Genomic DNA, 121,896 nt, shown 5'->3' with positions numbered 1-121,896 from the left:
TTGATTTGAGGGTGAGAGCTGAGTTCTTACGGGGCAGAGACAGGGAGGCAAGGTGATCTAGAGCCTCATCTCTGCTGGGCACTGCACATACACAAGTAGAAGAACTGGATTTTTTTTTTTTTTATTGATGAAGGCATTACAGAATGGAGGCAACCAGATGTTGGGATATGCTGCAGGCAGCCTTTGAAGCACGTGGAAAAAATCCAGCCTGCTTTGCTGGATTTGGTCACAGTGGTGTCTGTCTGATAGTGCTGGGGCAGATGGGCTCCTCGGGTGTCTGTGGGAAGCTCTGGGGCAGCCAGAGCCACAGGAGGGATTTGGGCTTGCTGGCAGTGGGGGAGGCATTTCAGGAAGTGTTTAATCTAAATACTCTTGAGTTAATTCTTACTTATTTTCCACATTAAAAATGATGCAAAAAAAACAAACAAACGAAAGAACACCCACTCTACTCTTGGTGCCTCTGACCCACCATCTGCGTCAGACTGAAACTGGAGGGACTGGGCTGCCAGAGGGAGCGAGGGCCTGGAGGAGATAGGTACTGTGTGAGGGTGGCGGTGCCCATGTTCCTGGCCCTGGGTTGGTGCTGGGAGAGCGGGCAAAGCTGCTGCTGTGCTGGAGACCGTGGGAAAGCAGTTCCTGCCTCGGCTGCCTGGCTCGAGCGAGTCCCCACATGCCTGCTGTGACTGTATGGGTTTGGGAAAACCTCTTGTGGGCCTGCCGGGGCTTGGCTGGGGAGGTGGAGGGCCGGGCCCATGGTGTTCCTCGTCAGCGGGGAGCTGTTTGAGGGGCTGCAGTATCTGAGGGAGCTGTCGCAGAGATGGTGCGAGCCTGCAGCTGACCCAGCTCCATCCTTCAGAAGGAGAGGAGACCCTCAGCCTGTGTTCCCTTCCCTGCCTTCTGATTTAAGTTTGCTCGTGGTTTGACCCCGTTCTCCTGCTGTCCCTGCAGCTCTCTTCCTCCTGCTTCCTCCCTGTGGTGGCTGGGCTATTTCTCCCATGACTCTCTACGTCTAGACCTGGCTGTCCCGTGCCTTTGCCAATCACACCCGAGCTTCCTCCTCTAACAGGTCTGTATGGAAGAAAATGATTTCTCTGTCAAAATGTGTTCATTGTGATGTGCTAATTCACTGTTTTCCTTTGGGAGGGGATGTTGATGGTTCTCAGCCGATGCCCGTCCCATATCAGTGGGCTGAGGACCTCCTAGGATGGCCGCAGGTCTGGGAACCCTGACGAGGACCTGAGGGTGGTGGTGGAGTGGCAGCTCTCAGAGGGGTTTGTGCAGCCCCCTCCTGGGGGTCCTGTCCCACTGTGCTCCTTTTTGTGGATTGGAAGGAGCTGTGAATGTCTTGTTATTGTTTTTCCCCTGTTCTGAAAATCTGTCATAATGAAATCAGTCTCTTCTGACCTTTTTTTTTCTCTCCTCCTTTCCTCCCTCAAATCATGCGCAGTGAAGAGCGGGGCTCCTCCCCTTCTGGGTCACTTTTCCTCCTCTCACCTTGACACCAAGCCAACTCTGCTTGTGCCTCCCTGTGCCCTTCGCCCCTTCCCCGCCCGTCCTGGGTAACCGTCACCCATGGACGACTCGGAAGTGGAGTCAACCGCCAGCATCCTTGCCTCTGTCAAGGAGCAGGAGGCGCAGTTTGAGAAGCTGACACGGGCGCTGGAGGAGGAGCGGCGCCATGTCTCAGCCCAGCTGGAAAGAGTGCGGGTCTCCCCACAGGACGCCGGCCCGGGCTTGGCCAACGGCACACTCTCCCGGCGGCACCAGGTAAAAAAGGCAGAGGTGGGCACGGAGGCTCCCGGAGCCCCTGTCCCTGTCAGCTCCGTCTCAGTGGGGATGGCCCTGGGCCTGGCTCCCTCTGGCCTTCCTTAGAGATGAGGTAGAAGAGGGCTATGCTGGTCTCATAATGCTGGCAGTGTTGTATGTGGCCGGGGCTGATGTTTGCACATCCTCTGCTCACCTATCTGGGTCTTTCTGGACAGAAGGTATTGGCCTGGAAGGTCTTGCTGCCACGTCAGCTCTGGTTTTGTTCTTCCGTGAGCAGTTAAGGTTGGCTGTGTTCAGTACCTGGATATCCCTGCATGTTCCACCTGGCTTGTCAGAATATGGAACGTGAGTTGGTGTATTAGCTGTGAGGGTGTGTCTTTGTCTCCTCTCATGTGGCAATGGGCACGTTGCTGGCATCTTGGTTTATCCCTGGAGTAGCCGAGCCAGGACTGTGAGAGATCTCTACAGGGCTTGAAGTGTGGTTTAAAACGCCCTGGCTCAAGGTCTCTGTCCTGCTCTCGCTTTCCTGGGCTGTTCTGGGGAGGGTGTCCTCAGGGCTGGTGGCACAGTGTCATGTAAAAGGCACCCACCTTTCTGACTGTGTGAAAGTTGGTGCTGCCAAGAGAAATGTGGGATAGGAAAGGGCAACTGGAGGGACAGTGTGAGCAGATAAAGCTGCAACACCCAGCAGTCAGCTCCCTTGCAATCCTTGTTAGCCTCAGGGCTTGTAGCTCCTGCTTCAGGAGATAGGAAAGGTCTCCAGGGCAACTGGGGGGAGTTGGGAGGCTTTTGGCTTCTCCATAAGGGTATTTGAGTGAGATGCAAGTAGTGTGGGGGAGGTAGGCTTAGTGCCATGTCCTGTAACTTCTCTCAGCTCGACTGGGCTGGGTGCTGGCTTTCTGTGTGCTGCACAGAGCTGAGGAGTGATGTATGGCATGTGCTATGGCTGTCGGAGCCAGCTTGGGACCTGGGGCTGGCAGGAAAGTGGGGATAGCTGCAATCCAGGCAGGGACAGGGGAGTGGTTGGGTAACAGGCTTGCAATGGTGATATGCATTTCAGAACGGCCGTTTCTTGGGTGATGCTGACCTGGAAAGACAGAAGTTCCCAGATCTGAAGCTCAACGGACCACAGGTGAGAGGAATGAAGCTGTGGGCAGCCTCCTTGCTGGATGGGGTTGTGGGGAGACCTAGCTGGCTGAGGGGAACTTGTGTTTCTAATGTGACCACCTTGGCTGAGAGGACTCGGGGCATGTTTGGTGAGTACACCCTCTTGTGCAAGGGGATGTTGGGGCTCCTTGGGGTGTAAGATCTCCTCTTCTGGCTCTGTGTCAGTTGTGCTGATGACTTTGTGTTCCTGCTCCTCCCAGGACCACAGCCACCTCTTGTACAGCACAATTCCCAGAATGCAGGACCCGGGCCAAATCGTAGAGGAGACGTACACCATGGAGGAGGACCCAGAAGGGGCCATGTCTGTTGTGTCTGTGGAGACATCAGATGATGGGACAACCCGACGCACAGAGACCACGGTATGTGCCTGGGGAGGGAGGGAGTAGATGGATTGGATGCCAGCTAGGGACTCAGTGGTCGGTGTCACAGCTGTGATCGTTGCCAGCTCATTGTTTATGTGAAACCTGCCTAGAGGGAGGTGCTGGACTGAAAGGGGCCTCAGAGGTCACAGGGCTGTGGGGTGAGACAGTTTCCTGATGAGAATATACCCTATGTCCATCTCTCTAGGTGAAGAAAGTGGTGAAGACTGTGACCACCCGAACGGTGCAGCAGGTCCCCATGGGGCCTGACGGGTTACCCTTGGAAACTTCACCTGTCACAAGCAACTACGTCCAGACGATGGACAGGAACTTCCGCAAGAACGGCAACGGTGGCCCTGGCGGCTACCTGAACCACCCAGGCACGGCCACACTTCCTCGCAACTACCATTACCCCGATGGCTACGGTCGCCCCTATGACGACAGCTACCCGGGCAGCGATCACAGCTATGGCAGCCTGTCCCGTGTCACCCGCATTGATGAGCGCTATCGCCCATCTATGGACGCTTACCGGGCCCCCAGCCGCCAGGACATCTATGGCCCTCAACCTCAAGTACGTGTTGGGGGCAGTAACATGGACCTCAACCACTTCCACCCTGAGCCATATGGCCTGGAAGATGACCAGCGCAGTGTGGGCTTTGATGATGTGGACTACGGGCTTATGTCTGACTATGGCACAGCCAGGAGAGCAGGGACGCCATCTGATGCTCGACGTCGGCTCAGGTATTGGGGTATTGAGTGCGTGGCAGCACGCGCTGGGGGCAGAGGGTTGCATTAGGGTTCCTTCAACTCATTCTTTTCAAAGGAACCATAGAATCACTTATGTTAGAAAAGACCCACGAGATTAAGTCCAGCCTTGCTGTAACAAGATGTAACATAATAGGTAACTGAACATAATTTGAGTTGTACTGCTTTAAAATTCTTCATGTTCTCTGCAGCAGCTTATACCCTCCAGTCCTTCAGGTGTTCACTGCAGTGCGAATAGAAGGAGGGACAGCACCACAAGCTGAGTCAGGCGTGGCTCGTGCGGGAGAAATCTTGTATCTGTTTCAAATTAATTGTGTGCTTAATTGGTGGTTAATACTCAGTGCTAATTGACAGTTGTCCTGCAGCGAGGAGTTCCGTGAGGTGGCTGGACATGGCTCTGGGCTTTTTCCTCTGCACTACCTGTTCTATTAGCATGGTGAGAAAGATCCAGCTGCTCTGTCACTGGCTGAGGTTGGGTGCTGCAGTATTCATCCTATGCCCCAGTCTGGTTTATCTGCTGGGAAATGTGCCTGATGTCTGCTGGAAGCGGCAGCAACCTCACCATTGCATTCTTGCCAAGCTGAGAGTGGCATGCAGCCCTGAAGGAATTGTGCTGAGCCTGGGGCTGAAGCAAACAAGGCTTAGCGCTGCACTGCCCTAGGGAATGCTCTTGCAGGGTGGGACAGGCTGCTCGACCTGTTTGACAGTTGCAGCTTCTCCCCTTCATTCTGCTATGGGTGATCAGCAGCTCTTCCAGCCTGACTCCTGTGCAGCTGCCTTGGACAAGTAGAAGAGGGGTTGGGTGGTCCTAAACTACCTTCCAAGATGCTTGCAGGCATCTTGGAACGTTACCTGCCAACGACAGCTGTTTTGCACAGTTCACTCATACTAGTGAACGTGGCTGCTGGCTGGCTAAACCTCTCAGCTTGCTCTACTTGCTGTTTGTGCTGCCAAGTGGAGATTGAGGAGGTGCTGGAGTGAATTTGAACAGTACTGAGATAGGACTGGAGTGAGAAGCTGAGCCTGAACCCCAGCAATGGGGAGGAGTTGCTGGTGGGCTGGAATGTACATCCATTCCTGCTATGGGGATAGTCAGAGGGCTGACAACAGGCTCCTTAGGTTCCTAGGACAAGTAGCAGAGGCTTGAGAGGAAGAGAAGAGGAGGTATTTGCCAGCCCCTGTCAGAGATCCACCCATTTCTCAGGGTGCATCCTGTAAATCCCCAGTAGCTCTTGGCTGCTGCAGAGACTGAAGGAGGAGCTTTGTCCTTCTGGCTTGTGCCAGCACGAGCGTTTCTGTTGCTGTGTTGAACCAGTTGGGGCAGTTGTTCTCCCAGGTTGATTTCCCCAGCCTTGTTGTGAAGTGTGTGCTGGTTAAAGGAGAGCCGGTGAGGCTGACTTGAGAAGGCTGTGAGAAGCCAGCTTTGGCAGTCCTGAGCCCCCGTCTGGCCTCTCAGCATGCCCCTTGGACAAAAGGGGTGAGGCAGAGTCCAGAAGACAGGGCATGTGTGCAGCCCTTTCCTACGGCCCCATGAGCAGGCTCTCCCTCCCCATGCAGGCCGATAAAGATCACAGCAATCTGTGGAATCCAGGCACTGTTGAGCTTGGCTTGTCCCCTGCCTTCTCAGTTACCATCTTGCTCAGCTGACTGGCTCACCGAGATGGCAACAAGCAAGAGCAGCATCCCACCCCCTGCCTCCAAGATGTTTGTCTTGAGCAGGGGCCTGGTGTTTAATGACTTCTTTCAGAGAGGCAGCTTGCCAGGCACGTGGGGGACAAGGGAGCGTGTTAGGCAGAGAGTGTGGTGTGTGTGCTAGCGGTATGTGGCCTTGTACCCTCTGCGTGACTCTGCTCGGAGCTCCCTGCCTGCAGGAAGGCTCAGCAGCGGCACAGGAGTGCTTTCCTTGCCTTCCCCTGCCTTTGCTACTCCATCCCATACCCCTTCTGGGATGCTAAAGGCATCTTACAGGGGTGAGGCCAGCTGCAGGCTGTGCTGGAAAGAGTTGAGATGTCTCTTGCAGTGTTGGCATTGGGCAGCTGTCTTGCTCCTGTTTTGTTCTGCTGCAAAGGCATTGTTGGTGGCCAAGGTGATGTTCTCAGTTGCCAGACTGAGCAGCATTCTTTGGTTGCCAGCCCTTGTGACTTTGTGCCCCTGGAGCTTCTGGTTTTGGCAAGTTCTATTTAGGGGAGATTGTGTAGGGAGCAGAACTGCTCACCGTCCTTTCTTGCATCTTTATGTACCCACTCAGTCAGTGACGGGGATCCTTCCTACATCAGATTTAGGAGCTTTAGAAGTAGGATCTGAAAGTGGCTGAGCAGATGTGAGCCGGGGGACACAGCCTCATCTTGGACCTGGGTTGTGCAACCACAGTGTGTAACACGATAGTCCCAATGGATGTAGCAGTCAGTAATACAACCCCCTGCTCCTCCTGTCCCTTTCTGCTGGAGACTGCCAAATTCCTTTGCCCAGGTGGAGGGAAGATTCTGTTTGCCACGGAGGCTTAACAGTGACCTAAAAATAGGGTTGGAATCAGGGATTCTGTATGCTTTGGGTGTGTGTGCACTACTGTCAGATAGAGGACTTGCTTGTACCAAGACTGGGCGTGGAGGGCTGGAGAACTTCTGTGTGGTTTGCACTCACCAGCAGTATGTTGTGGGATGAACTTGCCCTCTAGTGGCCGTGGGCCTGAGTAGTTGTTGGTGCTGTTACGTGGGCTGGCTCAGCCTAAGGGCTGGGCCTTGCCACTATAAAAGTTATGCAGAGAGCGACACTCTATGTCTGACCCAGAAGAAATCTGTTGGGTGGGAAGTGGCCCTACTTGCTACTGGGGCTGCCCAGTCCATTTCGGAGATGCCTGGGGCTGGCCTCCAGGCTCCTGCTGGGCCTTGTGTAGCTCTATGGGGAGAAGGAAGATACCACAGTGCTGCTCTGCAGCCTGGTTCCTTCCCTTTGCGGGTATGCTGCAGCAAGTAGTGGTGACTGCGTACTGTACGTGTTTTTCCCCATCCTCTACTGAATTGGACAGGGTGTAGGGCTCACACTGATGCTTGCTGTCTCCTAGGAGTTACGAAGACATGCTGGTGGATGAAGTGGCTCCCGACCGGTACTACTGGGCCCCCCTGGCTCAGCATGAGCGCGGCAGCTTGGCCAGTCTGGACAGCCTGCGGAAAGGAGCACCGGCCCCGGGCAACTGGCGTCAGCCAGAGCTGCCAGAGGTGATAGCGATGCTGAGCTTCCGCTTGGATGCTGTCAAGTCCAATGCAGCTGCTTACCTGCAGCACCTGTGTTACCGTAATGACAAGGTGAAGACAGAGGTGCGCAAGCTGAAAGGCATTCCAGTGCTGGTGGGATTGTTGGACCACCCCAAGAAAGAGGTGCATTATGGTGCCTGCGGGGCTCTCAAGAACATCTCCTTCGGCAAGGACCAAGACAACAAGATTGCCATCAAGAACTGTGACGGGGTGCCTGCTTTGGTGCGCCTGTTACGGAAGACCCATGATATGGACCTTACAGAGGTCATCACAGGTAACGGCTCCGGGGAGGTGAGGAGGTGCTAACCTGTTGGATGAGATGTAGGGTGCAGGCATTTAAAGCCCGCGTGCCCTGACCAAGCGTGTGTGGCTTTGCAGGAACACTGTGGAACCTGTCTTCACATGACTCCATCAAGATGGCCATTGTGGATCATGCACTGCATGCCCTGACTGATGAGGTCATCATCCCCCGCTCAGGCTGGGAGCGAGAACCCAACGAGGACTCAAAACCCCGCCACATTGAGTGGGAATCAGTGCTCACCAACACTGCCGGCTGCCTTAGGTAAGGGAGAAGGGTTACAAACAGCTGGCAGAGAGCTGTAGTGTGCTGGGGCTGCTGTAACACTCCATGCTGGAGTGGGAAGGGACTGCTTTGCTGTTGACCACTATTGACAATGTGGTGATGCTTCTTGGCACTGGAGGAGTTTCTCTGTCAAGAGAAGCCAGAGAGGAGTCTCCCTTTGATTTGAGCTCTTTTGGGTGTGGACTGCTCCTTGCTTGCCCTCAGCTGTCTCCCCCATGCTGTATTTCTCTTGATTGACAGGAATGTGAGCTCAGAGCGGAGTGAAGCCCGTCGGAAGCTGCGAGAATGTGATGGGTTGGTGGATGCCCTGATATACATCATCCAGTCTGAGATTGGCCAAAAGGACTCAGATAGCAAGGTACTACAGAGGGGATGCTACCTGGGCCAGCAGAGCTGGGAAGGATACACAGTGCTCTGCTATTTATGGATTGTTCCTGGGTTCATTCTGATAAGGGCAAAAGATGGAGGGGAATCAAGGAATTTGAGCTGACAGGGCTATTTGAGGAACACCTAAACCAGGCACCTGCCTTTCCATACTTGGGAGGAGAGCCTCCGTGGGGTATGATTCATGTACTGTGTGACCAGATGTTGGGCTCTCAGCCAGCAGTTGGCAGTAGGAGTACTTGACCCTACAGTTGGGCTGTGACTAAGTTAGTGACTGCAGCTTTTGCCCAGAGATGTGGACTGGGCACGTGCTGCTCTGAGTAGAACTGTCTGGCTTTCTGTAGCTGGTGGAGAATTGCGTGTGCCTGCTGAGAAACTTGTCTTACCAAGTCCATCGTGAGATCCCCCATGCTGAGCGCTACCAGGAGACTCCTCTGGTCACCACCAACAATGCTGGGCCCCATGCTGCAAGCTGCTTCGGTGCCAAGAAGGGCAAAGGTTCGTTGGCTTGTGACATAAAGACATACTTGCTTCAGTGGGGCTTGAGGGTGGTCTGGGATCTTTGTGATTCATTCTCTCATCTCTCGTGTGAAGGCTAAATTGTGGCTTTCTCTGGAAACACGGTGGCTTGTGCCTTCCCTTGCTTTGGGAAGTTACTGCTTGACTCATTCAAAGCGTTTGACACGAGCTAACGGTGCCCTGGTGGGTTTCTGTGGTGATGGGATGGTGGTGGATGGACAACCACTAACTTCACATCTTCCCTTTTCTTATGTGTTGTCCTTTCCCCCTCCCTTTGCTTTCTTGCCAAACGATCTGCCCCATGATGCTGTCGGCACTTCTCTCCTCCTGCCTCCCCTCTCTCCTGTCCTCCTCTCCGCTTCGCCAATAGACGAATGGTTCTCCAGAGGTGAGTGTGCTCTTGATTTTAATTTTTCCCTGGTGAAAATGATTGGGTGCCTTCCTGAGCTCTTTGTTCCCCTGCAGCTGGCCTTGTGCTGCCTGCGATGTGACTAATGTCCTTGGTGGCATGTAGCTTCTGCTCACCTCTCGGCTTGTTCTTGTAGCAAGTGGCAAAAAGCTGCTGGGCTGATGTGGAAAATGAGGCGTCTTATGCCTCTGTGCTTGCTTTTTAAAGGTAAAAAGCTTCCTGAAGACCCTGGTGCAGATACAGTGGATTTTCCCAAAAGAACAACTCCAGCCAAAGGTATGTTATCTAGTGTATTCAGGACTCGAATGCATGGGGCTGCCTTCCCACGAGCAGTTTGGGAAGGGGTGGCATTGATGGATTTTCTTTCTCCCCACTGAAAAGAGCCTCCTAAATGGGCAGAGGTTTGTCTTGAAAGTAGTTTGTGGTTGCGCAGGCTCACAAGCTGTGCTGCAGGCAGCCCTGTGGAGGCCTGCTGGTCTGGTGGTACTCACAGAAATTATGAGTAAGTTCTTCCTCTCTGTGCCTCTCTGGCAGGCTATGAGCTCCTCTTCCAGCCAGAAGTGGTCCGGATATACATCTCCCTGTTAAAGGAAAGCAAGACTCCACCCATCCTAGAGGCTTCAGCAGGAGCAATTCAGAATCTGTGTGCTGGCAGTTGGACGGTGAGTGCCTTGTAGAGCTGGACCTGTTGGTGCTCATCAGTGTTTAAGGGAAGGGGGATTTGGGGCACGTCACTTTTTGGTGTCAACAGAGCTGCGAAGTGTCAAAGCTCTGGCATTCCAGGCTGTTGCACTTCAAGTGACTTGCTCTGAAGAAGGCATAATTCAGCAGCACAGCTCAAATGTGGACCAAATCTCTCCTGTGCTGTTAAGGGTTCTCTGCTCTTTGCCATCTGTTTCTTTCCAAGGGCTACCTGTTGTCTCTTCCTGCAGCCTGTTCCCTGCCACTTCTTCCCTTCTGCACTCTGGAAGAAAGGAGTGTAGATTTGGGCCCACTCTGTGGTCCTACCGTGCCTTTGCTCTGTGTTCTTTGTGTATATAGAAAGATCAAACAAAAGCATGCTTAACTGGCAGGGAGGGCTTTGACACCTGTAAATCAGCCCTCTCCCATTCACAGGCGTTGCCTGGGGTTACTTGGAGATGGGTCTGGGACCTTCACAGCACCTCTCCCTACGGGTGAACCCGGGGCCCTTGGTTTCTGAGGTGGGTGGGTGTTAAAGCTCCCAGTAGTGCCCCCGTGCTCAGGAGCAGTGCGAAGCTTTGCCTCCCTGGGTTCCACCGTGGCGTTCTGCTCTCCCTGCAGTACGGCCGCTACATCCGCTCAGCACTCCGCCAAGAGAAGGGACTCTCAGCCATTGCTGACCTCCTGACCCATGACAGTGAGCGTGTGGTGAAAGCAGCATCTGGAGCCCTCCGCAACCTGGCTGTTGACTTACGTAACAAAGAGCTGATAGGTGAGAGCTGTGGGCATGCTTCACGTCCGTTTGCCTTAAAACTTCCTCTAGACTAGGTGGCTGAGGACATGCGTGGGCACAGTGGCTGCCCAGGGGCTTTCTGCTGTCCATTTCCCAGATAAACATATACTGGGCTCCTTGGGAGATGCATTAGAGTTGGTGACCTATCTCTGATCTTTCAGTAGTGACTTTTTTCTTTTAGTCACTGTCCTCCTTGCTCGCTCACGCCCAACTGTTTGCCCTTATTAGGTAAACACGCCATCCCCAACCTAGTGAAGAACCTGCCTGGAGGCCAGCAGACTCCAGCCAAAAACCTCTCTGAGGATACAGTGGTGTCCATCCTCAATACCATCAACGAAGTCATTGTAGACAACCTGGAGGCTGCCAAGAAGTTGCGGGAAACGCAGGGGATTGAGAAGTTGGTGCTCATCAACAAAACTGGGTAGGCTCTGCTTGAAGGGCAGTGCAGGGGTGGAGAGCAGCTTTTTCCCAAGGGGGCTTTGAGGCTGTGGATATTGCCAAACATCTTTTCCTTCACTGCTTTCTAGGAACCGCTCAGAGAGAGAAGTGCGAGCAGCTGCCCTCGTCTTGCAGACAATCTGGGGATATAAAGAGCTGCGGAAGCCCCTGGAGAAGGAAGGCTGGAAGAAGTCAGATTTCCAGGTACGGGGAGTGGTGGAACAGTACCCTGTTCTAGCTTGGGTCCTGCTGCAGGGAAGAAGTGCTCCAGGAACTCAGCAGTGTTTGATTTCAGCTCTTCTCTTGCTCCTGTCACTAGAGACCCTTGAAGGTGTCCCCTCTTCCACTTCTTAGTGGGTAGATGGCAGTGGAGCAGAAACACTCTGCAAAGTATTAAGCCTTGAACATCAAATCTACCAGCAGGGAGAGTCTGCAGCACTAAAGCCATTGTGTGTGTGTGTGGGGGGGGGGGGGGGGGGGGGGAGGGGAAATGGAAATGGTCTTCTGGTATTTGCTTTCCCTCCTAAAAGCTGCAGCTGCCTCTTCAAGACTGGGTGCTGCCCTGACCCAGCCTAGGTAGACTGCCTCCATCCTTGTTTGTGGGTACACCACCAGGGGCTTTGGAGCACCTTCAGGTCCTTTGCTCAAGGACTGTGGGAGAGAAGCGCTGCTGGGGCTGCCAGGGCCGGAGGGTTGCTATGTGCTTGGTGTATGGAGTATGAGTGGTTGTTTTCTGGTGCTCCAGGTGAACCTTAGCAATGCCTCTCGGACACAAGGAGGAAACTCATTTGATGACAGCACCTTGCCTCTCATTGACAGGAACCAAAAAACAGGTATGTGCCCTCCCTCCTGCTGGCACTTGTCTCCATGTTGACTGCCTTGTGGGTACCCGTGCTCCCTCTGTACTTTTCACCCCCAGCTTCCTTGGGTTCTCCAGGGGTTCCTGCAAAACCATGAGCTGGGGGGGTTATTTTTCTTTTTCTCAGAGCTTACGTAGAGTTTACAGTACTATAGTATCCTTGGGCCAACAGTGCTGAGGCTGGAGCTCCATCTGGCCTTATCCAGCAGTGATTACATTGCTGCTTGTGGCTGCAGAGGCTATGCCTGATCTGTTTTCTCATCCTTCTAGACAAGAAATCCTCCCGGGAGGAGATCCAGATGAGCAACATGGGACCAGGTAGGAAAGGGACTGGAGGAAGGGCGTCTTCTCTGATGTGCTGGGAATGCCTTGCCTCCTATGGAGAGGATGCTGCCTCACAAAAAGGTGGTGCAACTGATGGTCTCCTGTCTTCCTCCAGACAACTATTCCACACTTAACGAGATGGACCACAGCAGGACACTGGACCGATCTGGTGATCTTGGAGACACGGAGCCAGTGAAGGCAGCACCGTTGATGGTGAGCAGCCTTTCTCAATGAAGCTGGAGTGGGCAGAGGTGCAGGGAATGGCACTGGGAGAACTGGGCTCCTGTGACTAACCCCCGCCTGCTCCTTCGCCCCTACTAACCCCGTGTGTCTGCAGCAGGAGGAGGGGCAGGAATCCCAGCCTGAGGCAGAGGAAGATCCTGCTGAGTTTTCCTCTGTGTCGGTATGTCCTGCAGCGCCCTGTCCAATCTGAGTAACGGTGGCAAATCCTGCTGTGCTGTTAGGGGTGCTTTGGGCAGCCAAATCGCGCTCTGATCGCTGCAGTCTACAATCACTGTCTGATCCTGATCCACAGGGGCTGTAAACACACCTTCACTGATTGTTCCTGCTCCGGATGTGCTAACGTTTCTCCCCTCTCTCTCCACAGCAGAAGATCTAGCTGCTACCCCTGCCTCCGCTCAGTTTGGTTGATAATATATTTTATATATATAAATATATATAACTCTTCGTGGTGGAATGGACCGAATTTTTTTCAACTTTTTTTTTTTTTTTTTTTTTTGCTGGACTGTTTGTGCCAACTAGCCAGCCAAATGACTGGGCCTGGTCCCACAGGAGGCAGCCCAGGCTGCTCTGCCTCCTCTCGGTGGCTGCATCTCCCTGTTCTGGGACAACTATCAATAACTCTTCCTCCCTGTCCTCCACCACTTCCCTTCCTTCAGAGAGGAGGCCCTTCTGCCTGACTGCCTGCGCCAACCGGCAAGGATGCTGCAAAACAATTCCAGACCTCTGCCTTGACCAGGAACTGCCTTCTCTGCCTCACCTTCCTTCTGCTTGGAGTCTACTGTGGGGACAGCAACCAAGACCTTACTTGCCACCTTCCTTTGTTGCCTATAGGATATTTTTCTGTGTGTGGGATCACTCTTGTGCTGAGGCTGCAGGGATAAGAGCATCCCTCCCTGGCAGCAGCAGGACTGGGATGCGAAGGAGGCTAGAATCACGGGGGTGTTGGTGGAAAGGAGAAGCAGCAATAACTCTTCTTGCTTTGCTCTAGATGAGGCTTTGGGGGTGTGGGAAGAGGGATCTATCCTAGCTTTGACTGTTTGGCCTGGCTCTGGATCCTGCTGCGGGGAACAGGGGTCTGGATGGGGCAATTGAAAAGAGGAGGGATCCTTATGTAGGGGAAGGGTCTGTGTGGTGCATGTGGGGCAGGCCTCTGTCCTGGGGGTGATCTTTCCCTGGGGAAGGAGTAGGGTAGGAGGAGTAGCAGCAGGGCTTTCGGGGCCGGATTTCTTTGGGAACTGGCTGAAGTAGCGGTGGGTCTGCGAGGGCATGCACAGCAGGTAGGGCCTGGATCCCAGCCACCCCCATACATCAGCTGCCTGTGGCAGTGCTCCCTCAGACTTCTCTTGACATGTGCCTTTCTTTTGCCACTGTGAAATAGCTCTTTGAATTGTACTGTTTGGCTTCGCTAGGGGAAGCGGTGTTCCAGGCTGCTGGTGGGGCTGAGCTGGAAGCCCAGCAGGGAGGATCGCAGCCCTGCTGCCTTTGGCTGCCACTGCTGAATAGGGAGCAGGGCTCTCCCCTCTCTCCTGTCCTGGGGAGCCCAGGCTGTCCTGGGAGCATCTCTGTGGTGGTGGGGGTGTGTTTGGTGCTGTGATATTCTGGGTGAATAGGGGGAGGCTTAGGCTCACTGTGCAACTGGAAGCCTCTTTGCAAGGCTGCAAACTGGAGATGGAGCCCTCCCCAGTACGCACACTTGTGCCTCGCTCTTCCAGCTCCAGCCACACCTCAGCTCCGTTTGGTTTTGTTCTGGGGGTCTAACTTCTCTTTTTCCTTTAAATATGTAAAACACTAATTCCTTTTAATTTTTTAATTCCAGATGAACCAAAAAAAAAAAAGAAACAAAAAAAAAACCCACAAAACCAAGCTTCCCCCTTCCCTCCTCTCCTGTGCAGGGCAGGGGAGCTGGCTGCAGGGTGAGGGTGGAGGGGGCAGGAGCACCCCACTGTTCCTTGTCTGATTCCTGTGCACACTCTTGTAACGCTTTTCAAACAAAATGATTTTTTTATATAAATAAAGTTTTTAAAGTGTGTCCTTCTGTTGGTATGTGTTGGATGTGAGGCTGCCACCTTTCTTTACAGCCTTTCTTTACAGCTCGGGCTGTCCTACTCAGCTGGACATCAGCCACTGCGGTTGGTGTCTGCTGAAAGACAGTAATGGGAGGAGCTGAAGCACTGCGTAGCCCCAGAGTACAGCTTTCTCCTGCTGTGCCTCTTCCTGGATTTCAGCTCTACACAGTCTAGCACGTAGTTGGCTTATATTTATTTGCACAACTTGAGAAATAGAAATTTCTTCTTAAACAATTTTTTTTAAACTGGCACCAACACGGTAAGAGAAGTGGCTGAGGGAAGCCTGCTCAAGTGAAAGCTGGGGTTTTGTGGGTGTAAGGCCAGGACTGTCGCGTACGAAAGGAACAATGCTGTGGTTGTGGAGGGGTGGGACAAGAGGCAGTGCTTGCTTCAGCTGGGGCAGCGCTGGGGATGCTGAGAGGGGTACAATCCTAGGGATCTTTGGCTCCCCAGGGGCAATGCTCTTGGTGCTGATGACAGGGAAGCCAAGCAAAGCAGCAGCTCCTAGAAGCACAGAACTCGGAGCTCAAAGGAAGAGCTTGTCGTGGCAGGCCTGGCAGTACATCTTGTCCCCGTGCTCACGGAAGGTGCCTTTGTGCAGCTGGCTCAGGCAGTAGGCGCAGATGAAGTGCTCGGGGTGGTACTTGCGCCCGGCGGCTGTGATGCAGCGGCCGGTGATGGGGTGCCCGCAGCCATGGCACACGCTGCCCTGCCGCTGGTGGAAGTGCAGCTCGCAGTAGGGCCGGCCCTCCAGTTCGAAGAAGGAGCCGTTGGTGAAGCTGCTCAAGCAGTCCTGTGGGGGAGAGAGCCTTTAAGGTTGGTAAAGACCTCTAAAATCGCCTAGTCCTACTGCCGCCTCATTGCCACTATGCATACTCAGGCATGTCCCTCAGTGCCATATCTACATGCTTCCTGAACATTTCTAGCGATGGCGACTCCATCACCTCTCTGGGCTGCCTGTGCCACTGCATCACCACTTTCTGAGAATAAATTTTTCCTAATAGCCAGCTTGAGCCTTCCCTGGTGCAACTTCAGGCTATTCCCCCTCATCCTTTCAATGTTACCTGAGAAAAGAGGCCAACCCCTCTCTCCTCACTACCTCTCTTCAGGTCGATGTAGAGAGCAATAAAGTCTCCCCTGAGCCTCTTCCAGACTGAACCACCACAGCTCCCTCAGCCATGCCCCATCAGAGCTGTGCTCCAGACCCCTCACAGCTTCACTGTCCTTCTCTGAACATGCTCTGTGTCCTCAATGTCCTTCTGGTAAGGGGCCCCAAACTGACCATAGCACTGGAGGTGCAGCCCCACCAGAGCCGAGTAAACAGGGTGAGGATCAGCTCCCTGCTCCTGCTGGCTGCGCTGTCGCTGATACAAGCCAGAATCCTGACGGCCACCTGGGCACGCTGCTGACTTGCGTTCAGCCATCTCTCAGCCAAGTAGTTAAAGGGAGAAGGCTGGCATGGCTTTGAGGATGTGCCTGCCCTGCATCCCTCTGTCCTGCTGCCCACTCACCGCACATACGAAGCACTCAGGATGCCAGACGCCCTGCAGGGCCGACAGGTAGTTGTCCGTCAGCGGCCGCTCACAGCCCTGGCACTTGGGGGCAAAGAGGACCACAAAGTCCTGGAAGCAGTAGGGTTTCCCACCACGCTCATGGAACCCTGCGAAGAAGGCAGTGGGATGGACTAAAGAAGGACTGAGATGGAGAGATGCAGGTGCCAGGCGGGGTGATGGGGTGGGGAGCAGGGGGATGTCCCCTGGATACAAACCGTCATCTCCAAACACCTTCCCGCAGTGGGCACAGAAGAAGTGCTCAGGGTGCCAGGTCTGGTCCATGGCGGTGAGGACTTTCTGTGGGCACAGGAGAGGTGAGGCGCTGGGTACCGGGGCGCAGAGGTGGGCAGGGTGGTGCTTACCTCGCGGATGGGTCCAGCGCAGTAGGCGCAGCGTGGGGAGAAGGCCTGGTGGTAGTCCTCCTCGCAGTACGCCTGCCCCCCACGCTCAAAGAAGGGCCGCCCGCCCAGCTCCTGCCCACAACAGGCACAGGTGAAGTGCTCGGGGTGCCAGGTTTCACCTAGGGCCGTGAACATCTGCACGATAGAGATGAGTGAGGGACCTGGGGCTGCTGTGAGCCCCACGCTCCACCCCATGGCTCACCTTGCCGGCGATGGGCTTGTGGCAGGCGGCACAGGCAGCGGCAGGAGCAGCGGTGATGCCCAGCTCCTGCAGGTCCCGCGTCAGGCCACCCAGCATGTGGTCCAGCGAGTGTTCAGGGGCTGCCGGCGCTCCGGCTCCTTGCCCCACCGCTGCCAGCTGCTGAGATGGGGTAGGTGAGGGATGGGCTTCAGTCTACCCCGTGCTGCCTGCCCCAGGATGCCGCTCACCTTGCTTTGCATCTGGCCCAGGTCAGCCAGGAGCTCATCCAGCTGCCGGGCGGCCGCTGTGGGTTCTGGCGAAGCAGGCAGTGCTTGTGGGGTCGGCATGGGGCTGCTGGGCACAGCAGAGAACAATAGGTACTGCAGTTTCACCCCTAAGACTGAGGAGCATGTGGGACAGAGCATCTTCCCTTCACCCCAAAAAAGGTGCTCTGTCCCCATGAGCCATGGTAGGGGACATACTGGAAGCCCACCCCTTACCCTGGCAGCAGGCACAGCAGGATGTGACCCCCTCACCCCGGCTCACAGAAGGACTTGGTTTTTGTGGAGACATTGAGGAAGCCAGGTGAGTGTGTCTGAACTAAGGAAGGGGTAACCCCAATGGCTCTGCCATCTCATGGCTGTATTTTACCTGTACACAGATTCCAAACTTTTGCCTGAAGGCTGAGACCGAGGTGGCAGTGGCACCTGAAAGGACAAATCCCTGTGGCTGAGCCTCCAGCACCTTTCAGCACTCACCCAGCACTCCCACCCTTTTCGTGGGCTGAGCAGGGCCTTCCCAGGCTCCAGGCATTACCTTTGGGACTGCTGATGTAAGTGGCTTCTGGTTGCTAGGAGCTGGGGGCTTGCCTGGAGGTGCGTCCTGCTGCCTGCTGCTGGGGGTCAGCAACATGTAGCTCGTTGCGGCCGGCTTGGAGCTCTGCTCCAGCTCTGCGAGCAACGCATCTGCATGGAGAGATGCAAATAGGAATCCGTTGCCCCTCTCTGTGCCCCAGGCGTAAGCTGCTTCTAGCTTACAAAGGGACATCTATCACCCTGTAGTTTTTTCAAGCACAACCCTGGCACAGGAAAGTTCACCCTTGGTGCTTCCTGTGCCCCAGAGTGGTGGGATATCCATATGGATAAAGCCCTTTCTCTTTCTACTTTCAGCTTGCCACTGTCACGACAGGACATGGTGACAGGCACCCTTGGCAGCTGCACCCTGGGCCCCGTCTCCCTGCCTGGGGCCAGGGCACCCCTGTTCATGGTGCTGCCTTTCTCAGCAGGCTGTTGGGCCCCACTGTGCACAGACAGGATTGCACCGTCACTGAAGCCTGCTTCCTGCCTTTGAGCAGTCTCCATTTTTGGCAAAGTTCAACCGCCCATCTGTCCCCCGAGATGGAGGAGCAGCCCTGCTGCCGTCCCCTTTGTGCCATCCCCACCTGCCCCAGCAATGCAAGAAAGATGAAGCTCTCCAGCCCACCAGGACAGGACCCAGCAGCGAGCTTGGCCACGGGGCCAGCTCAGCCTTCCCCAGCACCAGAGCGACCCAACTTACCCAAATCTTCCATCCTGCCTCTGCAGGGCAGTGCGAGCAGCAGGCTGGGCTGCACCAGTGCTCAGTTCCGCTCCCAGCCTTGCCTCCACCCCTGACGCTAGGGTTCATCGCTGGGCTTCTTCCTTTGTGGGTTGCGCATCACATGCAACAAGTAACAAGTGATGAAGGCTGGGGCCAGAAAGGAAACAAAGTGAGCAGTGGCTGACAAAGGGGCTCCTGACTTGACAAGGAACCTGGCTTCCTTTTGGTCGTCTGCTGGGATCCACCAGCACTACACGGCAGAGATGGCATCCGCATGTGCAGCAGGCACCCCTGCATCCCCCCAGCACATCTGTGCCTTCATGGAGAGGGCACCCACACTGCATCCTTGCTAGCCCCCTTTGGATGGTTCCAAGGCTGCTGCAAAGCTATGGGAGCAAATGATACTCGCCATTCTGGCAGAGCCCATGGCTCCCTGCTACTTCTCCTGCAGTAACACATCTCGTCCTGCTACAGCCTCATTCTGCCATCCCTCCCATGCCATGGGGATCTCTTTGATCTCCCTCCCACATTCGCTGGCATCACATCTCTGCTGCCACCTCCTCCATTTCAGCCCCAGCATTTGGAACCAGCAACCATTTGTAACCAGCTCAGCCACCGGTGCTGAATTAAGCCCTTTTGTACCAAGCTAGCACACCAAGGTTCATTTAGTTACTGACATTCTCCACGCTGGTGACAGCTCTTTTGTTACCGTCCCACAGCAAGGACATTCAGCAGGGTGCTGTCTCAGGAAAAGCTGCACGGGAGCCAAACCCCAGGCTCCGCAGCTTGTTTCAGGACAAGCATTACAAGAGCCACCCAAAGGCAAGAGGAGTGTGGGTGGTTACACTCTTACTGTGGTTCAGAAGCAGCGTGGCTGTCAGACACTTCCCTTTTTGAAAGAAAAGAACCTTCCTGTCTGCAGAAGGTCTTGGGTTATTTGTAGGCATCTCAGTGATTTGACTGTCCCCACAGTGCAGATACGGCCTCTATTGCAATGAAGCACCTGAAGCTGTAATGTTATAAAACTCAGGCTCGGTGGATGCAGATGGCTGAGCCGTCCTGAGCTGAACTGTATGTTCACAGTGCTTTAACCAAGCCATTTTGATGAGTATTAAGCAATCTCATGCCCTGCCTACAAAGGAGCAATTAACCCAGAGAAGCTCTGGCATCAGGACAGGCACCTCCTCCCCACAGCTTGGGGTCTTGCCAGAAGGAATCAGGCTGTGGTTCTCCACAGAACAACAGGTTACTGAGCACTCTCACAGCCCCTCTGTCGACTGACAGACCGGAATTAAACGCCAAAGGCCAACCCAGGCCTGCTTTAGGCAGGACGGTTCGACACACCCCCGCAGGCAGGCGCGGCGGACAGCCCGCAGCCCCCAGCGTGCCCCGCGCCCACTTCCGGCCTGGCCGCGCCAGCGCCCAGCTGGACTACAATTCCCGGCAGGCCGAGCGCATGCGCGGAGACCCGACGGAAGTGGGCGGAGCTCATCGCGCTGGCCCCGCCCCCCTTGCGCCGGCCGCCATTTTGTCACCGACTTTCACCCGCCGCCCGACGGGGCGTTTTTTTTTTTCTTAAAGGAGAAGCGACAGCCCCCGACCAGGGCTCGCCACCGGGCCCCACCGCGCCCGCGAGCGGCGCCGCATCCCGTCTGCAGGGAGCGGCCGCGCGGGGCGAGGGGCGAGAGAACGGTTCCCCCTGCCCGGTCCCGCCCGCCGGGCGAGGGGACTCGGGGGCAGCCGGAGGGGAGCGGGCAGCGGCGGCGGTAGGAAGCCCGGCGAGGGCCGAGGACCGGGCGACGGCAGCCGGGCCGGGCGGGCGGCCGGGCGGGCCGGGCGACGGGACGGCAGAGCGGGAGCCGGAGGGGCCGCGCTCGGGCGGGCGGCACGGCGGGGCAGGCCGGAGGGGGGGGAGGGAAGGTGGAGGCGGGAGAGAGAGTGCGGCCGCGCCTGCGCGGGGAGCCGCACGCCGATTGGCCGCGCGGCAGAGTGGGGGCGGGCCCTGCCGCAAACAGAGCGTCTATTGGCTGGGCAGCGCGCGAGCGGCGGAGAAAGGCGGGAGGGCCGCGGGAGGCGGAGCCGCGGGGCGGGGAGTTCTCGCTTGGGCCTTGCGGATTGGTGGGTGCCGGGAGGGGGCGGGGCGCTGGGCGGCCCCGCGTGAACGCGGAGGCCGGGCTGTGATTGGGTGAGAGCCCGGAGTGGGGCGGCGTGAGGTTTGCGGGGCGGGCGGGAGCGGCGCGGAGACGCTGCCCGTCCGCTCGCCGTCCCGATGCCGGCGGGCGCCGAGCAGCCGGCGGGCGCCGAGCAGCAGCAGGAGCAGCCGCAGCAACAGCCGCAGCAACAGCCCGCCCAGGGTCCGCCGCCCGCGGCTGAGAAACCCGCGCCGCCGTCGGGACGCCGTCGCCCGTCTGCAGCTGCCGCCGAGCAGGGGGAGGAGAGTGGCGGCGGCGGCGGCCGGGTGCTGAGGGGCGGCCGGGAGCGGAGCCGGGCCGCGGGGGGAGCCGCCGCCTCCCGCCGCCGTAAGGCCGAGTATCCCCGGCGCCGGCGGAGCAGCCCCGGGGCCCGACCCGCCGCCGCGGAGCAGCCCGCCGCCGAGGCGCCGCCCGCCGCCAGGAAGGGAGCGCCCCGTGCCGGGTGAGTGCGGCCTTCCCCGTCCTATGCCCCGGGCGGCCCCGCTCCGGTTCGGGGGCGCGGTGGGGCGGCTGCGTTCCGGGGCTGTGCCTGGGGTGGTCCCGCAGGTGCAGCACGGAGCGTTGGGAGCTGGCTCTTACGCCCTACTTTTGTTTTCCCCAGGTGCACGGATAAAGCTGCTGGCAAAGGTAAGAGCCCGGTGTGTCCTGTGTGCTGTGCTAAAAGCAGGGCTCTCCCATGCAGGCAGCCACATGTCTGCTGGAGCTTCCTTTAGGAGAAAGCCCCGGTGTGTGGGGACATGCAGTTCCTTTCCAAGGTTTCTCTCAGAGCTGTGGAACTGCCGTAAGCTTCCTGTGCTGCTCACGTGCGTCCAACTTGCAAAAACTTTGTTCTCCCAAATAACCACTAGGGTATCCCTCTGCTAGCAGAAGTGCAGCCTGCTGCGCTGCGGTCTGCCAGCCCCTGAGCAGCTGCTGGGTCGCCTGGGCTCACATCTGCACTGGGCTGTTCAGAGTAGAGGTGTAGGTGTGCAGGGACACGTGCTAGATGTGTGCAGGTGGTATGCAGATACTTACCTTCTCTGGCCTTGCGGTGTGTAGCAGTGGTGAATCTTGTGCCTTGCTGCTTCCCCAGGGATCATAGAATTGTTGAATATTCTGAGCTGGAGGCGACCCGTAAGGATCATCAAGTGCAACTTGTTGAGATTTTGGAGGGAGAGATAACAGTGTCTTAATGACTGCTGTGAAGCAGGTCTTGGCAGCAGCATGATCAGTGGCAGAATATCTGTCCCTCCACATGATCTGGCACAGGAGAATTATAACAGGAAGAAAAAACAAGGAATGTTGTGTTGCTGTGAGAATGGGTTCACTTTTCCTACTGGAGCTTTTCAGTTCTTGTTTGCAGTTTGTACTTAGAATTTGAAGTCTGCCCTTATAGTTCTATAAATCTTACAGCATTACAACTTTATTCCTCTTGGGTGGAATCTGTCACAATTCTAGCTGACAAGGCATGGTTTTGCAGAACTAACTAAAGTGTGCTGAGCACAGAGCCCATGTGTGTTTACTGCTCATGATGCTCTGCTCATCCTTTCATGCAGTAAAAACTTCATCCTCTTCATCCTTCTGGGTGAAAAAAAGTTGCTGTGACATATAACAGTGTCATGGCACTGCCACTTGGTGTGTGCAGGGAAGTGCTAACAACATATTTTGATGGTTCTTCCCAGTGTTTTGAATACACCAAAGCATACAAAATGGGGTAGTCCCGTTCTTACCCCAGTTCTTGGGATGTTCTTGGAAGGGACACATTTCACAGGTTTGCTGTCTCTCTGATGGAGTACCTTCTTAAAGCTGAGGCTCCAGGAGTCCTAACTGACCTTGGATGTGAGAGCGGAAGAAGGATTTATTACATTTCTTTTGTGTCCTTCTCTGGAAAGGCATGAAAACGGAGTGGTGAAGGTGCATTCCTTGCAGACAGGTCATGTGTGTGCAGGAGGGGAGCTCTACCCTGGTCCCCTCTTTTCGCCTTCAGCATAAAATGTGTGAAGGAGCCCAATGAGGTACGAGCAGACAGCAGTTCTCCCTGCATGGCAAGGCTTCTGGCAGTGAGGAGCCTCTGGATTCTGGCAGGTGAAGTGCTGTGTGTTGTTTCCAAAGGTCCATCTCTGTGGGTCTGATGGGGAGATTGCAGGAGGGTAAAGTCAATGCTGTGGTGTGCCACAGTGCGTGGTTGTTGCCATGCCCGTATGCATGAGAGCAGCTGTGCTGCCAGCCACAGCAGTTGTGTTTCCTGGCTGCTTAGTCACGCAATTGCAATATTTCCCTAATGTGTTTCTATAGAGATATTACTTTTAGAAGGAGTACATTTAATCTCAGCTTAAAAATGGACTTGTATAGTTGTGCAGTGTATGCCACATTGGGTGCTCTGTGACACGTGTGCTCTTGTGGAAATAATTCTCAATTCTGTTTGGCCTGAACAACTTGAATTATCGGAATATGTATTTTATGAATGAACTCCATGCCCTTCTATTACCAAACTGTGAGCTGAGCACTTCCTGTGGTTCTTTGAGCCATGGCAGCAGGTGATGGAACCCACTTCTGAGATGCTGTGGTGGAGTATCAGAGAAAGATGAGCCTTCCATGGCTGTGGCCACCCGCTTGTCTCTCCCCATGCAGGGAGCAGCGTGGCCACCGTGTCATCGAGTCCTCAGGAGGCGGCTGGAAGCTCTCCGAGGAAAGAGCTGTTGGTGGGTGTTAAGGGAGTGCAGTTTGTTTGGACTTTCTGCTCTTGACAGCGAGTGTTTGGTACGTGCCCGGGACTTTGTTTTTCTTCAGTTGTTGGCTGTGGGATGTGTGTTTACTGCTCCAGCCCTTGTCACCTCTGTGTCAGTCACAGACATGCTTATGGTGCTTACTGCTTCATTTCTTATATTGCTGGATGCAGCAGGTGCTCTGTTCTCGCAGAAGCCTCCTATAAAGAAAACGCTGTGGGTTCTCAGGGAGTGACACAGAAGCAAGGCACCTGAAGGTGTGAGCATTCTGATTTATGATTTAGGGTAAGGACAAGTTTGTCTGCGGGACTTTGGGATTTATACCTTTTGTTTGTGACAGTGCTGTTACACATCAAACAAACTGATACAGGTTCTGAGATAGAGATGCTTTCTTTGATTGGATATCCCTGTGTGTTGTGCCCTAGGGATGTAATTACTGAGTGTGCAAGAGGCTGTGCTTATTCCCAAGAGTGCCATGGGCTGTGATGGCCAGCGTGTTGAGTGAGGATAGATGTTCTTGGCGTAAGCTCCTCCCCACAGTGTTTTCATTTGCTTCTCCAAACCACTACAGCAGAGCTCCATCTCTGCATCTCATTGCCTCTCAGCTTTCCCTTCTGTCACTGTCTAATGTTTTCTTAAGAGATCATATCATGGAAGGATGGTTGATGCCTGCTAAATTAAGGTCCGTTGCTAATCTGTGTGTTTTGCACCCTAGATGCTGTTAGTTGAAAGGCAGTTGGGGAGGATCAGCAGAATGGTGAAAGCACCTCAGAATACAGCTGCTTGTCACAGAGTTACTGTTTAAGGGGAGTTCAAGGTAGGAAAAAACTCCCAAGATTAGATGAGAAGGACTGGTAGGACTTTAAGAAGAGGATTTTCCCCATATCTCTCGAATGATTTTCTGTAAGATGCTGGCGCCCACCCAGTTCCTGCAGCTGATTTTTGCAGAGACTACTGAAGGAGGTAGATAGATAGCATCGGTACTGGGGAGTTGCAGGGAGTGAGCGCAGGAGCATTCCTTGGCACAGCAGCTTGGCCAGGTCACAGCTTCTGATGCCCACTGTCCTGTGAAATGGAATTTGGGAAAGTGACAGCAGTGCTGGGTCTTAATCTGGAGTTGCTGCCAGAAGGGAGGCCCATCATTTGCTTTGTGACAGCTGATCTGAGAAGCAGTGCTCCCTGCGTTTTTTGTTTCTCACCAGAGGTGCTTTGATATCCATCACCTCATGCTCTTATTTGTCCTCTGGATTTGCAGTTCTTGTGACCTGGTGTCCGTCACTGCTGTTGCCACTTGCAAGGAAATAACAGGATGCTGGTGTACAATCCATTTTCCAGGTGCCTTATTGGGAGGGCAGGGACCTACTGCAGAAGCTGCTGTTAGCCAGAGCTGATGGTGTTAACAAGTTTATGCACATCAAACGCAGAGTCAACAGCAGCCTTTTCATTTAAACTTCTCCCTCTGTTTCAGTCTGGAGAGATTAGAGCAGCAACCTTTTTGGTTGAAAGAACAGAGCCTGATTATCTGTAATAGCAACATGTGTTCCATTTATCTTGCTTCTTGCTCTAATTAGCCAAAACCTGTTAACTGAGGAGCATGTGGCTTTCTGCAAAGGTGCATTGGTAGGAGGAGAGGGATTTCACCAGGTTAAGTGTGGTGTCCGAGGAGGAATGTTAATTACTGTAAGGTGTAATCAGTGAAGGGAGCACCTCTTACTGCGTTTTCTCAGAGGCACAGAAGTATTCACAGTGTGTATAAAAAAGCAGCAAATCTGCTAGACGGTGCTGAAGTGGGGGTGAAAGTGTCACAGGAAAAGGCTCGTTCACACCTTCAGAGAAGTGGAGCAAAACTGCTGGGTGAGCTGTGTCTGTGGTGTACTTTGTAGCATCGTGTTCTGATAGAGGTCTGCTTCAACTCTATATATAATGTAGAAAATATGAGCTCTTACCAAGAAATCAGCCAAATTCCTGATCTGCCTAGGGAGTAAATGTCTTTCGAGGGCAGCAGTGTGTGTGTAGAATAGTGGTGCTCTATGGCAAGAATGCTAGAGAATGGTTTCCACGTGTCTCTGAATTTGATCTGGTGTTCAGAAAACTAAGGATGTTCAGAATTAGGATTAAAAGCATAAAGTAAGTGTAGTTGGTGCTGAGGTCCACGCAACCAGGAAGGCAGAGAGAAGGCATAGTTCATGTTTTGTGATGAAGGTGGCTTTGTGTATATAAAGCATCAGACTTAGTTGCTGTTTTGAGGCTTTATATTCTGTATTCCAATCATATTTTTTCAGTCAAAGGTTGGTCGCTCCACCTCTGTTAATGAGGGCCTGGAGAGGGGCCCCAAACAAGCAGCTTACCAGAAGTGCTATCACAAAGATTTGGTAGTAAATGAGAGAAGAGCTGATTGGGCAGGGGACATCAGGGGGCCTCTGTTCCCTGCTGAGTGTGGGTTCAGCGTGGAGCTCACGTCCAGAAGCCCTCTGGGGAAGCACAGCAACACGGCTTGGCATCCAGCCCCTCTCCCCGTGCCTGGCTGCCCTCTGGGGAAGGCCACACAGCCATGCAAATGGATGTCAGTGAGAGGAGTGTCTCAGAGCTGAGCCTGGCTCAGGCCCTGTGCCAGTGTGCTAACGCAGTGGCAGAGCTGGAGAGAGCTGGAGCACAGAGCCTGGCTGGCTCCTCAGGATGGATTCCTTTAGCACGTTGTTGGTGAAATGTCAAAAAGCATTTGAGTGTGTTAAGGCCCGGTGTTCCAGCAACCACCAGGAAGTGAGATCAGGTGAACTGTACTTGGAATTTTAATTTTTAAAGAGATGAACTTGCTCGCATGCACATTTTAGTTGGTTCTGTTGTCCTGCCAAAATGTATTTGGAGGTGAGCCATCAGCCAAAGAGAAACCACCTGTAGAAGCAATAAATGAGCAGGCAGACCTGACGGCGCTTGTGATGCTTTTCGCTCCAGCGTGAGACCAGAAGCATCCAGCTGAGGTTCCTCAGGATTGTTACCAAACGTACACTTCAGATTAAGCGTGTGCGTAGGGGTTTCTCCAAACGAGACCTTAACTATGGGGAGATTCTGAAACTGCTCGTTGATTAACAGTGAGATTTCAATGGTGTTTCAGATCCCAAAGAAGAGAAGGAGGAGGAGGAGGTTTCCCCTGCCCTCAGCCAGGGCTCTCCAGTCAGCACAGCCCGGCCCAGCAGGAGCTGGCGCAGCAGCAGGTCGGCCACTGCCGCCCGCCAGCGTGAAGCCGAGAACTCGCGTGCCTCCAGGTCCAAGACTGGCTCCCTGCAGCTCGTCTGCAAGTCGGAACCGAACGCCGACCAGCTGGAATACGGTATGTGGGAAGCGGTGGTGTGAGGCGCCTGAAGATGGGCAGCTGGTGGGAACCTGTGAAGGGAGCTGCGTGTGGGTGCAGCTCGGTGAGCTGTGCGCTGACTGTGGCTGCTCCAGGCGTGGTGCTGCTTTGTCACGAGTGCCTTCTGCCACCAGCACTCCTGGCGCTGAATGTCGGCGGAGGTATCTTGAGACAGATGAGCTCACTGCAGCGAACGCAGGTTGAAACCTAATGGTGACTTTTCCTTTCAGAGGTCACAGAAGAGCATCAGTCTCCAGCTGGAATCAGGTAGGAAACTTTATTTTTGCGACAGTTCTTTGCGTTTAGTGTCAAGAAAGCAACATATGAACAGTTATTCAAATGCTTGTGGCACGGTCTGTGGAGGGGTGGCAGCTGTGTTCTCGTGCAGTCCTGGCCCTTCACATTTTCAGCTTGGATTGCTGATGGGCTGCAGGTGTCAGGAGATACTGGAGAATTGGGTTTGGTCAGTGTGGAGCTTTGGAAGCTTTGTTCCCTGTGCAGCGGGTGCTGTAGCTGTTCTCAACAGGATGCTGCTCTGCCTACCTGTGCTCCTTAGTGCAAACAAGGGATGAAAATTGCTGCGTGTCTTTCCCATTCTATGGGAAATTGCATATATATTCTTGCAGTAGTGCTTCAGTTGTCTCTGCTTAACTCCTCTGTTCTCCTTTTCTCCTGGCAGTGATGATGAGGAGGAGATCCTTGCCAGTGAGGAAGAAGTTCCTTTCAAAGATGATCCAAGAGATGAAACCTACAAGCCCCATCTCGAAAAGTATAATAGATTACCTACTTATTGTGTCTTTAGATTAAAAACATAACTGTGATCTCTTAGTTGAACTAGCTTAATGTGACCCGGAGAAACCATGCTAGTTGCTGACATGGAGTAGCTCCCACTGAGTTCAGTGTGTTCCCTATCTCCCTCACCTCTTGGGAACGTTTTTTCTCAGGTGGTCTGAAGCTTTTAGAGCCCTGTTGACAGTCAGGTGCATCCTTAGACCTCCATCCCACTTCTGCTTAGAAGCGGGATTTGATTAAAACATGAACTCCTATCCAGGTTTTGCCTGTTTGTAAGGAGTGGACAGTGCTTTTTAAAGAGTGTGGAAGGAGAGACAGCCCTTGGTGCTAATATGGTGGAGAACCAGTTACAGCAAGCCAGAGGTGTAGAGGCTCAGAGGAAGACAGAGGCATGAAGGTATCTTTAAATAGATACCAATTAATATTGGAGTAATACATTGTGTTTGTGTCTTTGTAGGGAAGCTCCAAAGCAAAGGAGAAAAGCTGGCAAGGGAAAAGAAGAAAAAGAGAAACAGAAGGAGATTAAAGTAGAGGTAAAAGAAGAGAGTGAGTTTCGGGAAGATGAAGAACCACCAAGGAAGTGAGTAAAAATTCTGCAGTTATATGTACCAGCATGTACAGTGTATGTTGCATTCTTGCTAGCATACAACAGTGTTGTTGTTGTTGTTTTTCCCCTCTGGGCCTGAAAGATAATAGGGCAGAGCCTCTTGCTCTGACTGAAGCACTGTTTCCTAGTGGCCTGCTCATGATTGGCAAGGGAAAGTAAGAAGTGATGTTTTCATTTAGTTGAGGCAGTGTTTTTCCATGCTGGGGCTTTGTCAGCCTGCCTGGATACGGCCACACTGTGTGAAATACTGTAGAGATTTTAAAACTCAGCAGTCTGAAGTGTGTTAGAAAGCTAGTCTGGGAAGGCCAGAGCTCTTCCAGTGTGTGCCCAGAGGTAGAGTACTTCATACATGTCATGTGGGAAACCTCCTCTTGGTACACTGGGGATTAATGCACCAGAGCTCAGGAAAACCAGCTGTGTTATCCCTCCTTTTGGAGAAACAGAGAGAACCGACTGAAGCTGCCTGGTCATCACTGGTGCTTGGAGTGGAGCCTCAGAATACCTACCTGGGCGTGCTTCAGTGCTGCATTTATGCGTTTGGGTCAAAGCCATTGTTTGGGATAGAGGAAAAAAAACAGCTTTTGCACTTGATCTCCTCTATGAGAATTGGGAACAAAAGGAGCTCCCTCTGCTGGCAGCGGCGTGGGGCTTTGCACACTTTTGTTTCAATTTCTCATGCTGCTTCTAAGCTGCAGCAAGGCTGATTGACATTGGAGAGAAGTATTTTTGCGAAGATTTTGTTGTTTTTGTTTTTTTTTTTAATGCCACGTGAGGCTTTCTGAGGCTTGTGGTTGTGTTGTTTGGATCAGACACTTTTTTTTACATGTAAGAAAACCTGTGCTGCTCCTGAAGGCTTGGCTTGAATGCCGAGTGCCTGCTCAGCTTGTTTACTAGCATGGTCTCACCATCAGTAAAATGTCTCAGTATGGGCTAGAAAAGAATTAATCAATCTGCACTAAGTGTCTTGGAGCAGCAGTGTGATCAAGCAGGCGCAACCTTCTGGGCAGAGGTGTTGCTTGGGAAGATATATTGTACATGTAAACACAGGTCTGATCAGGGCATAGATTTGTCTTGACAGGTGTGCAAGCTGCTCTAGTTAGTTCAGAGGGCTGAAAAATAGCTGCTAGGTCATCAGTGCCCTCCTTCCTAGCCACGCAGGCTGATGTTTTTCACATGGCATGAAATGTTACCCAACAGAGCAGAGGAAATAGAGGGCACCATCAGTTCTGGACTGTGTTGGCAAAATTATATGTTTATTAAAAATGCATTAGGAAATGGGAGGTCTTGTGAGAGCAAACCACACAAAGCACTTATTTCTTGAGAACATTGCCTTCCTTTGAATCTGCATCAAACTTATTCTTGATTGATTTTTCTTGGGCTTGCAGTTAATGAGGCAATAACTCGCTAACTGTCTACAGCAGGAACTTAGGAGAGCAGAATCTTGTGTGCTCATGTGCGGCTTGGAAAGGCCTGAATGTAATCAAGGGCTGCAAATAACGTGGACATTGACAGATGTAAAAGAAAAATGTGAAGCGTGTGATGTCTGCTTGAGGGAAACCTGCCCATCTATTGCGCAGGCTTTCCTTTGAAACTCTTCAGGCATTTTGATCCACAGTGGGTGGTGGTTGATTTTGAGTTGCTGGGTGCAATGTTACTTTTCAGCCCAAAACTGTAGAGGAGTTCTGTAGTATTATGGCACTCAGCTGAAAACCTCTGCCTAGTGCCAGTGTGAAGAAGCCTCCTACAATTTTGTCTGTAACTCTGTTATATGCTATAGGAGAGGACGGAGAAGAAAAGATGACAAGAGCCCAAGATTGCCCAAGAGAAGGTAAGTGGTCCCCTCTACTCAGTTCAGTTCCTTTGTGTCATGCACAGAGCTGTCAATTGTTTCAAAAGGCACCTCTCTCACACAATACAAAAATCAGCCTTAAAGAAAAGAAGGAAATAGTGACATATGTTGGCTCCCCTGCTTTCATTCCTCTTTTTCCCTATGGATGTTGGGTTTGCTTTCTTCCCAGCTGTTTTTCCCCATCTGGCTTGATTCCTGCCATGGCGGTGTGCAGGGGTTTTGGGGAGCCTGGCATCCTCTGGGGTTTTCTTAGTCCTTGTGTGAGCCCCCATGTCTTGCTAGAAGCAGAGGGGGCTCTTGGCCAAAGTCTGTCAGCACAGCTCATTGGGAATACTGGAGCAATAATCCCTTGCTCTCACATTACTGAGCTGCGCTCACATTCACTCATCTGGCTGCTGTCCTCCCCTCAGATGTGTCAGCTGATCACTGCTCATTTTCTTACTGACCTCCTAGGAAGAAGCCTCCAATACAGTACGTCCGCTGTGAGATGGAAGGCTGTGGCACAGTCCTGGCCCACCCGCGTTACCTGCAGGTATTTGGGATTTTCTACTTCTTGAATGCTATCTGTGTGAGGGCAGGGAATGGCAGTTTGCATCAGGCCACATGTCTCTGTGTCTGTCCTGTTACTGGATGTCTACATTCATTGGGCTTTCTCCTCCGCATGTAAGGGTGTCTTGTTAGCGACTGGAGTTTGATGCCCTGCCAAGGGGCCACCTGGGATCAGTGTGCCTCAGCCTCCTCCTTAGCCGATCAAAAAGAGAGCTTACAACCTTTCGCTTTTCTTTCTCAGCATCACATCAAGTACCAACACTTGCTGAAGAAAAAGTATGTGTGTCCCCATCCCTCCTGTGGTCGGCTCTTCCGACTGCAGAAGCAGCTCCTGCGGCATGCCAAGCACCACACAGGTATGGGGAGGAGGAGGAGAAGGATCTTGGCTTCTTGCTGGGTTGGTGAACAGTGCAGGGGGGCAAAAAGAAAAATGCCCACGGCTTGAGGTGGGAGTGAAGGTGAGGCAGACGGTAGGGATGTGCAGCAATGGCAGGGTAATATTCCCTTCTGTGTTACCATCTTCTAAGGGAATGACAGAAATGGGCTATAGAGTTCCTAATTCACCCACTGGCAAGTATCGTTGCAAGTATTGCCAACAATCAAACAAGCCAAGCTTTATCCTAATTTACCACTCCTTCAGTATTGGTCAGAATGGATTAAGACTCTTCTGTCACGCCTTAGCTCTCCAGATCAAGCTACTGTGGTGTCCTGTGGGATGCCACTTCCTTTGCTGTGTCTGCAGGCCTCCCAGCATTTCTGCTTCTGCTGCTTTGTGGGCGGCTTTACCTGCAGCACATGAGAGCAGGGAGAGGGAGCAGGTCTGCAGGAGAGTAATGCTCTGGCTGGTGTTGCTTTTCAGATCAAAGGGACTACATCTGTGAGTACTGTGCCCGGGCGTTTAAGAGCTCTCATAACTTGGCGGTGCACCGAATGATCCATACAGGCGAGAAGCCCTTGCAGTGAGTACCTTTTTGCTCTCCTCCTTTGAGCGACCCCTAGATACATGCACACCGAGCTCAGGGGCAGCTCTGAAGTCAGGGCTGGAACCTACTCGTGCAGTCCTGGCCCTCTTGAAACGCACCTCTGTGGGAGCGTTTGAAGTGCTGCTTGGTCCTCGAGGCAGTGCCTCGGCAGAGATCTGAGGAGCATGAGTGATATAACAGGAAGAGCTGGCACTACGGTGACAGCCCGCGTTGATCAGAGCCCATTCTTTTCCTGGGCTGCCTCGTTACTCCAGCAGTTTCCACAGACGTGTGCCGATGTTGCTGTGTTGTGACCTCCCCTTCTCCCTTCCCCAGGTGTGAGATCTGTGGATTCACATGCCGGCAGAAAGCTTCCCTCAACTGGCACATGAAGAAACACGATGCGGACTCCTTCTACCAGTTCTCCTGCAACATTTGCGGCAAGAAATTTGAGAAGAAGGACAGTGTCGTGGCCCACAAAGCCAAAAGCCACCCAGAAGTGCTTATTGCTGAAGCACTGGCGGCCAACGCGGGTGCCCTGATCACCAGCACTGACATTCTGGGCACTAACCCCGAGGCCATCGCGCCGCCCACCGATGGCCAAGGCCTCCCTCTTCTTCCTGACCCCCTGGGCAGCACTGCCCCAACCGATTGCCTGCTGCTGAACCCCGATGGGATGCCGAAGACGTACTGCGGCGGGGCGGAGCGTGTGAGCCTGGTGGCTGACGGCAAGCTCTTTGTAGGCAGCGGCAGCAGCGCCAACCCTGAAGGGCTGGTGATGAACACAGAGATCCTGGGAGCCACCACGGAGGTGCTCATCGAAGATTCAGACTCCACTGGACCCTAGTGGGTGGGGAGCACGTGGGTGCTGGGACTGTTTGGACTCTATTTAAAAGGAAAAAAAAAAAAAAATGGAGACGCATTGAAAGAGAGAAAAGTTAAACAAAACTTAAAATACTAGTAAGTAACCGAAGGGTCTGCTCCCCTCAGCGTGGATCACAGCACATCCTCTTTCTCCCAACCACTTCTGTCTCCCACAGCTCCTTTGCAGAAAAGGGGCGCGCGCTGCCATTACCAGAGCGAGTCGGACTGAGTGACAGATTTCTCCGAGGGAGGGGGAAGGCTGAAACCCTTGGCTCTACCCCGAAGTAGATGCCTTTCTGGCTCTTTGACCTGGCCCTGTTTGCAAGCTAGGAAGCATTTGGTGTGCTCTGGACAAGTTTCTTAGGACTCCCTTTTTGCCCCGTGGTCCCACTTCTATGCATTTCTGCAACTCTAGTCCTCGCAGCCTCACTCTTCATCCCGGGGCTGGGAGTTTGGCTCGGCACTTTAGGCCCCCTCGGCGGGGCAGGCTGCGAAGGAGTCCCTGTCCCCCACCACACTTGGCCCCATCCCTGGCAGGAAGCAGAGGGAACGCCCTGGCTCATAGATCATGTTTGCTTGGAGAGGCCCGGGGGCTACGGGAGCCCTGCGTGGGAGAGGCAAGGAGGAGCATCCCGGTTTGACGACAGTAATTTGCACTTTGAACATGTTTCGTTTTTGTGTTGTGGTAACGAGATTCCTTATTTATTGATAAAAGGGTCGGTATTTTTTAGTTATGTTCTTGGCGGGTGGGGTGGCAGGGGTTCAGGTTGCTTCCCAGCAGGCTCCTTCCCACCAGAGAGCCGTAGGGAGTGTGCATGCCATGTAACAGCAGCTCGGAGAGCTGGGGTGAAAGCAGCGTGCTGCAGTCAGACCTCATGGCTTTCCAGAGCAGAGGGAGAGCCCCAGAGAAGAGCAGTGGAGTCCTTGCAGCAGCGTTTTAGCAGGAGGATGAGGTGAGTGATGGCACAACCGCCTCTCATCTCCCTCCTTCCCTCCTAGCTCAGCTCTTTTTGCTCCCCTTATTCCCTCACCTTGCCAGGAAGGACAGCATTAGTCAGGATACTTGTTCTCATGGCCCAGGACAGTGGTGCTCCTCTGCAGAGATCGGGTATGGTTGTCTTTAGCTCATCTATCCAAGGCTGACGCGGGAGTAGAGGCTGTCCGGTTTGTCCGTGCCTCTGCAATGGGGTGTGCTGTGCTGAGCCCCTCGCTTGTGCTCAGCCATCTCTGCTCCCTGGGGTGGTCATTGCCTGCTGATGTGTTAGGACAGCTCAGAGCCTGTGGAAGAATTTGCATAGGAAATGACGTCTGGTCTTTAGGCTCGAATCTTTTTGCTCTGTTATCTGAAGCTGTGTGTGGAGACTAGGTGGCCTTGAATTCTTTGTGTGTTTGGAAGAGGTGACCAATAACCTGGGCTTTCTGTCAGTTTACTTGTTTTTTCAGTTGTGTTTATGTGCTGGGAACAGAGCTGAAGTGCTTTGTCCAAGCCTGAGTTCAGCAGAACCGGTCTGTAACAGCAGCCAGGCAAAGTCAAGTATCTGGGGTCTGGAGATCAGCAATAAAACATGGAATTGAATTGGAAAGTTTTGACAGGAAACTGACTCCAAACGCCCACTCTGTCGCCTGTGCTGCCTGGAAATCCAGCTGTAGCCCAAAGTCTGACAGCACTTACTGGGCCACTTGTCCTGATTTCCCCTTTCCCTTCCCACTGACATTGAAGTCTGTGTTGGAGCAAGGCAGAGCGCTGCTGTTGCAGGGATGCTCTATGTTGGTCTGTGCCCTGGGTGTGGGCGTTCGCTGGTCCTGTACTGTGGCTCCTGTGTGTGTGAGCTGGAGGGTGAGTGGAAGGCTGAGCACAGCACTCCTGGCACGGTGGTGTGGGAGTACACTAAACAAAGCAGTTGCTTTAGCTGGCATGGCCTGCTTCTTGCTTGGATCAAGTTGGAATTCCCTTTGTGAAGCACTGCTAACTGAAGAGGCACCATGCAGTGCACAGAGGTGGGTTCATCCCCAGCAGTGTGGCTCTTCTATCCAGGGGAATTAAGGAGGGGAGCACGCAGCTTGCACTGTGCCATGCCCGCTGGCAGCTGCAGATCAATCCCCCAAGTTAGGAGCTGCTTCACGTGCCCTGCCACCACTCCAGGGAGCATTGCGTGGCAGGCAGAGCCTTGCACAGAACACTAAATGAAATGGGAGAGATTGGGGTTTGCTCTCTGACACTAAAATGAATGCTTTTGGGTCAGGAGCTTGCTTGCAGCTGGTGATGCAATGCCGGGCTTGGCCAGGAGGCGAGGCCTCGTCCTTCCCCTGCCCCAAGCACTGCTACGTGCTGTGGGGTGCAGGACTGAGCGGCTCGTTTGCCTCCTGTGTTGCTCCTGGCCTGAACCCCTCTGGTCCCTGCCTTACCCTCCCATGCCCTCATTGCTTCCCTTTTTTTTTTTTCTGTCTCAGCAAGTTGCCTGTCTGTCTTCTAACCACAGCCTGCTCGCCCTCAGTGCGGCAGAGTCTGATGTAACTCCTTTCTCTCTCTCTCAAACCCTACAACTGACACAGCCCTCCTGCAGCTCCTCCTCTGCGTGTCTCTCCTTCACTCGCATGCAGTTTGCTTCAATAAATTATTGTAGTAGTTTGCAATAAACTTTTTTTGTATTTTTTTTCCCCTGTATTTATTTTATTGTTCTCCTTCCTGGAAAGGAAGCCGGGGCCCTGACCCCAATAAAAACCCTGAGATGTAGGAGGAGATGGGTGCAGATTATGGGGGCCCTGTGGGGGCTGTGGGGCCTGGTGCTGGGTGCTGCTGTGGTGGCCAAGGGAAGCTGCTTTTCTACTCTGTTTTTCTTTTCATCTGGGTAACACGTAACCAAAATAAATGTATTGAGGAAAACAAACCAACCCCAAGGGCTGTTTGTGTGTGGTACTCGTGCTGAGGGGCTGCTGCTGTGGGACATACCTCTGGGGTAGGGGTGTCCGGGGGCTCCCACCGCCTTGAGGAAAAGGGAGGGAGGCGGCTGCTGGGGTCAGGCTGTAGAGTGAGGGGTATCCTAGCCCCCGGCTGGGCCTCGCTCTGTCCCCAGCGCTGCGCCTTGCTCCGGCCCCAGCCTGCTGCCTGGGCTGAGCTGTTGAGCAATGTCCCGGCTCTGCTCACCTCTTCCCGGCAGCGGTTTCCCGTGCTCCGGCCTGAGCCAGGGATTAGAGCAGGGCTCGTTGTGCCGTGGGGAAGGAGCCTGTCGCTGCCGGGTGAGAGCGTTTTGGGCAACGAGCTTAGAGTGGCAAAGCGTGGGGAATTAGGGAAATAATCTGTTGCTGTTGATCCCAGAGGCGGGAATCTGCAGCGTCGTGCCAGGCCCCAGGCGCGGAAGAGGGGGAGAGCCGGGCCAGCGGACGCGTGAGCAGAGCTCCCAGCTGGAATGCACCAGCTCAGCAAGGGATTGTCCTCCCGGGGCTGTGTGGGCACTGCGCCGTGAGTCCGGGACGGCCGCCTGGGTCATGGCGGCAGCAGACACCCCTTCAGCCACTCTTCGGCACCACGACCTGTGCAGCCGCGGCATCCGCCTGGCCAGGAAGATGCGCTCAGATGTCACCGACCTCCTGGACATCTACGTGAGTTCGTCCTGCTCTCGGGGCTGGGAGTGCAGGCGGGAGGCTGCTGCCGTGAGAGTCCTCGGGGCGGGATGCTGGAGGCCCCCCTTGTGCCGGCATCCATCCCAGCTGTCTGTCCCGCAGGTGGAGCGGCAGGGCCTGGACGCCTCCATCAGCGTGGCGGCGGTGGATGGGGTGCCGGCGGCGGCGGCGGAGCGCTGGGCAGAGCAGACCGGCACCCAGCGCCTCCTGGACAACCTGGCAGCCTACCGGGCCTTCCGCACGCTGCTGGCACAGATGCTGGAGGAGCAGCGGGAGCAGCTGGGAGACGCCGATGCTGAGCTGGGCCCGGCGCTGGCGGCCGTGCTGCTGCAGGTCTCGGCCTTTGCCTACCACCTGGAGGAGCTGCTGGAGCTGGAGAGCCGCGGGGCCCCTGCTGAGGAGGGCTCCGAGCCCCCTGCACCCCCACGCCTCAGTCTCTTTGAGCAGAAGCTGCGGGGCCTGGGGGTGCTGCGGGAGCTGGCCCAGTGGGCCGTCAGGTCGGTGCGGGACCTGCGGCAGCTCGCCAAGCACGGCCCAGGCGGTGGCACAGCGCTGGGTCTGCCTGAGAGCCAGTGATGAAGGTGTGGGGAGCCCCGGCCCAGACAGGGCTTAGCTGGGGGCCCGTCTCTGTGCGGGGCTGCTGACAGGCGTGGGAGCTTCCGGGAGCGAAGGGGCCAAGCTACTAACCAGGGCCCTTCCGCTTCCTAATGGGCCCCTTTCCCCGTGGTGGAAACTTAGGCACAGGGAGGGAACTCCTGGCGAGGTGGGCCTTGTGGACGACCCGCAACCCCACCATGGCCTGGAAGCCATGACTCCTGGTGTGCTGTGCAGGGCCATCCTGTTCTGTGGGACCGGGTTGCTGCTGTCTCCTGATGGCCGGGTGATGCTTCTGGAGGAGGGGAGCTGCCTCGGGGTTATTGCAAGGGTGAGAGGGATGTGGAGGCACCACCTGGTGAAAGGCGGCTCAGGAATTGTCCCCCTCTTTGCAAGGTCGGAGGCTTTGCCTCGTTCAGGTGCTCCCTTTTCTCTCCGCTCCTGCACAGCTCCCACCCTGCCTGCGTGTTCTGCGTGCTGAATTTCTGCTCTGACTGCTTGGGGCCGTTCTCAGGAGGGGAGTGGGATTTGAGCTGGATGGCATTTCTTAGCTGGTCGGACAGGGTATAGAGAAGGTATTTATATAGAAGGCTGACTGGAAAGACCCTCTGCCAGAGGCTTCTTGCCTCTGGGAGCTGTTATAAGACTGGAGAGGGAGAAGCGAACAGCCACTGTTGGCCACTGTTTTCTTCCAGGGTGGCTGTGGTGGATGCTGAGCAAATAAAGCATGTGGAGAGCCACTGGGGTGCTGTGACTTCTTGGGGGCCGGACTGGCTGGGCTGCCTTATTCCTAATGAAGTACATTTCTTTGTGGCAGGAGAGTGAGAGGTCTGGGAGGAGTGTGAAGGAATGGTGCGGGTGAGAAGGACGCGAGAGAGAGCTGCAGAGGGCTCACAGGGGAGGTACAGCTGCAATGTTATCCCCTGTCCCTGTGTGGCTCTGCCTTCTCCTCGACCCCAAGAGCAACACGCTGTAGGGGGTTCCTGTTCCCTGGGGCACAGCGTGAGGCACAGCCATGCCACTGGCCCTGCACAAAGTGCCTTTGTCCCAGCGGGTGCTGGAAGCTCCTGGCACAGTGCCGCCCCAGCACCAGCAGTGTCTGTACAGCCGGAGGGGGCTGGAGGGTGAGGCTGTTGTGGTGTTTGTTGGGCATGTAGGACAGGGGCTGCCCTATGGGGTTGGGATGGGGGTGCCTGGCACATAAGGTGGAACTTGTGATGGAAGGACGTGCACCTACCTCCCCGCTGCTGGTTGTCCAGCCTCAGATTTGCAACTCCCATTGGATTACTTGCATGGTTCTGCTTCCATGCACTTGTGAATAACTATTTCTGGCATTTATTTTTTGGGGGATTACTCAAAGCATTGCTCTCTCCCACGTCTCGCTATGTGCAATAGCACACAACTTTCTTTCCTCCCCACACGCCCTCATTCTCAGCAGCACCTGGGGGGCTCACAGCCACCCCCACAGTCCCTCACTTCCCCAAGCCTAATGCGCACCCCAGTCCCACTGTTGGCTTTGGGACAGTGGGGTGGGGGCAGAAGCCCAAGCAGGAGGTGACCTGAATGTCAGCGGGGCCCCAGCAGCCCTGGCAAAGCGCCCTGCAACCCGATAGGGCCGGGGCAGCTGCTGGCAGCTATGCCAGAGCTCAGCGTGGGTGAGGACATCAGACGCTGCCCGAGCAGTTTGCCACGGTCCTGAAGGTCCCTTCCAACCCAAGGCACTCGACACCTCTGCGATCTGTCCTTGCTCGGAGGTGGCGTTTCCAGCTACACAATGGGCAACTGCCAGAAACCGGGGCACGGTTTTCTTGCAGCCACCCGCGTGGTTCTCCCCAGAACGGGCCCCGATGGGCGCTACGCTTAATAGCGAAAAAAATCAGCGCTGGAAGCACTCAACGAGAGGAGCGCAGGTGGCGGAGGATGGCCGCCCCGAGACGCGCTCGGGCAGGACGCGCCTGGGGGCGTGGCCTCGGGGGGGGGGGCGTGGCTTCACGGGCTCCGCCTCGAAGGGGGCGTGGCGCCCCGCCTCCCCGAGCGCGCTCTCGGCCGGGGCCGCGCGGGGCGGGCGCTGCGTGGTGCGCGGGCGCTGCGATGCGGAGCCTCCCCCCGCCGCCGCCCGCCGCCGCCGCCGTCGCGGGCCCCTCGCCCGGGAAGAGGCGCTGCAGCCCGGCGCGGCGCTGAGCGGCCCCTGGCGGCCCCGGGGCGGGCAGGGCAGGGCTCCGCGGAGCATGCGAGAGCCGACGGGGCGGGCTGCAGCGGCCGCGGGCAGCGGGAGGAGGCGGCGGCGGCGGCGGGCCGGGCCGGAGGAGCGATGCTGCTCGCCTCCGCCGTGGTGGTGTGGGAATGGCTGAACGAACACGGGCGGTGGCGGCCCTACAGCCCGGCCGTCAGCCATCACATCGAGGCGGTGGCCCGCGCCGGGCCGAGGGCGGGCGGCAGCGTGGTGCTGGGCCAGGCTGACAGCCGCCTGGCGCCCTACATCATCGACCTGCAGTCCATGCACCAGTTCCGCCAGGACACCGGTGAGTGAGCCCGGCCGACCCGGGGCCGCCCGTGTTCCCACCTTGCGTCGCGCGGAGCCGCCTGACCTGGAATCGCATCGCACGGTGCTGCGCGGTGCTGCGCTGCCGGGCCCGTGCTGCATCGCGCTGCCGGAGCCGGGTTGCGCTGCGCTGCCTTTCCCGGTCCCGCGTTGCGTTGTGCCGCCCTGCTCTGTTCCACGTCCCGCTGCCCGCCCCGCGGTTGCGCTGCCGTGCCGTGCCGCCTGCTCCTGCCCGCCTCGCTGAGCCCCGGGTTGCATCACGCTGAGCCTTGTGTTTGCCTCGCACTGCCTGACCTGGAATTGCATAGCTCTGCTCCTTGCTGCCTGCGTGCTCCCTGCCCCTAGCTGGCCGTGCTGCTGCCCGAGCCCTGTTGCAACAAGCAGCCTTTTGCCCTAGTGGCCGGGGCCTGCGGACCTCCTCTGTTCCCTACAGACCTTTCCTCTGCGTACGAGGCTCTCCCTGTGCTCCCCTTGCCCTATGGGGTGCTGTGGGGACAAGTCGTGCCCTGGAGCATAGCAGGGTACAGGTGGGGCTGCAGGGGGACGCCAGGTGGGGAGCACGGGCAGGTGTTGGGAAATCCCCGAGGGCTGAGTGCAGGTGTAAGAAATGCAGGGCACTGCTGTGTGGGGTGTGCTTGGCACAGGTGTTTGTGCTCCTTCCTTCCACTGGCAGTCCCTGCTTGGCCGTAGGAAAGGGATGGCAGCATCCCTTGTCCCCAGGCGGTGTCCCCTGGTGGTGGTGCTGCCTTCCCCAGCAGCCCGGGGCTGGTGGGAACCATGGCCCGCCCGGGTGCTCGGGGACAAGGGACCTTTGGTGCCGGGGGACAGCATTCAGCGCCATGTGTCTGAGGGCTATTGTTGCCCAGGGGAGGAGGCCTGAAAGGGGAATTGTTCTGCCTCTCCCTGGGTTGCCGGGGATGTCGGTATTTTGGGTCATTAAACAGCTCTGATTTGGGGGGGTCGCGACCCTGGCAGGCCCTGAATAGCTATTGTCCCCTTTCTTCCCCTGCTGAATGGGAGGCCAGCCGGCCGCCGGGCCGGGGGGGACACGCCACTTTCCCACAGCGCCGGAGCTGCCAGATGCCGCATGCCGTCGCTGCCGCCCTCCTCGCCTCGCGCCGGATTAGGATAAATCACTGCGTGCAGCGAGGCCCCGCTCCCCTCTGGCCCCGGCGCTGCTTTGTGCCGCCAGCTTTTCCCCCACCAGGTGCCCCTGTGCGTGATGGGGCGGTGACCCACTTCTCTGCTCTCCAGCCTGCTCAGGGGGAACCCGTTCTGGCATGGGAGCTGATGGTAGTGGTAGGGGTCGGGATTAAGGGGGACTGACATTCCTGCGGGCTTTAAGGGGACACGTGGCCGGTCAGAGCAGGACAATCGTGTTCTGCTGCGGTGCCAGGCGGGACCTGGCTGAGGTGTGCTGTGACGGGCTGACGGGCGTCACGTTGGTGCCGGGGTGGCCTGGGGAAACTGAGGCACGCTGTTCCCGTGGCAGGGTGGGGACAGCGGCTGAGTCAGGAAGCTGTCATTCCAACACCAGTGAGGCCGGTCGGGGCAGTTCCATGGTGTTCACTGGCTGGTGCCGGGTTCTGATGAAATCTCCGTCCCCTCCGCAGGCACCATCCGCCCCGTGCGGCGCAGCTACTATGACCCGTCCTCGGCACCGGGCAAAGGCGTCGTATGGGAGTGGGAGAACGACAGCGGCTCCTGGACTCCCTACGACATGGACGTGGGCATCACCATCCAGCGTGCGTACGAGAAGCAGCACCCCTGGGTGGACCTCAGCACCATCGGCTTCTGCTACGTGATCGACTTCGCCACTATGGGCCAGATCAACCGGCAGACCCAGCGCAAGCGCCGCGTCCGCCGCCGCCTCGACATGGTGTACCCCCTGGTGTCGGGCACCCTGCCCAAGTCACAGTCCTGGCCGGCCAGCCCTGGGGCGGCAGCGGCCCCCCCGGCCCCCGCCTGCGCCTGCCCCCAGTGCCTCCTGGTGATGAGCGTCAAAGCTGCCGTGTCAGCCGGCGGCCTGGGGGCTGCTACCCTGCAGCCACGCAAAACTCCCCCTGCTCCTCCCGTCACCCCCAAGGCCCCGGCACCCACCTCAGGTGCCAAGGCGCCTGACGGCACGGCCACGGCGCGCGGATCGCTGAAGCCTCTGGGCTCACAGGGTGTCCGGCGGCAGGCAGCCAGCGCACCTGCCCTGAGCCCAGCCGGCCCTGCTGCAAGCCCCCCCGGCGCAGGCAGCAGCAAGGCAGCCCGGCCCGGCCTCGGCACCCTGAACCGCAGCCACCTGCAGCGCCTGGCCATCGCCCAGTCTCGCGTGCTTATTGCCTCGGGGTGAGTCCTGCTGCGTGTGCGCGAGCGAGAGTGGGGAAAAGGGGGCCGCATCCCTGAGCCATTTAGCGTGGGGGAGGGAAGCCCCAACTCTTCCTCATGGGCAGAGGGCTCTGCCGGCCCTTCACTCCCCCCTGGTCCCTGTGTGGGGAGGGAGCGGGCATTGCAGAATGTCCTCCTGCATCTCAATGAGGAGGCTGGGCTGCTCTTTCTTCAGTCCTTTCTCTGTCCCCTACCCTTCCCCTTCCATCTCTGTCCCCCACCCTTCCCCTGCCACAGAAAAGACATTCAGGGCCCCTGTAAGAAGGGCTCCTTCCCCACCCTCTGTGGACCATTTTTTGTGCTGGGGTGGGGGCCACTCAATGCGCCATTTCTCCCTTTTGTCTGCTCTGCTGTCGGCCTCCTGTCACAGCCTGGCCCCTTTCCTTCCCTCTGTCCTCCCCCTTCCCTCTGCGCTCCTGACCCACCGGGAAACTTTCCCATGGAAGAGAGCCCTGACGCGGGGCGGGGGGAGCGGCTGTGCAGTGACTGTAGGGAGAATGGAGGGGGAAAAAAACAGCAACACAGCGACAAAAAGAGGCTGTGAATGGTTTGGAGACGCAGGCGGAGTTTCTAAAGAGCGACAGAAAAGGCGGCAGCAGGGCGGGGGGCACAGAGCTTGGTGGAGAATTCTCTCCTTCCAGCCAGGGCCTGCTTGGTTGCTTGGGAAACTGCTGTCTGTTGTGGGCCGTGAGCCCTGATGCGGTCCTGTGCTTTCTCTGCAGGGTCCCTACTGTCCCCGTGAAGAACCTCAATGGCTCCAGCCCTGTGAACCCAGCTCTGGCAGGTGAGGATGGCCCCACCAGGGAGGTCTGTGGGGGTCGTCTTCATTCCTTAACGCTGTCTTGCCCCCCCCCTCAGGCATCACAGGGATCCTGATGAGTGCAGCCGGGCTGCCTGTCTGCCTGACACGGCCCCCCAAGCTGGTGCTGCACCCTCCGCCTGTCAGCAAGAGCGAGATCCAGTCCATCCCCGGCATCTCCCACACCTGCCGCAAGACCACCAAGAAACAGGCCAAGAAGGGTGAGCCCTCTCTGGTCCTTCCCACCCTCCTGGCTGTAGGCCCACCGACCCCAGCCCTGCTGACTCTCTCTCTCCTTCAGGTAAAGCTCCAGAAGAGGTGCTGAAGAAATACCTTCAGAAGGTGCGGCATCCGCCAGATGAGGTGTGAGCAACGGCTTGGGCTGTCCGCAGGGTGGGAGGTGGCAGTGCCCCTGGGCTGTGCTGTGTATCTGCAGCCTCTCCTCCTGGCCCCTCTGAAGAGGGGCTGCGAGCCCTGGGCACATGTCAGAGGGCCCTATCCATCCATTCTCCATGCAGGACTGCACCATCTGCATGGAGCGGCTCTCGGCGCCGTCCGGCTACAAGGGCCCCCAGCCAGCCATCAAGCCTGACCTGGTGGGGAAACTGGCCAAGTGTGGCCACATCTTCCACCTCCACTGCCTGGTGGCCATGTACAACAACGGCAACAAGGTGCGAGGCTGCAGCCCTGGGGGCCTGAACCCCCAGATTGGTGACATGGGGGGGGCCTGGTGCATGCCATAACCACGTGTCTCCATAAAACAGTCTGTGAAGGGCAGATTTTTGCTGGAAATGCTGAATCACAAACTGGGCTTGTATGGCTGTTTTGTTTCCCCGCTGTGGTTCCTGTCCTTACTTCCCTCCCAGGGCTGGAGAGGTGACCTTTGGTCCGTGCACACACCACTGCTGCTTTTCCAGCTGCAGGTGGACTTCTGAGCCCTCTGCATAGGGCTGTTTTGTTTGGCATGCCTGGGAAAAAGCATTCCATGTTGCTTAGAGATTGTTATTCTGCCATCTGTTTCTCTCTCTGCCAAACCAAAACAAAAAAACAGAGGTAGGGCTCGTGAAGCTGATGAGGAAGAATAGTTCAGACCTCGGGTGTTTGGTTCCAGTTGGTTTGCAGGCCCTCCCAGTCCCCTCCTGCTTCCTGAGTGCCTGTGTGTGTGTTCATGCTGGGTGGTGCTGGGGAGCACTGCTTTCATTATTTCCCTCTCTCAGGATGGTAGCCTGCAATGCCCAACCTGCAAAACCATTTATGGGGTGAAGACAGGGACGCAGCCCCCAGGGAAGATGGAGTACCACATCATCCCTCACGCATTGCCCGGCCACTCTGACTGCAAAACCATCCGTATCATCTACAACATCCCCCCAGGGGTGCAGGTGCGTCCTGGGGAGTGCGTTGGTGGTGAGCCATCCTTGTGGGGACCCGCAGCCCTGCTGCTGTTGCATCTGTGACCTAAGGTTGGGGGTGGTAATTTTAGGGCTGCTGTTAGAGTGCAGCTGCTCTGTGATTAAGCCCTCTCCATGTGGCAGAGGCAGCTGCCTCTGATGGAGTTTCGGTGTTGTGTTGCATCCAGAGTGTGCTTTTGAGTTCTAAATTGTATTTTATTTTTCTCTGCCATTGCATGTTGTAGGGACCAGAGCATCCAAACCCAGGGAAGAGCTTCACTGCCCGTGGCTTCCCACGGCACTGCTACCTGCCTGACAGTGAGAAGGGCAGGAAGGTGAGAGGGGCTCAGGCTGGCAAAGCACGCTTGTGAGGGGGAGAGGGACGGGGACAGGGATTTGGAGCATGGAGAAAAACAGGCTTGGCTTTGGCACACAAGTCCGGGTGAAGATCTTCCTTCGATGTAGCCTGTCCTGGGTGTGCTAGAGAGCTCTGCTATTTTGGTTGGTGTGAAACAGCATGGGATGGGACTCTGCTCCTGGGATCCCTGGTCAGCTTTGGTGAGGGCTTGCCTGGGTGGTCAAGTGCTGAGCAAAGGTGGGTGCTGCCTGCAGCTCCTGCGCCCACCTTGCTGCCTGCCCCATCTCCCCCTCCCCAGGTACTGAAGTTGTTGCTTGTAGCCTGGGACCGGCGCTTGATTTTTGCCATTGGGACCTCCAGCACCACGGGTGAGTCAGACACAGTGATATGGAATGAGATCCACCACAAGACAGAGTTTGGCTCCAACCTCACCGGTCACGGTTACCCTGACGTCAACTACCTGGACAACGTCCTGGCTGAGCTCGCAGCCCAGGGCATCACAGAAGAGAGTCTGGCACAGGAGAAGGACTGAGATTGATGGTAGGGAGGCCATGGCAAGGGTTCCCACTGCTGTATCCAAGGATAGAAGCCACCAGTGAAACCTAGCTGGGTCGTAGGGAGGGCAGCGGGAGCAGCTCCAGGTCAGTGGGGATGTGGGAGGGTGTCTTAGGGCTGTCCCCTCCCTGCTGGCAGAGCCAGCTGGTGCTGTGAGCCACAAAGGTGACCCTGGTCTGGCCGTCCCCGAAGCCAGTCGCTGCTGTGCATTGTTCCACGCAAATGTTGCGTGCTGCTGGCAGGGCTCTGTGGGAACTGGGGAGGGCAAGCCAAGACCCTCCCTTTCCTAATCACCCATGTCCCAGCCTGACTTGATGCCCCCTGATACCCACCTGGGCCTGGGACCCCATCCTGGTGCTGGGCAATGGGTGGGAGCCGGGCTGTGGGGTCTCTGGCTGTGGCCCTACCTCGTCCCTCACCCGTCTCTTTGTCTGTCTGTCCTGTCTGGTACATCCTGACTGATCTTCTCTGTCCACAGAGATGGGGGCTCTGGTCCATCTTGACCAGACCCCCTTGTCCTTCCTCCTCCTCTTGGTTATGTCTGAGCTGTGCCCTGTGGGGTCCCTTTGGCTGGGCTGCCCCTGTACTGGGAAGGGCTTGGAGGGTGGTTGGAAGCCGAGTGTGGGGGGGGAAGCATGTCTCCTGCCCCTGCTCTCCCCAGTAGTGGGTTCTTTGAACTGTTTGTATGGGGGCGTCCCCGTGTTGAATTTTATATACCTCGTGTTTTGGGGGTTTGTCGTATATATGTACATATAGGTGGTGGTGGCTGGGAGGCGGCCAGGGGAACATGGTGCTGTGGCCAGGCCTGGTGGTGCTCTGGATCTGGGGGTGGGGAGAGGGAGACACTGACCTGGAAGGACTCAGTGCCTCACAGTGGAGCTGTCACCCGTGGGTCTCTGTGAAGTAGGGATAGATGGGAAGCCATCACCTTCCTGCTAGATTCCATCCATGTCCCATGGCTCGGGGGTCCCTGGGGAAGTCTCAGTGGGGTAGAGGGTGACTGGCAGTGTATTGGCACAGTGATTTTGGGCTGGGCTGGGGGGCGGGGGGGGGTTGACGTGCTGGGGGGATAAGTGTGGCTGGGGGAAGGGGAGGGGAGGGGGTTTGCATGGAATCTGGTGGCCCCCACCAGACCCAGGGACTTTGCAGGGCCTCTTGGAGCCACATGGGGTGGGAAAAGTGGGCCCTGTGGCTCCAGGGGGATGCTGGGGGGGCACCTTCCCCACAGGCTGTTCTATGCCCTTCTCCTGATCCCATCCTATGAGACACCCCAACTTGGTGAGTAGGGCGGGGGCCCTGCCAAAACTGCCCCCTGTTCCCCCCTCATTGCTCCTTGTGGGGTTGGGTCCTCGTAGCCCCTTTTGTTTAGTCCCTTTCCGGTTTTCCTTTGGGGTTGGTTCACCCTCCGTCCTGGGGGACGGTGGTGTGGGAGGGATCCGTCCTGATGTGCATCATTCTGTTGTCGTTGCTGTTTCTCCTCTCCCCTGTCCGTGGGGTCCATCGCTGCCAGCTGGTTGCACCCCAGGGCATCAATAAAGCGGATGGTGGAGGAGTGCTCACTGTCCCTATGTGGCCTGGCCTCTCTGTTGTCTTCTGTCCGTCGTCTGTGTGATCAGGCGAGGGAGTGGGCACCCACAGGGAGGGCCAGGCACCTCATCCCTCCCCCCATCCTTCCCTTCCTTAGCATGGGCTGTCATCTTCTACCTCAAGGGAAAAACCCTCTGTCCCTAGGAAATCCCCATCTGGGCAGCTCTGCAGCAGGGAACAGCATCGTGGTTTCTGCATGGCTGCACCTGAGGCTGCCTTGCTGCAGAAAAACCTGAACTGGAGCTATGCAAAACCCTCACGTGATCTGGGGGAGGGAGAGGGTCCCCACCTCCAGGGTGCCAGGTTGATGACTAATGTGACACAGCTTTTTAACAACATTCCTTTTTTTTTTATTATTATTTTTTAATGCTGTGTTGCCTATGCAATTATTTGCTGGCTGAAATAAAAGTGATCCGTGCCTCTCTGCATGTGTGTGTATATCTATCACGATAGATATACATGAAGGCGTGGGTCGCCCTCCTGTTCCTGCGGGTGGAAATGGGTGCTGGGTGTGTGCAGTAGTTGGGGGACTTGGGGGGGAGCAGGGTGTTCTCCAAGGAGTTGGTCCTTGAGCCAATGCTTTTACAGGCTGTGTATCTCTGCGATGGAATTGAGTCTATCTGGTGAGTCAGGAAGGAGGGGTTTGTTTGGCTTCCCCTTGCTCTTTGAGGTTCTCTTGGGTACCCCAACAACCTCAGTAGCTTTTTGAAGAGCACTGGATCCCCTTCTCTGGGAATGGGGAGGAGGAGAGAGTAGGCACGGCCTGTAATGGGGTATGACTCTCAAGCAGCAAAGCTGGTTGGGGAAGAGCTGGGGCTGGCAGAGAGATGTGGTGGGTCCTGCTGGTGGGATGGCCTCAGATGGTGGCCTTGGAGCTCAACCAGGGGGCCTAGAGAAGGATGAAGGGTGGTGGAGCCCTGCAGGGTAGCTGGAGCTGCAGAGAGGTGAACCTGTCGTGGGAATGGGGTGAGGTGCAGGGGCTGCTGGCACTGCACAGCTGTGCCTCAGGGAAAGGAGTGGGCCAGGGGCTTCACCTAGGTTAGGAGCACAAGCAGCTGAGCAATACTTATTCCACAAGGCCCGCTGACTCTTGCTGGTGCCCCTCACCCATGTTCACTGCGGTGCTGTCCCCTGGCCTTTGCACAGGCGTGTCCCTGTCACTCATAGCCAGGTACCCCCTTCTCCTGTACCTCCAGCGACCATAGCAGACCATTGCCAGGATGGTGACAAGCCCCACCACCACGGCTGCAGCCACGCCAGCCACCTCACCCCCCGTCAGCGCCCGGCCCCTCACCATCTCTGCTGCCTGCTGGATCTCAATGGGCTGTGCCAGCCGCCACGCACGGCCTGTCCCATCCCGCACCCAGGCGCTCTCCCCATCCCCGTTGCTCACCAGCACGGTGTCGATGGCAGGCAGGTTGGCAGGGGGTCGGGTGAAGGGTGGTAGGCGCGCCGGCGGCAGCGAGCCCGCCGTGAAGACGCCAGCCTGGACGCAGTACTCCACCTGGCAGCTGTCGCTGATCAGTGCCAAGTGCTGGCTGAAGCCTGTGGGGCAGCGCTTGGCGTAAGGGTCCTCGGCGGTACCCTGGTGCTGACCCCCTAAGGGGTTCCCTGCCTGGCAGCTGAAGAAGCCCCCGAAGGGCACCGCGTACTGGCTGCCTCCCTCGTAATCCTGGCTCACGCACAACCTGAGGTCATCAAAGAGCTTCAGCAAGAAGTACCGCGAAGGGCAGGACTGGGCACCCGTGAGGGGGTTGACGCTGCGGCTACTGAACAGCCCCCCAAAGAGGTAACCCGAGTCTGGGGGCACTGGGCCACTTGCGACACACCAATAAGCTCTGAATTGCACCCGAGAGAGCCAGAAGACGTCCCTGCAGACACGGTGACAGAAGATGCCCAAGGTGCACTTGTTGTGGCACTCCAGGTGGCTGTGGCCTTCCTCCCGCTCCTGCATGCTCAGCAGCACGGGGCTGTACGAGGTGGGACAGGAGAAAGCCCCGGTGAGGGGGTTTTTCTGCTCCAGCGCCCGGCACAGTTCATTGGTGTCAGGGCCAGCCAGCCCGGCGCACTCCTGGAAGACTCCCCCAAAGGTGAAATTGGTCATGGTCCCCACGCAGGAGCCATCGTCAGCGTTGGCGTGGAAGTTGAAGTTGGGTGAGGTGGCATCGGTGCAGCCAGGGTAGGTGTTGAAGGTGTAGTAGCGGCGGATGGCCATCTCCACCCGCTTGGCCAGCTTCTTCACCGTGGGGCTGGGCAGCTCTGGCAGGGTGCTGGTGCTGATGAAGAAGTACAGAGGCAGCCCTGAGCGGTCGATGGCCACCAGCTGGTTGCTTATCCCCTCCTGCCAGGTCTTAAGGGTGATGCCTGGGTAAAAGGGGGTCCCGCCGATGCTCTCTACTCTGGAGTTGGTGCGGTTCTCTAGGTACTGCTTGGTGAAGGCAGAACTGGTGCCTTGAGATTCCTCAGTTTTCACATTGATTATGCTGTGGAAGGCCACAGCGGCTGAGGCAGTGATGGAGCTCCGCGTGGCCCAGCTGTCCTTCAGGAAGGTGGCCTTGATCTGATCCTCCTGGACCAAGCTGGCTCCAGCATCCACAGATGTGATGGTGTGGGTGCCGTAGTTGAGCACCAGCACCTCAGACAGAAAATCAGCCATCCGAGTCTGGTTGTTCTCCAGGTGGCTGGCAATGGTCAACAGCTGCTTCTTGAAGCCCTTGTCCAGGCTTGCTCCTGGGTCAATCTTGGCAGTGTAAACCAGGTTCCTGACCTGTACGCGAGTGGTGACCGCCTTGTCCTGCACTTGGTGGGTCTTGGCCTGGTAGAAGTCATAAGAGAACTTGCCATTGATTGCAGAGAAGAGGGACAGCTCCAGGTTGATGGAGGCAGAGGTGGCGCTTTTGTAATCCTTCCAGGACTCGATGATCTCAGAGTTGATGTCCAGATTGCTCTGCTTGCGAGGAATGGTGAAGATGTCATCTGGGATGATGTAGGACCCATCTTCAGTGGTCTTACACAGCGAGTAGCTCAGATCTATGACTCTGCCCATATCTAAATTCCTGAGGTTGTCCCAGCCCCCCCCGGGGAGGACTTCCAGGCTTGGGAGCTTCAGGGCCTTCTTGCAGTCCTGAAACCCCACAGAGGACAGTGCCTCCTGGGGCTGCTCAACCTCTGCCACTGCCATAGCCAGCGCCTGGGCGAGGAGGACCACCCTCAGCACCCAGACCATGGCTGAAGAACTCTGGACGTGCCAGTGGTGAAGAGGTGGCTGGGGAAATGAAGAGGAGGGGGTGCGGCTGGTGGGTGGTTCCTCCTCTCATGATTGAATTAAGAGAAGGGAAAGGAGAAGTGAAAGCTAGTTAACATGAGAAATGGCTGAGTGGGGCAGAGGTGACTGGGTGAGGGGCAGGAAAGCCTGGAGCTCACTGCCTCCCTGCAGCAAAAGCTCCCTCTTGATGTGAAAGTTACTCTGCTGGGAATGGGACAGGGTGAACTCTTTTATTCAGCACTCTGCTGGCATCCACCTGATGCCACCATGTGTATCTCCCTTCAGTCACTCCCTCCCTTCACGCTGGCTCTACCATGCCCCGCAAGGCTCTGGTAGCTTTAGGGGAGACTTCAGCACTTCCCACTGCTCCTTATTGCCTCCTGAAACCCATCCCTGTCCTCCCCTCAGTGTTCTGGGTAGGGAAGGGCACCTTCTGTGTGGAACTGTGTCATTGCTGTATGCTTTGGGTAATAAGCAGTTAAAGTTGTTTCTGCTGCAAAACTGCTGAAGTAACCATGGCTCTTTCCTTATGGACAGGTTCATTTCCCCTATTTCTGCTGGTTAGTTCCTCTTCCCAGGATAGTTCTGGTAGAGAATGGGGCTGCAGTGAGTGGTGTGGTGAAGAGCCAAAGGGGCCCATGAGAGCACCTTGTCCCTCACCAGCAAGAAGAGCCTGTCTCTGCCACTTTAATGCCCTCCCATCAGCTGCCTTATTCTGTAGAACAAAGAAGATCTCCTCAGCATGAACAGTCTCAGATTCCTCAGCCTTTCCTCATAGGAGACAGGCTCTAGTCCATCATATTCGTGGTACTTGGTTGGAGTCTCTCCAGGATGTCCACCTCTCTCTTGTACCAGAGAGCCCAGAGCTGACTCAGCACTCCAGGTGTGGGCTCATCAGTATGGAGCAGAGGAAAAAGATCATCACTCCTGGCCTGCTGACCTGGGGCTGCCATCCTTGGAGGGCTTCAGGACAACAGAGGAGTACCACCGGTATGACATGGAGCCAGGAAATCGGACATCGTGCAGACCGGGAGGCGCTGGGACATCCCCACCGCCAGGCGCGGTGCTTTGCTGTGCTGCCACTGCTCTCTGCTGGCACTGGGACAGCACAGCACTTCTGGGGACAGGCAACTTCCTGGGCTGGAGTGTCTTTAACGTGGAAGAAAACTAATGCAATCCCAGCAAAAACCAGCAGAGTATCCACCCGTAGTTCTACACCATCTGCGTCATGATCGAGTTTTACACTTGAGAAAATATCCTCATGAATCACCACCACCCTTCCTGTCCTTTGATACACTGAGATATTACTATTTGTAGGCTGTGGGCCATTACTTCAAAATGTCCATTGAAGTGTCCCAGGTAAAGGTCTGTTGAGTTCATTTTAGTCATTTTATTAATGATTTTGGGTATCCCTTCATGCTAGCTGCATGCTTCCCTCTAACATTGCCCACTCTTGCTCCATCTCTGTAGGTTTCCAATTTGTGTTAGAATTAGGCCAGGATCTCCTTGTTAACCCATGCAGGCCTCCCAGTGTTTTTGCCAAACTTTCTCTGCATCAGGGTGTGTTGCTTCTGAGCTGGGAGAAGGTGATCCTTGGATATTAACCAGGGCCTTTCCAGGGCTTTGTCACAAGTAAGAATTTCCCTGTGATGGCCAACCTCTACTGTCCTGAAGCCCAGGGATGTGAGATTGCTGCGTGTACGCATCATTGCCCTAAGGATGCTGAACTCCACAGTTCACTGACACTGTGGCCAACTTTGCCCTTGAGCTTCTCATTCCCCACCTGAACCTTCATGTGAGTGAGAGCAAGCTTCAGTACAGCATCCCTCCCCACTGTCTCCTCAATCACATGGAGGAGAAAAGCTTCACCAGCGTGCCTACATCTGTGTGCCTGGGGGGACATGCAGTTGTTATTCTCTACACATTGCAGCACAGCAGCTATGGGAGCCATCTCAACTCATATCTGTGAGATTTCCAACCCTTCCTGTTGTTTCACCCGTGTCCAGAACCAATGGGGATATATCCGTAATTCAGCTTTACCCCATCTCCCCATGGAATGGCTGACAGACTCAGGTACAGGACCCAAGGCTGGAAGTCTTGGTCCACATAGTCTTGAGGTTTTAATAAAGAAGAGATACTCATTAGGAAAGAGCTACAGAAAAATAATTTTAAAAAACTGATTCGCTGTTGTGTATCCCAGCTACAGGAAGGAGAATGGAGCAGTTTGTTGCTGTTCTGCAGCACTGAACAGGGAAAGGTGATGCTGCTGCCAAGGCCAGGGCTGCCCCTTCTTGGGAGCAGAGGTCCCTGTTCCAGCCATGTCCCCACAGGCTGCTCACAGCGATGTCCCCAGGGTGCTGACAGCAACGTCGTCATATCCTGCGTCCTCGCGTGGTTGTGCTGGAGTGTCCCCGAGGTGGGGAGAGACGGACACCTCCAGCACAGCCATAGCATCATCGTAGCCATGTGAGGGGCTGTGATGGGGCTCAGCAAGGGGGTCTGCAACAGACATGGATGGGACATTGGTGAGGATACAGATGGGAGGGGCTTTGTGCCCTCACCTCCCCATCAATGCTGTTTTCCCGTGTCCCCTCTGAAGGGTGCCCTGTGCCCTTCTGTCCTCCCAGCGCACCTCTGTGCCCGTGCCCCTACCTGGGGACACCTGGAGGTTGCTCTCCTCTGCACCATCCCCACTGGGTTCCGACACCTTTTTCCCTGAGCCCTGGGACAGGGAGCCTGGAGGTGAGGAAGAGCGTTAGGGACACAGCAGGGCATGAGGACAGCCTGAAGCCCCAGGGACTCTCCCGCTCCCACCTGTGTGGCTGGGCACCTCCTGGTAATCAGGCATCAGGCTGTAGTCCAGCTCCTCATACACAACCTCAGAGGCAGCATCCTTGCTGGGGCCTGCAAGGCAGCGTGCATGGCTACAGTGCCCCCAGTGTCCCCAAGGTTCAGCCCCGTGTTGGAGAACCTGCAGAGCGGTGCCCACCTTGGCTCTGGGCCCATGTGCGGTGTGCCAGAACTGCCAGGGCGGCCAGGGCCAGGCACAGCAGCGTCCCCAGGACCACGCACAGCACCGTGAGTGCTGACACCCTGCTTGGCGCTGCAGTCAGCGGGACGGCGCTGTGGGTGAGAGCTGTGGGGCAGTGATAGGAAGCGTGAGGCCCCGTGGGGATCTCATGGCAGCAGTCAGAGGACAGTGAGCGAGGACAAAGCCATTTTTGTTGGGGTGTCTCTGTCCCAGGGGCTGCTACCTGGGGCTGGGCTGGTAGCCTCTCTGCTGTCCCTGGTGTCCTCGTCACAGGAGATGTAGGTGATCCCAGTGGTGTCGCATTCCTGCAGCTGCCATGGCGCTGAGGGGCAGCGCCAGAGCGAGCGGGCTCCCTCCTCACAACTCACCCAGCCCAGCCAGGCGCGCTCCGAGCCCTCTGCAGAGACTGGTTCTTCCAGCTTCCCCTTAGTGCCACATCCCAGCTGGCGGCAGACGGCAGTGGCCGTGGCGGGGCTGGTGCCGTTGGCACAAACAGGACCCCACGTCCCCTCATGCAGCACCTCCAGGTGTCCACTGCATCTGCTGCTCCTCCCCGTCAGCCGCAGGTCCAGCAGCCCTGCAACGAGGTCAGGGGATCACTGCACCCTGAGGACGGTGGGGCTGCTCCCATGCAGAGGGATGGTGGCACTCACCTGAGCACACAGCGCCCGCTCCACCTCCAATCTGGCAGCCACGCTGCACTGGGGCTGCGCAGTGCCACAGAGCATCCTCTGTGCCAGAGCAGCCCCCGGCACCTGGCCACAGCGTCCCAGTGCCAGGCCCAAAGCGCTCGGAGCCAGGTGCCTCCAGGGCCCATCCGCAGCCCAGCTGGCGACAGACGACGGTGGCATCCTGCAGGGTCCAGGTGTCCTGGCAGACGGTGCCCCACGTGCCCTCGCTGTACACCTCCACCCTGCCGGCACAGCGCCCCGGGCCGCCTACCAGCCTCAGCTGCTTGCTTCCTGCATGGGTGGGTTGGGCTAGGGATGGGGATGGCAGCATTGTGCTCGTGGCCCTTCCCTGTGCACTCACCTGAGCAGGCAATGGCCAAATCCTCAGGGCTCCTGCTGAGCTCTGTGGCCATCCCTGAAATGTTACACTGTGCCAGGAGCTCCTCGGTGCCCACACAGCGCAGCTCCTGCAGCTCCATGGGGCCCGAGCCATTGGCTGGTGCAGCATAGATTTTCTCAGGCACACCGCAGCCCAGCTGCCGGCACGCCACGGTGGCAGTGCCATTGTCCCACAGCCCCACAGACACACGGGCCCAGACACCGGGGCGCACGGCCACCTCCAGCTGTCCGTCACAGCGGCTTTCCCCACCGTGGAGCCTCAGGGGCTCGGTGACACCTGCAACAGCGGCTGTACTGTGGGAACTGGCATTGCTCCCCACCTACTGGAGCTTCCCATGGTCCCCACACCCACCTGAGCAGTTGACGGCAGCGGTGTGCCCAGGGGGGCAGGCGGGCTGCCCCAGTACCTCCACAGGGCACTCGCCTGGATGCCGCTCGCTCCCACTGCAGCTGAGGGCATCACGCCGCAGTGTCCCCATACCCATCCCAAAATGGCCTGGCGGGGGCAAGGAGACTGCAGAGCCACAGCCCAGGTGGTGGCAGAGGACGTGGGCATCGGGCAGGTCCCAGGCAGTGGCACACAGGGGTCCCCACACCCCTTGTGCCTCCACCTCCACCCGCCCGGTGCAGGCTGAGCCTCCGTCCACAAGCCGTAACCTGGTGTAGTCTGCAGCAGAGAGAGGGGTTGGTGGAGTGAGGGACCCCCTGAGCACTCCACACTGCACAGGGCCCCTGCAGATCCACAGCCATTGCACTTACAGGAGCAGATGATGGCTGTGGTTTGGGTGCAGGTCTGGATGTGCGGAGGCCGCTGCGTGCAAGCGGACAGGAGGGGCTCAGTGCCGTTGCACTCAAAGGCACCATGCCAGAATGGCCCCTCTGCTGCACCAAATTGCTCAGTCCCATATAGGGCCAGTGCTGTCCCGCAGCCCAGCTCTCTGCAGACGACGTGGGCGGCCATGAGATCCACGTGGCCGTGACAGATGCTGACCCAGGCCTGGCCCTGCCGCACCTCCAGTCTCCCTGAGCACTCACTTTCCCCTCCGGCCAGCCGGGAGAACCCTGCCAAGGGACGTGAGCTGCTGGGCAGGGGAATGTGAGTGATGGGCTCCCCATAGTGCCATATGCCCCCAGCTCTCACCTTGGCAGACCACAGCAATGTCATAATCGTGAGGACCATTGTAGGGACCCCAGCCCCGAATGTTACAATTCCACAGGGCAGCCTCATCTCCACGGCAGTCAATAAAGGCCAACATGATGGGGCCATCTACTGACCGAAATTGTGAGGCAAAGTAGGCACCAGCAGCCGAGCCGCAGCCCAGCTGCTGGCACACCACCTCAGCATCATCCATGTCCCAGGCATCATCTGTCACTGTGCCCCAGCGTCCCCGAAGCTTCGCCTCCACTCTCCCCTCACAGGGTCCTCCACCGTCCGCCAGCCGCAGCTCCAGTGCCTCTGCATCAGGGATTGGCCTCAGCCATGCCCAGGGGTCCTGGCATTCTGTTCCCATCCCACACACCCTGCCTCACCTGTGCAGATCACCCCAACGTCCCACTCATGGCCACAGAAGTGGTTCCCCCAGCCAAAGTGGGGGCAGTTCTCCAGCTTGGTCTCAGTGCCGCGGCAGAAGAAGGGATGAAGCCAGATGCGTCCCTTGCCTTGCCCGAATGGGGCATATGGGGATGCATGGGCCACTGTGCCACAGCCCAGCTGACGACACACCACACTGGCCCCTCGTATGTCCCAGTCGAAGTCATAGCTGCAGACGGATCCCCATTCGCCTTCATGCTTCACCTCCACCCGACCGGCACAGCGCCCACCGCCATCCACCAGCCGCAGCTCCTCGCTGCCTGTGGGCACACCAGGGAGGTGGCTGAGCCAGGGGGTGGCCGTCCCACAGCTGCAACCCTGCCCCTCTGCTTCCCCCTGTCCCACGGTCACCCCACTGCCCCACGACTCACCCATGCAGAGCTGCAAACTGAGGAGCAGCCCCAGCACCCTGGCAGGCATCATCGTGCCCCACATGCACAGCCTGCAGCCCAGGATGGGGAGGGGGAGATATAGGCAGCCCCTGCTGGCAGGAGCCAATGGGGATGGCGAGGTGCGGTGGGAGCCGTTATCAGCAGGGTTATCAGCCGCCTGCTGGGTCCCAGCCTCCAATAACCTGCTTCGTGCCCAAATATGAGACTTGTCTCCGCTTCTGGCGTCACGCAGCCCCACCACGGGGCTCACTGCCTGTGTGTCAGCAAGGGGAGCCAGCCTGCCTGGGTGCTGCGCATGTCCCTGAGTAGGGGCTGCGTCTCTGGCTGTGTCCATGCAGAGAGGGTCCCCACAGGGTATAGACCGACCCGTAACAAGGCCTCCCTCTGCACTCTAGTGCGTACCACATTATAGTGCAGCCCTAGAGCTGGCTTTGTGGTTCCTCAGGCAGCAGTGGGGGTGAATAAAGTCCCCATGCTGGCAGCAGGGCCCTTGCATCAGCTGTTGAGACACAGCACTGCCTGCATCTGAATGCAAGTGGACCCAACATCCTCCCCGCAGCACAGGCAAGAGGGGATGTTTTCTCTATGCAGGGACCCATTGTGAGCACCAACCTCACACAGCTGCCGTGCCACCCGCACAGAAGCAATACACTGCATAAGGTGATGCTGTTCTACTCGAGCCTGCAGCATGCAGGAAGGTCTTGCTGCCCCGCTTTGCTGTCCTGCAGCAGGAGCAGACACAGGGACAGCTGCAGATTGCTGCAGTCCTAGGGCTGTGCGGCTGCTGCGAGGCCAGCACAGCAACCCCAACTGCACAGGGGAAGGAAGGCTGCAGGCCGAGCTGTCCCTGCCCGTGTCCCCGCGTGCAGCCCGGTGTGGGGAAGGAGGAAGTGTGCGATGGGTGCGCGGCCGCTTTCAAAAGCGAAACCCTGCCTGTCCGCAGGGCTGGGACGTGGGGAAGCTCCCGGCCCTGCTGCAGGGTCACTGCATGGCGGCACGGCTCGGTGGGCACCGGGGAACGCAGCTGCGGGGTGGGGACGCTGGCAGCACCTGGGCGTCACTGCTGCCCCGCTGTGCTCGTGGTGCAGAGCTCCGGCAGGAGGCATCGGGGCTCAGCAGGGCCAGGCATTCGGCTCTGGCTGCCATTCCTCCTTGATTGATGGCAGCGGTGGCACAGAGCTGATGGGGCAGGACGGCTGCTCGGCACCCTCCTTCGGCAGCATACGTCAGGGAGGGGAATCCTGCCCTCAGCCGCTGCGGGTCCTTACAGACCGCGGTGACAGACAAGTGCAGGAGGTGGCTCAGCCCCCGGCCCGATGTCTCTGGTGTCACAGGGAGCTCTTTCACGGGGTGCTCTTCCCACTGCCAACAGAGGTGTCCCCAGAAGTGCAGATCCTCCCAGCAAGCGCCGGGTGAGAGCCAGCTGACTCAGGTTTGCTTATCAGAACGTGTGCGAAAAGGCTGTGAATGCGTGTGGGGATGCACACACTACAGTTATCATCTGAATTTCTGTAACTGCTTTCCGCCCTTTTCTGTTTGTATCTGCCCTCGAGGCTGTTTACAGCTCTCTCCCCCATGGCACACTGGGGGCAGGGGCGGAGTGAGCGAACGGCCGGGTGCTGCTCAGCTGCCTGCCGGCTGAAACCGCGGCGTGTGGCAGCGTGCCTGCACCTGTGTGCCTGTGGGGACACGCGTCCTTGTTGTCCTTCCACTGCAGCGCAGCAGTCATGGGAGCCGTCCCACCTCATCTCTGTCAGCTTTCACACTCTTGCCTTTGTTACCCCCGTGCCCAGAGCCAAAGGGCAGATCTCTGAAATCTATCTTTGCCCCAGCGCCCCGAGGGGTGGCTGACAGAATCAGGTACGGAATCCAAGGCTGGAAGTGAGTTTCTCCACAGATTTGGGGTTTTAATAAAGAAGAGATATTCATATGGAAAGAGTTACAGAAAATTATTTATACAAGTCAACTTGCTGTTGTGTCCCAGCTTCAGGAAGGAGAATGGAGCAGTTTGCTGCTGTTTTGTGCACCAGGCAGGGAAAGGTGATGCTGCTGCCAAGAACAGGGCTGCCCCTTCTTGGGAGCAGAGGTCCCTGTTCCAGCCATGTCCCCACAGGCTGCTCACAGCGATGTCCCCAGGGTGCTGACACCAACGTCGTCATATCCTGTGTCCTCGCGTGGTTGTGCTGGAGTGTCCCCGAGGTGGGGAGAGACGGACACCTCCAGCACAGCCATAGCATCATCGTAGCCATGTGAGGGGCTGTGATGGGGCTCAGCAAGGGGGTCTGCAACAGACATGGATGGGACACTGGTGAGGATACAGATGGGAGGGGCTTTGTGCCCTCACCTCCCCATCAATGCTGTTTTCCCGTGTCCCCTCTGAAGGGTGCCCTGTGCCCTTCTGTCCTCCCAGCGCACCTCTGTGCCCGTGCCCCTACCTGGGGACACCTGGAGGTTGCTCTCCTCTGCACCATCCCCACTGGGTTCCGACACCTTTTTCCCTGAGCCCTGGGACAGGGAGCCTGGAGGTGAGGAAGAGCGTTAGGGACACAGCAGGGCATGAGGACAGCCTGAAGCCCCAGGGACTCTCCCGCTCCCACCTGTGTGGCTGGGCACCTCCTGGTAATCAGGCATCAGGCTGTAGTCCAGCTCCTCATACACAACCTCAGAGGCAGCATCCTTGCTGGGGCCTGCAAGGCAGCGTGCATGGCTACAGTGCCCCCAGTGTCCCCAAGGTTCAGCCCCGTGTTGGAGAACCTGCAGAGCGGTGCCCACCTTGGCTCTGGGCCCATGTGCGGTGTGCCAGAACTGCCAGGGCGGCCAGGGCCAGGCACAGCAGCGTCCCCAGGACCACGCACAGCACCGTGAGTGCTGACACCCTGCTTGGCGCTGCAGTCAGCGGGACGGCGCTGTGGGTGAGAGCTGTGGGGCAGTGATAGGAAGCGTGAGGCCCCGTGGGGATCTCATGGCAGCAGTCAGAGGACAGTGAGCGAGGACAAAGCCATTTTTGTTGGGGTGTCTCTGTCCCAGGGGCTGCTACCTGGGGCTGGGCTGGTAGCCTCTCTGCTGTCCCTGGTGTCCTCGTCACAGGAGATGTAGGTGATCCCAGTGGTGTCGCATTCCTGCAGCTGCCATGGCGCTGAGGGGCAGCGCCAGAGCGAGCGGGCTCCCTCCTCACAACTCACCCAGCCCAGCCAGGCGCGCTCCGAGCCCTCTGCAGAGACTGGTTCTTCCAGCTTCCCCTTAGTGCCACATCCCAGCTGGCGGCAGACGGCAGTGGCCGTGGCGGGGCTGGTGCCGTTGGCACAAACAGGACCCCACGTCCCCTCATGCAGCACCTCCAGGTGTCCACTGCATCTGCTGCTCCTCCCCGTCAGCCGCAGGTCCAGCAGCCCTGCAACGAGGTCAGGGGATCACTGCACCCCGAGGGCGGTGGGGCTGCTCCCATGCAGAGGGATGGTGGCACTCACCTGAGCACACAGCGCCCGCTCCACCTCCAATCTGGCAGCCACGCTGCACTTTGGCTGCACAGTGCCACAGAGCATCCTCTGTGCCAGAGCAGCCCCCGGCACCTGGCCACAGCGTCCCAGTGCCAGGCCCAAAGCGCTCGGAGCCAGGTGCCTCCAGGGCCCATCCGCAGCCCAGCTGGCGACAGACGACGGTGGCATCCTGCAGGGTCCAGGTGTCCTGGCAGACGGTGCCCCACGTGCCCTCGCTGTACACCTCCACCCTGCCGGCACAGCGCCCCGGGCCGCCTACCAGCCTCAGCTGCTTGCTTCCTGCATGGGTGGGTTGGGCTAGGGATGGGGATGGCAGCATTGTGCTCGTGGCCCTTCCCTGTGCACTCACCTGAGCAGGCAATGGCCAAATCCTCAGGGCTCCTGCTGAGCTCTGTGGCCATCCCTGAAATGTTACACTGTGCCAGGAGCTCCTCGGTGCCCACACAGCGCAGCTCCTGCAGCTCCATGGGGCCCGAGCCATTGGCTGGTGCAGCATAGATTTTCTCAGGCACACCGCAGCCCAGCTGCCGGCACGCCACGGTGGCAGTGCCATTGTCCCACAGCCCCACAGACACACGGGCCCAGACACCGGGGCGCACGGCCACCTCCAGCTGTCCGTCACAGCGGCTTTCCCCACCGTGGAGCCTCAGGGGCTCGGTGACACCTGCAACAGCGGCTGTACTGTGGGAACTGGCATTGCTCCCCACCTACTGGAGCTTCCCATGGTCCCCACACCCACCTGAGCAGTTGACGGCAGCGGTGTGCCCAGGGGGGCAGGCGGGCTGCCCCAGTACCTCCACAGGGCACTCGCCTGGATGCCGCTCGCTCCCACTGCAGCTGAGGGCATCACGCCGCAGTGTCCCCATACCCATCCCAAAATGGCCTGGCGGGGGCAAGGAGACTGCAGAGCCACAGCCCAGGTGGTGGCAGAGGACGTGGGCATCGGGCAGGTCCCAGGCAGTGGCACACAGGGGTCCCCACACCCCTTGTGCCTCCACCTCCACCCGCCCGGTGCAGGCTGAGCCTCCGTCCACAAGCCGTAACCTGGTGTAGTCTGCAGCAGAGAGAGGGGTTGGTGGAGTGAGGGACCCCCTGAGCACTCCACACTGCACAGGGCCCCTGCAGATCCACAGCCATTGCACTTACAGGAGCAGATGATGGCTGTGGTTTGGGTGCAGGTCTGGATGTGCGGAGGCCGCTGCGTGCAAGCGGACAGGAGGGGCTCAGTGCCGTTGCACTCAAAGGCACCATGCCAGAATGGCCCCTCTGCTGCACCAAATTGCTCAGTCCCATATAGGGCCAGTGCTGTCCCGCAGCCCAGCTCTCTGCAGACGACGTGGGCGGCCATGAGATCCACGTGGCCGTGACAGATGCTGACCCAGGCCTGGCCCTGCCGCACCTCCAGTCTCCCTGAGCACTCACTTTCCCCTCCGGCCAGCCGGGAGAACCCTGCCAAGGGACGTGAGCTGCTGGGCAGGGGAATGTGAGTGATGGGCTCCCCATAGTGCCATATGCCCCCAGCTCTCACCTTGGCAGACCACAGCAATGTCATAATCGTGAGGACCATTGTAGGGACCCCAGCCCCGAATGTTACAATTCCACAGGGCAGCCTCATCTCCACGGCAGTCAATAAAGGCCAACATGATGGGGCCATCTACTGACCGAAATTGTGAGGCAAAGTAGGCACCAGCAGCCGAGCCGCAGCCCAGCTGCTGGCACACCACCTCAGCATCATCCATGTCCCAGGCATCATCTGTCACTGTGCCCCAGCGTCCCCGAAGCTTCGCCTCCACTCTCCCCTCACAGGGTCCTCCACCGTCCGCCAGCCGCAGCTCCAGTGCCTCTGCATCAGGGATTGGCCTCAGCCATGCCCAGGGGTCCTGGCATTCTGTTCCCATCCCACACACCCTGCCTCACCTGTGCAGATCACCCCAACGTCCCACTCATGGCCACAGAAGTGGTTCCCCCAGCCAAAGTGGGGGCAGTTCTCCAGCTTGGTCTCAGTGCCGCGGCAGAAGAAGGGATGAAGCCAGATGCGTCCCTTGCCTTGCCCGAATGGGGCATATGGGGATGCATGGGCCACTGTGCCACAGCCCAGCTGACGACACACCACACTGGCCCCTCGTATGTCCCAGTCGAAGTCATAGCTGCAGACGGATCCCCATTCGCCTTCATGCTTCACCTCCACCCGACCGGCACAGCGCCCACCGCCATCCACCAGCCGCAGCTCCTCGCTGCCTGTGGGCACACCAGGGAGGTGGCTGAGCCAGGGGGTGGCCGTCCCACAGCTGCAACCCTGCCCCTCTGCTTCCCCCTGTCCCACGGTCATCCCACTGCCCCACGACTCACCCATGCAGAGCTGCAAACTGAGGAGCAGCCCCAGCACCCTGGCAGGCATCATCGTGCCCCACATGCACAGCCTGCAGCCCAGGATGGGGAGGGGGAGATATAGGCAGCCCCTGCTGGCAGGAGCCAATGGGGATGGCGAGGTGCGGTGGGAGCCGTTATCAGCAGGGTTATCAGCCGCCTGCTGGGTCCCAGCCTCCAATAACCTGCTTCGTGCCCAAATATGAGACTTGTCTCCGCTTCTGGCGTCACGCAGCCCCACCACGGGGCTCACTGCCTGTGTGTCAGCAAGGGGAGCCAGCCTGCCTGGGTGCTGCGCATGTCCCTGAGTAGGGGCTGCGTCTCTGGCTGTGTCCATGCAGAGAGGGTCCCCACAGGGTATAGACCGACCCGTAACAAGGCCTCCCTCTGCACTCTAGTGCGTACCACATTATAGTGCAGCCCTAGAGCTGGCTTTGTGGTTCCTCAGGCAGCAGTGGGGGTGAATAAAGTCCCCATGCTGGCAGCAGGGCCCTTGCATCAGCTGTTGAGACACAGCACTGCCTGCATCTGAATGCAAGTGGACCCAACATCCTCCCCGCAGCACAGGCAAGAGGGGATGTTTTCTCTATGCAGGGACCCATTGTGAGCACCAACCTCACACAGCTGCCGTGCCACCCGCACAGAAGCAATACACTGCATAAGGTGATGCTGTTCTACTCGAGCCTGCAGCATGCAGGAAGGTCTTGCTGCCCCGCTTTGCTGTCCTGCAGCAGGAGCAGACACAGGGACAGCTGCAGATTGCTGCAGTCCTAGGGCTGTGCGGCTGCTGCGAGGCCAGCACAGCAACCCCAACTGCACAGGGGAAGGAAGGCTGCAGGCCGAGCTGTCCCTGCCCGTGTCCCCGCGTGCAGCCCGGTGTGGGGAAGGAGGAAGTGTGCGATGGGTGCGCGGCCGCTTTCAAAAGCGAAACCCTGCCTGTCCGCAGGGCTGGGACGTGGGGAAGCTCCCGGCCCTGCTGCAGGGTCACTGCATGGCGGCACGGCTCGGTGGGCACCGGGGAACGCAGCTGCGGGGTGGGGACGCTGGCAGCACCTGGGCGTCACTGCTGCCCCGCTGTGCTCGTGGTGCAGAGCTCCGGCAGGAGGCATCGGGGCTCAGCAGGGCCAGGCATTCGGCTCTGGCTGCCATTCCTCCTTGATTGATGGCAGCGGTGGCACAGAGCTGATGGGGCAGGACGGCTGCTCGGCACCCTCCTTCGGCAGCATACGTCAGGGAGGGGAATCCTGCCCTCAGCCGCTGCGGGTCCTTACAGACCGCGGTGACAGACAAGTGCAGGAGGTGGCTCAGCCCCCGGCCCGATGTCTCTGGTGTCACAGGGAGCTCTTTCACGGGGTGCTCTTCCCACTGCCAACAGAGGTGTCCCCAGAAGTGCAGATCCTCCCAGCAAGCGCCGGGTGAGAGCCAGCTGACTCAGGTTTGCTTATCAGAACGTGTGCGAAAAGGCTGTGAATGCGTGTGGGGATGCACACACTACAGTTATCATCTGAATTTCTGTAACTGCTTTCCGCCCTTTTCTGTTTGTATCTGCCCTCGAGGCTGTTTACAGCTCTCTCCCCCATGGCACACTGGGGGCAGGGGCGGAGTGAGCGAACGGCCGGGTGCTGCTCAGCTGCCTGCCGGCTGAAACCGCGGCGTGTGGCAGCGTGCCTGCACCTGTGTGCCTGTGGGGACACGCGTCCTTGTTGTCCTTCCACTGCAGCGCAGCAGTCATGGGAGCCGTCCCACCTCATCTCTGTCAGCTTTCACACTCTTGCCTTTGTTACCCCCGTGCCCAGAGCCAAAGGGCAGATCTCTGAAATCTATCTTTGCCCCAGCGCCCCGAGGGGTGGCTGACAGAATCAGGTACGGAATCCAAGGCTGGAAGTGAGTTTCTCCACAGATTTGGGGTTTTAATAAAGAAGAGATATTCATATGGAAAGAGTTATAGAAAATTATTTATACAAGTCAACTTGCTGTTGTGTCCCAGCTTCAGGAAGGAGAATGGAGCAGTTTGCTGCTGTTTTGTGCAACAGGCAGGGAAAGGTGATGCTGCTGCCAAGGCCAGGGCTGCCCCTTCTTGGGAGCAGAGGTCCCTGTTCCAGCCATGTCCCCACAGGCTGCTCACAGCGATGTCCCCAGGGTGCTGACAGCAACGTCGTCATATCCTGCGTCCTCGCGTGGTTGTGCTGGAGTGTCCCCGAGGTGGGGAGAGACGGACACCTCCAGCACAGCCATAGCATCATCGTAGCCATGTGAAGGGCTGTGATGGGGCTCAGCAAGGGGGTCTGCAACAGACATGGATGGGACATTGGTGAGGATACAGATGGGAGGGGCTTTGTGCCCTCACCTCCCCATCAATGCTGTTTTCCCGTGTCCCCTCTGAAGGGTGCCCTGTGCCCTTCTGTCCTCCCAGCGCACCTCTGTGCCCGTGCCCCTACCTGGGGACACCTGGAGGTTGCTCTCCTCTGCACCATCCCCACTGGGTTCCGACACCTTTTTCCCTGAGCCCTGGGACAGGGAGCCTGGAGGTGAGGAAGAGCGTTAGGGACACAGCAGGGCATGAGGACAGCCTGAAGCCCCAGGGACTCTCCCGCTCCCACCTGTGTGGCTGGGCACCTCCTGGTAATCAGGCATCAGGCTGTAGTCCAGCTCCTCATACACAACCTCAGAGGCAGCATCCTTGCTGGGGCCTGCAAGGCAGCGTGCATGGCTACAGTGCCCCCAGTGTCCCCAAGGTTCAGCCCCGTGTTGGAGAACCTGCAGAGCGGTGCCCACCTTGGCTCTGGGCCCATGTGCGGTGTGCCAGAACTGCCAGGGCGGCCAGGGCCAGGCACAGCAGCGTCCCCAGGACCACGCACAGCACCGTGAGTGCTGACACCCTGCTTGGCGCTGCAGTCAGCGGGACGGCGCTGTGGGTGAGAGCTGTGGGGCAGTGATAGGAAGCGTGAGGCCCCGTGGGGATCTCATGGCAGCAGTCAGAGGACAGTGAGCGAGGACAAAGCCATTTTTGTTGGGGTGTCTCTGTCCCAGGGGCTGCTACCTGGGGCTGGGCTGGTAGCCTCACTGCTGTCCCTGGTGTCCTCGTCACAGGAGATGTAGGTGATCCCAGTGGTGTCGCATTCCTGCAGCTGCCATGGCGCTGAGGGGCAGCGCCAGAGCGAGCGGGCTCCCTCCTCACAACTCACCCAGCCCAGCCAGGCGCGCTCCGAGCCCTCTGCAGGGATGGCTGCCAGAATTCCCCCAGTGCCACAACCCAGCTGGCGGCAGACGGCAGTGGCCGTGGCGGGGCTGGTGCCGTTGGCACAAACAGGACCCCACGTCCCCTCATGCAGCACCTCCAGGTGTCCACTGCATCTGCTGCTCCTCCCCGTCAGCCGCAGGTCCAGCAGCCCTGCAACGAGGTCAGGGGATCACTGCACCCCGAGGGCGGTGGGGCTGCTCCCATGCAGAGGGATGGTGGCACTCACCTGAGCACACAGCGCCCGCTCCACCTCCAATCTGGCAGCCACGCTGCACTGGGGCTGCGCAGTGCCACAGAGCATCCTCTGTGCCAGAGCAGCCCCCGGCACCTGGCCACAGCGTCCCAGTGCCAGGCCCAAAGCGCTCGGAGCCAGGTGCCTCCAGGGCCCATCCGCAGCCCAGCTGGCGACAGACGACGGTGGCATCCTGCAGGGTCCAGGTGTCCTGGCAGACGGTGCCCCACGTGCCCTCGCTGTACACCTCCACCCTGCCGGCACAGCGCCCCGGGCCGCCTACCAGCCTCAGCTGCTTGCTTCCTGCATGGGTGGGTTGGGCTAGGGATGGGGATGGCAGCATTGTGCTCGTGGCCCTTCCCTGTGCACTCACCTGAGCAGGCAATGGCCAAATCCTCAGGGCTCCTGCTGAGCTCTGTGGCCATCCCTGAAATGTTACACTGTGCCAGGAGCTCCTCGGTGCCCACACAGCGCAGCTCCTGCAGCTCCATGGGGCCCGAGCCATTGGCTGGTGCAGCATAGATTTTCTCAGGCACACCGCAGCCCAGCTGCCGGCACGCCACGGTGGCAGTGCCATTGTCCCACAGCCCCACAGACACACGGGCCCAGACACCGGGGCGCACGGCCACCTCCAGCTGTCCGTCACAGCGGCTTTCCCCACCGTGGAGCCTCAGGGGCTCGGTGACACCTGCAACAGCACTGCTGTGCTGTGGGAATGGGCAGTACTCCCTACCTACTGGTAGTTCCCACTTTCCCCGTACCTACCTGAGCAGTTGATGGCAGCGGTGTGTCCAGGAGGGCAGGTGGGCTGTCCCAGCACATCCACAGGGCACTTGCCCAGGTGCCACTCGTTTCCACTGCAGCTGAGGGCATCACGCCGCAGTGTCCCTATCCCTTTTCCAAAATGGCCTGGTGGGAGTAGGGAGACAGCAGAGCCACAGCCCAGGTGGTGGCAGAGGACGTGGGCATCGGGCAGGTCCCAGGCAGTGGCACACAGGGGTCCCCACACCCCTTGTGCCTCCACCTCCACCCGCCCGGTGCAGGCTGAGCCTCCGTCCACAAGCCGTAACCTGGTGTAGTCTGCAGCAGAGAGAGGGGTTGGTGGAGTGAGGGACCCCCTGAGCACTCCACACTGCACAGGGCCCCTGCCGATCCACAGCCATTGCACTTACAGGAGCAGATGATGGCTGTGGTTTGGGTGCAGGTCTGGATGTGCGGAGGCCGCTGCGTGCAAGCGGACAGGAGGGGCTCAGTGCCGTTGCACTCAAAGGCACCATGCCAGAATGGCCCCTCTGCTGCACCAAATTGCTCAGTCCCATATAGGGCCAGTGCTTTCCCGCAGCCCAGCTCTCTGCAGATGACGTGGGCGGCCATGAGATCCACGTGGCCGTGACAGATGCTGACCCAGGCCTGGCCCTGCCGCACCTCCAGTCTCCCTGAGCACTCACTTTCCCCTCCGGCCAGCTGGGAGAACCCTGCCAAGGGACGTGAGCTGCTGGGCAGGGGAATGTGAGTGATGGGCTCCCCATAGTGCCATATGCCCCCAGCTCTCACCTTGGCAGACCACAGCAATGTCATAATCGTGAGGACCATTGTAGGGACCCCAGCCCCGAATGTTACAATTCCACAGAGCAGCCTCATCTCCACGGCAGTCAATAAAGGCCAACATGATGGGGCCATCTACTGACCGAAATTGTGAGGCAAAGTAGGCGCCAGCAGCCGAGCCGCAGCCCAGCTGCTGGCACACCACCTCAGCATCATCCATGTCCCAGGCATCATCTATCACTGTGCCCCAGCGTCCCCGAAGCTTCGCCTCCACTCTCCCCTCACAGGGTCCTCCACCGTCCGCCAGCCGCAGCTCCAGTGCCTCTGCATCAGGGATTGGCCTCAGCCATGCCCAGGGGTCCTGGCATTCTGTTCCCATCCCACACACCCTGCCTCACCTGTGCAGATCACCCCAACGTCCCACTCATGGCCACAGAAGTGGCTCCCCCAGCCAAAGTGGAGGCAGTTCCCCAGCTTGGTCTCAGTGCCGCGGCAGAAGTAGGGATGAAGCCAGATGCGTCCCTTGCCTTGCCCGAATGGGGCATATGGGGATGCATGGGCCACTGTGCCACAGCCCAGCTGACGACACACCACACTGGCCCCTCGTATGTCCCAGTCGAAGTCATAGCTGCAGACGGATCCCCATTCGCCTTCATGCTTCACCTCCACCCGACCGGCACAGCGCCCACCGCCATCCACCAGCCGCAGCTCCTCGCTGCCTGTGGGCACCCCGGGGACATGGCTGAGCCAGGGGGTGGCTGTCCCATGGCTGCAAACCCTGCCCCTCTGCTTCCCCCTGTCCCACGGTCATCCCACTGCCCCACGACTCACCCATGCAGAGCTGCAAACTGAGGAGCAGCCCCAGCACCCTGGCAGGCATCATCGTGCCCCACATGCACAGCCTGCAGCCCAGGATGGGGAGGGGGAGATATAGGCAGCCCCTGCTGGCAGGAGCCAATGGGGATGGCGAGGTGCGGTGGGAGCCGTTATCAGCAGGGTTATCAGCCGCCTGCTGGGTCCCAGCCTCCAATAACCTGCTTCGTGCCCAAATATGAGACTTGTCTCCGCTTCTGGCGTCACGCAGCCCCACCACGGGGCTCACTGCCTGTGTGTCAGCAAGGGGAGCCAGCCTGCCTGGGTGCTGCGCATGTCCCTGAGTAGGGGCTGCGTCTCTGGCTGTGTCCATGCAGAGAGGGTCCCCACAGGGTATAGACCGACCCGTAACAAGGCCTCCCTCTGCACTCTAGTGCGTACCACATTATAGTGCAGCCCTAGAGCTGGCTTTGTGGTTCCTCAGGCAGCAGTGGGGGTGAATAAAGTCCCCATGCTGGCAGCAGGGCCCTTGCATCAGCTGTTGAGACACAGCACTGCCTGCATCTGAATGCAAGTGGACCCAACATCCTCCCCGCAGCACAGGCAAGAGGGGATGTTTTCTCTATGCAGGGACCCATTGTGAGCACCAACCTCACACAGCTGCCGTGCCACCCGCACAGAAGCAATACACTGCATAAGGTGATGCTGTTCTACTCGAGCCTGCAGCATGCAGGAAGGTCTTGCTGCCCCGCTTTGCTGTCCTGCTGCAGGAGCAGACACAGGGACAGCTGCAGATTGCTGCAGTCCTAGGGCTGTGCGGCTGCTGCGAGGCCAGCACAGCAACCCCAACTGCACAGGGGAAGGAAGGCTGCAGGCCGAGCTGTCCCTGCCCGTGTCCCCGCGTGCAGCCCGGTGTGGGGAAGGAGGAAGTGTGCGATGGGTGCGCGGCCGCTTTCAAAAGCGAAACCCTGCCTGTCCGCAGGGCTGGGACGTGGGGAAGCTCCCGGCCCTGCTGCAGGGTCACTGCATGGCGGCACGGCTCGGTGGGCACCGGGGAACGCAGCTGCGGGGTGGGGACGCTGGCAGCACCTGGGCGTCACTGCTGCCCCGCTGTGCTCGTGGTGCAGAGCTCCGGCAGGAGGCATCGGGGCTCAGCAGGGCCAGGCATTCGGCTCTGGCTGCCATTCCTCCTTGATTGATGGCAGCGGTGGCACAGAGCTGATGGGGCAGGACGGCTGCTCGGCACCCTCCTTCGGCAGCATACGTCAGGGAGGGGAATCCTGCCCTCAGCCGCTGCGGGTCCTTACAGACCGCGGTGACAGACAAGTGCAGGAGGTGGCTCAGCCCCCGGCCCGATGTCTCTGGTGTCACAGGGAGCTCTTTCACGGGGTGCTCTTCCCACTGCCAACAGAGGTGTCCCCAGAAGTGCAGATCCTCCCAGCAAGCGCCGGGTGAGAGCCAGCTGACTCAGGTTTGCTTATCAGAACGTGTGCGAAAAGGCTGTGAATGCGTGTGGGGATGCACACACTACAGTTATCATCTGAATTTCTGTAACTGCTTTCCGCCCTTTTCTGTTTGTATCTGCCCTCGAGGCTGTTTACAGCTCTCTCCCCCATGGCACACTGGGGGCAGGGGCGGAGTGAGCGAACGGCCGGGTGCTGCTCAGCTGCCTGCCGGCTGAAACCGCGGCGTGTGGCAGCGTGCCTGCACCTGTGTGCCTGTGGGGACACGCGTCCTTGTTGTCCTTCCACTGCAGCGCAGCAGTCATGGGAGCCGTCCCACCTCATCTCTGTCAGCTTTCACACTCTTGCCTTTGTTACCCCCGTGCCCAGAGCCAAAGGGCAGATCTCTGAAATCTATCTTTGCCCCAGCGCCCCGAGGGGTGGCTGACAGAATCAGGTACGGAATCCAAGGCTGGAAGTGAGTTTCTCCACAGATTTGGGGTTTTAATAAAGAAGAGATATTCATATGGAAAGAGTTATAGAAAATTATTTATACAAGTCAACTTGCTGTTGTGTCCCAGCTTCAGGAAGGAGAATGGAGCAGTTTGCTGCTGTTTTGTGCAACAGGCAGGGAAAGGTGATGCTGCTGCCAAGGCCAGGGCTGCCCCTTCTTGGGAGCAGAGGTCCCTGTTCCAGCCATGTCCCCACAGGCTGCTCACAGCGATGTCCCCAGGGTGCTGACAGCAACGTCGTCATATCCTGCGTCCTCGCGTGGTTGTGCTGGAGTGTCCCCGAGGTGGGGAGAGACGGACACCTCCAGCACAGCCATAGCATCATCGTAGCCATGTGAAGGGCTGTGATGGGGCTCAGCAAGGGGGTCTGCAACAGACATGGATGGGACATTGGTGAGGATACAGATGGGAGGGGCTTTGTGCCCTCACCTCCCCATCAATGCTGTTTTCCCGTGTCCCCTCTGAAGGGTGCCCTGTGCCCTTCTGTCCTCCCAGCGCACCTCTGTGCCCGTGCCCCTACCTGGGGACACCTGGAGGTTGCTCTCCTCTGCACCATCCCCACTGGGTTCCGACACCTTTTTCCCTGAGCCCTGGGACAGGGAGCCTGGAGGTGAGGAAGAGCGTTAGGGACACAGCAGGGCATGAGGACAGCCTGAAGCCCCAGGGACTCTCCCGCTCCCACCTGTGTGGCTGGGCACCTCCTGGTAATCAGGCATCAGGCTGTAGTCCAGCTCCTCATACACAACCTCAGAGGCAGCATCCTTGCTGGGGCCTGCAAGGCAGCGTGCATGGCTACAGTGCCCCCAGTGTCCCCAAGGTTCAGCCCCGTGTTGGAGAACCTGCAGAGCGGTGCCCACCTTGGCTCTGGGCCCATGTGCGGTGTGCCAGAACTGCCAGGGCGGCCAGGGCCAGGCACAGCAGCGTCCCCAGGACCACGCACAGCACCGTGAGTGCTGACACCCTGCTTGGCGCTGCAGTCAGCGGGACGGCGCTGTGGGTGAGAGCTGTGGGGCAGTGATAGGAAGCGTGAGGCCCCGTGGGGATCTCATGGCAGCAGTCAGAGGACAGTGAGCGAGGACAAAGCCATTTTTGTTGGGGTGTCTCTGTCCCAGGGGCTGCTACCTGGGGCTGGGCTGGTAGCCTCACTGCTGTCCCTGGTGTCCTCGTCACAGGAGATGTAGGTGATCCCAGTGGTGTCGCATTCCTGCAGCTGCCATGGCGCTGAGGGGCAGCGCCAGAGCGAGCGGGCTCCCTCCTCACAACTCACCCAGCCCAGCCAGGCGCGCTCCGAGCCCTCTGCAGGGATGGCTGCCAGAATTCCCCCAGTGCCACAACCCAGCTGGCGGCAGACGGCAGTGGCCGTGGCGGGGCTGGTGCCGTTGGCACAAACAGGACCCCACGTCCCCTCATGCAGCACCTCCAGGTGTCCACTGCATCTGCTGCTCCTCCCCGTCAGCCGCAGGTCCAGCAGCCCTGCAACGAGGTCAGGGGATCACTGCACCCCGAGGGCGGTGGGGCTGCTCCCATGCAGAGGGATGGTGGCACTCACCTGAGCACACAGCGCCCGCTCCACCTCCAATCTGGCAGCCACGCTGCACTGGGGCTGCGCAGTGCCACAGAGCATCCTCTGTGCCAGAGCAGCCCCCGGCACCTGGCCACAGCGTCCCAGTGCCAGGCCCAAAGCGCTCGGAGCCAGGTGCCTCCAGGGCCCATCCGCAGCCCAGCTGGCGACAGACGACGGTGGCATCCTGCAGGGTCCAGGTGTCCTGGCAGACGGTGCCCCACGTGCCCTCGCTGTACACCTCCACCCTGCCGGCACAGCGCCCCGGGCCGCCTACCAGCCTCAGCTGCTTGCTTCCTGCATGGGTGGGTTGGGCTAGGGATGGGGATGGCAGCATTGTGCTCGTGGCCCTTCCCTGTGCACTCACCTGAGCAGGCAATGGCCAAATCCTCAGGGCTCCTGCTGAGCTCTGTGGCCATCCCTGAAATGTTACACTGTGCCAGGAGCTCCTCGGTGCCCACACAGCGCAGCTCCTGCAGCTCCATGGGGCCCGAGCCATTGGCTGGTGCAGCATAGATTTTCTCAGGCACACCGCAGCCCAGCTGCCGGCACGCCACGGTGGCAGTGCCATTGTCCCACAGCCCCACAGACACACGGGCCCAGACACCGGGGCGCACGGCCACCTCCAGCTGTCCGTCACAGCGGCTTTCCCCACCGTGGAGCCTCAGGGGCTCGGTGACACCTGCAACAGCGGCTGTACTGTGGGAACTGGCATTGCTCCCCACCTACTGGAGCTTCCCATGGTCCCCACACCCACCTGAGCAGTTGACGGCAGCGGTGTGCCCAGGGGGGCAGGCGGGCTGCCCCAGTACCTCCACAGGGCACTCGCCTGGATGCCGCTCGCTCCCACTGCAGCTGAGGGCATCACGCCGCAGTGTCCCCATACCCATCCCAAAATGGCCTGGCGGGGGCAAGGAGACTGCAGAGCCACAGCCCAGGTGGTGGCAGAGGGTGTGGGCATCGGGCAGGTCCCAGGCAGTGGCACACAGGGGTCCCCACACCCCTTGTGCCTCCACCTCCACCCGCCCGGTGCAGGCTGAGCCTCCGTCCACAAGCCGTAACCCGGTGTAGTCTGCAGCAGAGAGAGGGGTTGGTGGAGTGAGGGACCCCCTGAGCACTCCACACTGCACAGGGCCCCTGCAGATCCACAGCCATTGCACTTACAGGAGCAGATGATGGCTGTGGTTTGGGTGCAGGTCTGGATGTGCGGAGGCCGCTGCGTGCAAGCAGACAGGAGGGGCTCAGTGCCGTTGCACTCAAAGGCACCATGCCAGAATGGCCCCTCTGCTGCACCAAATTGCTCAGTCCCATATAGGGCCAGTGCTGTCCCGCAGCCCAGCTCTCTGCAGACGACGTGGGCGGCCATGAGATCCACGTGGCCGTGACAGATGCTGACCCAGGCCTGGCCCTGCCGCACCTCCAGTCTCCCTGAGCACTCACTTTCCCCTCTGGCCAGCCGGGAGAACCCTGCCAAGGGAAGTGGGCTGCTGGGCAGGGGGATGTGACTGATGGCCTCCCCATAGTGCCATATGCCCCCAGCTCTCACCTTGGCAGACCACAGATGCGTTATAAACACGAGGAATATTGTAGGGACCCCAACCAAAAATGTTGCACTCCCAGATGGCCTTCTCCTTCCCATTGCAGTTTTCAATGGCCAACATAAGAGGAGTGTGGACTTGCGAAATATCCCACGTAAATGTGGTGTGAGAAGCCGAGCCGCAACCCAGCTGCTGGCACACCACCTCAGCATGATTCATGTTCCAGCCAATGTCACTCACTGTGCCCCAGCGTCCCCGCAGCTTCATCTCTACTCTCCCCTCACAGGGTCCTCCACCATCCACCAGCCGCAGCTCCAGCGCCTCTGCATCAGGGATTAGGCTCAGCCCTGGCTAGGGTTCCTGGCACTGTGTTTGCATCCCAGTCACCCTGCCTCACCTGTGCAGATCACCCCAACGTCCCACTCATGGCCACAGAAGTGGTTCCCCCAGCCATAGTGAAAGCAGTTCTCCAGCTTGGTCTCAGTGCCGCGGCAGTAGTACGGATGAAGCCAGATGCGTCCCTTGCCTTGCCCGAATGGGGCATATGGGGACGTATGGGCCACCGTGCCACAGCCCAGCTGATGGCACACCACACTGGCCGCTTGCATGTGCCACTGGATGTTGTAGCTGCAGACGGATCCCCATTCGCCTTCATGCTTCACCTCCACCCGACCGGCACAGCGCCCACCGCCATCCACCAGCCGCAGCTCCTCGCTGCCTGTGGGCACCCCGGGGACATGGCTGAGCCAGGGGGTGGCTGTCCCATGGCTGCAACCCTGCCCCTCTGCTTCCCCCTGTCCCACGGCCACCCCACTGCCCCACGACTCACCCATGCAGAGCTGCAAACTGAGGAGCAGCCCCAGCACCCTGGCAGGCATCATCGTGCCCCACATGCACAGCCTGCAGCCCAGGATGGGGAGGGGGAGATATAGGCAGCCCCTGCTGGCAGGAGCCAATGGGGATGGCGAGGTGCGGTGGGAGCCGTTATCAGCAGGGTTATCAGCCGCCTGCTGGGTCCCAGCCTCCAATAACCTGCTTCGTGCCCAAATATGAGAATTCTCTGCTTCTGGCGTCATGCAGCTCCATCATCAGTGTTCATTGCCTGCATGTCACCAAGGAGAGCCAGCCTGCCTGCATGCTGCATGTCCCTGTTGTGAGGATGGCCTGTGACCATTTATTGCGAGTCCCAGCAAGGACAGGACCAAACAGGTTCTCCCTCTGCAGCCTAGAGCCCACCCCATGATTGTGAGGTTCTGGAGCTGGCATGGTGATTCCAAAGGCAGCAGTTTCATTCACATCCTGACCAGGATATAGTCTGGAGGACCATCCCCAGCCCCTCACAACACTGTCTGCATTGGGGCACATGCAGCACCATGTTCTCCCTGCAGCACAGACAAGAGGGGATGTTATCCATCACATGGGGACCCAGTGTCAACAGCAACCTCACACAGCTGCCGTGCCACCCGCACAGAAGCAATACACTGCATAAGGTGATGCTGTTCTACTCGAGCCTGCAGCATGCAGGAAGGTCTTGCTGCCCCGCTTTGCTATCGCTGCTGCAGGAGCAGACACAGGGACAGCTGCAGATTGCTGCAGTCCTAGGGCTGTGCGGCTGCTGCGAGGCCAGCACAGCAACCCCAACTGCACAGGGGAAGGAAGGCAGCAGGCCGAGCTGTCCCTGCCCGTGTCCCCGCGTGCAGCCCGGTGTGGGGAAGGAGGAAGTGTGCGATGGGTGCGCGGCCGCTTTCAAAAGCAAAACCCTGCCTGTCCGCAGGGCTGGGATGTGGGGCAGCGCCCGGCCCTGCTGCAGGGTCACTGCGTGGCAGCACGGCTCGGTGGGCACCGGGGAACGCGGCTGTGGGGCCGGGCTCTTGCTGAGGGTGCGGGGATGCAGCATGCGGGACGGGGATGCTGGCAGCACCCGGGCATCGCTCCCGCCCTGGCGGGAAGGCCTGGCCCTCATGGGATGGACGAGCGAGCGAGGAGGCCACCATTCTTCCTTGATTGATGGCAGCGGTGGCACAGAGCTGATGGGGCAGGACGGCTGCTCGGCACCCTCCTTCGGCAGCATACGTCAGGGAGGGGAATCCTGCCCTCAGCCGCTGCGGGTCCTTACAGACCGCGGTGACAGACAAGTGCAGGAGGTGGCTCAGCCCCCGGCCCGATGTCTCTGGTGTCACAGGGAGCTCTTTCACGGGGTGCTCTTCCCACTGCCAACAGAGGTGTCCCCAGAAGTGCAGATCCTCCCAGCAAGCGCCGGGTGAGAGCCAGCTGACTCAGGTTTGCTTATCAGAACGTGTGCGAAAAGGCTGTGAATGCGTGTGGGGATGCACACACTACAGTTATCATCTGAATTTCTGTAACTGCTTTCCGCCCTTTTCTGTTTGTATCTGCCCTCGAGGCTGTTTACAGCTCTCTCCCCCATGGCACACTGGGGGCAGGGGCGGAGTGAGCGAACGGCCGGGTGCTGCTCAGCTGCCTGCCGGCTGAAACCGCGGCGTGTGGCAGCGTGCCTGCACCTGTGTGTCTGTGGGGACACGCAGTCTTTCTTGTTAAGTAGACATGGCAGTTTTCTGAATTCATTATTATATTTGGGCTTCTGTTTTCTGGTAAAGTAATTTCATAAGGATCTGTTTGTGAAGGCCTGCCTCTGCTGTCGTGAGGCCCAGGGCTGTGAGCTGTGATCTCGCTCTGTGCCCTCTTTGCTGCCTTAAGGATCCTGAACTCCACTGGTGATCGCACTGCAGCCAAGGCTGCCCTTGAGGTTTCCATTCTCCTCTTGCCCTTCCATGTGAGTGAGAGAGAGCTCCAGCACAGCACCTCTGCTCGATGGCTCCTCTATCACTAGGATGAATGTGTCACCAGTGTATAGGAACCTGCTGGAATGCTCTGACCCTGCTTTGTGCCCTAACATGAGGTTTGGCTCCTCTTCTGGCATCATGCATCCCCAGCATGGGAGCTTGGTACAATATTTCCCTGATGTAAGCCAGCCTTCCTGGGCACTGCATATCCTTGAGCTGAGTCTGTGGCTGTGCCCACGGGGAGTGGGTCTCCACAAGGACAGGAGTATCCCCAAATGGGAAAGTTTCCCCTGCACAGGTACCCTGTGTTGACATCAACTGCATGCAGCTGCTGTGCCACCTGCAGTGCTGGTGATAGCACTGTGGCTTTGCGCATCCGTGGGGTTGCAGGCAAGGGGGCTTGGGGCCCTAGAAGGGCCCAGGAACCTGCAGAGCTTTGCGTGCACTGAGCTGCGGCACAGTCCTTGGGGGAATGTGCCACCTGCAGGGAAATATTGAAACTGTATGAACTGATGCTCCTCTACTTGAGACTCCAGTGCGAAGGTAGTTGATTCGCTCCCTTTCTTTGGTACTCCAGATGCCAATAGTCTGAACGAAGAGACAGGTGTGGGAGATGACTTGGACCTCTGATACAATGTCTCTTGTTTCTGAGGGAGCTCTGTAAGACCTGTCCCCTTCTCACTGACAAGGAACATTCTCAGAAATGGTGATCCTATCAGCAAGCACAGGGTGAGAGTCAGCTCACTCAGTCAGATTTACTTATCAAAACATCTAGCTGCAAATTTGTCCTGGCCACTCAGGCTTCCTTTGCTAGCAATAAATCAAATAAAACAGGTGATTATAAATGATCTAATGATTGCAGATGGACTTCAGATGTCTCAGACTGACTTTTCTGGCAGTTAAAAAGAGGTGCAAAGTCTTTCAGTTGTGAAGTATCTTTTTGTTTTTTTGTTTTTTTGTTTTTTTTTGTTTTGTTTTTTTGGTTTTTTTTTGTTTTTTTTCAGCACAACGGGACAGAAGTCAGCAAATCCCCAGGTTAGTGGTAAAGTAAGGAAGAGGAGAGGGAGAAAAAGGAAGGCAGCTCATAGGCACAAAAGCCACGTGTAAGCATTTATGTTAGGAGAGTGCTCTTTTGAGAGTTTCTAATGAAGGCCTTTTCCAGTGCAACACTGAATAATAAAAGTAGGAATTGACGGTAACCACATCTGATCTGTCACGCTCATCAGTGAGGGCACGTGAGCATGCAGGACTGATTGAAGACTTCTGTGTTATGATGGTAAGAAGAAAATAGTAAGAAGACAATAAGAGAACAGTGCTGAGATGCAGACCTGACAAAGCAAAAATGGAAATGATGCCAGGAAACAAACCTCTGGTTGTGCTAGTGGATCTAGCTACAGGTGCCCTTCCAGGAAAATCAACCTGGACCTTGCAACCAATAAGACTCTGAACAAGGCCAGGAGGTGGACTAGGAGGAGTGCAGGCAAACTGCAGAGCTCTGCAAGCCCATGGTGGGAGCAGGAGGAACAAAGCAGGGAGATAGGTAGGAAGGGTATGAACGCACATGAGGCTCTGAGGCTGCTGGTCAAGCACCAGGTGCTGTGCCCACGTTCCCCAGTTCTTCTCTCCCTGACCTCAGGAACAGGTCTAGGTAGTATCAGCACAGCCAACCCGCACATTTCTTTTCCCAGAGCGGCCCCCTGCAATGCAGCCATTGGTCACAGGCTGGGCAAGGCCTAAGAGTGGGGAGATGCCCTGCCATTACGGGTAGCCTCAAGCAGTCAGGTGAGAGGGAAGTGTCACTCAGATCTGTTTTGTTGCAGGAAAGAAGGCTCAGACGAGTTATGACAGTGCTGTACATCCTGAGGAAGCAGAGCTAATGTATATGAAGACTGACAAAGTGGAAAGTACTTATAGGAAAATGAGCCTTCTTGCTTTTCAATGACAAGATTAGGCAGGTGTGTTGGCAATGCAAACTGTAATGATCCTGGAGGGTAGCACTGGCAGCTGCCTGCTGTCCTTCCTCCCTCTCCTGAATTCTAACTTGTAGTATAAAGCAAGGAAAATCCCCTGGTTTCCCAAAGGAATAAAAAATTTGCTCTTGGCAAATGAATACTGTGTTCCCCTGTTTGGTTATTGCAGACATCAGGCAAAATATGAACCCTTTCTCAAGGAAGAAAATGAATAAAGGTTACATGCTGGCCAAGAAGAGATTCTGCTTCCTAGCCTTAGAGTTTGCTTGCATTCATAGCTGCTGTTTTACTCAATTCCGATATTCTCACCTAAGAGTTAAACAGAATCTGATTGAGACTAAAGGTCTGCCTGATGATAAGGAGCCCTGTGTTGGTGGTGACGTGGAATAGCAGACCTGCTCGTACCGTGCCTTGCCAGAAGAAGGCGCATCTGAGAGATCTGGTGGGAAAAAAAAAAAAAAGTTTTCCGGTTGATGTAAAATGAAAACGGTGTCATTTTTTTTTTCTTCCTGCTTCTCAGTCTCACGATGCACTGGTGTTTCTTAGGCTGGATGTGGCTATAGAGACAAAACAGTTCTCGCTGTCCTTGCTTCTTCCTTTTCAGACACCTCAACTTACAGATTAGTTCCTTTCAGGTTTGTTTTTGCAGGCTTCTATGTGGCTGTCACTATGATGTAACGGGCAGTTCAGGCTGAAGTCGTGCAGGAAGAACTCCTTTCTCCTGTACTGAGCCACTTCTGGATCAAGCAGCTTTCTGACCTCTACCGTAAAGCAAGTAGATTCTGAGCCCTTCCCACCTGAGGAAGTTTGTGATGACACAGGGCCTTACACGCACTAGAAAGCTTAAGATGCAAAGGAGAAGGGTTTTCAGAGGCAAACACTAGAAATGAGTGGTCTCCTTCTCTTTCAAGGCTGACAGCTGTGGTCCATTCTGCTCATCTCAAAATGTTCGTGTTTACAGACAGGGAGGTAGACCCATTTGACTCCAAGAATATGACAAAATGATGAAATTAGTGAAGACACGCCATGTCAACACAGGCTTTTCTAAACAAGTGAGCTTCTGGACAAATAAAGAAGGTAGATAAATGGTGGAGATATTTTGTAGAGACTTATATTCCATCTAAACACTACTCTACACTTCAAGCAGAATGATCAGTAAATGTTACCTGTCTGTATTTAACACCAGTCATAATTGCAGGTAAACTATGCATGAGTGGTTCTGGCTCATTAGGTTTCTTAAATCCAAAGGTGTTTTTTAATAGGGCAATAGGACAGCCTGTTCCTTGTCTGCAGGTCTGAATTGACTGATCAGAGAGGCAATGTGATTTGAGAGTAGGTGTTTGAGAACAAAGTTTAATGGAAAATCCATTTGAGCCTTCTTTCTGAAATTGAGGCACTTGGGATAATGAGTGAGCAAAGGGCTGGCTATAGTGAGGGCATTAGAGGCAGGGAGAGAAGCAGGAATTGCCTGTGTTAGGCAGTATTAACTGCTAATTAAGACTCATTATGGCCAAGGATGCAGGCAGTTATGAATTCCAGTAAAAGACTGGCAGCTTTCGTTGTGTGATCATGCGGGGCTAGTTCCTCTAGTTGATTTTACTGACAGAGTTTCCTGGATTAAGTAACAATGCTGCAATTCTAGCTTATTTTTCTTCTCGATCAGGGAATTTGTGTCTTACATGGTGACCTCAGCAACATCCACATGGTTTAGCATCTGAGCCGCTCCCTCACCACCCCATGATTTTAGCTGATGTCAGCCTGTTGCTCAATCTGCACCTCCTGACTGGAGAAGTGCTTTGTAAGAGAAATCAGTACAGCCACTTCTGCTTTAGAACTGATTTCACAGCTTACTATCCTTGGCATCTTGGCCAAGTCCTAGGTGTTCAGTGGGCAAAGGGGAGCTGCCCAGGCAGCCCACTCAGACCATAGGAAGATATGCATTCCCCAAGGGAAATGGCATCAGGAAGGGCTGTTTCTGGCATGAACTGGGGGAGCCAACTCCAGTTGCGGTGCAAGAATACAGACATCATGCCAATATCTGCAATGGTCACCTCTATGAAGGCCCCAGTAGGACAGTAAGGAGTTGCTGCATGGCGAGATTTTCAGTCCACACGTTTTGTTCCGGATGTGTTCAGCCCTTAACATTCCACAGTGAGTCCATATCTGAAGAATGTCTGTGAGCTTTCAGAAGCAACCAAGCACAAGCAAGGAGTCCAGCCTGTGTGAAGTATGCGAGGAGCAGAAATCTGTTTTCTTGTCTGATTGGGAAGTTCCTGATTTGACTGGTTTCAGTCTTGGTCATCACTGGCCTATTGAGACAAGTTTGATAAAGTGTGTCCATGCATGACTGAGCAGGCTTGCTTATAAGACCGAGCAACCGAGGGAGGGACTGATGATTGAAGTCAGGTTAAGTATTTCACCAACCTTCCTAAACCTGAAATGAAGCTGACTGCTGTCCTAGATGAGAGCCTGCACTATTTGCTATCTCATGAGACTGACAGTAAGAGCTTTTAACTGGAGCCTCTTTCCAGAATGCTGGCCTAAATCACAGGACAGTGTTATCTGATTGTCAAGGTATAAGAGCCTGATGGTCCGTCTGGGTTTAATGATTCGTCCTGGTCTGTTCTGCACAGAATCTGCCAGCACAGCCAGTGCTACAGTCTGAAAAAGCCCAATGTGACTGCTAGGAATGCATATACTCCTTTCTGTAGCACCACATACTCCTGCAACTGCCTTTCCTTGTGGCTGGCTGCGAGGGCCAGGTGCTAGTCCTGAGAGTATTGTTCTGGTTGCTGAAACATTGGGCTATGCCCAGAGATAACAACATCTGCTGAATTTATGCACAGTCCTCCTATCCAATCCTATGTTACATTAGCTAGTCAAGTCTTGCCTCAGTATAGCCTACTGATACCTTTTCCTTGTTTAATTTCCCCCTGGCCAGTTAAACCACTAAGACCCAGACTGTCCAAATGGTGTCTTGGGGATGGACAACAATTGCCGATATGAACATGCACAGGCAGGTGGGCAGCCTGATTGGGGTACAAGGCCGTGGGACAGGGAAGCTTTAGAAGAGCTACATGGCTGCACCTCAGATGGCCTCAGGTGACAACACAAAGGACAGACAGGATGGGGACATGATTAGTTTCTGATGGATTACCCAATGAAATCACATCCTTTAAAAAAAGGAGGACCGCTGATGTTACACTAATTCTGGATTTTGCTACTAAGTAAATCTGTATTACCACAGCTACAGTACATCCACCTTGTACAGAAGCTGTAATAGGAATAAAATCCAGAGCTTCTGACTCACAGGTAAAGTAGCCTTCAAATCAGGATAAACAGGGTTGGTACATGCTAGTAAATCCACCAAATCTTGCTTCTGGCCATGCTGAGCAGGCAGAACTATTGTAATGTTAATTAACATTGCTCTTCCTCACCCTCAAGCCCCTAAGCACTTTTTTCCTACCAACACTTGCCAAGGAAGACAAATTCAATTAGAAGGATATTCTGAACAAATTAGAGAAGTGTAACCTCCTGGGGCAGTCAGTTTAGACTGTCTCTATGCAAAAATATTTGGGGGTGGGGAGGGATAAGAATTCTAACCTCTTAGAAAAAGTGTCTGTCCAAAATGGGTCTTGTATTACTTGCCTATAAAGCACAGATTTGTTACACACACTTTGGGACTTTCCTATGTCGGAGCTGCTGACTGTCTCCTGAGCACGTTTTCCTTGAGTAACTTTCTGTTAGCCTGTGTTTCTGCCATCAAACTGCTTCCAGGAACTGGCAGTTCTGTGTAACTGGCCATTTGCATTCAGAGCTGCAAGTACTCCGTGAAGCCTGCTGCCTAAAACCGGAGTTTCCCCAGGAAATTGCGCACCTAAAAGAAACAACAGAGGAATTGAACAGTGTTTCACCCAAGGAGCTACGGGAGGGGTTTGCAGTCAGAGTTCTGTGTGTAGGATTTCTCATAGAACAAGTGGAGCCCAGATGTTCTCAGCAAACGGCTTTCAAAACAGTTGAGGCCAGCGTCAAATTTCCAAGCACGTGATGGAGCTTGGAGCCAAGTTTGGGGTCGCTGTTTTGTTTACCCAAAGTCTGCGAGCTGAGTTGCACCGAAGGCTGTGGGTGGGTGGAATGAAATTTTCTGTAACAAATATTTGACCGGATGTGTGGTTTATCTTATTTACAGGACTTTGAGCTTTGAAGAAAGGCTGCTGTGTTTTTGTTATTGTCATATTTAAGGCATATTCAGCTCTCTCTTGCTCGCTGGGCTTAGATCAGGCGTTGCGTTTTAATTCAGATGTGTTAGTACTCTAACCATTAAGAAACCAAGCGTTTTAAAGCCAGAGGGGAACCATTTCTATTGATGATCAATGAAACATTGCACATTCGTCAACGCTCTGCCTTGTCTGACTGCAGTGACCTCTGGCTATGTGGAGGAACACCTCTTGTCAAAGGTCGACGTGGGTGCCTAAGTCACATGCTAAGATCTTGCTAAGGCAGTGAATCAGCAAAAATCCAACTCCCACTTATAGAAGCTCAGAATTTACTTTTGATGTGTACTGCCCAGCATCACATACAGTGTGTGCCACTCACTTTGTTGAGAAACTGAGGTGTGCAGAAACAGAGCACATATTTTTTCTGTATCTAGGTATACCTTGACCTCTGCCAACCAATTCTTTGACTTGATTGCCTCTGTATATCTTCTATATACATCTTGTATATCTAAAGAAATGTTTGTCAAAGGAGTTTGGATTATTTTTCCAAACTGAAATTGATGTCTCAAGCTGCCATATAAGGAAACTAAGTGTTACTGTCCTTGAGATGGAGGATTTTCAGATCTGTGCTTGACACACAGTAGTTAAGCTGTAAAAGAGATCTTGTTCCTTTGTTTCAGATGGGATCTGAAACAGAGATTGTCTTCAACAATTTGAGGCTTGTGTGGGTAAACAATGCAGTGACTTATGCCTGCGGGCAGCATGAAGAATGCTTCTGCTTCACACCAACAAATAGCCAAGAGGTGACACAGCTGCAAAGTAAGGCTGTGCATGCTGTCAGCTAAGCTGATGGATCAGCCCCTGGGCAGCTGTGATGTTTGTGTGCAAAAGGATACTGAAAGAAATAATTTGGACTGCTGGGCTCTTTTTCCTCAACACACCAAGATCTTTCATCTATTGCCTTTGAATGACAAGGGCCAGGATCTCCCTACTACTTTGAATAGTTTAATGAATAACGGCCAGGTATGCAATTAGTTAGTATTGAAAGTAATATTACAGAAAGTAGTGTGCAAAGCATTGCCAGATGCAGAAAATGAGCTTGCCAGTTAACAGATGTGAATGTCATTTGATGTGACGCCCAGAGCACGATAATGCTTCTGCCAGGCTGCTTCCCAAGAATGCCCATAACTCCACTCCTGGAGGATGAAAGAGGGCTTAACCCAAGGCAAAGGACAACATGATGAAATAAAGTTAAAACACTGTGATGGTAGTTTGAGACAGAGAAGTTTGGGTTATAGCTAAACCTGAACTCTTCTAAGACAAGTGTGAGAGACAGGCCTTCTGTTTGCCCCCAAGACACCGTGATACATGGCCTTTCAACCCAATGTTTCTTATTCTGGCCAAGCAAATCTGCTGCTGTCAATGTTGATGTGCATGTTTGTGCAACTTGTGATTGATCTAAAAAGCAGAATTTACGACTTCCCTTATCTTACTGACATTTGATCACGGGTGGCACAGACTGTTCAAACTAGAGGAAATATTCCTGTTATTAGTAGGCTATTTGCTCAGTTTCTTACAAATTGTGCTGTTGCTCAGCCTTTCATGAGACAATGAAAGGATTTATGCGTGCTTGGTCACGATGAGACTGGAAAAAAATAAGCAATGGTTCGCCATCTATAAGGTGCTGGGCAACTTTTCCTAGTTCACAGTATGCTTTTGCCAGCCACAGGCAGAAGGGTCCGGTGGCAAGAGAATGCAGACAGCAAGAACATGTACAGAAAAATTGTTTGGAGGTAGATTCAAGGTTAGCCCTTCTGGAATACTGAACTGTGGTCTGCAATCATCTGGCATCAGAGGCCTGCCAGAGCATAAAGCTATACAGAGGACAACTGACTGTAAATACACCTCTCGAGCCAAATGCAAGGTTTCTGCTTCCAACTGCTGAAAATACCACTGTGTAAACAATAATGCAAGTCTGCCCAGCGGTTACAACTTTCTTTCTTTCTTCTTTTTTTTTTTTTTTTTTTACATAAGCATTAGCGTGGGAGGAGAACATGAGATTTCAAATGTACCTGGCAGCCTGCGAAGCAACAGGTACGGCCTTAACGATCTTAATTACTCCTGACAATTAACTGACAGAAGCAACGGAAAGCTGTGAGACAGAGGAAGACATCGGCCCTGTCTCTTTCAGACCTTCAGCTACAGAAGCAAACACACCCTATGCCATCACCCGCGGGCAGTCACAGGTTCAAACACCAAATAAAACTTTGCAGAACGGGCTGCTCTGAGGAAAAATTAAGTCAATCAGAGCTTATAGGCTCAGTGATTCATGCTGCCAGTGCTTGGAGTATTTCTGACAAATGTCAGCATTTTCTGTTTTCTTAGTAGAAGTCAAGGTTTGGGGAGCTCAGCGCTATGGGGTGCTGTCAGTTTATGGAGGACATTTCTGGCCCTCAAGGTTGCTCCTACAGTCTGCCTGAAGTGTCAGAAAGTCGAATAGTACAACGTTGATTGAAAATGAATGACATTCAAATGGAACTGAAGAGCTGAAATAACCATCTCAGTATCAGAAGTCCCAGTTGGACCTTTGGGAGGTCCTGGAGCGTGTCCAAAGAAGGGCAACGAAACTGGTGAGGGGCCTGGAGCACAAATATGAGGAGCGGCTGAGGGAGCTGGGATTGTTCAGTCTGGAGGAGAGGAGGCTCAGGGAGACCTCACTGCACTGTACAACCTCCTGAAGGGAGGCTGTGGTGAAGAGGGATTTGGCCTCTTCTCCCAGGCAACAAGCAGGACCCGGGGAAATGGCTGCAAGTTGTACCAGAGGAGGTTTAGGTTAGACATAACGAAGAACTGTTTCTCTCAGAGAGCGGTCAGGACTGCAATGGCTGCCCAGGGAGGTGGTGGAGTTGCCGTCCCTGGCAGTGTTCAGGAGGCGTCTGGATGAGGAGCTGTGTGATGCAGTTCAGTGCTGGTGGTGGCAACGGTGATGAGGAGACGGTTGGACTGGATGATCTTACAGGTCGTTTCCAACCTTGTGATTCTATCATTTTATGATTCTGTGTTTGAACAGGTGTCCTAAAGCCCCCGCCAGGTAAATGGAACAGCAGCAGGCAGGCCATGCTCGGTACTTCTTTTTGTGTGCACACGGTGCCTTTGCTCACTAACACGCAGCGAGTTTCCTTCCCAAGGTCATTACCAACCAGCAGCCATCACTGCAGGTGCCCATTAATGTCTGGAGCACTGTGGATGTACCTCTCTGCTGCATCCGTTTCTTGGGCTGGCTGCTTGGGCTAACCAAGGATTTTGACCTTTATTTAATTAGCCTTTTGCATCTCCTCACAGTTTGAAGGAGCACTCAGAGCAGGGCCCGGTCACTGGGGGGAGGAAGTCTGGAAACTTCCCATGCCGTGGCTGAGTCAGTGGGTGTTTTATGGGGTGGAAAGCACTGGCAGGTGGGGTTCTGTAGGCCTTTCCAGTGCAAAGTCCCGAGTACGTGATGAGGGTAAGGAGCATGCGGCACAGCACAGCTTTCTTCCTAGCTTTACAGCAAGCAGCTCAAGCATGTCCCACCTGAAGTTAAAAAGCTGCACGCAGCTTTTAGGGAACAAACACACGTGCTCCCTTGTCCTCGGGGCTACGGGCACACACACAGCCCCAGGATCCGTGGCTGGGCGGGAAGCACCAACGCAGTCACGGCAGAGTTGCCGTGCGGACATCTCTCGGTGACGCTGCGCCTCCGACTTCGCTTACCGCGCACGGCCGTTCTCGGCAGCAGGGCGCCACGGCGCCGCCCCCGCGGGAAGGGGGCAGCACCGCCAGGGCAGGTGCTGAGTCACGGCGGCCCCGCGGCAGCTCGGCGGGCAGCGCCTGGAGGCCACGCCTCCTCCCCCCCCCGCGGGGGCGCGCTCACGCGCGGTGACGCTGCGGCGGTATAAAAGGGGCCGCGCGGGGCGGCAGCTCCCAGAGCGCGTCGGCGAGGCTGAGCGGAGCGGGTTCCTGCGTCAACAGTGCTTGGACGGAACCGGCCGCGCTCGGGCCCGCCGCCTTCCCCCCGCCGCCGCCACCACCACAGCAGCCGTCGTATCCGCCGCATCTCTTTCTCGGCAGCGCCATGGCTACGCCTCCTTCCCAGGTGCGCCAGAACTACCACCAGGACTGCGAAGCCGCCATCAACCGGCAGATCAACCTGGAGCTGTACGCCTCCTACGTGTACCTCAGCATGGTGAGCGGCGGAGGGGGGGCGGTGGCGGCAGGGGAGCGGGCGGCCGGCGGCCCCGCGTCTCGGCGGCCGAGGCCCGGCGGGGGGCGGCTCCGGGCGGTGCCTCCCGGCGCAGCCGCGCTGCGTTCCTCACCTCGGGGGAGGGGGCGGCCCGAGCCGCTCGCTGGCTGCGGGGGGGAGGTGGGGGCTCTTATCTCCGGGCGAGCCTCGGCCGCGCGTTAGCTGCGCGTCGTCGGCTGTTATCAGCGCCGCTCAGCGCTCTCGGGCGGCTCTGCCCTCGGGGCAGGGCTGCATAGCAGCGGTTGCCCGACGCAGCGCTTGGCGGCTCTCCCAGCGGCTTTCTCCGGAGGCAGGGTTCTCGAGTCCTGCTTTTGAGGTGAATTGGGAGGGATCCGTGGCATCCCCTGTTCCGTGCTCGCCTTAATGGCTTGGCACGCAGCTCTCGGTTTAGCTGTAGCGGAGCTGGTGCCTTCAGTCCAGGCAGCAGCTCTGACCCGCGTGGGAAACTTCCTGGCTGTCCTGTATTGCAGCCTTTTGGTGTAGGATTTAACGGCTTGCTGCTGTGTTACTGTGAAGGTGCGAACCTCCACTGCAGGCTGAATGTAGCTGTTGTGACAGCGGTACACAAACACCGCTGTCCTGTGAGCCTCCCAGCTGCTGCTGTCAGAGCTGAGAGCTGTGCAGGTTCTTGCCTGGTAGATAGCTGGCACAGATACAAAGCTTTCTATTGAACTCTGCTTTACGTCTCTCTCTGAAGAAAAAAGGAGCTGTGGGATGGCTTCTAACCGCTGTCACAAATCTTCTGGCTTTCAAGAGCTGATGTTGTATTGGCTATTGAATAGGTGTTATACTTACAGTTAAGCTTTTTCACTTTTAAATGTAATACTGAAGGTTTTTTCAGAAGTACGAAGGATACTTGCTAGTCTAATACCTGCTAAATCTGCTGGAATATGTGTGAAAGCCTTATGAAGAAGCACCTTAATGTTTCTGGCTACTCTTAGCAGGTGTTACGACTAGAACTTTGACTTGTGACCACTATGAATAGAAGGAGTGGGAAAACAATCCTTGAAAGCAAGATAGTCCAGAAGTCAGAAAAATATTTTAGTGGTGTGTGGGATTTCACACATCAGAAGTGAACCAAAAATGCCAGTTACTTCTACTTATCAAGACATGGGTTATAATCCAATAAAATTTAATTCTAGCTGGGAATACTGAACTTTCCATGGAGGGAAGATTTTGGTCGTGTTACCCTGCTGCTGATTACCCACAGCTTGGGCTCTAGCCTTCTGGAGGGGTTGAGATATTTGAAGTTACAGCGTAGACTTTGCTTTGTGTGGCTGCAAGAGTGAAGCTTGAGTTTCTGAGCACATGAATTCTTATTTTCAGTCCTACTATTTTGACCGGGATGATGTGGCTCTGAAAAACTTTGCCAAGTACTTCCTGCACCAGTCCCACGAGGAACGTGAACATGCTGAGAAGCTGATGAAGCTGCAGAATCAGAGGGGTGGGCGCATCTTCTTGCAGGACATCAAGGTGAGCACTAGCTCTCTGGGCTCTCAGACCTAATGCAGAACTAGTCTTGGGGCCTGTCTCCAGGCCGTAGGGGAAGGAATTCCCCTCAGAGGCCTCCTGCAGAAAAGCAGCAGCAGCTGGCAGTGGTTGAGCGCATGTGTTGCTGTGATCAGTCTGGGCAAAGTCTAGGTATGCACATTAACTTGCTGACCAACTACTAGGAAGCAGTTCCTCCATGAGAACAGCTGCACATACATAGCTTATAGTGGTTTTAGAGGGGGTGGGGGTGCAGGAAACAGTGAACTAGAGTATAACTAGTTCAGCTATCTTGAGTTCAACTGCATGTGCCTTCTTGGCACTCTAGTCTTGTGACTAGAGATAACAAAACTTGTTTCCAGTTAGAATCAGTAACTTGCTGCAAGACTTCATGGCATGATTTGCTTGAAGTCCCTTTACTAATTACTAATGGCATTAAACTAATGTCAGTTTAATGTATAGCAACTCTTTGTGGGGAAAACAGTGACAGCCACTTCAGAAAAAATATCTAGCCAAACAGGCAAGTTGATATCTGAACTGCTTTGTTTTCTTGGAGGTTGTACCTATACAGTGGCATAATGTGGCAGGCAGCTCAGCACCACACGGCTGTTCACTCCATCCCCTCTCCACTGGATGGGGGCAAGCATTAGAAAAAGGATTTTAGGGGCTGAGGCAAAGACAGTTCACAGGGAAGTGAAAGGGAATGTAAGAGAGAGACAAAACAAGTGATGTGCAGTGCAGTTGCTTACTGCTTGCTGGCTGATGCTCACTCCTACAGCCCACTCCTAGCAAACTCCCCCAGTTTTATTATTCAGCATGATACCATATGGCATGGACTATCTCTTGCAGTTTCAGTCAGCTGCACTGCTTCTGTGCACAGCCAGCTCCTTGCTGGCACAGCAGTATGAGGAGCTGAAAAATGCTTGACTTCTAGTGCAAACACTGCTCAACAACTAAAACATCAGTGTTATCACACTGTTCTCCTTCTCGGTGGCATTGTACCAACCACTATGAACAAAGGTTAGCACGTTTCAGCCAAAAACAGGACACCTGCTTAGATGTTTAGGCCATGAGATTACAATGGAGGAAGGAAAGTAGTTCTAAGTTTTAACCTTCCAAGATTTCACTGAATGTAATGCAAGGAGAGCTTAGAGAACAGACATACATCTGTTCTCTGTGACTTTTAGTCTGCATTCAGTTCTAAGGACAAGAAGTTGTAAGTGCAGTGTGAGTGCCAAGTTGTTTTTTGTTTGTTTGTTTTTTTTTTTCTCAGGGCCCAAATGCTTGAGCTTGGTTGTGTTCAAGGAGTTTGGAGTAAAGAGCCTTACTGGAGAACTGTATAGTGCAGCAAACTGCTTTTTTAGATGCAGCTTTAGACTTTGAGACCAACCTAAAAGACTTTGCTCTCTATTGATTTGTTTGCTTTATAAAAAATATGGTCCTTTTCCTTTTAGAAACCAGATCGTGATGACTGGGAGAATGGACTGACTGCAATGGAGTGTGCCCTGCACCTGGAGAAGAACGTGAACCAGTCGCTGTTAGAACTGCACAAATTGGCAACTGAAAAGAATGACCCACACGTAAGTGGATGCTGAAGCAAGATTGTAGCTGTGCAGTGGTGAAAGGGAGCTGAATGAGTGCAGCTCTGCCAGGAGGAATGTCCTGGTGGTTTTTTTTTTTCTTTTTTTTTCAAGCAGAGGACCAGTTACATTAGGATGACTAAGGTCTGTTGTAGAGCATAGGGTGTGTAGCTGTGCTCAAACCCTTTTGTTGCTGCTCGTCAGAACAGAAAGCACTCGTGAACAACATTTTGCAGAGAAGTATGTTTATCAGTATGCAGGGGGCTTGACTGGGGGCCGAAGTCACTTTTTTGGAATGATAAAAACTGCCGACACTTTAGGCTGCTGCAATTCAGACACGTGCTGCTAACCTCTTAGTTAAAAAAGCCTCAATCCAGCCCTGGCAATGATGTCTGTAGTAAAGCCTCCAGTTGTGAGTTAACTTATGTTTTCAGAGTACTTTGGAAAATATCCTGTGCAAGCTAGAAGGATTTGCTTTAAAAAGAGCAACGTAGCTGACTGTTCTACGTGTGTAAATGCTCATGATCATGAAGTGCTGTACTGTGTACTTAAATACCTTGAGACATACTTGGCTCATTTTTTTTTTTCAGCAGGGTGAGCTGTGTTCAGGCCTAAACTTCTTTCTTCTCCCTTCCAGCTGTGTGACTTCATCGAGACTCACTACCTGGATGAGCAGGTGAAAGCCATCAAGGAGCTGGGTGACCATGTGACCAACCTGCGGAAGATGGGGGCACCCAAGTATGGCATGGCAGAGTACCTGTTTGACAAGCACACCCTTGGGGAGTGTGACAACAGCTGAAGGCTTGCCGAGAGCCGCCCTGTGGGTTTCAGGGGGACTTCTGCTTTACTGGTCCAGCAGTGCATGCGTCTTCAGCTATCTAGATAAGCAGTTCTTATACTCTGTTCCAAATATCAGCCCTCTTTTCTCTTGTGTTTTGTGTACTGCCTTCCATCCAATAAAGTGACTTGGTTCAAGGTGGCTTCTTCTGCTTTTTTTTTTTTCCTTTAAGAAGTGTATGTGCAGGATTGTGCTCTGTAGTCTTAACTGAGAAAGTTATCTTGAGCTGAGCATGGATGAAGAAATAAATTGGAGGAACTGTTTTAACTCTAGCACTTGAGTATTTTAGTGAATACCACTGGATGGGGGGAGGGGGGGGGGGAACCTGCAAGGATTGCAAAGGAACTGAAACATGTTTCCAAGTGCCTTTGCCACCAAAGCATCTGTCTTAATGTACAAGAAGAGGAAGGCTTGAGGCTCTATGCTTCCTGAACTACTACCTGTGAGTTTAGGTCAGATTGTGCCTGTCTAATAAAAATAGCACTGTACTTGTGTACAAAAACATAGCTCTTGCATCCTTCACAATATAAGCTAGACAAACTATTGCAGGTACTGTTTTCAAAGATAATGTATAGGGTATTAGATATGGATGTAGTGCTATTTGCCCAGCTCAAACAGCTGTGCCTGGCAGGCAGAGGGTTGGAATACTGTGTGAGGGTATTGGAAGGGAGGTGGGTGGACTGGATTTATCATGTGCCCCTTGTGATTGAAGGGAAATGCAGCTTTCTGTGAAAAGAGGAAGAACTTTGTGGTTTCTTTAAACTTTTATTGTGTAGAAATTAAAATGAGGAAGTGGTCCTGGGGTCATGGACTTCTGCCTTGCTTTTAGGGTTGGTTTGTTTGGTTTTTTTTTGGGGGGGGGGGGGGGGGAAACTTGTTAAAAATCCTAGCTTTATGTTGTTTGCTACCATCTGGATAACTTTGAGTGCTTTCAAATCAGCAAAGCATGATAGAAAACTTGAAGCAGTGTAAGTACGGTTGTTGGCAGCCACTTTTTTGAGTAGCCTTAACCTATTGTTTTACTGGTGCTGGAGAACACCAGCTGGATAGGACTTCATGAAGCACTGTGGCTCTGTATCACAAATGCTGTGCCTCAGTCCCTTTCTTTCCCTGGAGCAACTTATGCAAGTCCTGGGCCTTATGGCAAATACTCATGTAAACTTGGAGCTTCGATTGCTGTAATGTCCTTAACTACGTACCTCTTCTGCTTTGAGCTATGGTTCTACATAGGCATTTGTAATTCCTAATGCTAGAAGTCTTATTTTGCTGGAGTGTGTAGAGATTTTTTTGTCTTTTTTTTTCTTGTTGCAGGCACTGAGGTCAACTGCCTGCTGTTATGCCTGAGTCCAGTAGTGGTGAGTCACTGGTGCTGGGCTGTAGGTGAGTAATATTCCAGAAACAAGAAGTCTGGCAGCACTGCCCCTTCTTTTAGGAGGATGAGTGCTAGTGTGGACCAGGTGTGAAGACACTGCAGTATCATTTCTACCTGGCATACACGTGTGTGTCAGTCTCCTCTAGCTGCCCTGATCCATCTGCTCTTCACATATGCTTTCACTTGTCTCCATGATCACCTCCATCAGCCCCACGTAGTCACCCTCAGCAAGAGAGATGCCAGAGTCATTAGTGGATGGGCTTTCTGCTCTTCTTGTCTCTCTCGTAGGAGCGTTACTGCTTCTGTTTGCTGTATCTCTTGTGCTCCTGGAAGCCTCCAATGGATGCTGGTCTGGTGCACTAGCTGCATCTTCTGAATTTAGACTGTGAGTATCAGGGCCTCTGTTCCCTATGGGGGATCTCTCCAGCACTGGGGATGAGACAGGAGTGAATGAGAAGCAGAGGGAGGTGCTGCTGCTGGGCGGTATGTTGCTAGGTTGGGGGAGGGCACTCGATTGCTCAGAATTGGGGGTGGTTGTTGCTGCGTTCTCCAGAGCTAGCCAGGGTGGGTGGGAGCCTTTTAAACTCTTCAGACTTTTGAAGCTGCCCTGCTGCTCGTGGTCTGGGGACTCTGCTAGGAAAGGGAATTTAGGGCTGTCTGATGCTGTGGACAGAGCTGCTGGACTTCCAGTGATGGCAGCTTCTCTGCCTTTACTGCTGGAGTTGCTCTTTTCTTCTTCCACCATTACAACCAGCGGGTCAGGACCTTTATTCCGTTCTGTTGGCCAAATAAATGTTTCCTTTGCACCTGAGCCGAGGGAGCTCTGGCTTTTGTACGTATCACTCATCCTGGAAGGTGAGGAGTTGACAACGACGTCCTTGAGAGAATTTGAGCATGCAGCTATGCTGGAGAGTGCAGGGGGCTTCTTGCGCCCTTGGCGTCTAGAAGGGAAGATCATGGGGATGGAGCTGATGGGTGTCTGTGGAGCACTGTAGAAACCAGGTCTCTCATAAAATGGGGTAGATATGAAGGCATCAAACTCCCTCAGTTTTCCATCCTCACCGTCCCACTGCTCCTGTGAGTTGGTGTCTCCCCTTGGCTGACTGATGTTTCCCGACTTGCCCATGTCTTGGTACATGTAATGGGAGAAGGGGGACGTGGGCTCTCCTCGCCTGCGCAGTAGGTTCATCCGAGAAGAGGACCTGGAGAAACTTGGTGACTGGACACCCAGGAGGCGGCCCAGGTGTCCCAGTAGTGGCGTGGAATGGTTTGCTTCCTCATTCTCTTTAATTTGCTCCAGGGGCTGGAACTCCATCTCTTCTTTCTGCATGCTGGGGAAAGGCAAAACAGGCTGTTATGCCGTCACAGAACATGGTGCTTTCTGGTGGTGAGACTGGCATCACAGAGAGCGTTGCTGCCAATGGCAAGCTTCTTCTGTGTTGCCACATCAGTTATGTGTTAGGCCCTCCGCTACAGGGTGCTTGCTGCAGAGGAGAGGGGCAAGAGATCAAGGGTTTTCTTTGTGAAGAAAGATACTGGCTGTCAGTTTTGGACAAATCTGTAAGTATTTTAGAGCAAGGTTTCACAGACTACATAGGAATATAGTGTTCTTTCTTACTCAAGCACAATATCCTGCACTGCACCTGCTCTACGGTGTAAATGCTAAGTAAGGTCTGTTCTGACTCCCTGTAATTGCACTCACCTGATATCAAAGGTTGATCCAAGAAATGATGGGCGCTTGTACTCAGCAGTGGCTGCAGTGTAAGGTGGTTGAGGATCGGGCTCATTCCAGTATAGGTCCTTCTCCAGGATGGGCAAATCCTGATGCATCTCATCCACTGCCATAAGGGAGACCTGGGGGGAACAACAGGAATGTCGAAGTCAGCAGCCTGTTAGCAGCAGACAAAGGGATGCAGGGCAGAAGAGTGCCATGTAGCATGGAAGTGAAACGAGCAGCTGGATTTGCTATGTGGTTTCCTGTCAATTGTGGGGTGGGTGTTTTATTTGTTTGTTTTTTTGTTTTGTTTTGTTTTGGTTTTTTTGCATGGAGAGATTTGATTAATTAGAAGGAAAGTGGTGTGGAATGAGAAATGAAAGCAATATGCTCACTAGAACCGATGAGCTTAGTGTTAGGTAGGGAGTTCTTCTGAAGGAGAGTTACTGCACAGAAGAAATCAGAGGAGGTGATTATAGGTACAGGCATGGTGTGGGAAAAGCCAGGAAAAGGCAGAAATTATGTCATTCACTGTGTCACTGAAAGGCAGTGAGGGTCTGAAACAGAATCTGGACCCATCGTGTGTGCTGGAAAATGGACCAAAGGCCCAAGTGAAACTTTAGGTGCAGTCCTAAGTGTTCCTCTGCAGGTCAGGAGAATTCTGCCTTCACTTTACCTGCAGATTCCTGTCGATGAGCCAGTTGGTTTCAAAGTCATCATCGTCCTCCCCAAAAGGGTTAATTAGTTGCTCGGCCACCTGCACGTGGAGAACACACAACAAAGGTCATGCTCATAGCCACCCCTTTCCCTGCAGGGAGAATGTCTATTGGACAGAGCCCAGAACTGCTCTCAAGGGTGATGTACCCTGAATTTGGGTTCTCCCAAAAAGGGGGTGGCTCAAAAACAGAAACTTGCCAGTTTCTAGGAAGCATCGATTTATAGGTAATGCAGTCCACTGCCTCTCTTTTCCCCCAAACTTAGGAAAGGTGAAGCTGATTGTCAAGTGAGATGCAGAGAACCTGAGAGTGTTAGTCCTTAGCTCCTGTTGGCTCTCCATTTGTCTCCCAGCAGCTGGCAGGTTGCCCATAGGCCACAGTGCACAGCTGGGTTCTTTGTGAGCACCAACTGGGAAAAACCCAATGGGTCAGATTCCAGCTCCAGGCATAATTTCTTGGACGTACCTTTAACCAGCCAGCGTAGAAGAAGAACTGCAAAAACGTAAAGACAGGCACAAAGAGATCTAGTTCATGGCCAGGGTATGCTTTTTCAGGATCCAGGAACTGCCGCCCGATCAGACAAGCCAGGAAGAAGCTGTAAACAGCCACGGTCACCACCTGGGAAAGATGCCAGGGGACACACCAGAGAAACTTAAGTTCCCTACTTGCTTTCTCAGCGTTTTTCTTTTTTGTTCTCACCCCACTTATATCAAAACTGCGGTGAGCTGCTGGCTCAGGAGCCCTTGAAAGCCTTGTATTCGGTTACAACAAGCTTCTCCTCTGCTTTTTGCAGGAAGATTAATTTTCACTGCAGAAAACTTTAAGTGTACCCTCTGCCCTTCATCGTTATGTACGCTGCATTTCACTCCACGCTGTCCCTGGAATGACATCTCTGTTCCAATAGTTCTCTGTAGCCCCTCATGGTTTGGTAAGCATTTTCCATATCTGGGAGGGGAACCCTGAGCATTAGTGCCAGCTCTGGTTTGGTCCTAATGAAGGATATTTTTATATTTGCCTGCTTGCTTGCCCAAATTTCAAGCTACAATGAACTTTGTACTTTTCTGTGCAATCACGAGACTGGAAACTTCCACTTTTTAAATTAACAACAGCCGAGACTCGTGTCAAGCAGGAAGGTTCAAATCAAACACCCAGCATCACGAGACTCTTGAGTTAGCCAGGCACTTCCCAGAAGGGAACAGCACAGGGCTGCTTCAAGATGCACACGTTACAGTGTGCCTGCAAAGACAAACTTTGCAGTGTGGATGGGCAACCATAGAAAAATGGGTCTCCTCTGCAGAGAGGAGACTGTTCCAGTCCATTTGGTAAATCCTGCTCACAACTCCAAGACCCAACTGAGGCTGCCAGAGGAGCCGTCAATTTGGGCCCAGTCTTTTCTACAGCCTGACATAGCTCTGTGGATCTAAACTACAGTGATATCTCTTCTCTGCAGGGCATGGATCTGCATGTATCTGTGTTTTCTGTGCACTCATATGGAGCACGTTATAGGTAACTAATTACACTCGGAGAGTGTTTCTGTAGAGGTTGCTGTGAATTACAGAAATAAGGCTGGGCAGTGTGTGTGCTTATGAGTTATGTGTGTGTGAGAGCCAGCATGGGGCTTGCATGTGCAGGCATAGGTGAGAAGTCCAATCACACGTAGCATCAACATGGTCTGTGTGCAGGGCAAGTATGAGGTCAGAGGAGATTCCAAAGCAGCACGTGTAGGCAGGCAGTGCAGCCACGAATGTGGGGGAAGCCCATCTCACCTGGGTGTAGACCAGGGGAATGCTGATCCAGTCATACCCATAGAGCCGCCCGCATTGGCTGCGCAAAGTGTTGAGCTCCTGCAGTAGGGAGAAGGAAAGACCTGTTGGCACTACATTTGTGTGTCCTTGCCCATCCCCTCCTGATCACACCTCTCTGGAAGGTGGGGCTCAGTCAGGGCTGCATTGGGGTCAAGCCCTTCCCCAGCAGAACACCAGCAGGGTCTCACACTTGCTGTGGAGGAACTCCTTGCTACCTGGATGTCTCTGTCTGAGACCTGAGCCCCTTCTTAGCTTCTTTCATAACAGAGGTTAACTCCTCACAAAGTGAGTGTCTCAACAGATCAGAGGCAAAGATATCTTAGCAATAACCATCTCTCTCTTTTGACTTGTTAGCCTAGATAAACAGCCCAGAGGGATGAAACTCACCCCAGGCAATAGAAACAACATAGGCCTCTCAGCACGTGAATCTTAGAGGGGATGAGCTGCTCCAGAGTCTTTCTTTTCTCTGCAGCTCTGCAAGGACCAATGCCAGGTCCTGCCTGTGGAACATGGCCTGCATCCCAGGACTATGTGAGGGTTTTCAATAAAGACGTTGTCTGCAGGGATGCTGGTTGTTTAATGTGCTTTTGACTTCTGCTTTTTTTCCAGACACGTGCTTTGCTTCCTTGTGGCTTTACAGTTGTATCCTAGAGACCTTCATTGGACACTGGAATGTGTGAATGGTGGAGGAAGTTTGACCCAGAACACACTACATGGGTGTCTCCTACGACTACACCTAGATGTGAGTCAGATGGTTCCTCCCAGTCCCAATTTTGTGAAAGACATTACATTCTTTAGCCTCTGCTGCATGTGGCATCACCACTGTGTCAACAGGCCATGAAAAATTCTACTCTGTCACCAGTTGGAAAGTGGCAGTGGGGGTATTTCCCATCAAAATGAATGTAATATCCCCAGGGACAGACATGGCTCACTGTCTGGACATCCCACCTCAACATTTCGGTTCCTTGCTTGACCTCTTAAATCCCTGCAGTTCCACCTGGAGGACTGCATGAGGATCTCAGTTGCCTACTGTCACTCACATTCAGGATGCCTTGGAGCAGCACGCTGTCCCGGATCCTCCCCTCATTCCTTGCTTTCACAGCCAGATTGGAGAACCACACGCATGGGATCCAAAACTTGTTGTGGGGAGAATTCAAGCTCTCAAACTTCTTGTGCTCTTCAGGTGTCATGAGGCCTAAGTGGAAAAGAACAGATGAGAGAGGAATGGCCAATAGAGAGCAGAAGGTAGTCACCTTATCTCTTCTTATAATTACAGGAAAGACTTGGGCATTTAGCCTTTGGATGCAGAAAAGGATGGCAAGTTTTGTTAAAATACTGATTTTTAAATGAATGCAAGAAGAATTTCTTATTTCATAGAATAAACCAAGTTGGAATGGACCCATAAGGTTCATAGAGTCCAACTCCTGGCTCTACACAAGACCACTCAAAATTCAAACCCTCTGTCTGAAAGCGTTGTCCAAAATCTCCTTGAACTCTGGCATCTTGGGGTTGGGCAGCCTGTTCCATGCCCACTGCTTTCTGGTGCCCCTTTCCCAAACCCCCAGCCCGCCTCTCCCCTGACACAGCTCCATGTTTGGTCCCGTCCCTTGGCTCTCTGCTCCCCGCTGCCCTGGTGAGAAAGCTGTAGACCTTGGATGTCTGCAGAATGTCTGACCAGATCCCAGCCAGCAGGGAGATAGAGAACTGCTGAGGGTGCAGTTACGTAGTATATTTAGACAACTATTGAGAATGTGATAACTCGTGTCCTAGAACTGCACCATCTCTGCTCCAGAGTGGAGGTCAAGTGGCAGGGAGCTGCTGCCTTCCTGGCCCAGTGCTGTGCCGAGGGCAGTACCAGTACTGACCTGCCCTCACGACGTGCTCCATGCTGGGGAAGCGCTTGTACACAGCCGTGCTGACGGAGCGCAAGATGAGCACGCTGCACAGGTTGCTGTAGCGCATCAGGGTGCGACGCAGCAGCCGCCCGTATTCATCCTCCCCATCCACGTTGCAGGAGACCAAGTTCATGATGCGGTCAGGCCACGGGATGCTCTCGTACTGCGCCCACCAGCGGGACACCACCAGGGCCACGTAGAAACCTAGAGGTGAGCCGAGCAAGTTAGCCATCCTGAAGGAGGGGAGATGTGTGCTCTTGTATGGGAAGGCTGGTACTGCTCTTATAGGGATGAGTGAAGGCAGACCTAGAGGTAATTTGTATCATGCTAAAGCTAGAGTCTGGCTTTCACAGCTTGTTTAGAGATATTTGGTCCTTGCCCTCCTGGTAGAACCAAGATCACACCAGTGTAGCTGGGCAGTGGAAGCTGTGTGCATACCTCACAGCTGCAGCATTAGCTGATGTATTTATCACAAAGGCAGAATGAGGGAACTGCTCAGTGAAACCTGCCTGCTCGAAGAGCTGTGTCGACCCAGGGTGAGAGAAGAAATGCTGCCCGCTTCCCCTCCCTGTGCGTTCACAGTCAGAGCTCCTTACCCAGCACAAAGGACACAGGGATTAGCTCAGCATAGCTGTTGCAGTAGAGTGCCAGCTTCTCAAACATCAGCCTTTGGCTTTCGCTGAGGATCAGCCTGAAAGGGAGGAACAGAGACATCAGCCTTAAGGAGGAGACTGTGCCTTGTTGGGCCTGCTGGGTAAGAGTCTGGCAAGGGAAAGCAAGGACACGTAGCCACGATACAACCATGCTGTGGGTGTGGGGTGATGTGGGGAGCACTCAAAATACCCTGTCAGCATGTCCAAAGGAGCCTGAAGTGGTCACTGGGTGGTAATTGCTACAGTCTGATTAGGGAGCCCTATGTTTTTCACCTAGGGGAAAGTGCCATCTGGAATCAGGTGTTTGCCATAGTGCTTGGATGTGCACATTTTATTTAATATCCTGAAAAATGTCAGTCCAAGTTCTGCTCACGTCAACAGCGCCCGACATGAGCTCCTTTTTCTTAGAGCTGCCTTCCTGCTTCCATGCTGCATTTACCCAACCAGGGGAGCTCCTGGCTTTCCCCACCCAAATCAGACCCATCCCAGCACATAGCTGCCTTCTGACAGGTCTGCAGTCCCAGAGCTGATGTCTGCTCTCAGAAATGCTTCCCACTGTGGAACACCTCCAGCACCAGTTCAGCCTTGGTCTCTACATGCCATTCTTCTCAGGTAGTTATCACATGCAGCTTTTCATCTCCAGGAAGAGGATCCGTGTTCCTCTCCAGGCCCAAAGAAGGAAATCTGTCAGCTGCTCAGCCACTGCAGTAGTGAGGAAAAACCCTTCCTCCTCTGAACAGAGGCTGGTTAGTGTCTGGCTAGCTGCTTTTTCTCAGGACTGCTGTCCCAACCCTGGTTTGTTCAGATGTCCTGCTTTGGGACCAGCTGAGAGCAAGGAGCTGTGGTGGTGCTGGTGTAAGGATGCTCACCTATAGACAAGGCTGATGGCGAAGTAGAGGGAGATGAAAATAAGGAACTCAGAGTAAAGGAGTTTGTAGATGCTGCCTTTCCATTGGAGCAGGAGCTGCGAGAAGGTGCCTAGGCGGGCATCGGCCACGCGGTTAGTGTATGTCACTGTCATCGCAGATCCTGGTAGGGACACAAAATGAGCAGTTGTTGAAGCTGCCAAGCAAACCTGCACAGAGGGAGGCCTGGACAGAACAGAAACCTCAGGTGTCCCAGCAAGGTGGAAAGGAAGGAAAAAAGAATGAGAGAAAGAGCTGAAATCAAAAGACAAATCTGTTGAAGTCGTTAAGGTAGAAAACCAAGAGGAAGCTTATGGTGGGCAATTACTGTGATGTGTTTACCAGCTTCTTCCTGTGTTTTAACTGCATGTGAGCTGGTTGCAATGACAATTCACTTTCTGGTGAAGCCCCATGTTTCTAGCGCTGGATTGTCAGTGTTCAAATGGAGCTGCTTGATGGGAGTGGACAGAGCCCACGTGCCACTGTCTTCCGAAAAAACATGTTTGAGATTAATGGTCAGTTTCACAAATTCCAAAGTTCCTTACCCTGTTTCTACGACAAGTATAGCTGTCTTTAAATTTGGGCTGATGTGCATAAGCAGACTATGTCAGCTCTGGCACTGCAAGCAAAACAGCCTTTCCTGTCAGAGAGCTGAGGGATGGGTTTTGGCTGGCTCACAGAGCACAATTTCCAGTAACTCCACCTCCCCAATCTTCATTGTGAGATAAAATGTGCTGAAAGAAAAAAGAAATGTTATCCAATCATGCAGCATCCTTGCTGCACTTATTGTTTTCTAACCCTGGGTACACAATTATTTATCATCAGCTAATTGTTAGACTGACATTCAGATAAACCTGAAGTTTTATATAAAAGTAAAAGCCACTGTAATCCGTGCCATTCATGAATAATTATTCAATGAAAAAACTGATGGAATTTCTAAATTGAATCAAAACACATTGCAGAGTTGTTAGACATTGCTTTGGCACTGAGGTTAATAGTACAGGGACCTTGGCCTCTTTCTTGAGTTATGGAGGTACCGGGAGGTACTTCCAGGGCTGATTCAGCCCTCACTGGTCTGTAGCAGCAGCTGCGGGCAGGTGAATTTGTGCCCATCCTCCTCATTTAAGCATCCCAGTGAAAGACTATGGTTAGGTGGGGAAAATCCATGTCCAAGCCAGATGGAGCCATGAAGATAAACTGCAACGTCTGCTGGCTGCTTCAACAAATAACATCTTTGTCCTGACTTTGGCTTCTTGGTTCTGCTCCTCCTTTGGGTTTCCCTGTTGTAACTCTCCCTGAGTCCCCCAAAGATTCTATCTGAGGGGCACAGATGGCACCTGCCCTGCCAAGAGCTCCCCAGCTGCACGACCGCCCCTTTCACTGCATACTCATACACGTTCACACCTTTCCCATGTGTATTTCTGGTCAGTGCACAGGATTGAGAAGTGTCTTGTAACTGCCCCAAAGACATCACACACATGCGTTGTACAGATGAGAAATGTATGGAAACACATGCAAAGGCGCTGGGGGCCGCTTACAGAAAGCAGAGTGTTTGCTTTAGGCTTCAGGTCTTGAAAGTGCTCGGGGAGATTCTTCATTGCGTAATTCAAATGCAGATTCACTTTTTACCAAACATGGAAAACTTCAGCTCTTGTCTATGTAAGTAATGGATGTCGCCCACCTCAGTGCAGTTCTGTTCAGGCACAGGACGTGGGGCTTTTCCCGGTGCTTCTGCCTGCAGCCCTGCGCTCTTAAGGCAGCTCCCTGCCTGCCAGCCTGTGCGCTTGGCCCTGGTTGTCACTTGGCAGCTGGCACGCTCGCGCTGCTGCGCGGGGTTGAGGTTGGTGGTGTGAGGCAGCTCACTACAGCACCGGCACGATGGTGCTGGGGGGGCAGAAGAGCTGTCCCTGCACAGAGCCCAAACAGCCCAACTCCCCGTAGGATGACGGGGAATGTGGCACAGCCAGCCCTGTGCCTCTGCTCCCCGTCTCTGCTGGCATCAGCTTGGCAGGTCCCTCTGAGCTCACTGCCGCACCTGGGATCGGCTGACACTGACCAGGCTGCGGGAGTCCCCAGCAATGAGGATCTTGCAGCATGCAAGCCAGATTTGCCTGTGCAAGTTGTGTTACCCGCCGCGTAATGCTGCAAACAGACACGAGCGCCTATTGCAAGTGCAGAGAACAAAGACATACAGTGGATAGAGAAAGCAAGAGGAGTGATGAGCTCAGATGCACAGTAAGATAGACAGACTGATCAGCTAATCTCTGCTCTTGTGAGGACTAGATACTCACAGTCGCGGGCTCCTGAGCTACACTGGAGACGGTGGAGGTTTGATCCTGCATGTGTCCTCGCTGGGTCCTTTGTGGCAAGCGCCACAGCCTGCCTTTCCTTGCCCCCTTGGCTCATGGGGGGATTGAACCTGACAGACGTGGTGTACTAAGGAGCCTGAAACCCACTTGGGAGCTGCAGCCGGTCACTTGATGCCATAATCCTTTCTCATTACAAAAGAGACTCTGTTGTCTTTTGCCCTGTTCCTTTCTAATCTTCTGAGTAAGCCCTGCGTGTTTATAGAGGAGGCTGAAGGAGGGGGAGGCAGGGCTGGCTGCTCCACACTGCTGCTGCTAACTCCTGGCACAGCCATGGTGGCTGCCAGAGGAGAAGCATTTTCCGCTAATTCTTTCCTGTTTGGTCCCTTTCTCTGTGTCACAATCTTCCGGGAGCCCCAGGAGATTAAACAGAGCTGGAATTTTGCACAAATGCTGTAACATGTGTCCCTATATGGGGCTCGTGCAGCCCCCTCTTCCCCAGGTGCTCCTGGATCGTTGGGTTTGTGAAACACCTGGCCCATGCTCTCAGCAGAGGTTTCTCTGTAATTCACTGCCCTTCTCTCTGCCTCTGCTGAGGGACTGATCCATCGCAGGGACAGAATCCGGCACTTGCTTAGTGCTTCATGCAGCAGACGATTGCCCAGCCATCCAGTTTGCCAAGATCTCTCTGCCATGCCTCTCTATCGCCAATCTAATTTAATATCTTAATTTAATATAACATGCAAACTTATTTAGTATACATTTGAGTCTCGTATCTAGAGCATTTGTAAGAACATTAAAGAGAAATGGCCCCAACATGAAGCCCTGGGGAGCCGCACTAGATACTGACACTAACCTGGTGCAACTCTGTTTTTTGTAACCCTCTGATCCTGAGCCATCAGCCAATTGTTCAACCACCGTATTATATTTTTGTCTAGTTGTATGCTGGGCATTTCATCCAGAAGTACTGAAAGCTTTGTTTTTCAGCTGGGACCTCTACAGATTCCCAAGACCATAGAAAAATAATTGAGAGGTCTCGTGACAGCAGCCAGCTCTAGACAAAGATCCCTGCTCAGCTAAGCCAAACTTCTGCTCCACCTGCATCATGTTTTCATATTGATTGTTCCTGTGCTTTTAAGAGATGGCACTTAAGCACCACGGGGGACCAGCCCTGATGGACCCCAATACCTTCAGAAGCAGTTTCCCAGAGAACCTAGCTAAGCTGGTTACTTGAGCTGCCTGGAGCCTGCGCTTCCACCTTCTTTCTGCTCGTTGCTTTTGGAATTTGTCTCTGTTGCCCTAGATAATAGCATCTACACACTGCACATCCGTATTTCCTGTCAGCTTTGCTGACCTGCTGTAGTATTCAATGTTCTGGAGATAAGGAGCTGCCCTGAGCTGTATCAGCAGCAGGGATTCATTTGCCCAATGGCGGGTTTCTCCATTATGGGACGCTGAGCCTACCCAAGAGCAGGGGGCTGTTTTGCTGCTTCTGTGAAACAGTTGCAGCCTGCCAGCTGTCTAATATGGACTTTCTAGTGCAGCTCTGGAAATTGCTATCAACAGTGGGTAGATGATAGTTGAAAGCGTGGGACTCAGTGCAAGTATCTGAGGCTTTAGTTCCTGTGTAGGCTGTGGTGTGTTCAATTATATCTAGCCCTGATTGCTTTTCAGCAATAGTGAAAACAATTTTTACTCCTGCCTGGCACTAAAACTGTGGAGATCATCTGATGTCTTCTACTCTCTGAGCAGAAGCTGTCCTGTATTGGATCACATAATATGCAGAAGGACATGGGCTCACATCTGGTGGAGGTAAGGTGCCACAACCCGCCGTGTGTTTGGGAGGGCTGCCACCCTACACACGAGGAGAATATGCAGGGTGCGGGGATGGACCCGGAGAACTCAGCCTAACCAGGACTCTTCCTGCATGAACACCCTGTGTCCATGGGTGCTTTGCAGCTCCTTAGCCCTGGAACCAGGGGTGACTTTTTGGGGGCAGAAAGGAGGGCTGGGCAGAAGAGAAGAGGCAGCATGATGCTTCTGCTGTGTGAGATACAGACCTGGCAGGAGAAGCACAGGCATGGGGAGGACCATGGGGAGAAATTCATGGTGTGGAGCAAAATAGATAGAGCTCTTATCAGTGGCCAGATGCTGGTAAGTAAGGTATCACTGGCCTAACCATGGCAAACCCAACTGACTGACTGATGCAGTATATAGCTTTGCACCTAGCCTATCTGTGAGTGTCATGAGCAGCGTTCACCAGGACCTAAAAGGCCCAGCTATCCTGCCCTTCTGAAGCTTTATCCCTGGCCAGCAAGGAGGTAGCGTGACTGTGGTGTGTTGTTACCCCAGTGTGAGCAGCATCTATCTGAGACAGGAGGTGAGGTACCTTGGTTTTGCAGAGGTTCTGGGCCAATGTCATTCCAGAAAGTTGCACTGTGCTGCTGTCTTAGCTGCTTTGTTGTAGGGCTGAGCTTGCTGCAAGGTCCCTGAAATATTGCTGCTGGGTTGCAGCTGCTCCCGAAGGATGTTTATGGCAAGAATCATAGGACTGTGGTCCCAACAGTGTCCCTGAATGATTCTGGATGATGAAAATGCCTCCAAACACCCAAAGAGTTCTGTGTATGGAGGAAGATCTGGGAGAGTACAGAGGTGGGCTCTCTCTGGAGGCAGTACTGTCCACACGAGGGACCAGGGTCTGGGGAGGACATACGTCTTTGAGATACTACTTTGCAGAGACATCTAGAGAGAAGGGATTAATAGAGAGGCAGACAGAGACAATTCTAGAGAGCAAGGGGATTCTCTCGAGAGATTTTCTGGAGCTGTGGGGATTTTCTGTAGCCCTGGGGACTCCAACGTGGAACAGTAAAATCTCCAGCATGCAGCTCTTGATGGAGGAATATGCTGGTATCCAAGGGACTCCGCTGCCCTCCTCTGAGAGCAGCACATCCAGCTCAGTTACCGTTAGGACAACATCAAATATTTGTGGCATGTAGTATGAAAGTAAATAACAGAGGGACTACCAGTGTGGCAGCAATACTTGGATCATTTTTTGCATTCCCTGTGGCCTCAGTTCTTCCAGGCCTCAAGCAAAATTGCCAGTCTGAAAGCAGCAGAGGAGGAGCAAGGATGCACTGACGTCCATTCTCAGTCTCGCTGCCTTCCCAGTGCCCTTGCAGGCCCTGGAATCCTTCCCATTTTCTCCATTTTGCAGATGTGCAGATTGGGTTACTGCAACGGGAAATGAATCCCTCCCCCCGCAATGACTGAAATTCATTTGCTGCAGCTGCCTCTGGTAAAGGGACAGAGCCCTCCCTGCAGTCTGCCAGAGAACAAGTGCTTTTCTCAGGAAACCAAGAGGGCCAAAGCTCAGTGAAACCCCTCTCCCGCTGTTTGCTTTCAGTGCCAAGATAGATGCTGATGGGGTTTTCTTTCAAACTAACACTCTTCCTTGGAATCTGATGTAGAAAAAAGAAAAATAATAATAAAAATGAAACTATCTGAGGAAGTACTGTTTTCACAGACAAGACTGACTGATGTTTGAGCTTGCCGTGAGCCTTTGGAGAGGATGCAGTGACCATCAGTGCTTTTGTGAATGCCCTCAGGCCTCTTCCCTTTACACTGCAGGACTCGTAAGGACTCATAGGGACCCATGGAACTCAGAGCACGCTAAGGGTGCTCAGTGTGTGTTGATTTCTTTCTTTGTGGACCATGTGCTGTTTGGACAGTCCTCCTTTCATTCCAGGTTTCCCAGCTGCTCTTCTTTCTCTTGTCCCCATGTCTCTTTCTCTGGGTTCAGGCTGAGCTCTTCCAAAAAAATGCAGCTGTCAGCAGGAGAGCAGCAGCCGAGATCTGACAGGGGTCAGCAGCACTTCCAGTGCCACAGCAGGACTGTGCCAGGCTGCATTTGCCCTGAGCAACACAGCACTGCTAGCCCCATAAGCAAGCCCCGCTGCTCTTCTGTCTCTGCTTTTTCACTCTCCTCTTTCACCCGGTTACCCTGGGAAATGGGCAGCAGTTTGTTTGGTGCTGAAGGCAGATCTCATCCATGAAATTGGAGATCTTAGCCCCAGAGATCCCAGAGGAGCCTTGCTGGAGCCTTCCTCGCCAGTTGAGAAAACATGCTGCATGGCTGGCTGAGGTCGGCTGGAGGGAGGGAGCGAGTGGGTGGATGGATCCTGGAGTGTTACACTCTTGTTTTTGTTCTCATTTTCATGGCAATAACATCCGCTCTGAGTTTGCTGGGTCAGGGTTCTACTCCTGCTTTTCAGCATCTAAGATAATACCTATTCCTCTTGACCTTCACAGAACATCTTTTTTTTTCTTTTTTTTTCTTTCCCCCACTCTTATATTCGCCGCCTGGTCCAGCTTAATGTTTGCTGGTGAATTCCCCCATGGGTTTGCAGAGCTCGGCAGTTTCAGCATCCTCCCAGCCCGGGATTCCTTGGTTCGTAATCTTAACAGCTGCAAGGCTCATCATTCCTGGAAGCAGTGCTGTAGCTTGCTGGCCCACCAGTGAGTGTGACTGCGAGGTTTGGCTCTTGTGACTGCCTCCCACCCTAGAAGCCCTCCATCAGACAGACTGGCTGGAGCCTTTTGCTGCCTTTTGGACTCTGGAAGCAATTCTGCCTTTCTAACCCTAGGACCCTCCATCTCTGCCAGCCAGGCCTTGGAAGTTAATCATTACCACTGAGTAGTGTGCTGCCTGCAGAGCTGCAGATCTCCCTTTCCTCACAAAAAGTTCCCTGCAGATAACAAACGTTACAGCCACAGACCTGCCTTCTCAGACCCTTTGCTCTGGGACCTCAGAGCACGAGCTGCCTTCTGTAGTCACCTTGGATCCTAGTGACCGGTGGGACAGGGCTGTAATAACGTCGTATAATGGAATGGCCTCAAGCTGCGCCGGGGGAGTCCAGGTTGGATATTGGGAACATTTATTGAGAGAAAGAGAAGCGATGCAGCGGCACAGGCTGCCCAGGGAGCGGTGCAGTCACCATCCCTGGAGGTGTTCAAGGTCAGGGCAGATGCGGTGCTCAGAGACAGAGCAGCGTCACCCCGAGCCCGCGCTCATCCCACCGCCCCGCCACGAGCACGGCGCACGGCCGGCAGCGCGCACGCGCGCCCGCCCTCCCGCGGGGCCGCGCTGCAGTCACGTGGCGCCTCGCGCTGCCCCCTCCCCTCGGGGCGGCCCCGCGGAGCCGGGCGGGCTGCGGGAATGGCGGCGGCGGCGGGCGCTCCTCCTCCGTCCCCTCCGCCGCCGTGAGGCGCCGGCGGCAAGCAGCTTGAGGCGGAGGTAGGTGTGCGGGCGGCGGGGCTCGGGCGGGTGTCGTTGCGGAGCCGCCCGGGCGGAGGTGCGCCGCGTCCGTGAGGGCTGCCGGGCGCCACGCAGCGCTGTCAGCCGGCGCTCCCGGCGCGGGACGGGCGGCAGCCCGCAGGCAGCGGCCGTGCACAGATCCTCAGGAAACCGCGGGGTCGGCTCGGCAGGAAGCTGGAAAACTGCCGACCTTGCACTTTTTTTTTGTTTGGCTTTTTCTGCGGAATCCAACTCGGGAAGGTTTGTGCTGTGCTCGGCTTTTTTTTTTTTTTTTTTTTCTTGCTGCGCTGGGCTTTTTCGGTTCTCCTCTAGTTTTCCCCACGTTTGCCGTTTTCGTGCGTCCGGGGGACCGGTAGGATACGACCCGGCTCCCGAGGAGTGCAGCCCATGGGATTCGGGCGCAGGTGCACCGCTCCCTCGGGTGCTGTCAGCTGTCGGGACGCGGCGGGACAGCGGCGGCAGCGGCCGGCACCGGTCTGCCTGCGGGACCGCCGTGCCTTCCGGCCTTCCTGTCTTCTTCCCAGTGGCAGCAGCACAGCAGCACACCTCTCTCCTACACAGATAACTTTCCTCCGAGAGCTCGAGTCACGAGGCAACGGTTCATATCTCTTTTTTTCCCCTCCTATTCCATGTGAGTAGCTGGACTCTTAGCAGCTAAGCGGGTTGCGGTGTCCCTTTCCCTCGCTTTCTTTTGCAGCTGTTTGGTTCTGATTTGGGTTTTCTCCTCCTGCTCTGTTTCTTGTCCCCTTCCGGCCGTACAGCGGGTGGTCCTGCTGGGGCCCTCCTAGTGAGCTTCCCGGGTAATGCAGGAGTCCCCGAACGATGCGCTCGCTGCAGTTTGCCCCTCTGATCTCCGCAGGAGGGGCTCCCACGGTGCCGTTCGAGATACGGCTTAACTGTTGAACGAACGCTTCTGTTTGGAATGCTCTCCCTGCTTCGTGGCAGATCCATTGCAGAGAACCTCCCCTGATTTCGTGTGGCGAGGATGAATTGGTTTCATCAAGTCTCCACCTTCCCGTGATGGGCTTCATTCCTTTCCATTGGGTCGTTGCTTTGCTCGATACCTCCCCTTCCTGAGTGAAGCCTTGGAGAGCTCCTCGTTCCGTAGCAATGTCGCTCTTTAGGTAAGTGATGCGATAGATCATCTTGACCTTTCTCTGATTGCCCGCACGTGTCCAAAGAGCAGCCTGACTACAGCAAGTGCTGTGCTGCCTGAACTCCGCACGGTGTGCGCCATGCATGCTCTCTCTTGCACCTAAAAGAGTAGAGGCATGGGAGTTCCCATTGGTCATGAGCAGCTCACTCAGATCTATGCATCCACATGCATATATGGTGCTTTTATCAGCAGCTCCAGTGTGCTGAGTAGCTTCAGATGAATTATCTTTGCGTAGCACTGCTCTCTGTCCCTTTCCCTCCCCAAGGTGCTCCTTTCTGTTATTTCTTATACTTCCAAATGTCATTTATCACCAGAACGAGCTCCTTATAATCTTCCCAGTAAAACCAGGTCAAGTCAACAGTTCTTCTGAATCCTTTCCTATCTTCCAGCACTGCTGATGCTCTCTCGCTTGTTCTTGCTCTACAAAAAGTTCAGCAAAATCTATGACGCGGACTGCATGTTGCCAATTCTGTCCAGTTTGCGTGGCATGGCATCATGGATGGTCCTGTGCCCTTACTCATCCAAGAGGTCAAAGAGATTTCCCTCTCTGTGCTTTCACACCACTCTCTGTGGTACCTGTGCTTCTTTGCAGGAGAAGACAGCAGGCAGACCACACGTTCTGCCACGTGGACAGGCATTCAGGCATATGTTTTCCTCTTGTAACACCCCAGCAGCTGCAAAACCTACCCAGCCTCTTCCTGGCCTGCAGGGTTGAAGTCTGGATCTGCAGTGAAGAGGGTCAGGGTCTTTGTATTGCTGTGGAATGTGGAAGCTGTACTGTTTTTTTCCTTGTTCCTCCTTTGGTTTGGGGAGCAGTGTCCCTGAACTTAGGCCGATGGAGTGTTTGCTGGAATACTAAGTAAGCCAGCTATGGTCTGTTTTTCTCTGAAAATGCTCAAGAACAGCACTCTTGGAGTAGCTGTGTTTAGTTGTCCTGCTTTGTCCTGAGTCAAATGTCTGAGATGTGCTTTTTGGGAAGGGTAAAACCAGGAGGTGTTATAACTTTGCTTTGCCTATTAATGTTTTGTGTGTAAAGAATTGTCTAACTGTGAGGCAGTACTTAGCTGTTGAGAAACCAGCCCTTCTTACCAGGAGTGCAGGATCTCAGTCTGTACTTGGTGTGATTATTGAAGATCCCAGCATAGCAAAGATTTCCTCCCAGCTCATTACTTTGGACCACTGTCTCCTCTCTGTTGCTGTTCTGAAAGGATTTCATGTCAAAAGCGCAAAGTAATCCAGTAGGGAATATATCTGCATGCATATCTGGGCTCTTTTAAGAAGAAAAAGAAGAGAAATGACCAAGTTCTGAATTTTGTATGTCTGCTCTGCCTTCAGTGTTTGCTTAGGGTCTGCCTGAGCTGTGAGGGACTTCAGAGCTGAAACTCACAAATGGATGTTCACCATCTTCATTTGTTCTGATGTATGTATGCTCACACCCAGAGCAAATAAATTTGACAGATATCCTTCCTGAGCTTGGCCTGTATTTAAGAGAGGGCAGTACGAGGTATCTGGCGAACGGCTTGTTTAACCATGCTCATAAAAATGCTTGTGCACAAGCAGCTTATTCCAGTTAAATTTCTCAGCTCTTTCAGTCTTTATTTGAAGGACTGGTTGTGAGAAGATGGTTTGTGTAGGACTTACCTCCCTAGAAATTCTGCTGAGGGCAGACAGGCCCAGGCTGTGGGCAGAGGAGCTGGTGCTGCTCCGGGACACAAAGCAGGTCCTCTAAGCCAGTTTCTTTGTATGCCATCACCCTCCCTGCTTTGCTCCTGTGCTCTTGGGAGCCTGGAGGTACAGCACAGCTCACTACTGAATGTCTTGTTCAGTGCAGTACTGCTCAGCCTCCCTGAAACGTTGGGAGAACCCAGCCTGGCTTGCCTTGCTGTTGCCTCTGAGGCTGTTTCTCAGCCTGGCAGGTTTGCTGATCACTCCCACATAAATTTTCACTGTGCCGATTCCCTACAGCCAGACCCGTTTTGAGGAAGACAGCCAGGAGCAACCAGCTGTGGGATACTGGAAACCACTAATGCCTTCCAAAGGCAGCAAGAAGGAGCCAGAGACTGGATGCCAGAATGCAGGCAGCGGGGATGACAGCCAGTCCACTGAGCAGCGCAACGTCTCGCGTCTCCGCAGCTCTTCAGTGGAGATCCGGGAAAAGGGCTCTGAGTTTCTGAAGGAAGAGCTGCACAAAGCACAAAAGGTAAAGCCCAGAGCCTGTGAGAAGGGCTGAGCTTGGAGGCACTGAGGGACATAGTCTATAGCAGTCACAAGCATAGGTTGGTTGTTAGGCTAATTGATCTTAGCGGTCTTTGCAACCTTGATGATTCTATGATATGGAGCCTAATGATAAGCGAGCAATTCCAGTGTGATAAGCCTGCTACAGCTTGTGGAGGGATGCTTCTGGTGGCGTGGAGTGCTGTGTCAAGAGTCTGGGATTCATGCAAGGGTAGGGAGGAAAGGGAGTGATTAGTAGGTAAGGCCAGGCGGGTGTCAGCACTGCTGGGGCCTGCTGGTAGCTCATGCATCCCTCTACAATTTCCTCAACAGGAGCTGAAGCTGAAGGACAAAGAATGTGAGAGACTGTCAAAAGTCAGAGAGCAGCTGGAGCAGGAACTAGAAGAGTTAACAGCTAGCCTGTTTGAGGTACCACCCTCTTCCTTTTCCCATCATTTCTTAAGCTAAGCTTGCTTCCAATTCCTTTGAGGTAGGCTTTCTCTGAACTTCCAGCCATGTTTGTGTTACCTCCCACAGCTTCCTTAGTCCCTGTTGTTTGTGCACATTTGGAATGCTGCACAGTGCTGCAAGCAGACCCTCCCATGGGCTGGTGCTTGCTTCTGGGGAGGATTTGCATACGCTCCTTTCCCCTCCTAGCAGCTGTGGGGTGACATAAAGAGCACAGCAGGTTCCGTGGTTGCAAAGCTAAGTGAAACCAGACATGGGGATGCCCGGAGCTGGAGGTGAGCATGGCTCCCTGGCCTTCTCCTGTGCCTGCTCTGTAGTCTGAACAGCATTTGCTGTGGTTTTTTGTTTGTTTGTTTTGGTTTAATTTTTCAGTTGTTAATTTGATTCTTGTCAAGCTCTAGCCTGATGAGATCCCGTGATCCCATTTACCAACAGCTTTAATCTGTAGATCTGACTGGACAGTGAGGAAAGCCAGAACTCAGCTGTACCTGTGAAACACAGGCTGTTCCTGAATGTAAGGTGAACTCAGAGAAGTTCAGCTGAGGGCTTTCTCCTTCACTGGTGGCCTTGGGCAGAGTGCTTCCAGGCAGTGCTGTGGGGTGGTCTCACTGGGAGTGATACCACCTACCTCACCCTTCCTGTGAGATGTGCTTCTAAGTTTAGTCCCCACTTGAGCTACTGCTCCTGCTGCTGTGCTGCAGCCGTGCTCAGAGCAGTGAGGGCTGGCTGCTCCATGGAGGTGGTAGGAACAGAGTGCAGTAACAATTCAGGCAAGTGCAGCAGGGCAGCGACTGAATGAGGAACCAGAATGTGGATCAGTGAGTCTGGATGAGAATCTGTGCCAGAGACAGTGATCAGGGTCAGAAACGGTCCAGTAATGAACTAGCAAGTCTGCAGTGGTGACACGCATCTGAAGTCATGCCAGGAAGCTAAGCCAGTGCATTTGAATCAGTCGCAGAAGTATTGGACTACGCAATTATGATCTAGCATGGGTGGGTGCCAACATTAAAACCTTGGCAGTAAAGCGTATCCCAAGGGCAAGAGGGGCAGGCCCTTTCTTCTGGCTTTTTTTTGCAGCACCTCTTTTGATTGGAGAAGATAGCCTTGGACTCAGCAGATAAACTTACATTTATCCAGCTGTGCTCCTGGGAAGGGGATGCACTCCAGGTTGACACTGAGAGGCCTTTTCTGGGAAATTCTCGGGGGCAAAGCTCTTCATATCTGTTAGAGTAAAATAATTGGATGTGGCAGTGATGTCTGTCCTCCTGCTTGCTTGCACAGAGCATGAGACATGGCAGAGCTTTGGCTGGCCCCAAGTGACTGTATGAGATGGGGCTGCCATAGGCAGACTAAAACTCTTTCTGGTCCAGGAGGCACACAAGATGGTGAGAGAAGCAAACACAAAACAAGCGGCGTCAGAGAAGCAGCTGAAGGAGGCATGGGGAAAGGTGAGAACTGCGCTCTCTGTGACTTGATCTCTTTGCAGGGTTGGTGCAGTCCTGGCCCATCGTAGCCATGGCAAGTTGGTTGGCTAGAGGAGGGTGAAGTGCCTGCTCCCTCTCCAGCAGATACTGCTGATCACCTCCTCCGCTTAGGAAAAGGGTGTGAGAAGAACCGTGTGGAAGCAGTGTGCTGTTTAATTGTTGTGGCCGTGTGGAAAGAGCTGATGAGGGTGCATCACAGGGCTGCTGGATTGGTTCCGTCTTGGAAAGTGAAATTACTTCTGGGTTGTTGTGTCTAAAAAGAGCCTGGGGCAAGATAGACTGAGGAACAGTGGGATAGATTCTCAGTTCTTGTTTTCCTCTTTAAAATTTTGGCTGACAGTGGGCATTTGAGAGAATGAGGAAAAGGCTTCATGAGCAGGCTTGTAGCTGTTTCCCTGTGGCCTTACAGTGTTGGGTGCAGTACAGCAAGTTCAGCAGATGCTGAAGGTGCTGTTGACTCTTGCCTTGTCTCTCTCAGATCGACATGCTGCAGGCAGAGGTAACAGCTCTGAAGACGCTTGTGATCACATCCACACCTTCCTCTCCAAACTGGGAGCTACACCCTCAGCTCCAGAGCCCTTCTAAAGCCGTTTTCAGGAAAGGCCATGGGCGAAACAAGAGCACCAGCAGTGCAATTGTCACAGCCGTCAGCCAGAATGCAACTCCAGCACCAGTCAGTCGTGAGTGCAAAGAGGTGGGTGAGGGCCATTCATGCACCAGCCTTGGAGACATTGCTGTTGCTGTACTTGAGAAGTTTTGCTTGGCTTCTGACTGAGGGAAGCAATCTGTGCAGTAGTCTGGCTTGTTCCTAAACTGTGCCGAGGCAAACTCTAGAGGGTTTCTATTTGTGGAGATTCCCACTTCTGGGAATAAAGTTCAAAGCTGCATTAGGACAGTGCTAGAGGAAGGAGCTGAGGGACCGCTGGAGGGCATGGACAGACCCAGGAGTTAGCAGTGCTGAGAATGGATGTGCTGGGAGTTGCTGAGTAGAAGCCAGTTCTGATGCATCTTGGCAGTTCAGTCTGCTACCCGTTCTGATGTATTTGCTTTTGTTCTTTTTTCCAACTGGTTTGACTTTCAATGATCAGAGCCTGGGTTTGGGCTCCAAGTCTCCTCCACCATCTTCTATCGACATCTCTTGTTCTCTGGTCTTGGGCATGCCACTGTTCTTCCTCCTCCTGTAGAGCATATATTTAACGTTCACCTTTCTCACTGGGAGGAAATGTTCAGATAAGGCTACAAAGAATTTGTGAACGTCTTTCAACCAAACCCTGTTTAATTCCCTCATTCAATAGACCTACACTTGCTGTGACCATGAATGTAATTCTTTTTTTTATTATTTTTTATTTTTTCTCTGCTAGCAGCTTCTGGCTGGGAACTTTCCAATGGCCAGATGTGTGCACAGCTACCCTGAGGAGCAGAAAGGAGACAGGCTGTGGCACTTGATCAGGGAGAATGAAAATGTGGTGAATGTGGTGTAGGAGTATGTTTCCCTGATGACTTTTTTTGGAGCTGTGGCTTCTGCAATGAAGAATTGTTGAGAGCACGTGGAGAGACCTGGTCACTTGGCTTGTGAGAGAATGTGTATGCAGAAGGGCAGCTGGTGAAATTAATACATTCACCTAACAGAAGGACTGTGCTGGCAACACCATTGGTGATTCCAATGGATTTATTTTGCTAACTTCTGTGTAGTGCTGTTGTTGCTACTTTGAATGAGTATTGGCTGTAGCTATTGTCTTGAGGGCTGTAGCAATAACACCTTTAACTCTCTTCACAGACAAGAGGAGCAAAGGCTATGACCAAAAGAAAACCAAAGGAAAAATTAGTTCAGTAACTGCAAATCCCTGCTGTACTTGTTTCTCTTGATTAATCAGAGAGCGAACCAGATATGCTGGAAGTTGTAGTCAAATACTTAGTTGGCTAGAAGCTAATCTGAGTGCTAGGAAAAAAATGATTTTAATCTTCTAATGCTCTCTGTGCTCTCCTGATGGTTACCATTCCTGTCAAGTTGTTTACTGGCCCACATGAGAGGTGGTGTGAGGGAACCTGGCATTCAGCTTGATGCTTTGTGGAAAACGTGTCCCATCCTAAATTGTGTCTAGAAGTTGCAGCATTTGTGCTCCATTTAGCACCTCAAACTGAAGTTGAAAGGTGTCGTTTATGCCCCTGTGATGCCTTGAGGATCACTCTTAGTTCGCTGGAAGAGAAGCCTTGAGCCTCTGCCTGTATCTTCTGTATTGTTATGGTTTTTTACCTCCCTTTCTTGCCTGTCACTCTAAACGTCTTCACTGTCTGTCTCTTTTTCTTGCCTCAAAGTCTGGGGTGCCTGCTTTCCTTTCTCTGCTCCTTTGTATCATCCCTGGGAAGGCTATCCACTTCACCTATGAGCCAGGCTGGCAGGCACTGGGGGCAGATGCTTCCTCACCATTGCGGCAGGTAACTACTGGACGGTATTGGAGAGGGGTGGAACCCATCTGACTCTCACACTTTCAGCCCTTCAGTTCTAGCTTCCTTTTATGCTAACCTCCATTTTTGTTTTGTTTGTTTTCCTGAATTTGTTTTTTCATGTTGTGGCTCTGAAGCTGTCTGCTGGTGCGAGGTGAGCGGTCCCTATAGCATACAGCAAGTGTGCTAGATTTCAGGCCTCCTTCTGTTTCATTCCTTCATGCTTTTTGTATTGTTTGGCATGTTTCTGTAGTTCTGTTTCTCCTTTCAGCATCTTCAGCAGGATTTGCTGGCCTTTTAAACAGCTGCCCTGTCGGCCTGGGGTTTAAATGTCTGTTCCAGAGAGTCTCCAGCACTGAAGTATTTCCAGTCAGGCAATGTAGGAGGGATCAACCTTCCTGCTAGTTAAGGGGTTGGGGCAAGCCCTGTCCTTGAGTCCCTGAGTTGTTGAGGAGTGATAATTCTTGCAAGCCCATCTGTAAAAGGCAGTGAGCAAGCATTGTGATCAGGAAAGCTATTCCCACTCTGGGTTTGACGTTCCACTTGTCCCTGCATGCCATTGTGATTGCCCAGAATTCCCATTACTTCCTCAACTCCCCAGACACCAGAGTTCTGAGTTGGAATGGCCTTTAAAGGCCTGGCATACTCTGTTATTTGGTCACACTGAATGTAGTCCTGCTGATATTAATAGCTTTTTTTTTTTCTTTTTTTTTTCCCCTCCAATTCATCCTTTTCTATAGCAATCCTTTGTTAAGAAAAGCGTTCTGTGTCCTGGGTGTCATTACCACTGTGCTTTGCCATTCAGCTGCTCTCGTTGTTTCTGCCATGGGCACTTGCTCTGTTCAGCAGTTGTGTGGTGGCTTTCCTTCAGCAGTGGCACTGCCCTGTCCTGGACAAAGGTGGGAGAGATGAATCTCTGCAGAGTTCTGGCAGAATATGCCCACCTTGGCTGGATGGGTCTGGCACAGATCTGAAAATGGGTGGGAGACAAACGATCCTTGGAGAGAGCCAGCTTTCCTCAGACACTTCTGTGATATCTGAACCTTTCTAGGTACCAAAGTAGATGTTGTATAGTTAGACTGCCTATGCAGTAACAGTTATCTTCAGGCATAATATCTCTCCCTCTACCTACCTTTTGTTTTCCTTCTTTTCCTGGACATTTTCTGCAGATTGATTCCATTTTATTTGCCGAGTTCCAGTCCTGGAAGGAATCTCCAACTTTGGATAAATCCTGCTCCTTCCTGGACAGAATTTACCGAGAAGATGTAGGACCTTGTCTGGACTTTACTAAACAGGAGGTGAGTGCTGGCAACTGAGGACAGAAACTGCACAGTCTGGCGACACCAAAGGTGCACCTTTAGGGAGGTGACCTTTGCACATCTGTATCTGCAGTCATTTCTCTTTGCTGCAGCTGTCTGAGCTGGTGCGAGCGGCTGTGGAGCAGAATACACTCACCATTGAGCCTGTTGCTTCCCAGATGCTACCTGTGGTGAAGGTGTCAGCAGAGGACTCTGGTGGGCCAAAGTAAGGAACCTTTCTTGTTCTTGTCCCCCCTTTTTGCTGCTGTTTTCTATCATTGCCTTATGAAGTTGGCTCAGTCAGGTACCAGGGCTCAGCTGAGTGTATTTCTAGCCCAAGATTAGCGGTAGTTGAGCTTTGCTTTCTGAACTCTTCACCAACTGATGTAATTCCTCTTGGGTATACTGCAGTTGAGTGGTTGGGAGATAATTTAGTAATGTGTTAGTGCCCTCGGTTCAGAAGTTTTGTTTGCTTTCTTTTCCTCCTTAAGAGAGAAACTGCTTTAATATTCTCCGAAGGCTTGTGCATAACATAGGGTGCAAGGGTTAAGTCAGAGCTGCATTATCTCACATTCTTGTATCTTGTGACCCCTGAGCTCACCTTGCACTGCTAACATTGCTGGTGCTCCAGGTGGGTTTGAGCCTAGGTCAGAAGAATTTGCTCCTTGCTGCATACATATAATCTTCTTCGCTTGATGCTGTGACTGTGTTTGATGTGACAGACAGTCTAGATTGTTTCAAGGAAGAGGAATGCTAGCAGAAGTGGCATCATCTTTCAGAGTACACAGGGGACTTTGAGTTATTGAATTCAGTTTCAGTTGAGGCTCTGTTCCTTAATTATTCCCACTTCCCTTCAAGCAGAGCACCTTCCAGGCAATGGTATTCCTGTAATGAATGTTGCTCATGTGCAGGCTTCCTACTCTGCTCTTCTGCATTTTTCTCTCATCTCTAGACAAATTGTTCCCCCAGCATGTGTCAGGGCTCTGCCAGGACCAACCCATCCTGTGTGTGTCCTTGCTGGTTCCCTTTTGATTTTTTTTTCCCCTCTTCACAGTGTGTTCCAATTACAGATTGTAAAGTATTTATTAGTAGGTGATCAAAGATGGCTAATCAGTTAACAAGTTACTAGTTTAGTATGATTTAGCATCTTTGAGGCTAGAGCTGAATGAACCAAACTCTTTAACTCTGTTTAATTTCCACCCAGACCAGGTGTTAAGGAATCTTTCTCTTGGTAATAAATGGATTTGATTTGTTCCCTGGATGAAAAATGCAAGGTTTTGTGGCACCTTTGGTTGTGCTGTGGAGAAGAAAGAAGAAAGCTTGGGTCCCTTTTCACCCTATGGTAACAGAGTTCAGTGCAGTGCTTTCAGGAGTCTAGGCAGGCAGCAGCTGAGCTTGATGGCAGTGGAAAGCAAGCACCAAGGCATTCTCAGAAGCTTTTTGGAACATCTGCTCCTTTGCGTGTTGTCATCTTCCACGGCTCCCAGAGTAACTTGTGCACCTGAGGAATGATGTTCCTCTTCTAGCCATGCAGGCATTAGATCTCTGAGAAGCCGTGGTAATGGCAGTGCAGCAACAAAGTCTGCTTTACTGCTAAGTGATGGTGAAGGCCAGGCTACTGGCTGGTACTGGGAACTGTTCATCTTCACAGTAATGGAAGGAAATGGCAAAAAAAATAGAGATATGCTGCACCCTTGCTGATTACATCTTTTCGACATCTTTCTGGGAGCCATGCTGTCTTGAAAAGAGTACTTTTTTTTATTGCTTTGTTTGAAATCTCTACAGTAGTGAGGCTGAACTTTTCCATGCTTGCACAGAAAGAGATTGGCTTGTTCTTAGGGATCTGAAACCATATCCAAAACCTCCTGAAGTCGGCATAAAGTTATTCCAGATGGCTTTCAAGCCTGAAATAAGGAAGAGGAGCCAAGCTGCACTGCAGCATGTTTTCAGTTCTCAGAATGAGACAGTGGGGTTTGTGCTTGTTGATGGTGAGAAAGCATGACACAAAAGCTTTAAGCCCTATGGAATACCTGTTAGCTTCCACTTGTAGCTCAGAGGAGATTGCATTTCATTTTAAATGTAACTCTTGCCAGGTTTGCGGCTTCCCTTGGGTGTGTTTTCCTGAGATGTGGCAGAGTTGTGCATTTACCAGTGGTGTGGTGTGTGAAGTCCAAGTAGGGACACCACGAGGAACATCTTGTGTGCCATGTTGGAAGGTATTGAAGAAAGGTGACAAGTTTGGATGAAGTTCACTGTCTTGCCAGCAGGGGGGATGATTATGCTTAAACACAGGAATATCTGTTTTGAAACCGGATCTGGTCCACAGCTGGCATCTGTGTATCCCACCAGGAAAACACCTGGACAGAATTCTCCTTCAGCAAAAACCTTGTGTGGCAAAGATGTGCAGAGCCCAGAGGACATGAGTTATACTCTGCTTTGTCCTCACCTCTTTCTGTGGATCTGCCAAGGGTAATGCCTTGGTTTGCTTGAGCATGGGATAATTCATGGTACCAGATTTTTAGCTTATGGTCTCCTAAATTCACTATTTATGGAATCTTTCTAGGGTTAAAAGGCTGATTATCAACTGCATTTGGTTTGTTTTTCTTAATGCTCACTGACACAGGTCTTACTTCTGAGCTCTGCCTTTCATCTCCTGGGGATCTACACTGCTGTGCCGTGAGGTTGCTTTATAAGCCTGATCTGTTTTCTTTTCTTTCTCTCTGCCTGCAGGAAGTGTGCTCTAAGTGGCCTCCCCAGGACCTGCAAACACCGCATCATGCTGGGGGATTCTGGGAATTACTATTACATTTCACCATCCTGTAGGGCCAGGGTGAGTATCCCACCTTTCCCAGGACTGTTCTAGGCTCTGAGATGGAAGGACTCTTGGGTCAGTGCTCAAACTGACTGAAACCTATGGAGCTTGAGTTTGTTCTCATCTTTAGGGTGACTCTCGTTCAGAGTGGTAGAGTGGGGATCTCTAGACCTGTCTCAGGCCCTTGTGCTATGGTTGTGCTCTTTCAGGCCGTCTGTTTGCTATGTATTCACTTCTATGGTCTGATTAATTACAGAAACTTGATTTGTATTGATTTTTAATTCTCCTTTATAAAACAGTGTGATTTTTTTTCTCTTTAAATGCTGGCTGTTGGACTTTACCACATTCAGTAGTGACTACTTCTGTCTCACACTGTGTATGTTGTGGGTAGTGCAGTATTCTGGTATGGTACTGCAAATACCTGGAACTTAGGTGAACAGCTTTCTTCCTATCTCATGGTATCTGCTGATATGTAGAACCATTTCTCAGATGCTGAGCACCAGGAGTGCTCCAGTTCTGTAGCTGACACCTTTTTTTTTTTTCCTTTTTTTCTTTCCTCTATCCTTCAGATCACAGCAGTGTGCAACTTCTTCACGTACATTCGCTATATCCAGCAAGGCTTGGTGAGGCAAGATGGTAAGAGGGGGTAGCAGCTGGGTGCAGTGGGGCCTTTGATGGGCCAGTGGGAAAAATTCTGAGGCCGTACTCAGCATGACAGGAGTGTGGCCAGCTTGGGTTACCCTGAACTTGCTGGATCTTTGAGAAATAGTTAAATGTCAAAGAAGAGATGAGAGCAGGAGGAGTGGCTTCACCCATTCCTTGCTCAACAGCTTCTTGGAAGCTGTATCCTGAGGCAGAGCCAGTAAAGGGGTGATCTGCTGGGCCCTCCAGCATATCTGCTTCCCTCAATTTAGGGGTGAGCTTTGTCGGGCTGCACTGAAAGCATAGTGTAACATGAGGTGGGATCTAACTGTGCCTCACTTACTGATTATTTTTTTTTTCCTGCTTTTTCATTTTTTGTCCGTATTTTTTTTTCGCTTTGCAGTGGAACTGATGTACTGGGAAGTGATGCGACTCCGGAGGGAGATGTCTCTGGCCAAACTTGGGTTTTATCCCAGTGAGATGTAATCATCAGGAGCAGCCTGAGCTTGGAAGGAAACTGCTCCTGTATGAAGGACTCATCAGTAGTGGTCTGCCAAACAGATGAATGCAGTGCCTCTCCAGCAGTGGTCTTGCTCCCTCCTCTCCCTCCCTATGCCTGATGCTGATCATGGAGCAAAAAGCACAAGTTATACCTTCAGCTGTCCCATTCCTCCCACTGTGACTGGAATGCAGCTGCCAAGCTACCCTCTGAGAGCTGGGCTGGTCCTGGCTGCTCAGGGATGATTGTCTACAGACTGTCCTTTATGGAGATATGCAGTGTATATCCATTATTTTTAAACCTTTGTTTTTATATACAGTCTGCTTTAGCTTAGTCTGAGGCCAGCCCTGTGCAAAGCAGGAGTCCTGGGCTCCCTTCTTAGTAAGCAAGTCTTTCAGGACAGATGCTGGCAGTCTGTCTGTTCCACTCATTCTTTGGGGTGGACGGTGCTGAAGCCTGCAAGAGAATCTTTCTTCCAGCTGAGTCACAGGAGGTCTCTGTTTTTAGCTTGGGATTTGGTGCTGGGTGCTTGTAATCCAGCTGGGGGGAGCAAGTGGGGCTGAGGCCAGAACTGTGCACCTGGGACCTCTGGGAGAAGGAAGCAAGCAGGGAAATTGCATAATTTGCAGCTGGTCACAGCTTGGCTGCACTCAGTGCTGGATATTTTCTCCCAGCCTTGAGAATCTGGTGTTGTGTCATAGGCAGATGCAGACCTTGTTAGCATGTTACCATGTGCACGTTCTTGGTGTGGAAGTCCCTCGTTGTATTCCTAGATACAAACCTCACCCACAAACAAATGCCTTTGTTTTCTTCCTACTCTGAGGGTGAATTTGGGTACTGTTCACACTGTTTAGATAGAAACCATAGTCCCAGGCTGAGTTCTTTATGTCCAGAAGGAATATGCTCATGTTGGGCACAGCCATGAGGCCGAGAGATTCCCTCTCTGCTCTAACACTAGACTTAGAGATGCATGTCCATTTGGAAAACCCAGTATCCCTCAGGCTGCCATACCCAATGAGGAAACTTGAGGTATTTTTGCACAGATGTGAGAGGTGTGGCTGTATGCTTCAAAACGTGCTGGGAAGGATATCACTACAGTTTTTGGAAAGTGGAGGCCAGCTGTAGCTCAGACTTGTCTGTACAGAACTGAACTAACAGTGTTGTAGCTGATGTAGCCCTTTCTCAGTTACCACCCACTCCATTAGGTTCCATCCTTGCCACAGTAGGAATTTTCTGCCTTTGCTGTAAGAAAACTGAGCTGCTGTGGTTTTGTCCAGGAGAGGGAAGAACTGAGTCCAGCTCAGACATGGCTGACCTGCAGGCCCCATTTGTTACCACCTTAGTTCTGCTTTTACCCCTACCACTGAGTGCCTCTTGTCACCCTAATTGGATGAGTGCATGCATCAGCTGCTCTTCACTGAAGCAATGTAATTCAAATGTGGAGTAAAAGCCTGGAAAATACATCTTTGGGTAAGAATCTGCATCTGGTTTATTGGCACCTGCAGACCTGTGTCAATTAGACATCAGCTTTTGCCATGGAGAAAATAGAAATGTCTTTCCCTCAGCTGCAGATTTCAGGTCAGTCCTATCCCTGGCGTTTGTCCTTGTGTCTGCTCCCCCCGACCTTTTAATCTCTACATGTCATCCTGTGCCATTGGCTGCTACATTGCAGAACAGATGCGGCTACATTATAGCACTGGGGATGGGATGATCTCTGTGTAGGAGGTGGTTTGGGAGATTGTTTCCCCTCAGTGTCAGTTTGTAAAGCACTTGGAGATAAAAGGAGTTGGAGAAATGCGTTGTATGAGGTTGTCTTACATTTAAAACAAAGCATTGAGAACAATTTGAAAATTAATATGAAGTCACTGCGTTAACAACAGGATGGTTGCACCTTTAATGAAGGAAAAATAAACACTTGCTGTTGGCCTCCTCAAAGGTCTGGCTGCAGTTCTAGGTTGGCTGAAGTGTGTGTGTGTGCATGCTCACTCAGTTGCCAAAAGGAAGGTCAAGTTGGGCTGCAGCAAAATACTCTTCTGAGCCGGCACAGGAATAACTTGTTTTCCCAGTGGACATCTGAGCTTCCTCCCTTCACTGAACTGTGATTGACTCTCATGCTGAGGTGACTGTGTTCTGTGGGCCTTGGGGAGGGCCAAAGGGTAACTTAAGCATCAAATGCAGCTGTGTTCCCACTGGACTCTAGGCTGCCCAGCTGCTGGAATTGATGAGTTCTGTGAAGAGGCTGAGAGAGCTGGGGTGTGGTGTAGAGAAGGCTCTGGGGAGACCTTATAGCAGCCTACTGAAAGTACTGAAAGTGAGCCTACAGGGAAGCTGGGGAGGGAGTCTTTATCAGGGGTGTAGAAACAGAACCCAGGGGTAACGGCTTTAAAATGAAAGAGGGGAGATTTAGATATTAGGAAGACCTTCAGCGTGAGGATGACGATGAGGCCCTGGCTCAGGCTGTCTGGAGGGTCTCTGTCTATGGAGCTGCTCAAAGCCAGGTTGGGTAGAACCGTGGTCTGGTGGGTGGCAACCAGCCCGTGGTGGAACTGGGTGGGCTCTAATGTCCCTTCCAACGCCAGCCATTCTGTGATTCAGTGAAATTACCTAGAAGGAAAAACCACTCAAGACTTTATTTGGGAATGCAAAGCAGCTTCTGCTCTGAACCAGCCTGAGGCCACTGCCCTCTCTTCTGCACCACAGGAAAGAATTCAGGTTCCAACAGAGATGAAGGGCCACCTTTGGCACTGCCTTGAAGGGCAGCAAGAGAGAGGGGAAAGAAAAAGAGGTGCAGTCAGAGCAGAAAACAGCATTCGGCCTCGCAATGGTGGTTCTTGTGGGATTCTGTCCCTGTTGCCCTGTGTTCTCCCTGTTTGGCACCACCAGAGGGCACAGGCAGACCGGACACGGCTGTCCCCCCA

The 121,896-nt window shown here is 54.3% G+C and overlaps 11 protein-coding genes across 11 annotated transcripts; 6 read left to right on the top strand and 5 right to left on the bottom strand.

The window, feature by feature from the left end:
* Positions 1-1,572: 1,572 nt before the first annotated feature.
* Positions 1,573-12,732, top strand: CTNND1 (catenin delta 1; the record flags this gene model as incomplete). The annotated part of the gene is made up of 18 exons (XM_079537516.1): positions 1,573-1,767; positions 2,828-2,899; positions 3,135-3,293; positions 3,502-4,034; positions 7,120-7,583; positions 7,688-7,871; positions 8,133-8,250; positions 8,621-8,774; positions 9,166-9,183; positions 9,412-9,480; positions 9,739-9,866; positions 10,507-10,657; positions 10,907-11,099; positions 11,206-11,320; positions 11,862-11,949; positions 12,246-12,293; positions 12,415-12,512; positions 12,640-12,732. The coding sequence occupies 18 exons, from the start codon at positions 1,573-1,575 to the stop codon at positions 12,730-12,732; spliced, it is 2,880 nt and encodes a 959-aa protein (XP_079393642.1).
* A 2,402-nt stretch (positions 12,733-15,134) lies between these two features.
* On the bottom strand, positions 15,135-17,936 carry LPXN (leupaxin; the record flags this gene model as incomplete). The annotated part of the gene is given in 10 exon segments (XM_079536961.1): positions 15,135-15,401; positions 16,120-16,268; positions 16,377-16,458; positions 16,524-16,697; positions 16,765-16,920; positions 16,992-17,097; positions 17,395-17,450; positions 17,560-17,708; positions 17,841-17,882; positions 17,885-17,936. Coding segments are annotated over 10 exon segments (1,233 nt in total).
* A 2,654-nt stretch (positions 17,937-20,590) lies between these two features.
* ZFP91 (ZFP91 zinc finger protein, atypical E3 ubiquitin ligase) lies at positions 20,591-32,241 on the top strand (the record flags this gene model as incomplete). The annotated part of the gene is made up of 11 exons (XM_079537360.1): positions 20,591-20,955; positions 21,115-21,140; positions 26,331-26,546; positions 26,798-26,834; positions 27,247-27,336; positions 27,817-27,939; positions 29,744-29,794; positions 30,269-30,347; positions 30,606-30,720; positions 31,224-31,323; positions 31,663-32,241. The coding sequence occupies 11 exons, from the start codon at positions 20,591-20,593 to the stop codon at positions 32,171-32,173; spliced, it is 1,713 nt and encodes a 570-aa protein (XP_079393486.1). The 3' UTR covers positions 32,174-32,241.
* Positions 32,242-35,676: 3,435 nt separating this feature from the next.
* Positions 35,677-36,387, top strand: CNTF (ciliary neurotrophic factor; the record flags this gene model as incomplete). The annotated part of the gene is made up of 2 exons (XM_079537748.1): positions 35,677-35,790; positions 35,914-36,387. The coding sequence occupies 2 exons, from the start codon at positions 35,677-35,679 to the stop codon at positions 36,385-36,387; spliced, it is 588 nt and encodes a 195-aa protein (XP_079393874.1).
* Positions 36,388-38,716: 2,329 nt separating this feature from the next.
* DTX4 (deltex E3 ubiquitin ligase 4) lies at positions 38,717-44,400 on the top strand (the record flags this gene model as incomplete). The annotated part of the gene is made up of 9 exons (XM_079537530.1): positions 38,717-38,927; positions 40,561-41,284; positions 42,046-42,107; positions 42,182-42,343; positions 42,424-42,485; positions 42,641-42,793; positions 43,340-43,501; positions 43,756-43,845; positions 44,167-44,400. 9 exons carry the CDS (start codon positions 38,717-38,719, stop codon positions 44,398-44,400), a joined length of 1,860 nt encoding a protein of 619 aa, XP_079393656.1.
* A 2,676-nt stretch (positions 44,401-47,076) lies between these two features.
* MPEG1 (macrophage expressed 1) lies at positions 47,077-49,236 on the bottom strand (the record flags this gene model as incomplete). Its single annotated transcript, XM_079536930.1, has 1 exon — positions 47,077-49,236. One exon carries the CDS (start codon positions 49,234-49,236, stop codon positions 47,077-47,079), a length of 2,160 nt encoding a protein of 719 aa, XP_079393056.1.
* A 2,374-nt stretch (positions 49,237-51,610) lies between these two features.
* On the bottom strand, positions 51,611-67,124 carry LOC306947956 (scavenger receptor cysteine-rich domain-containing protein DMBT1-like; the record flags this gene model as incomplete). Its single annotated transcript, XM_079537418.1, has 32 exons — positions 51,611-51,774; positions 51,928-52,011; positions 52,090-52,179; positions 52,265-52,411; positions 52,530-52,849; positions 52,956-53,268; positions 53,339-53,653; positions 53,729-54,043; positions 54,136-54,438; positions 54,518-54,832; positions 54,907-55,227; positions 57,795-57,878; positions 57,957-58,046; positions 58,132-58,278; positions 58,397-58,716; positions 58,823-59,135; positions 59,206-59,520; positions 59,596-59,910; positions 60,003-60,305; positions 60,385-60,699; positions 60,774-61,094; positions 63,662-63,745; positions 63,824-63,913; positions 63,999-64,145; positions 64,264-64,580; positions 64,687-64,999; positions 65,070-65,384; positions 65,462-65,776; positions 65,869-66,171; positions 66,251-66,565; positions 66,640-66,960; positions 67,073-67,124. The coding sequence occupies 32 exons, from the start codon at positions 67,122-67,124 to the stop codon at positions 51,611-51,613; spliced, it is 7,782 nt and encodes a 2,593-aa protein (XP_079393544.1).
* A 2,087-nt stretch (positions 67,125-69,211) lies between these two features.
* Positions 69,212-73,000, bottom strand: LOC306948329 (scavenger receptor cysteine-rich type 1 protein M130-like; the record flags this gene model as incomplete). The annotated part of the gene is made up of 12 exons (XM_079537915.1): positions 69,212-69,375; positions 69,529-69,612; positions 69,691-69,780; positions 69,866-70,012; positions 70,131-70,481; positions 70,558-70,866; positions 70,937-71,251; positions 71,327-71,641; positions 71,734-72,036; positions 72,116-72,430; positions 72,505-72,825; positions 72,937-73,000. The coding sequence occupies 12 exons, from the start codon at positions 72,998-73,000 to the stop codon at positions 69,212-69,214; spliced, it is 2,778 nt and encodes a 925-aa protein (XP_079394041.1).
* Positions 73,001-85,072: 12,072 nt separating this feature from the next.
* Positions 85,073-89,417, top strand: FTH1 (ferritin heavy chain 1). Its single transcript, XM_079537528.1, has 4 exons — positions 85,073-85,317; positions 86,701-86,847; positions 88,317-88,442; positions 89,080-89,417. Exons 1-4 carry the CDS (start codon positions 85,207-85,209, stop codon positions 89,239-89,241), a joined length of 546 nt encoding a protein of 181 aa, XP_079393654.1. The 5' UTR covers positions 85,073-85,206; the 3' UTR covers positions 89,242-89,417.
* A 1,377-nt stretch (positions 89,418-90,794) lies between these two features.
* Positions 90,795-98,456, bottom strand: BEST1 (bestrophin 1; the record flags this gene model as incomplete). Its single annotated transcript, XM_079537835.1, has 9 exons — positions 90,795-91,983; positions 92,355-92,506; positions 93,043-93,123; positions 93,548-93,700; positions 94,849-94,926; positions 95,928-96,082; positions 96,753-96,986; positions 97,379-97,473; positions 98,305-98,456. The coding sequence occupies 9 exons, from the start codon at positions 98,454-98,456 to the stop codon at positions 90,795-90,797; spliced, it is 2,289 nt and encodes a 762-aa protein (XP_079393961.1).
* An 8,614-nt stretch (positions 98,457-107,070) lies between these two features.
* Positions 107,071-118,965, top strand: RAB3IL1 (RAB3A interacting protein like 1; the record flags this gene model as incomplete). The annotated part of the gene is made up of 11 exons (XM_079537417.1): positions 107,071-107,084; positions 109,082-109,316; positions 109,664-109,759; positions 111,169-111,246; positions 111,761-111,976; positions 113,599-113,718; positions 114,897-115,025; positions 115,139-115,251; positions 117,756-117,855; positions 118,407-118,473; positions 118,883-118,965. 11 exons carry the CDS (start codon positions 107,071-107,073, stop codon positions 118,963-118,965), a joined length of 1,251 nt encoding a protein of 416 aa, XP_079393543.1.
* Between the last annotated feature and the right edge of the window lie 2,931 nt (positions 118,966-121,896).

This window comes from Tetrao urogallus, assembly GCF_951394365.1.
Source record: "Tetrao urogallus genome assembly, chromosome: 6".
Classification (NCBI taxonomy): domain Eukaryota; kingdom Metazoa; phylum Chordata; class Aves; order Galliformes; family Phasianidae; genus Tetrao; species Tetrao urogallus.
This window is presented reverse-complemented; position numbering and strand designations above follow the sequence as displayed.

Bases quoted from the DNA above. Each gene is read 5' to 3' on its own strand.
- FTH1 (XM_079537528.1), top strand. From the start codon at position 85,207: ATGGCTACGCCTCCTTCCCAGGTGCGCCAGAACTACCACCAGGACTGC. The intron at 85,318-86,700 runs GTGAGCGGCGGA...TCTTATTTTCAG, and splicing joins CCTACGTGTACCTCAGCATG to TCCTACTATTTTGACCGGGA. The intron at 86,848-88,316 runs GTGAGCACTAGC...TTTTCCTTTTAG, and splicing joins TCTTCTTGCAGGACATCAAG to AAACCAGATCGTGATGACTG.